General features: G+C 43.0%; 1 protein-coding gene across 2 annotated transcripts; it reads left to right on the top strand.

The window, feature by feature from the left end:
• The first annotated feature begins 61,055 nt into the window (after positions 1-61,055).
• mgmt (O-6-methylguanine-DNA methyltransferase) lies at positions 61,056-130,310 on the top strand. Of its 2 annotated transcripts, none has more exons than XM_035401138.1 (6): positions 61,056-61,127; positions 62,957-63,000; positions 73,773-73,894; positions 114,228-114,388; positions 125,991-126,130; positions 130,131-130,310. In XM_035401138.1, the coding sequence occupies exons 2-6, from the start codon at positions 62,977-62,979 to the stop codon at positions 130,245-130,247; spliced, it is 564 nt and encodes a 187-aa protein (XP_035257029.1). In that variant the 5' UTR covers positions 61,056-61,127; positions 62,957-62,976; the 3' UTR covers positions 130,248-130,310. The 2 variants fall into 2 exon arrangements, with proteins under 2 accessions (XP_035257029.1, XP_035257028.1); XM_035401137.1 differs by having other exon boundaries at positions 61,082-61,186.
• Positions 130,311-130,556: the final 246 nt, after the last annotated feature.

The following is a 130,556-nucleotide window of genomic DNA, read 5'->3' as shown; positions in this document are numbered from 1 at the left end:
AAAGGGAGGGGGGGCCCACCGCTGACTGCAGGCGGGGGGGTGGGGGGGCGGGGGGTCCGAGCAGCATGGGGCTCCGCCGTGCTGTCCAAGAGCCAGACGAGGAGAAAAGGGGGTGAGGGGGTGGGGTGGTGAGGGGTGGAGGGGTGGAGGGGTGGGGGGTGAAATGTGTAGCGATGATGCCCCCCTCCTGCCGCACAGCCCGAAATGACGGCAGGGCCAGATGACAGATGCCGCGTGCTTCGACCCCGAGTCTGACAGGGAGACCCCGGGTTCTGACGGACACCAGCAGAGCAACCGGGGGGGGGGGGGGGGGGGCGGGGGGGGGGGGGACAGAGGGGGCAATGACTGATTTGGCAGGGTGTTAGAAAAAATGCTCCAGGACCTCACATGGAAGAGACAGGTATTTGCTCTGAGACCTCGAAGGTCCCTGCTAGCCGTTAGCGTCCTGTAGGGCGGGGCTGAGATCCATGCTATGACTCTGCCGCGGTTGACCGTTCATCAGCGTCGCCGTCCGTGCCGCCACAAGCATTCTACCACGGGCGCAAAACCTGCAGCCCAAACCACGGCCGTCTGACTGATTTGGCAGGGTGTTAGAAAAAATGCTCCAGGACCTCACATGGAAGAGACAGGTATTTGCTCTGAGACCTCGAAGGTCCCTGCTAGCCGTTAGCGTCCTGTAGGGCGGGGCTGAGATCCATGCTATGACTCTGCCGCGGTTGACCGTTCATCAGCGTCGCCGTCCGTGCCGCCACAAGCATTCTACCACGGGCGCAAAACCTGCAGCCCAAACCACGGCCGTCAGAGCTGAGACCTGCCTCTGACTCTGTCACTGGCACGGCCTTAAAAAACGGACCTATCAGCATTCATAAACACAGAGTTCCGCCACGCGTGCGCTTTTCCGCGGAGGTGATGAGACCTCGCGTAAATTAAACGGGTTCCAGCGCTCCGGGGTTTCGCACTGTTGAACGGAACACCTCCAGTGATCCGGGGCTTCCTCACGTCCGCCCTTCAAACAGGAAGTCCTTAACTGTTGGCCGGAGAGTTATGGAACCGGCAGTGGAAACATATTTTCAGGGGTCAGGGGTAGGGGCCTTTCCCCAGACTCTGAACCTCTGGGGTTCACACAGTTTGTCCTGTAGCCATTTCAAGCTTTCTCTCTGTTTCTCTGTCTGTTGACTGCACTGTCTTCATCCTCAAAATATAGTCACCCTATATCGACAAAATAGACAAGTTTACCCTTTCTTTCCTTCCTGAATATTTTCTTTATCGTTTATTTCAATTTAGCAATCAAATGCTCGTAGGCATTCATAGATGCTCATGAATGTTCATAAAAGCTTGTAGATGTTCATAGAAGTTCATAGATGTTTATAGATGTCACCCTGTAGTTTTTACATTCTACCTAATCAAGCAAACGTTAAGCTATAATTGGTATAGACAACAAAATGAATATGGTTTGTCAAAAAAGAACATGCTCATTCTTAACCTGTGGCTGAATTATCAGGGCTATCTTTAGAAGAAAAAGTGAAGTAACTGGTCTAGTAGTAGAAAAAAGTATTGTATGAGACATTTTCATTTAGCAGTAAAATTAGTAGAGTTCTGGTCACTGTGCAAAGCACTGCGATTATCTATGTTAGAAAGAGACACAAAATGGCCGCACAGGTCAGTTTGCTTTTGACATTTTTCACCCCTCCTTTCCTTTTCCTGTTATGTCTTCTGGAAGCTCATTAAACCAGCGTGGCTGTTCCACCAGGGCCTCCGCTTCACTAGGAGCCTGGATAATAACGTCCATTAGGGCCTTCTTCAATATTTAAGTGAGGCATCTGAAGCTACGTTTCTTGTTTGGGGCAACCCTTGACAATGTGCTTCAATAAATCATACCAGGAGAATGTAGCAGTAGCATCTTTTATGGACTCCTTGTAGCCATCAATCTCTGACTATGAGTGAATTATCTGCGTCACCCAAAAAGATTTATGTTTTCTGAGTTCCGCTAATGTTCAAGCTGCAAACACACATCCATTTTTTCACCCCTCTCTCAAACAGAACCCACGGCGGCAACTGAAATGTATTATTTTTTTTGCGTGAGGCTAGTTTATAATGCACCACTGAGGCACTGTTTTCAAAAGAAGCGTTTTATATGGCTCAGGTCAACATGTCGTCACACAGAAAGAGTATGTGGTTCACCTGTTGCCCTATGGTTTGCACCATGACAACATGCCAGAATCCTATTGACTTTTCATTCATTTTCTGAAACGCAAAAATTAACCCATCTAAAATAGTCATAATGTAATTGTGTAAACCAAGGTCCATACAATCATGATTTCTGCTTTTATTTTGTTATAAATGTATTTGATAAATTTATGGAAGAGGAACATTCATTATGATACTTATTATGGCATTAGTATTATTGGAGCCCACATTTTATGTTCATATATTCTGTCCAACTTTACTTATCCCTTTAGGGGAATACATTAGTTTAGGCCTGTAGTGCATCACACATGCAGAACTGACATACTGACACTGAGGACTCTATTTTCTGGCCGGCGCAAGCTATAAAGCCATTGCACTAGTAAAGCGGTATTTTCGTCATGGATTATGCCATGTATTAAGCCTGTTTGGTGATATGGTGACTCGCTGTGCACAGAAGTGGGAGGAGAGGTGCTGTTTGGAGTGTGTCAGTGAAGACCAAGCAGTGCACCGAAATTCTGGTGTCAGCCTAGTCTACGATTCGCGCCTGTGTCGCCCGCCTGCTCAGACAAGGTCTTTGGCGCAAGTCGCAGCCCAGAAAGTCGCTAATTTCCCAATAAATGCACTCATGATCATAACCTGTTCAAAAGATAATCGATCATTTTCATATGCTGAAATATATGCTGTCCAATTTGACTTTGATATAAATCCCTCAAGCAGGAAAAATACGTACTTTGCATTTTTTATTCATTGTTTTTTTATAATATTAATTCCAGTTTTTGTATTGTTTATGGCTGTTCTTATACTCCACTGTGGTCCCAGGGTACTGTATTCTGTTCTTTTCCTTACACACATCTGTGAGAATGAGATTAGAAGAATTTGAATAAATGCAACTTGAACTTGAAAAATCTTTTCATTTTTATTGTGAGACTGTAAAAAATGTAACGGTATAAAATCTTGACGAATTTCTCTTATTTATGAGATTCATTCAAATTCAATTTTTGGAAAAAGTCACAGCCCTACTCTGCACCTCCCACACAAGACAAGCTCCACTTAGGAAGCTTTTTTGATTAGTATATCCTCGTCTTTTGCTCTGAATATACTGCTGTAGACCACAGTAATTAGCAGTGTGCTGGGGCACAATGTGCATGGCTTTTAAAGGGAATGAAAATAGGTAATTTGATTGGCTATGACTGAATCCAGCTACAATCCAGCTACAACACACCCACTGATGATATATTCAGCCTAATCCAGCCCATTTTCCACTTGTGCCGTGCGCTGCAAGTTGTGCGCTCCTTGCCTTTGGTTACAAAAATACCAAGATTCAGTAGCCATGCCCAGTGCACCCTGCGCTGCACACTATTGGCTGTGTCAATGTGCTGTGTGCCATTGCTTCTGGTAAAAAGACACATGTGGACACAAGGACATGGTCAAGAGAAGACAATGGCTTGTTTTGAATCAAAATAAGTAACTTTGTAAGTAAATGTATGTGTTACACTTTTTCTTCACAAAATATTTTTGTTAAGTTGTAGTGATATCTCAACTCACCAAAATTCTGAATAAAAATAAAGATATTGTTACATTAGTGAATGTTAAGGGCTGAAGTACTTCTATCATATTCCTCTTTGTTTCAGTACAGCATGCAATTCTAGAGACATGCGCATGATACTTTTAAAATAAAAATCTATGTTGAGTTCTATGTTATTCTTCAGAATGGGAATGCACAGCTACTGTAGGAAACTTCACAGAAACTGAGTGCTTGTGTATTCCTTACAGGAAATGGATCTGGCAATCACATTTACCCATATTTTATTGCAATATAAAAAGGATGCCAATTTTCAAGAGCTTTTCAGGGTCACATCAAAATTGCCCTTCCCCTTGAATGTCAATAGCACTACTTAAGCAAAGGGTAATTAATGAGTATGATATATGCATAGCTGCTCATGCTTTTCCGGCCAATCAGAGGGCAGGTCAGTCCATTGTGTCACACAAAGGTAACAGTGTGTCTGACTCAGGAGGCGCCTGCAGGGTGGTGTTGTATTGCTGCCATTGATTCATTTATGCTACAGCAGCACAGTCGCTCTATAGAGCTCATTAGCTGCCTCTCCAAGAGAGCTCCTGCTATTGTCCTCATTCTGAGTGGCGCTTGACTCCATCAGGGATGAAATACAGTCCTCATTTAGGCACCGCTTTCAAAGCTACAACCAGGGCACAGCTGGTGTTGTATCTAACACCGATGCTTTTCTGAATGCGAGTGAGTGAGTGTGTGTGTGTGTGTGTGTGTGTGTGTGTGTGTGTGTGCGTGCATATATCAAATGCTGTAATATCTACATGTTGAAACCAAAGTGGAAAAAAATACCTTTACATAAGAGCTGGGAATGTGCACTTTAACCACATGTGAATTGTTTCGAGTCTAAAATTGTGGATGAAGAAAAAATGTCTTTGTCCCAAACATTATGGAGCTCTCTTTCTCTCTCTCTCCATATATATGCATGATTATAATAATAATAATAATTATTATTATTATTATTATTACTTTAGCAACAGTATGTGTGTATGTGTGTTGCAGGCAGTTAAGCTACACTAATACATTTATATGAGTTATAAACCAGTTATAATTGCTGAATTACATGACAAAAAACTGTTTCTCCTGGATAATGACTCTGTGTGTCTTAGTTCTCTATGACTTTGTCCATTTATGAATATATACTATAGTTTTTCATATGCTAGTTTATTATAGAAAATGTAATAAACACAATGAACACAATAACTGTAATAAACACAATAAAACTAAAATAGTTTTTCTAAATATTTCATAGACTTTCAACATCCAAAATTATGAGCAGACTTGCAATGGAAATCTTATTATTTTAGCAGAAAAGCACACCAGAGCTAGTTTTCTGGAAACAATAACTGGTCATATAAATCCAGAGCCACAAATAAGCTCAGTAAATCTTCACTGTGAAAGGCGAAGGCTGCTGCAGAACTGCCTTATCCTTATCTATAAACTTTTACATGTGTCATATTCCATAAATCACTAAAGGCACACTGATAATCATTAGTGGTCTTTTCAGAAAATGGAACTTGTATTCTTGATGCACCAAACAGAGTGTACAAATCAATTTGCCTTCAGGTGGTCTGCTGGATTTGATGTTGCTGCTTCAGTACTAGAGCTGCTTCGTGCTTGTTCTCGATACCCCTGTTAGCTTATTCAGAATCTGTTTGTGGCATTTAATCAGGTAGATTATGATTATGATCATTTGTGACTGCATTGCATTTACAGTATATTTTTTTCTCAGTACAGCCCTGAATCTGACACCATTAATCTTTTTTTTTCTTCAGCTGTGTATTCATTTTATGCGTGCTCATCTTCCACTTCCTACTCAAATGTCATTCCTGTCAGGAACTAGTTTATAATACCCACTCCCACCCCCCAAACATAAGTTATTGTGCATACTGATAGAACTTTTCTGTGTGCAAACCAAACTAAGCCAGGGCATCCAGGAAGGAAAACAGTTGCAAGCTGTAATTAAATAGTTGTAAAAGTCTCTGTGTTGTCCTAAGTCATTTAGAACAATAGCAAGGTAGTGGCTGTTACCTTCAAACATGACAACCTCTAAAAAGCATGCGAGAGTAAAGCTGACCTCTCTAGACTATAGAAGGATCTTTATTACGCAGAGCAGTGGTGCTCATAAGCTGCTCGAATGTTGCACCCCAAAGGCGAGTGACGTACAGTAAGAAGCGAGTTTGCGTGTGAACAGCGTCACGCTCTGCCAGGTTAGCGGTTAGCGGTTTTGCGGCGTGCTCTCTCTGCGGTGACTGCGCCCCCCCCCCCCCCCCCCCGATGATCCCGCGCTTGATGAAGCCGCGCAGGACGCAGGGCCTCTGGGGCGGGGCTCTGTCAGGGTCCCGCGGGTGCAGCGGCCCCCCCGCCTGCATCCCAAACGGGGGGGTCAAAGGACGCGCCACAGCCGCCAGGGAGATCCGCGGAACGCTCGCTCCAGGCGGGAAAACAAGGGGAGAAGCGCCCGGAGCTAACTGAGCCAGTACAGCAGCAGAGCTCGCTGCCGTCCGCCAAAACACGGGAATAAAGAAATAAACCCGAGAACAAGAAAGCAGTGTGTGTGTGTGTGTCTGTGTGAGTGTCTGGTGTGTAAGTGTGTGTGTCTGTGTGAGTGTCTGGTGTGTGTGTGTGTGTGAGTGTCTGGTGTGTAAGTGTGTGTGTGTGTGTGAGTGTCTGGTGTGTGTGTGTGTCTGTGTGAGTGTCTGGTGTGTGTGTGTGTGTGTGTGTGAGTGTCTGGTGTGTGTGTGTGTGTGTGTGAGTGTCTGGTGTGTAAGTGTGTGTGTGTGTGTCTGTGTGAGTGTCTGGTGTGTGTGTGTGTGTGAGTGTCTGGTGTGTAAGTGTGTGTGTCTGTGTGAGTGTCTGGTGTGTGTGTGTGTGTGTGAGTGTCTGGTGTGTAAGTGTGTGTGTCTGTGTGAGTGTCTGGTGTGTGTGTGTGTGTGTGAGAGAGAGAGAGTATCTGGTGTGTGTGTATGTGTGTGTGTGTGTGTGTGTGTGTGTGCGTATGTGGCTGTGTGTATGCAGTGAATGTTAGTCTGCACAACTTATCAAGTGCTCTGAAGGAAGTTATAAAGTATTTGTGTAAAAGCAAGCTGAAGAATATGAATGCAACATGTATCGTGATGAAAGAATACCTACACATCTGTAGAGTTTGGAATCCCTATTTAAGTCCCAACTTTGATATCCTCATCACATTTTCTTTCTGTTTAGATAGGCCATTTATATGAGCCCCAACTGACCTTTCTTACATCTAACATAGCATTTCATTGCACTACAGTACACACAAATTTATTTATTTATTAATTATGCATTTATTTACTTATCATATTGAGGTTATGAATTGCATAATGTGGAATTCTAAATGGATGTTTATAATAGGCTATATTTTAAATAAATCAACCAGCAGAACGCCCTCATACGTGTATCGAGAATCTGACTACCTTCAAACGCAGACTAAAGACTCATCTCTTCAGGCTGCACCTCTCCCCACCCCTCCCTAGCCTCTAGTTTAGCTCAATGTACCTAGTTAGGCTAATACGATCACGTTAGTTTTTATTTGGCAGGATTGTTTTTGTCTGATTCTGATTAGGCAAATGTGATTTCAGTGCTAGTTTGTACTTGGCAGGATTGTTTGTTTGTTTGCCGAACAGGTTACTCTACAGGGTTGGAGTCCTGATCTATGTGGTCACTTCTGGCACTACAATCTTTATTTCACTCTAGTGTGTTTCTTTTGCACCTCTGCACCTTGAACTAATGCACTTGTTGTACGTCACTCTGGATAAGAGCGTCTGCTAAATGCCTGTAATGTAACACGGAACTGTAGTGAGAAGCACTTGCACTTGAAATTACTGCATTAGCTCAAGATGGTCAAGGCTAAACAGACAAGAAACTAAATCAATCTACTGAATATTTTAATCTAGGACATGGGAAGGAAGTTTTGTCAAGAGGGGTCCATCACAAACTCTACAGAACAGATATCACTTCCTTGCCTGAATGCGAAAGTGGAATACTCTGCCATATTGTATGTTTCCAGGGAAAATCAGGGGCAGTAGACACTGGGAAGGTGCTGCACTGCGTTTCAGTAAGTTAACATGGGAGCCCGGTTTGGGATCGATTCAGATCTGCCCAATCCAAGAATGGATCTTTCAAAACAAGCACACCACTGCATACAATTCCATTGCTACCCTTCCAAAAAAAAGTTGACTGAGCCACGAGCAGAATTCTCTCTTTTTTTGTTTATTTTCCTTGTCCGCAGAAACGACATCTTGGTTAGAATGATGTATGAGAGCTGGAGTAAATACGGTTTTACCGGTCATAACTAACTGCCCCCAGCCAGCGGGGATTACACTGAGCGGGACAGTTCTGTTTACTTTGTACGGTACTGCACTCCAGAGTTGAGGAGTCCTTTCCAAAATAAGTTCCGAAAACATTGGCGGTTTCATATTTCATTGCAGTCATATAGAAGTCACATTACGAACATTTTAAAGAATATATACCCGGGCCCCCATGACAGAAAGGAATTAATTACGGTTTCCTTTAAGGATTGAAAAGATTATGGTTTTGACTGGTGTCCCAGGCAAATATATTGCATCAGTCAAACCCCAGCGCTCTTAAATAACACGCATAAAAGTATCGCAGTTGTAACATATCGTTGCGGGTATGATTCACTAAACGTTTTCTAATTCCAGATAAATGTACCGGCGGTAATCTCCCGTATCGTAGGACCTCCTGAATGATGCCTCTATATTGATATCAGCCTCTGGGCCCCTGCTGGCCACAGGCTACGGGGGAAGCGGGGTTATTTATGCTCTCGGACAGAAAGCCACGGTGAGGTGCTGATAAACATGTCCACCTCGTGTCGGGAGCTTAGTGTGATAAATGGAAGCCGCGCGTGATATTGCAGGTAACTTTAACCCCTTCCTTTCTCGTTAATTCAGTCCGGTGTGGAAAAATAAAACGCGAGGGAGAATGTCCGTCTCTGCATGGCTAAAACAAAAACAATCTTCGTTTCTCGCTCGGACATTAGATCATAAAAGGAGAGGTACAAAAAAATTCAACAGGTTATTGTTTTTTAAATTTCATTTAAATTTCATTTGTGCCTGTCCTTCTTTCCGTTTTGATGAAAGGATTGTTTCGTAACGTGGTCGAGTCAACCTGGAAGTCTCTGTTCCGCTCTGCATGCTAATCAGTGATCACAGACAGTGGGATCTATTTGAATAAACTTGGTCTGTTTGCTGCACATACAGTTTGAAGGTCACATTATGCCACCGGCTGACTGCTTCCCTGCCAGGGCCTTTTTTGATATTAAAGAAGGCTTAGCGTGTTATGAGCGGTTTCTTAACGGAACCATCCGGATTACGTGGGAAGGGAGCTGTTGACATACAGTCTTACGGCACTGCGAGCAGACCTTTCCCACTCTTTAGCCTTCCATTATGTGACAAATTTTTATTGATTTTCACTGAACGCCGAGAAGGCATCAAAGCAAGATTAAATGAAGATATTAAATTAAAGCATTTTTTCTATCTGTTACTTACAGATCAGAATTTATTTAATATCTTTTCAGTAAAGGGTAAGCAAATGCCACATTAAATATAGCTGAGTGTGTGAAGACATTCTGAAACCCAAAGAGAGTTACAGAAACTGACTCTATGTTTTCGTGGGAAAATCTCAGTGCAAAATGTTGTGGTGCTTGGGGAAACAGAAGGCATATGATACACAAATATTCATGATGCAGAAATTCCACACACACAGCCAGCAAAATTCATTCATGTGTGGAAAGGTGTATAAGTACTAATTCTTACTTACAGTTTCAACATTTTCAGCATATTGTTTAAACTACTATACTGTACTTAAACAAAATGGCAGGAGTTTCGGTGCGACAATGTAGAAACACCCACTAAGGTTCCTAATTCCTATGTGTGCCAGGTTTGTTTTTTTATTGCTTGACAAACACGTTTTATTTATTTATTTCGTTGTTTATTTATTTATTTATTTATTTATTTATTTTAAGGCATGACGTCAAAGTGTTACATTCATTTTAAAATTTTCATCTGGTTTTCTTTTAGAATTCCGTGCCCTTTGACCTTGCAATGGCCTCTGGAAGGGGAACGTCTCATCACACAGATGAGTTTACTAGGTGGTGAACCCTGGAACTCTCCGTCTACATCCACATTTACATAACACTGCACCCCCCCCCACCTCACCCACAACCCCCCCACAACCCCCCACATCGCCTTCCTCTTTAGTTTGCATGCACTCTTCTCACTTAAATTTCTGACCTAAATCTCTGTGTTACCATGGTGACCCGAAACAGCATCTTTTTGTTGTTGTTCGGCTTGCACACGACCACTTGCGCTCACTGGAGAAATTAAGTGTCTGAGCGGTCGTCCCTGGTCGACCCTGCCAGGTAGGGCTCGTGAACATTCTCCCTGCTTGGGGGGCTGTGTGCTCAGAGTGATTCCTGTAATCCTCTGCTCCGGCAACAAACAAAGTGCGTGGCATCGGGAACTGAAGTCATGTTTAATCAAAGCAAAAAATCAAGGCAGTCTAGATCTACAATTGCTTTTTATTCAGAATGATAAAAGTAGGAAGCGTACAGCATCAGACATCTAGGCAATATAAGGTTTTATGATAAATGAAACCTAATATTGCCTACAGAATAGAAAATTAAAGCATCGGATTTATCCTGGTTTGCTTCAGTTTAATTAGTCCTGCATAGTACGCAATGACCTTTCTTTCCCCAACAGTGCACAACCAGAGCCGCTCGGGACATAAACACCCACCTCTCTCCTCTCGGAGCGCAATATAGATATTAGTTATTCTAGCTGGCAGACCTCTGGCTCAAAAATACTTCACACAATACCCCTGACAGTTGGCTTTGCAAGGCTCTGATCAATACCGCTTTCCATATTTTTTTAAAGGAGAAAAAAAAAATCTCCACTCGAGGTTAAGATACAGAAATCTGTGATTCTATTGATATCTGTCTACCTCTCAGACATACAGATTTGTTTGAATTCTCACAATAAATGATTTTCCTCATAACTTTCCTCCTCCTTTCTATAGTCTTGATTCTGAGAGCGAAAAAAATTCTGATGCCTGAGGATCTGTTCTAAGCGGGGCATGTAAATGCGTAAATGTTCAAACGCTAAATGTGTCAGCACATTGATGCAGTTAATTTCATGAATGTGCAGAAATGTCTGATCACTTCCTATGTTTTCATTTTTATCGCATAAAGCCTGTTCTGTGCCATTACTTAAATAACGGTGCATCCATACATCCCATTTTAAACCTTTTAAAAGCCATAGTAGTACGAGATAGACAAATCCTCAAAGGTTTCCATCTAATTTTGTCTTTGAAATTATCTTTTGAAAACCTTGCAATAGGAAGCCAGTCAGCTTTGGTACCTTTTTTTCTAAGACTTGAATGTTTTTTTTGTTTTTTTCAAGAAGCAAAAAGAAAAAAAAGTGACGAGCTGGTCTTTTTTTTTTCCTTCTTCTTCTTCTTTTTTTTTGCCTTGAGTTCTACCCACAATCCTCTTGTGTCTAACCTCGCATCAAACTCAATCAATATCTCCAACTGTGCCTGGGGCTAAACTTCAGACAATACCGCATCCAATTTACACACAGAAATAACCACCTTTCACCAGGTACTGCATAATCACCAAAACAGAAAACGAAAGGAACAAATAAATAAATAAAGCGCCCAGAACATTTCCAATGTAAATTCGGAGCAGAGGAGACGACCTCCCATTTTCAAAAGGAAATAACACCATTATCCCACCGCATCCAGCGCCGGGATGTGGAGCGACAGCGTAATTCCTTTCCCTGTTTACTAAAAACCTAATATTTTGGCTCCTGTGTCACACCTTAACATATTGCTCAGATGTGTTTGTGTACAGACGCTTGAGCTGTATTCCCTCGTTCCGTCAAGTGGGGGCTGTTTTTTTTCTTCCCCTCCCGCTGTCCCAGAAGGCTTTGCCTGAGCCGCGCGTGAAGAGGAAGCGGCTCCGCGCGCGCGGCCGGGCGATCTTCGGGATGATCCGGCTGTCAGCTCCTCCGCTCGCCGGTACGGAGGGAACCGGAACGATCTCCGCGTTGCGATGTCTGAACAAATAAATTAAGAAGCAACGAGGAAGTAATAGCTTAACCACCTCGTCCGAATTACTCCTTAGCATCCACTTCATGGATTTAAGGTGCATTATAATTATTGCATTTGGTGTAATCAGGGGATGTACACATTATGTTTTCAGTGGGTATATTTCATTTGAACAGTGTCTTGTGTCTAAAATGCCTTATTGATGCAGTTTATATAATCATGATACTGATGGGAAGATGCTGATGGGCACATTTTCAGCTAAGTTTTAAGGGAAAATGTATTATGATATGCATACCAAATTAAAGGAAATTATAAGACTTTTGTTTATTGTATTTGTGGTATAGTCTTACAAAACACTGAACCAAAACAGTGACAATGTTTGGGTTTGGCATCATATGCCTATGAACATAAATAATAAAGACATTGTGTACCTGAAACTCAGCCACCTCTCATTTTCTGTAAATTGTCCAAATGATTCACCGAAACTTCACAAAGTGTTTTCCCTAACTGCTAGCCAAATTAAACTGCAAATATAAATACATTATCCTACAGTCGAGATATAAGACCATAAGACCACCTTTATTATACTGGCTACGTGCACTAAAGTTGTTCAAAGAGGGATACCATTAGCATCTTAGCTCAGGTTTTATTGTTATCATTAATGGTGTAAGACCCTTTTATTCTTTTGAGCCACAGTGTTGTGTTTAGCATAATCTTTACTGTCATCTTTATAGGTGTCAGGGCTGGTAGAGATGGGCCTGCAGGGTAATAAGGGAGAGGCTAAAGGAAAGGCCTTAGGGCAGGAGTCCGGCTGAGCCTGTGTTCCTCTCCTGCAGACATCATTATAGGACCTGCTGCCTCACTGTCCCACACGCACGCACGCACACACATACGCACGCACTCACACACATACACACAGTCTCTCTCTCTCTCTCTCACACACACACACACTCACATACACACAGACTCTCTCTCTCTCACACACACACACACATACACACAGACTCTCTCTCTCACACACACACACACACACACACATACACACAGACTCTTTCTCTCACACACACACACACACATACACGCAGACTCTCTCTACAACACACACTCACACACATACACACAGATTCTCTCTCTCTCTCTCACACACACACACTCACATACACACAGACTCTCTCTCACACACACACACACACTCACATACACACAGACTCTTTCTCTCACACACACACACACACACACACACACATACACACAGACTCTCTCTACAACACACACACACATACACACAGACTCTCTCTCTCTCTCTCACACACACACACACACACACACTCACATACACACAGACTCTCTCTCACACACACACACACACATACACACAGACTCTCTCTCTCACACACATACTCACACATACACACACATGCACACTGTCACACACACACACACACACATACACACAGACTCTCTCTCTCACACACATACTCACACATACACACACATGCACACTGTCACACACACACACACACACATACACACTTTGTTTACTGCATATGCCAATAGTGTAATATTGAACAGAAACAGCGTGTCATGTGGAGGAGTGATTGATTACTACAGCTTGGCCAGGTCACCAGGGAGGGGCAGTCTGAGCAGGGTGAGGGCTGGCCCACTCACACAGTTAACACTGTATCCACATTGTATGACACACACACGCACACACACACACACGCACGCATGTGCACACACACACACACACACACACACAGGTCACCAGGGAGGGGCAGTCTGAGCAGGGTGAGGGCTGGCCCACTCACACAGTTAACACTGTATCCACATTGTATGACACACACACGCACACACACACACACACGCATGTGCACACACACACACACACACACAGGTCACCAGGGAGGGGCAGTCAGAGCAGGCTGAGGGCTGGCTCACTCACACAGTTAACACTGTATCCACATTGTATGACACGCACACGCACACGCACACGCACGCACGCACACAGGTCACCAGGGAGGGGCGGTCTGAGTAGAGTGGGGGTTGGCTCACTCACACACAGTTAACACTGTATCCACATTGTATGACACGCACACGCACACGCACACGCACACACACGCACGCACGCACACAGGTCACCAGGGAGGGGCGGTCTGAGTAGGGTGGGGGTCGGCTCACTCACACACAGTTAACACTGTATCCACATTGTATGAACGTCATGAGCAATCCACTTATTTATTGCTCAGGAGGCCACTCACACACACTCACAAAAGAGCAAAAAAATAATAATTTCAGCACATAAGTTCAACTTCAGTCCCCATTATTCTCCTTTAAAAAAGACATTGATTATCCAAACAGTGTGTCTTTCATTTGTTCGTGTTCCCTTCATCATTAATGAACTCTGAAATGTTTGGTGAAAAGGTGACATGAGGCTATGCGTGACATTGGCTTAACGGGATCTCTTCAGCATCTGGCCTGGAACAGCAGGTCTGCGGCTCGTGCACTTTTTTCTCTGCCAGATTCAATCAAAACACAGAGCCTAAAATTGTCAGACGTAAAAGCTTTCTAACAAAAAAACATATAAACCAGCCTTAAGGACTAAACAGACATCATACTAGAATACACTTGGTTGGTAACACTGATGAATATGGTTCCCTCTCATAGTTAAACATTAAACACATGCGCGACACTAGCTACTGTAACCAAGCATGACCTATGACCAATATTGCAGTGGGAAATTTCACTTGACTGAATAGGCTGCACTAGACTGATACAACAGTCCTTGAGGATTTTCTCTAAAGGAATAATAAAGGAATACCCGACCACCTTGAAAATAACGTAAGAAAATAACCATTTGTCAAGTGGAAGGCAACTATCAGTCATCTAGTTCAATATATAGTAATTCTGTATAGTAAATACAATACAGAAATCTGTTTATCTAGTCATACAGAAATCAATAACAGCAAGAGAGCAATGCAAAAGATAACAGCAGTATCGCAACCTAAAATGTGTCTCTTCCCAACAGTATGACAGGAATTCAGCTGAATGTGAATCTTGTTGTTTAACGATACCAGCTTTAATACGCTGCCATAACTGATTATGGCGTGTGTTATGCCACACTTATTAATGTGTTGTGCAGGCTTTATACCATGTAATTACTAAGCAAAGTAAGTTTTAAGTAATTATACATAGTTGAAAAAAATCACTGAAATAATGGAGAGTTTTACAAAGAACCAAATTTTATTATATTTTTCCATAGCTGTCACACACACACACACACACACACACACACACACACACACACCTTCGGTAGACAAAGCTATTCAAAATATTTGCTCAGAGCTAATCGCTTCCGATGTGATAACGGCCTGTTCAATGTAAAGAGATAAGGAGCTACACATCCGGCTGTGCATAACCCAATTCCAGAAACGTCATTAATAAAACACGCCGATATGGAGCCGTCGCACGTTTAGCGCAGCCTGTCATCGCACTCGGCTCCCAGAACCTCGCCCATAAAAGTCTGAACTTCTCCCACTTTGCCCTTACATGATCCGGGGGAGCTCTACTGTAATCGCGCGCTGACACGGAGCAGACCCTTCGGCTGAGGCAAGTCCTCGGCGAACGAACGGAGGTGCCCGCCGCCGTGCACTTTAGCTCAGCTGTTCGCCTGAAAATGACGGTCTTTACGGCTGACAGACGCTGACAGGCGCAACACGCAGAAACACAAGAGCCGTGAAATGTCAGCAGCCATCAACGCAGCGTCGCGCGTGGTGCGCACTGTAAATCACGCGGCTTATCCGTCTCATTACCGCAGCTTCCGCTGGAATAATAAGTACTTAACCGGCATCTCCATAAACGTGTTTTATGCCGCGGCGAGTCGGCGGAGATGCTTAATGATGTCGGCATGTTATTATTCATCTAAATATGTGGTGAACATGAAGTCAACTGTTTTTTCAATCGTACAGTAAATGCAAAGTGCAACTTTATGTTTTTTTTCAGGTGCCTAGAAAGCACGTAGATGACGCAGTGACATTTATGGGACTTTATGGTACATTACGCATAAAATATAAAATGTTTATTTATCTGCTTATTTCACTTACACATTTGCAACAAAACGCCCAGTTTGGACAACTGAATTCTGCACAAAAAATCATTTTAAAGTAAAACACATGCCTCCACTGTGATTTCCAATCCAGTTTTAAAAGAAAGGTTGGCTCCTATTCTTTATCAAGGCATAGACATGCCATTTTCATTTTCTGAATTTAAAAAAAGCATAAATACGAATGTGAAAGTGAAATAGGCTAAACAGTCCTGCTCTGTTTTAGCAGTTACTATAACACAAAAATCCAGTGCTGAGCACTCTTTTTAAGTTTGCATGGAACATAAATTGTCTCAGTAAATGTCAAGCTGAAGAAATGTTAGATATTTAATATTATGTATATGTGAAATGTGATATTAATGTTCCACAGAGTAGTTTTATTTATGTTTAATACATTTTCGTTAAATGCATAAATTCTAGGAAGAATGATATCCAGAGGTTCACATTTGAGTCACTTGAATAATGAATGAAATGTAAATCCAGAAGTGTTCCCAGTTTTTTTCAATGGCAACACAAAAAAATAAATAAATAATAAAAATTTTAAATTAATTCATTCATTAATTAAGGGCTCAATAAATTTTTGTAAAAACCCATGAGAGATCAATGTTGTGTAATTTTAGGCCTTATAAAGGTTCTCTGTGTTAATATTTCTGTTTTATGGAACACAATTTTAATATTGATAAATATTTAATAAATTCAGCATTATCGTTTTGTGTGATTTTCAGAAGAACTATGGCATTTGGTTATGGCAGTGTGAAGAAAAAAAATAATTTAAATGGTGAATGTGAATCTTATCTCTAAAACCTGGTCTCAAATGTGCAGTTAAAACATGTTTGAGGTCAGTATATTTCAGAAACTGAATCAGATTTTTTTGCTTCATAAGGATGGTGACTGTTCATTCAATGTTAATGTTAATTATTTTGTTATGGTCAGGTTTTCATGATTAAAAACACAATTGTTGTACAATGTTTCACACTTTTCTTTTCTCTTTTTTGTTTCTTTTTTGACCTAATACTAGATTACCTGTTCAAATACATCATATTGGAGCATTCCATTTTGAGTCAATGGCCGTGTATTTCTAAAGGAGTGAAGCCAGTGTTTTACAGGCCCATAATTTGGCGTTTAATCATAATTAAAGCAGGGACATAAGGGGGAGTGCTGTTCTGTGCCTCGGAGAAGCTGAATGCACTGAGGGAGTAAAAGCTAACACACTGCCTTGGGCAAGGTTTCATAGCCGTTACTTGAAAAGGTAAAATATCACCCTTTGTTGTTCTGACACCATAGAGTATTTTTTTTTAATGGTGGTGGGGGGGCTGTAATTCTGATCTGATTGTACCAGCATACTTCATCTACTCATGCAGTGTACTGTGTGATGAAATGGGCAGCCATTTAATGTGGGCTGACCTCTTCGTCCACATTCATAAATTATTCAGCCCCTGGATAGCCAGGGTGCGCCCCCTAATGAGCTCTCCTTTTATGGGTCTGTGGTGGCTAAAGTTCCTTTTGGGAACAGACATTACAACAGACATTATTAGTGAGACACAGGGTAACCCCAGATAAGAATCATGGCCCTTGAAAACATAACTTAAAAAAATAATAATTATGATAACTATGAATTTATAATAATGAATTTTAGCTTACACCAGTTTCCAAAGTAAATCTGCTTTTTTCATGAACATATGAGTGACAGAAAATAATAATTATTGGATGAATTTGGGAAATAATAAATAATCACTGCAGCTATAATTATGTGAAATGAATTTCAGATTCAGATGTTACCCAGGTAACATTTCACAGAGGTCACAGAGGTCACACTGCACTTCCAGCAACCAATTATGACATCATCCTGGCATTTACCTGGACGTAATGATTCACAGTTTAGCAGCAGGACTGGTATAATTCATAATGTCAAAAAGTCATAATTTATAATGTGGAACTATGTTAGGAAGAATAAAATACTAGTTATTAGAAAAATTCTGTCCGATAATTAGGGGAGAGCGGGGCAAGACCTAACACAGGGTAAAATGTAACACAGACTTTTTAAGTAAATGCATCGAGGTTGAACAACATATTTAAGGTTAAACACGCAGAATTACAATCTCTTTGTCTCCAATGAACAGCAGGAGAGTTCAATAATTATTTCACTAGAAATTGCCTGTTTTGGCTATATGCAAGTTAATTTTTTTACCGGAAGTGTTTAGTGGCTACCGTATTTTGTGTGTATGTCAAGGAATCCAAATGTATGTAATTGTAAACAGTCTTTTAGTGACAAACAGATCACTAAATAATAATAAAAATAATAATAATAATAATAATAATAATAATGTATTGAACTTGATTACATACATTATGTAATAGCTTGTGTACCTCTTTGATGGATGTGTGTACTATATATGTAAGCAGGACATAGCCCATGTTTATAAATAATGTCGTATTTACCAGAAAGGTGTGTTTAATGAAATATGTTTTATTACAAAACATTGATATGTTCTTCCAATAAAGTGCAAAAATATAGTACGCAATCAGTAGTGGAGTGTAGGAAAATATTTGTTTTATACTGACAGTTTGACTTTATTTTGTGCAATGCATCTTCCTAGTTTAATTCAGTTGTTTTCCATTGTGACTTTGAACAGGGAACAGGAGGAGAGCTACATACCGTACGGCTGGTTATGGTTCGGATTTATCCGACATTGTTATGTTCTTTTCTTTCCGAAAAAAAGCTGACAGGCCGCGCTCCATAAATATAAAAACGTCCGCGAACGCGACTGGAGTTCTGGCCCTCGATTAATCATGTGTCATTTTGACAGAGTTCCTCAGATAATGAGCAATAAAGTCTCCGTGCTGTGGGAACGCGCACCTACACACACACATAAAAATTCTGCCATCTCTTCACTTTCGCCAAACAATTGGACCATCAAGGCTTCGGAAAAAAAAACATATATTCCAATTTCCTGAGCGGGCCCGTTCTCTGTAGCAGTGATGAACTGCAGCCTGTCTCGTTTTATCACACGGAGTCCGCTTGCTTCCGAGGCCTCCCTTAAAAAGTGATAGTTATCACTGTGTTCTATTTTGGATTTAGGTGCTAACAGTATAAGATATGAGCACACGTCCAAGCTGTGTACTTATAAAATTGAAAATTGAAGTTTACAATTGAGTTTTTTTTCCCTCTCTATAAAAATATGCTATCCTGACAATTTATTGGCATCAATATTTTGAAGTCCATGTCTCTGGTCGTACAGCTTGCACGAGCTCGTTTGTGAACAAATGGCACTTTTTGGTGAACGTTCTGGATCGAGTTTTCTTTGCAAAAGGTGATTTTATTTGGCTCCCCGTTTTCGTGCGATGGATGTGCATAATTTCCTGTTCCTCCTGTGCCTTTGCTGATTGGAGTGAAGAACACAAGAGGCAGCACAGCAGGTGAATTTAATTAAGAGCCCCAAAATGTTCCATCAATGTTTTGAAACACAAGCTAGACTGAACAGGACGTCCAGTCTCAGATCGTTTCTGGGATAGAAACTGAGAAGGTGACTGTGCACAGTATGCTTCCGTCTTTGCATTGTGGCCAGTAATGTACTTCACCTCATTTAAATACATTACCGTGCCACCAACCTATCGCAGGCAACATTGCCACCCCCGTGAACTGTCACAGAAAGTTCTTCCTGTTGAATAAGCTGTCTTCTGTGCAGTGTCTCGTTTGTTTAAGCTAATCACTGTCACTGGACACGAGCCATAACTGAAGTATCCAATTTAGGGAAGTCAGACAAGCAGAATGAGTCAAAAAATTCAAGAAATGAAACAAGCCAAAAGCCTCAAAATGACTGAGCTGAGTGCAATGACACAAATGAGCAAGATTAACTGAATAAAAACAAAAAACCCTGAACAAGCAGAACTCAACAGGAAAGAATATAATCTTTCAGTGTAATAACTGTAATAATTCAGAGCCAGCTAATGAATAATATGTACATGATAAACCACAGTGGCTTAATTATCAAATTATCAAAGTCCTTACATTTTTTTTATTTATGGCAAGATCTATGATGTCATGGTAGCTGGCTAATTGTCTAGTTTGATGGAATATATAGCTGAGATATTGAATCTCTCTCTGTGATGTTAACATTTTTCCACATGAACCTCCTTATTCATTCATTCATTCTTTCATTGTCAAAATCGCTCATCATCAGTATGTATCAATGTAAACAAAGCCAAGGACAAGACTTTGGAAACAGATTCAAATGATGTATGTTCTTGAAACCACGGACTACAGTTCCCACAAAGCTAACAAGTTCTTTCTTCAGCCTAGACAGGAAAAGACCAAACCAGGACAGGCACTTCTGTCCCCACATAACCATACTCAGCTCTCTGCGGTCTCCCCTCTCCAGCATGGAAATGATGAATTGCTGGGTAATAAATGCAGACCCACATACCTTCCTGTACTGACAGGCGAGCTGTTCTCTGCACTCCCCTCCTATCTGGAGCACTGCTCCTCACAACAGGTGAGCTCAGAAGAAATAAGACAATTAAAATGCTGCAAGACGGTAATGGGCTAATCATTAATGATACTTATGTTTTATTTTGTTTTTCAAAAGATACAACCATCATTTTAGAGTGGGTAAGACTACGCAGTCCTTTAAATACAAGACACAATTTATTTTTTTAAACTAAAAGTTAAGGACAATATTGACCTGCAAAAAGAAGACATTCTACAGCTAATACAGCTGACTTGACGGAACCATGTTCACAGAACTTTGACAGTTTACAGCAGAGGTAAGGAAGTTAAGTTCACCATGACGACTCTTCCATGTTATCAGATGAAAGCACTGTTGGACAGAGCCAGTGCATGGGAGGAAATACTGTATGTACATTTCCCATCAGGGCTAATCACTTCACCAGAGGACAGATGTGCTGAAAGCTGCTAAGAGCTGGAACTGAAACATGAAGCATGGGAAAAAGCGTAAACAGATAACTGAAAATAAGATAACTTTCAAAACTGTAAAATAAATAAAACTGTTGTGTGGCTGTTCCAGTCATTCCTTTATATTATTAATGCAGCACATAAAAAACAAGTAAAAATAAGATGATTATACTGATATTACATAAGAAAACTATATAAACTGTGCGTCACCATAAATCTCATATCTTTTATATGGTATGTTTGATATTTACACAAATTAAATGAATAGCTACATATATGAATGAATCAATAAATAAATAAAAATGGCATCAGATGAGAAACCAGCGGTGACAGCATCGGCTCCGTCACGCACAGTCGCGACTGGGGCCCCCGCGTGCGGAATGCTGGCAGTCTCCCGGTAACAAAACGGCCCCCAGCTGGAGGGAGAAGGGCCCCCGCTCATCATGAAGGATGACTCTCCCGGACCAGGACCATGGGGGGGGGGCATTTTAAACACATACCATATGCAGCTGGGAGAGACCTCATTTATCAGCTCCGAAATACTATTTTTTAACACCTCCCCCCGACTCCTTCCTGCTCCCCAAAGAGCTAAGAGCGCCTCCGCTGCCTTGCTGTGTGATGCGACAGGATCCGGGGTTCCTGTTTTAACTGCGCCCCTCCCCCCCCCCCACCTCCGCCCCCGCCCCCGCCCATCTCAGCTTCTGAAACAGTGCGAGACTCAGGGATCGAGACGGTGTTCATCAATATAACAATGTACCTACAGGGGGGCAAGAGAGGCGTGCACTCTTTTGGACTTTAACAGGGCCGGAAATCTTGGGACAAGGTGGGGTTCAAATTATGAAAAGACTACACGTGCAGAATCAAACAGAAGAAATTGCAGCTCCGATGTCTGAATCACAGCTGGTAAAACGCGGACAAGCAACTGATCGTTTTAGCTCATCTGGTGTGAACACAAAACCTGTCGCAATCATAGGGCAAGTAAAACAATTTGTTTTTTGATGGGACAAGAGCACATTGTGCAAAAAAAAAAAAAAGTAAATTGGCTACATTGTGGCCTGAATGCATAATTAATTAAAAACTAATAGTAAGAGTCAGGCAAATACCCTGGGATGGGGGTTGGAGTGTGTGTGCGTGTGGGGGGGGTTATGAAAAATGCGCTTGCATCGCTTCAAACGATTTATCTCTGTTGCTGGTGACCCCTTTTCTTTCCCGAACAGCAGGTTCTCTAATCGCGGTAAGCGCTGTGGTGTGTTTCTCTGAAGGAGAAACAGAAAGAGCCACTACATCACAGGACCATATGCTGTGGAACCCCGGAGCAGTGGCGCCCAGTCTGATTGAGATAAGGGCGCTAACGCTAACGCTGATCAATCAGCGCATTAAGATAACAGCGCTAACGCTAACGCGGATCAGACAGCGCATTGAGATAAGGGCGCTAACGCTAACGCTGATCAGACAGCCCATTGAGATAAGGGCGCTAATGCTAAAGCACGCACTGATCAGACAGCGCATTGAGATAAGGGCGCTAACACTAACGCACGCGCTGATCAGACAGCGCATTGAGATAAGGGCGCTAACGCTAACGCTGATCAGACAGCGCATTGAGATAAGGGCGCTAACGCTAACGCATGCGCTGATCAGACAGCGCATTGAGATAAGGGCGCTAACGCTAACGCACGCGCTGATCAGACAGCGCATTGAGATAAGGGCGCTAACGCTAACGCTGATCAGACAGCGCATTGAGATAAGGGCGCTAACGCTAACGCACACGCTGATCAAAGAGCGCATTGAGATAAGAGTGCTAACGATAACGAACAAGCTGATCAGACAGCGCATTGAGATAAGGGCGCTAACGCTAACGCACACGCTGATCAAAGAGCGCATTGAGATAAGAGTGCTAACGATAACGAACAAGCTGATCAGACAGCGCATTGAGATAAGGGTGCTAACGCTAACGCACGCGCTGATCAGACAGCGCATTGAGATAAGGGCACTAACGCTAACGCTGATAAGACAGCGCATTGAGATAAGGGCACTAACGCTAACGCTGATAAGACAGCGCATTGAGATAAGGGCGCTAACGCACGCGCTGATCAGACAGCGCATTGAGATAAGGGCGCTAACGCTAATGCACACGCTGATCAGACAGCGCATTGAGATAAGGGCGCTAACACTAACGCACACGCTGATCAGACAGCGCATTGAGATAAGGGCGCTAACGCTAACGCACGCGCTGATCAGACAGCGCATTGAGATAAGGGCGCTAACGCTAACGCACGCGCTGATCAGACAGCGCATTGAGATAAGGGCGCTAACACTAACGCTGATCAGACAGCGCATTGAGATAAGGGCGCTAACACTAACGCACGCGCTGATCAGACAGCGCATTGAGATAAGAGCGCTAACGCTAACGCTGATCCGACAGCGCATTGAGATAAGGGCGCTAACGCACACGCTGATCAGACAGCGCATTGAGATAAGGGCGCTAACGCACACGCTGATCAGACAGCGCATTGAGATAAGGGTGCTAACGCTAACGCACACGCTGATCAGACAGCGCATTGAGATAAGGGCGCTAACACTAACGCTGATCCGACAGCGCATTGAGATAAGGGCGCTAACGCTAACGCTGATCAGACAGCGCATTGAGATAAGGGCGCTAACGCTAAAGCTGATCAGACAGCGCATTGAGATAAGGGCGCTAACGCACGCGCTGATCAGACAGCGCATTGAGATAAGGGCGCTAACGCTAACGCACACGCTGATCAGACAGCGCATTGAGATAAGGGCGCTAACGCACGTGCTGATCAGACAGCGCATTGAGATAAGGGCGCTAACGCACGTGCTGATCAGACAGCGCATTGAGATAAGGGCGCTAACGCTAACGCTGATCAGACAGCGCATTGAGATAAGGGCGCTAACGCTAACGCACGCGCTGATCAGACAGCGCATTGAGATAAGGGCGCTAACACTAACGCTAACGCTGATCAGACAGCGCATTGAGATAAGGGCGCTAACGCTAACGCTAACGCTGATCAGACAGCGCATTGAGATAAGGGCGCTAACGCTAACGCTGATCAGACAGCGCATTGAGATAAGGGCGCTAACGCTAACGCTGATCAGACAGCGCATTGAGATAAGGGCGCTAACGCTAACGCTGATCAGACAGCGCATTGAGATAAGGGCGCTAACGCACGCACTGATCAGACAGCGCATTGAGATAAGGGCGCTAACGCACACGAAAATAAATATTCATTACAAAACTTTAATACCATCGATAATTGAAAACGGGAGAGCTGTGCAGTGAGATTTACTACTTGCCATAGCAATAGATACACACTTCACTAATGGAGCACACTTATGAACTGAGGGACAAAGGATACAGTCGCTGACCTTGGGCTCTGCAGAAGGACCAGATTGCCAGTGTAGGCCTACCCATTTCAAAGTAACAGCGCCTCCCATAATTTACTACCCTTACCCCAATTAAGGAACTGTAAAAACATTAAAATTAATACGGCCTTGACTCCTGGAGCAGGCCCTACCTTTTTAATTAGAGCATAATTATTCAAATTTTGATATGTGGGAAAACGATCACACGGAAATTATTTCGGGTACCGCAACAATACCTGATGAAGAAGGAGGGGGAATCTCTTTCCGAAGCTCGATTAACATGTGGAAGTCATTAAGGTTTAATTGCACAGGAAATACTGCGACTGTTAGTGTTTGATGGCCTTCGCCTATGCAGAGGGTCTTAGGAAGGTGTCTTCTCCCGTTTGGGGAGCCACACTTCACAAGTGGGAAAGAACCCTGTTGGGTCATAAGATTTGTCCTTAGGTTCACAGCATACGGCAGTAAATGTGTTTTGTGTCATAGCTGAGGAACATCTTTACATTTAATACCTCCGCCAAGGAGGTTATGTAATGCTGTCCGGTCGTCTATCCGTCCGTGACAGACATATCTGGAAATTCAACGGTTGGACTGCCATGAAATTTGCTTTGCAGATTCATATTCCCAAGAGGAATAAAACTATTAATTTTTGTGACCCCGTAATGTTTCCTCTAGCGCCACCTTCAGGCTAGACTTTCAAATTGTGATCAACTTATCTCAAAAAGTAATGGCTGGATTGCCATGAAATTTGCTTTGCAGATTAATATTACCAGGAAGATGGAACCTATTGATTTTGGGGACCCCATGACCTTTCCTTCAGCGCCACCATCAGGCCAAAAGTACCTTGAAACGTAATTAGTGGATTGCAAAGTCATTTGCAATGCACATTCATACGAGAGGAGATTCTACTGAATGCATTCTGTCTAGTTTGAATCTGAAATCTCTTTATACACATAATAAAGGTTTATTTATTCAGTATTATTTGTGATTTTTAAACATTGCCATGTCTTTGCACAAACCTTTATTTTAAGGGCTGTACAGCAAAACTTCAGCTGTGGAAGATCCATGACGGAATAAAAACTCCAGGCAGATCACTTTAGGCAAAATGTATTAAATAAGGAAATATGAATATGCTATACACTTCTCGGTTTAAAACGTGTGATGTCATTTGCATACATATCTAGCACATCTCTGAAAGTGTTACACGTGAAATATGTGATCAGAATATATAAACAGCAATAAAGTAAATTTCATAGAAAACACCTGCTAAAGTGGAAGAACACACATTTTAAACCAAATTTAAACTGAGAGAACAGGGCATAAGTAATTTCACAGGCATCTGCTCTGCTTTCCTGTGATTAAAAGATCTGAGAAGCCCTGAGATGCCTCTCTCTCTCAGTATCGGAGTCTCCGCTCAGTGCTTGTTGGTACAGATGGCATTTGCTTGGAGCATTCATAACTTCCACTACTGTAAATTGAATGTTATGCTCTTGATTGATGTAGCTGATAATGGCAGCGCCAGGCTGCCTTGTGTAGCATTAGCAGTAGCACCCTGGCTGCCATTTGTCACTGTCATTTACATTTCCAGATTGACATTCAGCATTGCTTATAGTCACTGCACCAGTTGATGACTCAAATTTGGACTTTTTTTATGTGTATATAATATATTAAAAATATTAATTTATTTTTTCATGTAAAAAAGTTTCTAATCTTCAGAGTGTACACCTAACTGTGTAGTAGGCCCCATCCACACACTGGAACAGAGCCTTAACAGATACCAGACCATGGGGCCCATCCACACACTGGAACAGAGCCTTAACAGATACCAGACCATGGGACCCATCCACACACTGGAACAGAGCCTTAACAGACACCAGACCATGGGCCCCATCCACACACTGGAATAGTGCCTTAACAGATACCAGACCATGGGGCCATCCACACACTGGAACAGCGCCATAACAGATACCAGACCATGGGACCCATCCACACACTGGAACAGAGCCTTAACAGATACCAGACCATGGGGCCCATCCACACACTGGAACAGAGCCTTAATATTATGAGTCACATTATGCTGTTTTTATGAGGCTTTAATCTGAATTTAACCCTTGCAAGACTTACTGTCTTCGGTAGGAGGAAACCATTCATTCACTTTAAGTGAGGTAAAATTCCATGAAGACCCTTAGTATTCCAGGTTTGTTTGGCCAAAAGGGAAAGTACCATTTCATTATGGGTGTTCATTCATGGTGTAATCTATTCAACACACAAGACTACCACCAGCACTAAGCTAAGCACTGGCCAGCACAAAGCTCTACACACTCACACTCCACACCTCCCCAACAGCTGCGCTTTGAACTTCTGACCTCGCAGTTGTCAGGGTGAACAAATTAAAGAAGCACTGAGTTGAATTGTGGGAAAGGTCATCCAGGCTGATGCTGCAGTACAGTTCTCTCAAACAGCATCTAAGTGATGTGGATACGTCCTATACAATCAGTCATTTTCTGTAGTGAATATCTGAAAAATGGAAGCACAACCTGAATTTCAACTTCACCCACGAGGCATTTAATAATAAATAAAATGTCTCAACAGTAGTACTCCTTTGAGTAGTCTTTGTTGTTCAAATGCACACAAGCCTACATTATGTATCATTCTAATTTAACTGCTATTGCACAAAAAATCATTTGACAAAGCAAATGTGAAACTATAATATTTTTATCTTTGGAGCATAATTAGATATATTTATATGCACCCATTTGATGAGTTGTTCTTTATTGTCGTAGGGAGAAATTAAATGGATTGCTTGCCTTTAAAAAGAGAAATAAATAAAAAATAAGAACACAAAGTTTCACAGTATTCAGGACACAATGGAAAGCACTCACACTTGCATTGTTAGAGGTCTTTCCTTTTTCTTTGCTATTATTGCTCACGGAACATTTGTATTATCTGCAAATATGAAACATGTGGATGGCTATTTGTGAAAAGCAGAAACGCGCTGAATGCTTCAACACAATCCAGAGCACAATTCAGTTCTCCCTGTCAGTACTAACGTGCTTGGTTTCAACTGCTGAATGCATGTGCTGTGTTACAGGCGATCCCGCTCATAGGATATACCTGATTTTGAAAGTGTGGAGCTAATTTGCTTGCTGCATCGCTTAGTCTTTACCCCAACCTCGGGGTTAAATGTAACATTTCACTTTTGGTATTTTCGGTCAGATTTCAGTTTATTTCTGTAAACAGTTAATAATCATCATTGTAGCCATGCATAGTTACCTACTGAAAATACAGGTATATGCAAATTGTTTCATTTTTGCATTCTTTTTGGCAGTGGAATATTGCCCCAAATATCTTTGCATGCCAATGAGAGAAAAAATTTGGGGCAATATTTGAGTTCTAATTTGGAAGTTCATTCTGGTGGCTCTTTCCTTGTAGATCTACATGTGCAAGAACTGCAACTAATTGTCTAAAGTTATTCTAATCCTGTAAGTGTATTTGTCTGCTTTAGCTTGTGGTGTAGTAGGCACTGAGGAACAGTGAATTAATGGTGGAGTACACACTGTGGGGAGGTGATGGGCGTGGCCCAGTGCACTTCCTGGTCTGCTCCCAATGAGACTGCAGTATCCTTTTGACAGACAGCAGAAGCCGGGAGAGGCCAGAGTTCGAGGGGGGTAGAGGGGGGAGGGGATTGAGAATCTACACTAGGCAGAGTAAAGTGACAGCTGAGGTCAGACTCTGTCTGTTTAATGACACCGCCACTTACACATTTTGAATTGTTTAAACACGACTCCGCTTTCCGTAATCATCGTCTCGCCGGTTACACGTTTTTATACCTGACGGCCAGGAAACTGACACGCAATTACACACTTACTGATGGCGCCGCCGCCGCCGATAATTAAAACTGCCATGGGAGGATTGCCGTTGCTGGTTACACAGCTGAGATCTTGTCAGGAACGCGGAAAAAAACTCGCGGGCAGCTTTTAACGCCGTCGTCTCGCAAAGCCGGGTTAGCGACCGCAGGCGGCGGGACGGACGGCCAGCGACGCGTCATTCGCACCATCTCGCGCAAATAAAGAAAATCTATTAGCGGCCCCGTAAGTGATACACAAATGCCCCGACCCCCGGGTTAAACAGCCTGGATGGAGTGAGAATGTGTCCCGGACCATGGACTGATCATTTCGTCTACTACACCTGCACTCACCGCTTCCATTTGGAAATGTGCTGTTAAATATGGCTATGTGGATCCTTGTGGGTTATGTGCACATGATGATGATGATGATGATGATGATGATAATAATAATAATAATAATAATAATAATAATGGTAAACTTCTCAAAAAAAATACTGTCAGTCATTTTGTGAAATGATAAATTTACATAACTGTCAGAGAAAGTGAATTTAAGAGAACTGAAAATGCTCTGAGCTCAGCTAAGATGATTTTCATCATTGCTCAGTCTCTTTCTCAGTTTGCTTATTTGCTTATGAGCGCAAACTTCTAACGGCTCAACCGTTAACAGTTATTTTTTTCTCCAGAAACATTAGACCAAACCATGTCTGTTCTTCTGAAGACTAAAAAAACAGTTTTGTTCAGTTGGAGCACAATAAATAAAAAAGTGTATTATAAAAACAAAAGTGCATTATAAAAATAAAAGTGCATTAAAAGCTGTCATTCTAGTGTATTCTTGACACACAAAAATCTTGTAAAGATCTTGTAACTTTGTCGACGTTTATGATCCTTTTCCTGTCTCGTGCCTGGTGGTCATTACCATCATCCACCAGTGACAAATTAGCCATTGGCCAATGACTTTGAAGGGCAGGTAGTGCACATTGTCCAGAGGCATGCTGGGAAATGATGATAAAGTAAACAGTATTACTCCTTAATGTGGGCTGGGGGGCAGAACGGACCCTCATTGGGCGTCTCAGCGAGGGAGGGGTGGGCTCTCACCCTGAGGGTACCGCCTCATTTTCTCCAGACAGCCCTGCGGGGGCGCTGCCCGGGGTTTGCTGGAAGCGGGGCAGCGGTGGGCAGGTGTGGGTCGTGTGAGACCTTCGCCGCAGCTGGCACCACCCGGTCTGTGGAGCGGGTGACCCGAGGTTCCCTACGCTCTGCCCAGGGGGGCGTGTCAAGGGCGATCGTGGGACAAGCTCGCTCACTGGGCAGCAAGACCCAGCCCTGGCACCCCCCCCCCCCCCACCCCCCGGGTGGCTCCTCTGCTGGGTCGTCCTCTGAGCTCCTTTCACTACTGTACCCTCTGGGAGGTTGGCAAGATCTAAGCCTCTCGATGCCAAACTGCCATCATTAAGATCTGGGCAACTGCAGTTACTGCGTTTTGGGAGGGAAATCTCCTCTTTCTGCCACACTCCATTCTTAGGGTGGCATTGTGTGGAGCAGTCCCCTTTAGGCATTTGGGCTTTCCAGATGAAACGCACAGTAATGGATGATGAATGAAGCCTTTTGGGACCTTTTCTTACCGCCGTAGATTGTAATGTGAGACAGAAATGCATCGAATAGCAGAACTGCTTGTTTTCAGCATGACAACAAAACTGCCAGTTTCTCCAAAGTTGCTTTTTTCACTGACCCCCCAGCCCCACCCCCCTCCCCACCAAGTAGTAACTAGGGCAAAGGTCATGTCTGGCTCATCTACTATACTAGTAATATAGCAATCTACTATCATAACTGGACAGACAAAAATACATCATTATTGGTAAAGCTAGTGTTACAGACCAGAGGGAGAGAGAAAGAGAGAAAAACATATGTGTGTGTGTGTGTGTGTGCGTGCGTGTGTGTGTGTGTGTGTGTGTGTGTTTTTTTTTTCTTGCTGTGCATGTCTACTGTGTATCCTTGCTGGGTACCTGAAGACCAGGTGGCATTAATAATTTCACACTGACAGTTCACTGCAAGTTCACATTCAGTACACTTAAGAAATCCATACGAAATCCCTTCAAATTTCATAAGCTCCGGACAGACAGATTTCTAAAAGTTGTGATAACATGAGCCTCTTTTTTCCACTGTCTGCCCTGTGCTCCCAAAGCTGTCAGTGAGCAGCCCTTGTGATGGGATTTCTGAGAAACCTCACCAACCCCGAACTTGTAAAATGAAAAGGTCGTCTGCTGGTCATCCCATTGAAAAGCAAGTGAGCACGGTATTGCACTGTCAGAGAAATAACTCAAACTTTAGGCCATGTGTATTCTTCAAGGATCATATCTCAAAAACAATGAGCAGGCAGGACAGATCCATTATTATCCTTGGCAGATAATCCACATCTCTTTCAGGTTTCAAGAGCAATATAATTAATAAGCATGCCATACACAAAACATGAAATGGCAGGATGTTCAGTCCGTCTCGCTCTCCCCTCAGCACAACAGCCTGCGTGTGTCTGGTAACTCAAGCACTGATGTTACTGCAGGTAGAACAGACCAGGATTAGTGCTGAGTATCAAACTGCCTACAGCTGTGGCTGCAGGTCATCTTAGCCACTCCCCCTGCTCACTGCCCGGCGAAACCACGCCCCTACTCCACAACACTAGTAATAATAATAATAATAATAATAATAATAATAATAATAATAATAATAATAATTGGAATCATCATCTTCACCATAATTTAATAGATCAAGCATGTTTCATAAAATGTGCAAAATTCGGCTTCAGTTATTCATCACAACATATCCCTTCATGTAAGTGACAATTACTATGGTCTGTTGATTACAGAATTATAAATAAATGCAATACCACAACTGAACCACAAAAAAAGCAAAGAATCCAAACAGGCGCAGGCTTTGTTTGAAACAAAAATTAGCTTTGAACAGGAAAATTACAAGACTACACTTCCAATGGTCCTCATCTGACCCAGATTAGGCCTTGTCTGGGGCACAATTAAAGGCTAAGTTCTCACACGGTAATGACACGCTAACCTGATGGTGTGCTGTTCTCTCATCCCCCCATCTCATGGGGGACGCCCCCGTCTCTGTTATCTACAGCGGCCTTCACCGTACAGGACATTAGCCCCGCGGAAACGCGTTCGCACCAGACGCTCGAGCGCGTCGAGCCGCCGCCCCAGCCAATCGCTGAACAGACAGCAGATTTATGTGTTTATCCCGCGCTAGACCCAACACGCCCGGGCGGCCCGTAAATTATTTTATAATAACTTGCGAGGCGTCCGACTCTCTGACTCGTGCGGAACATGAGAACCCGTCAACCTCGCGCGGCGACGTCGAGCATCGGCAGCTCCGTCATTAGGAGCGGCGCGCCGAGAGGCATCCGTTACCGGGAAACGGCCGCTCGTTATCGCCGTGTCATGTACGAGGCAGCGGCGCATGCTAATTTACGCGGAGCGGCGCGGTTTATGGCAGCCGATATGCATTTCCAATAATAAAGCCAATGGATTCCCTGTAAAAGGTCTCAGGTTAGAGCATGAACACGAGCTCCCACAACAACGTTGCGGCTTTGCTAATGCCAGGAGGACGGAAGGAAACTGAATCAATCCTGTCTCCAACAAGAACATGTTCATTACAGTGAAGTGTGGCAGTACACAGTATAAAGTGTGTATACTGTACATGTTCTCCAACAAGAACATGTTCATTACAGTGAAGTGTGGCAGTACACAGTATAAAGTGTGTATACTGTACATGTTACATTACATTACATTACATTACATTATAGGCATTTAGCAGACGCTCTTATCCAGAGCGACGTACAACAAGTGCATAGGTTTCATGATGTAGAGGCGCAAAAGAAACACTAGAGTGAAGTAAGGATCGTAGTGCCAGAAGTGACCACATCGATCAGGACTCCAACCCTGTAGAGTAAGCTTGTTCAGCAAGCAAGAATCCTACCAAGTACAAACTAGCACTGGAATCACACCTAATCATACAAAAACAATCCTGCCAGATACACTAACATAATCAACTTATCCTAGCTAGGTACAGTGAGCTGAACTATAGGCTAGGGAGGGGTGGGGAGAGGTGCAGCCTGAAGAGATGAGTCTTCAGTCTGCGTTTGAAAGTGGTGAGATTCTCTGCTGTTCTGACCGTCACGGGGAGGTCATTCCACCAGCGAGGGGCCAGGACAGACAGCAGACGGGAGCGGGAAGTGCAGACGCGAAGAGGGGGAGGTGCCAAGCGTCCAGAGGTGGCAGAACGGAGAGGTCTGGCTGGTGTGTAGGGTCTGATGATCCTCTGGATGTATCCTGGTGCTGACCCCTTAGCTGCCTGGTATGCAAGCACCAAGGTCTTAAATTTGATGCGAGCCATAACAGGCAGCCAGTGGAGGTCAGTGAGCAGGGGGGTGACATGGGAATGTCTGGGGAGGTTGTCTCCAACAAGCACATGTTCATTACAGTGAAGTGTGGCAGTACACAGTATAAAGTGTGTATACTGTACATGTTCTCCAACAAGAACATGTTCATTACAGTGAAGCCTTGCAGTACACAATAGAAAGCGTGTACACTGTACATGTTCTCCAACGAGAACATGACAATCACAACAATGCTTTGCAATACACAATATAAAACATGTTTTCATGTTCTCCAACGAGAACATAAAACCTGGGTCAAATACATATTTGTTTTGGATTCAAATACTTTTCTGATCTGAAAAGTTTCACTGATCTTGTCTGGTGTATTGGAACCAATGAAATACTCTCAAAAAGTGCAAGTGATGATCAGTATGCCATCCCGCCAAGTTACCGCTTGGTGGGGCAGCATGCCTCATACCTATACAGCAACCAGAGTTTTCAGGGTTTCCTACAAAAATAACCAGAATGACCACAGAATCTCACATTTTAAGAGCATTAACTTTTGCACTGTACCTTCTGAGCTCATGTAAACAGACAAAATTATGGACCGAAACCCATGCAACCATTTTACTTCACTACCCAGAGTGCATTGCAACAGTAATAACAATGGCAATCTATGAGCTGAAGGATTCATTTTTTTTAAATAACTAAAATCTTTCATGTGGTTTTTATGACATATTTATATAATTGAAGGCATTTACACCATACTAAGGCCTACAAGTCTTAACAGGCAGGGTTCTCTTTAAGGCAATTTAAAAATACTTTATTTGGCAGGTAAAACAAGCGTTTCCTCATTTTTATTTATTTTTTAAGTATTATTAATTGCGTAATGCATGAATTTTGAAAAGAATAAAGACCAAACTGAGGAAAAAACTGACCTCCAGTTGCTTGGGAGGTATTCAGAGGAATAAACAGGGGCAGCCACACCCACAGCCAAGCACACCTGAGGATGCTAATTGGTAATCATCCCAGGTGTGGCTAGCAGCCATTGTTAGGCTCTTGTCTAAAAGCACAGTCTGCAGCACTTTGTAGATTTGTAGATTGTAGATTTGAAGTTCAAGTTCAAGGCCATGGGTATGAAGAGTTAACTTAATCCTGCAGTTTTGCAACAAAGGGCAGGAACCCTCCAGTTTTAATTCAGGCAATGGTTTTCTTTTGTTGTCTTTCCCAGTGGCCGGTTTGAAAGTGCGGGTCATTATTATTAAAATGCCATGACAGGTTTTCCTAATTCACGTGACACCGCGAGCAAACACACATCACTGAGGTCCGCGGCTAATTGGATTGCACGGAGGCATTTTGAGATATTTCATTATGAAATCTTCGAGAGGGACAGGGGGGTGGTTCATCTGTAACCTACGGCAAATGTCCTCTGGGTACCATGTTAAAAGATTACACACAGAAAATATATCTCTGAAGCATAACATGCTAATTAATTTCATTTTATTTGGTTTCGGAGAGCGGGCCCGGGTGTAGCTATGTGATTTACAAATACTGTTTGCTTTCATAGAGGAGCAGCTAATTGCTGCCCGGCTTGACATCGTTACCATGAAAGGAAAGGAGATGTTGGCTGTTTAATTAAGGCCACTAGCAAGTTCATTATACGATTCGCATCGGAGCACAGCGTCAAGTTTATTTCACCAAGCCCCGCTCAGCAATGCAATATAAAGAATCATTTGATTTGCATTTTTCTTCTCGGAATTGCTCACCAGAAAAGGGACACTAATTTCACGGAATGACAATGGGCTTTGTCCTTTAACATAACTTGTGTTCATTAAAAAAAAAAAATGTATAATAGTAAATTAAATTATTAATGAAGGAGATAATTAACTGGAGAAAATGTTTCTTTTACCGTCTTCAGTGGCACATCCCAGAAGCCTTTGTACCTCTTAATCAGGATGATGGCCCAGACCAAGGAGGGGGTGGGGGGAGGAGGTCAGAGCACAGAGAACAAAGGCTTGAACTGACAGGCTTGCTGCTAAAGACAAACGTGGAGGGGGTTAGAAGTGGGAGGCCCTTGGTCTGTGGACAGCCTCTTTTCGGCAGGCCGAGCTCCTTAGACTACTTGGGATGGGCCAGCCTTGGGCCCTAAGCACCATTCCTTACAGCATCACGTGTGTCAGCACAAGCTGGACTGATAGCGCTGTGTCTGTAAGGAATTTAGAACATCATTAAACTGAGACAGTGAAACACCGTTATGTCATCTCCATTCACTTTTCAGTCAAAATAACGTTTGCTTCAAATTTTGATTTAGTAATTCAGACATGCCGTCCACCCGACGTGAATAGGAAACGTAAAAGTGAAGTTAATTTATATTTTTTTATTTTATTTTTAAAAATAAATGAAATGAAAATAAATACAGCCTTGAAAATGTAAGAACGCCAAAAGCAAACCAATGATTCTTTCATCAAACAAAACGTTGCCAACCCCCTGCAGACGCCGTCGTGGTGTCATTAAGCGACTGTCATTATGATTAAAAATGCTAAATGAACAGTTTAACTGGAAGGCACAACTTTAACTAACACTAATGAGTGCTGGATTAAATCACCTGTCTGTGAGAGCCCTCTTTAACCTAGCCACACACTCCACTGCTAGTCCCCACTTTTTCACTGGAGCAGCCAGGGAGCCAGTGCCATTTGTCTCAATTACTGATTCTTAAATGCATTTTGTAGTTTGTTCACAAGACAAAAGGATCTGAACCAGGCGCTGAACTGTGTGCTGGAGTGGAATTAAGGTAAACACAGAACAAATCAATTTAAGCTGGTTCCCAAACAATTAAATTAAGAATGAACGTGTAGCTATCTACACGAAGCACTGTGTGGTTGCGCATAAACAGGCAAAATGTCCATCTTGACAAGAATGGAATCGACTAATAATTTAACTATTCACATTCAGATCTAGGCAGGGTAAGGAATCAGAACAGATTTATAGCAACTGAATCATAATAGTTTTGTACTTTCTGAGTTATACTCAGATTTCTAACAATGTGAGGACGTGTGAATTAAAGGAACATTATCAACTTTTAAACATATCAAGAGCACTCTTCAGGGTGTAATCAAAGATGTGTCAAAGACTACCATAAAGAGACTACACCAGCCAAACCTCGGTTCACCACTGGTAAGCCTCAAGAACAGAACAGCAAGGTGTCTGTGTGTGTGGGCATGTGAGTCTGTGTGTGGGTGTGTGTGTGTGTGTGTGTCTCTGTGTCTGTGTGTGTGTGGGAGTGTGTAGGTGTGTGTGTGTGAAAATGTGTGTGGGTGTGTGTGTGTGTCTCTGTGTCTGTGTGTGTGTGGGAGTGTGTGGGTGTGTGTGTGTGAAAATGTGTGTGGGTGTGTGTGTGTGTGTGTGTGTGAGTGATAATGTGTGTGGGTGTGTGTGTGTGGGTGTGTGTGAGTGATAATGTGTGTGGGTGTGTGTGTGTGTGTGTGAGAGAGTGAAAATGTGTGTGGGTGTGTGTGTGTGGGTGTGTGAGCACAAATTAACTTTCAAAACAGTAGAAAAAAAAACTTTTTGTTTGTTCACCTCTCGCGGCAGTCTCTAGAGGGGGTGTTCTTGGGGAATACACAAGCCTGTTCTCTCGTTTGCAAACACTCAGAGGAAAAGAGAAATGCGGACGAAATGGTTTGCATTTCACGATTTGCATTATTATTTTAGAGAACATCTTAACAGCGTGACACAGCCAAGTACAGTTTCCTGTTCTCATGTTGTTTTCTCAAACAAACGGCTAAATGAGCAAAGTCAGGGGGCTCTAGGTCCCCCACACAGGGGGCTGATTTTAAGGCAGATGTGTATATGTGAGCCCTGCGTGGTCTGGCCAGCCTTGGGGGGGGGGGGGGGGGGGTGTGCTGGCTGTCCCAGGGAAAAGTGTGGGGTCCTGGGGCAGGAGCAGTGTGCTGCAGTCAGTTAGTCAGAGTCACGCAGCTGGCTGAGGTTGGGTAGGGCTGGGGTTTTGAGAGGTTTCCCATGAATAATTTACCAGGGTTGGGTCTGGGACACAAAGCACAGTGCCCAGGGAATGTGTGGGTCAGGATGCCATTATTTAATCTCTCTCTCTCTCTCTCTCTCTCTCTCTCTCTCTGCCTTGCTAAAGTGTTATTATACTGAGATGCCCTTTTGGCCAGGTCTCCCTTGTAAAATAGATTCACCCAGCTGTTAATCCGCCTCTGATAGCGACGGCTTCCTCTCCCGCCGTGCGTCCTGTCCCGCGTGTGAACAGCGCTTCCGTGTTTAGGGGGTTTAGTCGTCCGGAAGCCTGAGGTGAGGCTTCACCCACAGCATTGGGTCAGGGGCTCCAGGCCCTGTTTTCAGACGCCCCCCCCCCCCCCACCCCCCCCCCCCCTTAAGGGGTCCCTGTGAGTTTATGCCAATTCAGCCTGGGCTGTACTTCAGAAATCACTGTGTTTTTGATTCTGACAATTATTTAACACTCCTGACGGAGTCATGCCGGTATTTCTGGAAAATATTTAGAGTATTAATGGGTGAATATGGGAGCCTGCTCATCAAAGAACCGCCATGTCTGCTACTTGATCAAATAAACTGAACCAGTAAAAGGTAGTTTTTTCCCCAGACTTTCCTTCAATGTGTGAATACGGACTGCTGTATTTCATAAATTGGGCCTTTAATATCTTTGAAGGGTCAGTGAATTAAGACTTTGATGCACCTGGTTTCTTATCTGAACCTTATCTGAAATGGGTTTGTGTGGCTGCAGGTTTGTGTTTTAGCCCAGCAATAAATGCATGTTTATGATAAAAATAAATGCATGATTATTAGCTATTATAATCATTTTAATATCTTGGCTTTAAAAAATATTATATTATATTATATTATATTATATTATATTATGGTCATTAATTGTATTTCATAGTACTGACTGACAGTTCAAACCATTGCAGCCAGTATCATTTGGAAATTAATACCAACCAGTAACTCTGTGACATAAATCATGTGCGCTGTCTTTAAAGTAGTAATTAGTTCTTAGACTATCAAGCGTGTTGCTAACCACATTTAATAATACTAATCATGAGTTTAGCTCGCTACGTTAGCTCATTAGTTTTATTACCTACTTATGGCAAGCTGTAAATACGCGTCTCCCGTAGTTTGCAAATGAAGGCGGTAATTAGTCAGGCATGCGAAAATAAAACAACCCTGTCTCTCCTCTCCTCTCCTCTCCTCATCCAGCTCTGCTGGCTGAATCAGGCTAGGAAAACTCAAATTCCCATCAGGCTAGGGAAACTCAAATTCCCATCAGGCAAGGGTAACTCAAATTTCCATCAGGCTAGGGGAACTCAAATTTCCCTTGTTTGGAGGTTGATTCCTGTGTCAAAGCAATGCAAGTAAACTATTTATTCCATTACTTTAATTTTGAATCAAGGTTAAATCTTAATCCCTTTAAAATTGGCCCGATGTGCCACATCTGTCTTCATTCTGTGTGAAATAGTAGTATAATTTGCATATTGTTTTCTGTCTTTCTTGATTAAAAGCACTTGCCACATTTCATCTGACATTATCCTAGAGTCTTTCTCTTAGACTGGGTCACATTTTTACATTTTTAAACATGGTTCATATTTTTCATACGAGCCACATATAAGTCAGAGGCCAAGTGAATACAACATAATATTCTCAGAAAATTATGCAACAATGTTTGGGTGACATGGAAAGATTGTACGGCTGTGGTAGTTTCCAGAAACTATACTACACATATGCCTGCCATGTGTGTTTAGCTGAAGCATGAGACGTGATGCGTAAAAGCCATTAGGAACTGAATCCTAATCGTGTATAACCCAACTGTGCCCAGGAGTATCATGGGTCATAGTATTGGTCAGGGAGGAAGTGTTTTCTTGTTTTTTTTTCCCATTCAGCCAGACTTTTCTTGTCTCGTCATTCAATAGTGGTCTCTCTGGTCATTTTGGGCACTGCAGCCTGCCTGCTGAAATGCAGCACTGGAAACGTGAGGGTTACTCCACTGCTCTGTGATTGCTTGGTTCTAGCAGATACTGTGCTGCTGCTCCCACCCACGCTGGCTGACAGAATAACACATTCTCCAATGTTTTTGTTTAGAGCAGATTGTGTAATATTACTACAATTAAATGAAAACACTTCACAAGCGCTCCTCTCCATTTGCACTTATTGATTTCCTATGTGCATGTATTCCTATTGTGTGTGTGTGTGTGTGTGTAGTATGTGTGTGCGTGTGTGTGTGTGTGTGTGTCTGTGTTTGTGTGTGTGTGTGTGTGTGCCTGTGTGTGTGTGTGTGTGTGTGTGTTTGTGTGTGTGTGTGTGTGTGTGTGTGTGTGTGTGCCTGTGTGTGTGTGTGTGTGTGCGTGTGTGTCCATGCATGAACAACTATTTGTATGTTAAACTTGGAATTCCACAGTAATGAACTGAATGGTATGTCATGGTGTAGCATGCTAAATGTTGGAGTTACACTTTCTAATATTTTATAAATGCTCAATTATTCACACTCAGTATTTTACTATCGTCAATAGTCTGCCTTTTTTGCACAAATAAATAAATAAATTCATGCATGTTCTCTGTGCGTCCAGTAAATCTTAATGCACTTTCAGTTCAGAAGAACCTATACTCTGGAACGGAGGACCAGGGGCACCCTTGGATGTGTTTCCTTCCAAGGAAAATAAACCGCAACTGAGGTCCCAGTGAACTCTGTCTATGTGTTCTGGGAAAGCTCCTCGACAGGTTTATAGGATATCAATAGCTTAACAATGTTATCATTCCCCTTTCCCTGCTTTGGCTCGAGCGTACGCTTACACAAAGAGAGTCACACTAACACTTGCACAAAGAGAGTAGTCTAACGTCTATGGTGCCTGTTACTTTGAACTTCCAGTACCACTTACTATATTCAAATAAATCATTGTTAAATTTAGCAACCAAAAAAAAATTAATAATTAATTTGTAAGCACTGATAAAATAGCCTTTTTTGTCTCATCATATTGTATCAATAATGTAGTATGCTAATAATAACTGTTGGATAAATATAGCTATTTTTGCAAGTCTGTAGTCATGAAAGACTCACAGACCCCCTTGCCTGCATGTACTGTATATATCTCCAGGTCAAAGAGGGCTGCTATGGAAAATTAATTCCAATAGCCTGAGCTCAGTGTTTGAAGCATATTTTCTACCAAACCATGGACAGTGAAGGGACTGCAACATGAGAAGGATGATGTCATGACACAGAAACTCGCGGCTCTCAGACAGAACTGTATCAGATGGCAAGGGCCACGCTCAGTCACTGGCGGTCTCCTGGGATGGCTCCACAGCTGATGATCTGCTGGACTTGTGTGCTAATTATAAAAGAGAATTCAAACTGCTCGGGAAGGGAGCTTCAAACTTTCAGCAAGTGCACCACAGCAACTAGCTCATTTTGAAAAATGTGATCGGTCATCCAAGGTTATACTGTTTTTACATTCAAAATGTAAATTTGTATGTTTAAAAATTGTATCACCTTACATTAATTCAAATTGGTCTGTGTGTACTGCCATTGATGGTATATGTCCAAAGTACAAAAGATCGCCCTTCATACTGTGTGTAACTTAATTAGGCCATCGCCAAGCTTGCGTAACCCATTCACACAGAAGCCATTAGTCAGGAAAGCATTCATACGCACTGCTTTATGATGGGCAAGTCTGTGATATAGCATGTATTACATGAAGGTAGAACCAGCTCATAATAATGTGGTATATCACTATGTCAGTGGTCATAATGTGTCGGCTTCGCTTTTTACAACTGAAACTAATGTGATTCTGACAACCGAGTGCATAATACAGTATATCGCCTAATTGGCTGCAGTAGAAATGGTTGTAGACCATTTACCATCATTTTTAAGCATAATTCTGAATACTGTCTTTTTTGGAGACGTATATAAATTGCTCTCCAGAAAATGTTTTGGCTTCCAAAATCGTGTTCATTCATACATTCATTTTCTTGGTGTCCCCCACGTTTGACATACAGTATATCTAAGATGTAAGAATAAAAGGTTAATACAAAGGCTCATATTTGAATGGGGGGGAAATTGTAATAGGAACATGGAAATTCTTCAGCCAAATTAAAATGAAGAAGGCTTAAGTGTTATGAACTGGAAAGTGTGTGAGTACCTAATCAACTGATACCTATCAACTATAAGCAATGAAAACACAGTACATGACTGGTTTTCATTAAACTTGTGTTACACTTTTAAAGTCATTGAGTGGCATAAAGAGTACGTTTTTCGTAACATTGAAGTGAAACGCAGATCTGACAACTTTTCTTAATCCTTATCATGTGTGAAGACACAATGCAAAGCTGTGTTGTTCTACAGCCTCCCGTACGTGCGTGTGGCGTTCAGTCCCTCACTCAGATCCTGTGTTAAATCCGCTGCCATTCTCTGTAAATTAGTGTCATTTCAGGGTATGTGTGCTGTGAACAATTATGTGCACATTACTATGGGAGCGGTGCTTTGTCTCCTGGGCTAAGATCCCCAAGGGACTGCGTACGGTCCCCATACAGAGCACCAGATGTAGGACCTGCTACTCCAACTGTGCGACAGCAGGATGGAACCACGTAAAATCTGTCTCTGTTCCCCTCCATAACTTTTACAGAGCGCGCCATGATTTGTCCTGTGTCTCGTGACTGCTTGTGTTTATGCGCTCATTTATGTGTATTAATAATAAAAAATGAAGTAAAATAAAACTAAAAATGATTTAAGACATATTTAAGGAAGCTTCAGTGTTCCTTGCTCTTCTGCTCCTAAACTAATCCACCGGTTAATTATACTGTAACTGGATTCTGTGCTGTCTGACAATCTGCTTCTCTCAAATTAATGTGATCATCCAATCAAATCAGTTGTAACACACACGTCCAAAGTGGAAAATGACAGGACCTTGCTCAAGCACGCTCAAAATGGACGCAGTATGAGTTGCCTTGCAAAGAGGCCCAGAGTTGTGAACTGTACAAAGGAGGCAAGTGACCTGTGGGCTTTCCTTGTACCAACAAGAAGTTCTGACCATCTTCAGTCAGTGAAGGCGCATTCACAATATCATCCCAACACTAATGCAGTGATTTAAGTTACTGGCTGTGATTGGATGGTCGGCTATATAACCGCAATGTCTATTGGTCGCTGACCAACTGTAGCCATGGCTACCGCGATAACAGTGCATCACTTGCAAAATCTGTAAAAAGTAAAAATGCCAGCGAAGGTAAAAAGACAAAACTGAACACTCATGTTATTGACAATAATCCCACTTTCATTATGTTTTGTGATTCTCATTAAAGCACGAGGATTGTCACATTACGAATCATTAAGTTTAAATGCCATCTCTGCTGCTTCCATAAAAAATTGTATGGCGAAGCCGGGGATAGTCTTGCTCGATTAACTTGTGTTTGTTTATAAAGATTAAACAAGCCAGCAAAATCAGCTTGCATGACTGTGTAGGTTGATGCCACATTTAACACTTATTGCCAAGATGAGGAAAAGCTGTGTTTTTTTTTTTTACATTCAAGCAGTTAAAAGGATAGGTGTGTGAGCACACAATATAAGCAATTTCAGTTGGTTAATTGTAAAACAGCTGAAAACAAAACTGCAAAACAATTCTGTCATAGGGGAGATAGAAGTTGAAAGTTCCAATGTGTGAATATAATATACAAGACCAATATATATCATGCCATGTGAAATGAATGAAAGAATGAATGCATGAATTAATGAATAAATACAATGGTCCTATCCCTATGTTGTGCTACAATGATGTCGTCTATACATGTACATCTGTGTGTGGCAGCTTCCAAATTCCAACTGTCAGGGATTGAGCGTTTGTCACATCTGGCCATCTCTGAAACCATAAGATATCTGTTTTGAGTATTATTATTTCTTTCTATATGGACAAGAAAATGAAAACTGCAGAATAATGCCTTCCAAGCAATTACCTCTTATATCCCCCACCCCCTACCCACCCCAACCCCAACCCCACCCCCGCCCCACCCCCGCTTCTACTTCCTAATTGCTTTGTCTTCTGATAAAGGCCAGAGAATCATGAGAGGTCCTTGAAGCAAAGAAGAATATATAGCAATTAACATGACTTTCATCTGCAAGACACAGATTAAAAACCATGCACTGTAACATCTCGAAAACCGAAGACCCCCAATTAGCCTTCACACGTTCATAAATATTAACTCACATGCTGTTTATTACCATTTCGGTCTGAAGGAACCTTTCGCTCTGTTTTTGGCGGGATTAATTTGCAATCAGACAATGAAATTAGGTATCAAAAACAACACGACTAAGGCCGTTATGACGGCCATTATCCGGTCCTTTCTGCAGTCCCATCAGCACTTGTTTTGGTTTGTTAGGCAGGGAGATTGGACCCCTAACTATCCAGACATTCTCAACATTTATCCCTTCTTTTAATAATTAAGAAATGAACATTTCTGGGAGATGAGCAAATTAAAGGCATACAAAAAATCGCACAAATGTGAGAAAAAATGTACCCTATAAATAACGCTTGGTGGCTGCTGAGTGGCTTATCCTGTTACAGAACTGTTCTAGGGCATGGACGGGCCCTTTGGTCTGGTATCGGTTCAGCAGGGGTGGACTGAATAGTTGGATTTTCTGACTCTCCAGTATGGATAATGTGCCTTCCAGATACGCCTACTGTTAGACTACTACTACTGAAGTGTCAGTTATGAACACTTTGAATATTTGAATATAACCTAATGGGATAACGGCTGGTACCCAGAGGAGTGTGGGTAATGCGGAAAGGCTAAGGAATTGCACCGTGTCTTTTAAGCTTCCTGGGCCAAAGACGCAGAGAGAACGGCTCACGGGGGGTGATTATTAATGGAATGACGAGGCTGATGTTGAGTAGGGCATCTTGGAGGTGATTCATCTCATTGCAACCTGCAAACTGTGGTTTGATAACAAGCACCATAGCAGAGCACTTCAGAACAGAGTGCTGAATAAAGCAACATGATTGGGCAACCACGACAGGGGAGAAAAGGGGGTGAAAGCATTAAAAAAGGTTTGGGGGAGGGGGTGGGTACACACATGTAAATCTTTTAGGAACCTTATTTTTATTTGTTTCACTGTTGTGGAGCTTTAATTTCTTAAATGCAGGAATGGTGAATTGAATTAATGAATTAATGAATGTGATGGAATGTTAAAAAAATTTCTGGTTCTGCTATCTGGTTTCTCCGTTGGTAGGACAGCTGTGGTCATGTTGTCATGTGATGCTGTGTCTCCTCCCCCTTGGTTATAAAGGCCAGAGCCGGGAGGCTAATTAAGCTTCAGACCTACGAGCAGTTAAAATTTCAGAAGGCGTTGGCAGTGCTTTGCAAATGCAGCCACTGACCTCGACATTTTGCAGAAGTAGAGGGCATTCAGCATCATCGTATTGAGTACATTTGCCGGGTTTTAATGTTTCCTCAATTTGAAGGCACATTAAATTTCATATTGCATTGCAGCTTTGTAGTAGTTAGGAGGTTGTACAGCAGATGATGTTGTAACAATTGTCTCTGTGATTTCTTGACACAGCAAACTGAAAGCATGAACACTCTCTGTCTGAGTGGTGGAACCTGCAAGGGTGTACTTTTTTGCCATTACATATTTACACATTAAAAGTTTCAGTAATTAATCACATTATTTACCAAACATTTTAATGTCTACATTAATCAATCAAACCATACAGTTATGGCTCAATTTTTGATTCAATTATTTTTGTTGTCATAGAATTTTTTGTATCAAAGAAATTAAGCGAGAAAAATCTACTCTTTCTACAACTGCGGCTCCAGTTCAAAATTCAATTTGGTTACCTTGTCGGATTGCGTCTGATGGCACTTTACCTTGCCTTGGCAGTCACACGTTGAAACTTTGACATGTCTTTATGGCAGACCGCCCCGGAGGGAAATGAGGAATCAAGCGCTATAAGACACTGGGTTACAGTTCAGACGAATTTGCAATTTAAGTACCTCGCGACGAGGGGGGGACGGGATGCGTATGAATTGTGAAGCATATCATTCCATTGTTAGGCTGGCGCGCGGGTTAATCAAGTGACAAACGGTCATCGGAGCAAAGTGTAAAACACAATTATCTGACACTTCCTTCGCGGGGGTTAGGAATATATGGATGTACGACGCAATATAATGTGGTGTAAGGAGAAAAAAAGCCTGCGTGTTTCCAGTTAGTTACCTCAATGGACAGGAGACTCCACGGAAGCATGTACGTATTTTCTCACCCTTTGAACCGCGCCGGTCGAAACAGGAAAATCCCCGCTCTGAATCACGCGCTGCTCTTATATTCTGCAATAGAAGAACTGCGATTGCATCTCGTCCAGAATTCCAAGGCGCTGTAATGCTATAATTCGCTCAAGTCAAGTGCTCTCTATCTCGAAATTCGAGGAGATTTCTTTGTTCGTGGAAGTGTGAAAATCTTTTAGATTTAGAACGCAAGGCTCCTCGTGGTTGAGGAGATTTTCTGGGAATCTGGTAATTGACAGTGTGAAATCACAGAGCATGCTGAGGCAACTTGACAGCAGTCAGAATGCCTACGTGTGGCATGTCACACATCTGTAATTTAGCTGTGCTAATTGTATAACTAAAGTAAGGCACTGTTGGTAGGGTTTGTTGCACCTCCTGTGTGTAAGAATCAGTTTCCTTTGAATTGTCTCTGTCACAGAAACATTTACAAGGATCATTATGTACTCACTACAGCGTAAAAGGTCTCGTGTTAATTCAACTCTAACAGTGTTAATTCAATGCTTAACAGATAACATTTGCTCCCACTTTCCAATATGTTATCTGTTAAGGGTTGAATTAACAGTGGACATTTTACTGTGTAAGTGTACAAGTATATGGAACATTAATGGGCTTGACACTTAAACAATTAAAATGTACATTATTTGTTATATCTGAATTAACACAGTAATTATAGTAGGCAAATAATATGAATAATAGCTGATTGTGTATTGGAGTAGCAGGAACCCTTATCCATTTTATTTTTAACAGAAATGACCCACTCAGAATTTAAACCTGAAACCCATTGGTCAAAGCTGAGATTCCTGAATAGAAGAACATCTGTCGTACTTGTTATAACCCTGGACACTGAATGTTATGCTAAATTGGTACGAGCTGAAGCAATTCATACAGGGTATTTTCCTGTACGACGACAGTGTCATATCTGGTAATCGAACCAGCAACTACCGGGTACAAGCCCTGTTTCCTAACCATGCCATAACATAATAATAATAATAATAATAATAATAATAATAATAATATCTTTTTTAACCTGTGGATCAAAAAGTGCCCAGAGTGAGTGGCTTTTCAAGCTCCTGGTGGTGAGAGTCATTTCTCCACAGCGTCTTTACGTATCTGAGCTGATCCGCTTACTTCCTGTGCAAAGCAACACCCCCTCTTCCCACGCACTGCCACTTCCTCTCCCGGGTGTCCGGACGGACGCTGCAGAGCTCTCTGGGTAGAGCGGCTTTTTCAAGCGCGCCCCAGCGGGCCCGGGTTCCGCGTCGTCCTCCGCTAAACGCAGCGGAGCGGCGATGGCGGGACGTGCGCCAAGTTCACCGTCAAAACTTGACTGAGCGGAAAATGTGGGCTAATATTCACAGCAGCACTCTGTCATTTCATAAGGCTGCCGGTGAATATTCCCTCCGTGTCATTACGCCGTTTGAGCTGGGGGTACTGTGGGGGTGAAAGGTCAGTTCTAATGCGCTCTCCGGAGAGCGCTAGATTTGAATATAACCTAATGGGATAACGGCTGGTACCCAGAGGAGTGTGGGTAATGCGGAAAGGCTAAGGAATTGCACCGTGTCTTTTAAGCTTCCTGGGCCAAAGACGCAGAGAGAACGGCTCACGGGGGGTGATTATTAATGGAATGACGAGGCTGATGTTGAGTAGGGCATCTTGGAGGTGATTCATCTCATCTCTGCTCCATTTCTTGTGACGGCTAAAAAAGAACACTGGGTCATCCCCCAACAAGAGACCTGCTCATCCACATGTTAATACAAATTAAATTGAGGAATGAAATCTATTTACCAGTCTTTGAATGTCAAAAGTTGCTGTTTTATTTATTCACTTCTTTATGAATAGGGTTCTATAACCAACTTCATTACTTCTTGACAGTATAGAGCTAGATTAGAACTTTAAACATAGGGATGCAAAAATAGATGCAAGGTTTATTAGTGATGCCAATTGTGTCTATCCTTAAGGTAAACCAAAGGACAGAATTGTATTCCTTGGGGATCTTAACTATAATGAACCAAATTTATACCTTCAATTTATACAAGAGTGGAATGAAAGGTTTAAAAAAAATTTGCTGGTTGCTGGTCCAATTCTGGGGTAAGCCTCTGCTTTTACCCTGTTTTACCCTTGAGCATGGTTTAGTGCTATGCAGGAATTGCTTCTGTAACGATCAAGCTGTATAAATGTACACACTATTTTAATACATTACTCTTTTAGTACTATAATAAAGGTTCTGCTGTATTGCTGTGTAATGGTGCCTGCAAACAAGTGAATGGCGATAAAGTCCACATTCAAACTCCAGAAGAATGATCAGTCGCGGGCAAGCAGATGACCTCCGATGCGCCTGCGTTGCTCTCGTAGACGGCGTCGACACGGGAGCGGAGCCTGGCTGAACTAATCCCTCCGGCTGATCCGAGCAGCCGTGCCACGCGACCCCGCTAATTACCCAGCCGCCATCGACAGGCCTGGGGCGCCGGGCGCTGATCCATCACCCAGAACAGGAGTGGATTAGAAGATCACTTTCCCAAATTTACAACCACGAATTTGAGCCTGTGTTACCCGCTTCTGCGTATACTGTTTTGTGCTTTATTTCAAATCTCGCCTGTTTAAGGCAAGCCATCTCTAAAAGAAACATTTACTCTTGCAACTGTGATTTACTCATTTCCTGAAGCTAAACAGTCAGTATATATATATATATATATATATATATATACATATAAATGCAAAGGCATTCACCGAACAATAATGTCCACATCAAGTGAATATCTGCTGAAGAACATATGTAAATTCATGTATTAATTTCAATTAAGTAGGCCTACCTGAAACCAAAAGAAAGAAATTGAATTTATGGAACTTAAAAACTTTAAGTTTGTGATTGACTACAATGATGTACAATATAGTAATAAAATTTTAAAAAATAGCCTTACATTACATGTCATTCACTTGGATAATGCTCTTTCTAATACATATAGACTTGCAATATGGAAGAAACAGAAGTGCATATAGATGATTGGCGTAAGATACGCGCAGTACTGACAGAGAGATGGAGACTGGTGCTGCCGTTTCTGCAGAAGTGATCGGATGTGTCTGCTGAGCCGAACAAGGTTTCGCACCGAAAATGGCACCAATGTGAAGATGCTCTGCTTGACTCCTATTCCATACACACCTGAGTGTCCTCATGACAGTATCAGCATGCTCATATTGCTATAATTGGGACCAAATACCAAAGAAAAAGAGAAAAATTATACAGACCAGAGGTTTTCAACCTTTTCTGATCCAGGGACACCCCCCCCCCCCCCCCTCAAGTTCAAGGGACCTCGCTACAGTATCATCGAAGGCCTCCTGTTGAAAATCCATGACGTAGTAGATCAAAAAAATAAGAGTCTTCATTTCTACATCAGTTTTGTATTTATTTCAAAGGGACAGTCACTTTCTACAGCTCTATCAGAAGACAATATGATGAAGCATCTTCATGCACTAATATAATGCTGTGAATGCCTAGCTAAAATGACTGTTTGCCCAAGATAGTCAGAGGAGGACAGATAGAAAGGATGGAGGTGCTGTCGGAGGAAGCCAGATCCTCATTCTTAAGTTCAAGGTGTCGCGTCAGTTTGCATCGGCTTGAAGCCCTTATTTTCCATTTTCATGTCTTTCGAAACCACAGCTAATATACTGTGACACAGAATTAGTCAAACGTAATTCACCCAATACTGGTTCATTTTACTCCTCATTTAACTTGATTTTCCAGAAAAGTGATTACGAAACACGATGGCATTAATTTTAACAAGCAGTCACGTATGAGGCTCAGTCCACATTCCAAAATGAGCAATGAGGACGGTGTTATAGCGTACTGAGCGCGGTATTAAACACAAGACCTCCAGAACAAATAGCTTGTATTTTGACAACATGCATGCGCTATGCATTATTCATAAGAGGGTAATAAAAATGATCTCCGAGTATATCGCTATGCTTTATGATCACGGTTAAATGGTTAGCATTGGACCATATTTGTCTCCCTAGGACTTGCTTGCATATGATATCGACAAATTAGTCAAGGTTGAGTAATAATAATGACACAATAAAACAAACAACAGGATGCGCAAACAAGCCATATGCGTTTATAATCGTACAACGACAGCCGACAGTAGAGTAAGTACTGTAAAAAAGGGTGAAAATCAGTGGTTTAAAAGCACTGTGTTGTTTGAGGGTTTCTCAACCCTATCTGATGTGAACCTGTTGTTTGATCCAGCTGACAGCAGTGAATAGATAAGGAGCACCACAGTTAAAATTTCCCAAGTCTGTGTGTACATTAATTTGATTAATTTGTTATTAATTATTATTCATTTGTTTTCCATGTGAACAGTCATGCAGATGACCCAATCCCACCAATTACAATATGGCTGCCACCCTTCTGTTTTTATTTATTTATTTATTTTCATTCATTTCCATACATTAATTTTTTCATTAGTTGACTCGTTCATAATATTCTGAGCCCTGAGCCCAGATATAATCCGGTCCTGATTTACCAGTCAAGCTCATTGTTCTTCCAACCAGACAGAGGAAGATGAGGGTACCACAGATGAGTGATGAAGCATACATTTTGCACACACAAAGGACTGGCTTGAAGGTGTATATTGTATGGTAGGAGCAACAATACAAGCTGGAGATCACCATTAGTGTTTAATACTATGTGATCACTATGTAATGACTGTGATCACTAGGAAAACACAGTGCTAGGGGACTACTATATTTATTTATATATTTATTTTACTTCATATATTTATTTTTATTGATTTATTTTAGGAATGTTTGTTCATCATAATAACTGAACCCACTCTGAGCTGAAAGCACATTTTTTAGAAACGATGGAGCTGTACATTATTGTCATTCTGAGAGAATGGAACATACCTCACTTAAAATAATAATTTTAAAATGTGATTTCATTGGGGGGGGGATTTATAATGCATCCCTAACAATGCCCCTTGCCATAATGATTATTTTCTTTGGACACCTTGCGGAGTGACACCCTTCTGAAACATTCAGGAGCCCATTAGACCTGCATAGAGTGAAGGTCAGAGGAAGAGGATGGTGATGACAGCCACATCCCCTCCATTTTTCATGACTCGCTGAAAGGCAGGTGGTCTGTCCTGGCACAACGTGCAGCCTGTAATGTCACATCCTTTTTCATTACAGTCATTAATGCTGACTGTACGCACACGCGCGGGCATTCGCTTTGATCTGCAGTTTGGGTAAAGCCGCATAAACAGCTCGACAGCCAGTCATGTATAAATGCATGTGTGTACATCAGGGGGGAGGTGCTGTTTTAAGGTTGGGGTCTATGAGAGAAAGAGACAGGTATGATGTAATGATGGGGTGGCTAAAAGCACTAACATGGCACCGCATTTAATAAATATGCAACGATGCATAGACAATGCCTGTATTACGATTGGTGTGCAGTTTGGTTTGTACTACCAGTAAGTCATAATCGCTTATGAAAATTGGATATGCTGCAATAACTTGTAAAAACATAAATTCATATTGGTTTGGGTACTTGTCTGGACTTGTTTTTTATGAGAAGGTGCTATGTAAATAGCAACAAAAAATTAAAACGATTACTGCTACTACTACTACTATTATTATTATTATTATTATTATTATTATTATTATTAATAATAATAATAATAATTATTATTATTATTATTATTATTATTATTATCAATATTATTGTTATTATTATTATTATTGTAGTTGTTGTTGTTGTAATTATTATTATTATTATTATTATTATTATTGTTGTAGTTGTTGTTGTTGTAATTATTATTATTATTATTATTATTATAGTTGTTGTTGTTGTTGTAATTATTATTATTATTATTATTATTATTCCACACAGAGAGCCCCACAAGTCTGTCTCATTCCCAGGATATTCATTCCCATCCTGTTCTCCACCAGCTCCTTGCAGTGAATCATCATCGATGCGCTGACGGGCCTGGTTTTGGCAAGAAGAGGCATGTTTACCCCTCTCCTCTCCTCTGGCAGCCATTAGGAGATGTGATAATGATTCGCAGTAATGAGGTCAAACGGAACGCCGCGATGACAAGTTGTGAAGAGCGAAATGTCGATCCCGCGTGAGAATGTGCCGTGCGGTTTTCGCCTGAAAATTTCATTCAACGGGAGGAGATTACCACCTGCCGGGCCCACTGCTAGGGTTTCCCAGTCCTTTTACGAAGTCAAGAAGATATGCACACTTTCATTTGGCAAATATAATGCATGGTTTAATCTCAGGTAAGCCAGAGATGGAATCTGCCGACCTAAAAATGGTCATCATAAACACCTCTAAGTCACAGAAATCTAGGATTTTCAACCCATGTAAAAAGGAAAAAATTTTAAAGTGGCCCCTGGTGGTTATTTGTATGGTTTTTATATCGCGAGTGTGGAACTACAGGCTCCATTTTTGTTCTCAAGTGGTATACTTTTGCAAGGGGTCAGGTAAGGATCTTCTACTGTTCAAGGAGGTTGGATCCTCAAGTAAGAACCATTACCAAATTTTTCTGTTTAATTTACTCTCCAAAAATTGCCTTCTACTTTCTGATCTGCATATTGCATGTAACAGCTGCCTGCAACTCTTTAAAATTATACTTTGCAAACAAAATGCTGCATATCTTAAGCGCATTGAATAGTTAATACTTTGCACATCCCACAGTGTTCCCACAGCAGTTACCAGCCGCTGAGTCAGACATAAGCTACCGGGCCTAACGCTAACATCGAGCCCAGCTACCTGCTCTTGAGTTAGTCATCGGCTACCAGGGCTACCGCTAACATCGAGCCCAGCTACCTGCTCTTGAGTTAGTCATCGGCTACCAGGGCTACCGCTAACATCGAGCCCAGCTACCTGCTCTTGAGTTAGTCATCGGCTACCAGGGCTACCGCTAACATCGAGCCCAGCTACCTGCTCTTGAGTTAGTCATCGGCTACCAGGGCTACCGCTAACATTGAGCACAGCTGCCTCCTCTCGTCCACAGCATCGTATCTTAAGACTTCAGGAAACCGTCATGGGGTCCCTCGTCCCCAGCCTGGGAAACTCAAAACTATCACCACAGGTTTTTTTTTTTCTTTTTCTTTTGTCACAAACCTGGGGTTCTGGGTTCTTATCTGCCAGATGGATGGAGGTTACAAAGTGTGGGGGGGGGGGGGTGGTCTGGTTTAACTGCCTCCTGTCATTTTTGGGGAGACTGCGATACTCCTACATGTAGATTAACTTGGAAGGAGAAAAAAAAAATCTGGCTTGAATGATAAAACCCACTGAGTCCTCCTTGCTGCAGTCAGTATCAAGGATAGAGTGTGTGTGTGTGTGTGTGTCTGTCTGTTTGTGTGTTTTTGTGTGTGTGCGTACGTGTGTGTGAGTGTCTGTGTGTATGCGTATGCATGTGGGTGTGTATCCGTGTGTACTGAAATCTGAAATCATGCACCTAGTCCAAGGCCATTGTTAACCTGGTTGTCATGGTGCTCCATTTCGATGGGTAGGTGAGAGCAGAACCCAACGCACGCGTTTCCAGGGCGAGGACGCTGAGGCGTATTTCTCACCATTGCGCGTACAGCAGCCATGCTCTCATTTCGCTTCTGCACGCGCTCAGTAGCCCACAGGGCTCACCTCAGGTCCAGACGCAAGCCTGAACACGCTCACTGCCCCAGCCTGCTGCTGTGACTGTCTGTGATGTCATCAGTGAGTCAGCAGCTGAGTGACATCACAGTTCCCTGACCATATTTCACCCTTTGACTGACTCTAATCTGTAAGGAACATGTGGCCTGCTGTTGCTCTTTCTGTTCTCTCAGAAGCCACAGTTCTCTCACTTTTTGTATGTTTAATAATTCAATTTTTGGAACATTTTAATGTAATAAACTGGCTTAATGGCTATTCACTTTTCATACAGAGTATCACTCATCGTTTATTCAGCCCTATGATTCCTTTGAAGGCACAGCCTTGAATATATTACGCATACACAAACGTTGCTTGATTTATAATGAAAAGGACATCCTGTTCCCTTTGACAATACAATGTGATAAAGGGACTTAAATTATTTAAATATAACTATGCTTTATTTTCATTCATTTATTATTTTTTCATATTTCTACGCATTCTACCACAGCCAGTTTTGCTGACAACACTCTGGGACTCCCGGAGAATATGCATCTAATTTGCCGTCCGTTTCACAATTCATGTAATGACATTTATACTCGGACGCTGATTAGCCACCTTATCAGCCCTGCAATAAAAGGAGCGTAAGCTGACGGTTCATCATGGGTTTATCGTCGGCGATTTTTAATAACGGCGTGGCGTTGCGATGCGATCGTTACGCCCCTGTGTGCGGAGGCCGTTGCGCTACATGCTCGGTGTCAAGGACTGTCGCAGTTTTAATTTGCTCGGGCCTGATACGTCCATAAAATACAGTCAACAGGGAGATTTAAACGGCGTATCGGGGTGGGGTGGGGAGGGGGAACAGGGGGATGGGAGTTTGTGGATTTTAGGGACAGAACCTAGGGATGCATGAGAGAGAGAGGAGAGAGGGGGGATTGAGAGAGAGAGAGAAAGAGAGGGGGAGACTGAGATTGAGAGAGAGACAGGGAGAGAGTAAAAGAGAGTGGGGAGATTGAAACAGAGAGAGAGAGAAAGAGAGACAGAAAGAGTGGAGAGATTGCGAAAGAGAGAAAGAGAGTGGGGAGATTGAGAGAGAGAGAGAGAGAGAGAGGGAGGGAGAGGGAAATTGAGAGAGAGGGAGATGGGGAGAGAGAGAGAGCGGGACACAAAGAGCAGCTTCAGGAAGAAAAGATCAGTGAGGCCAATTAAGAACCATATGAGAGGACTGGACGCCATTGGCTGTGGAATCCAGGCGCCTGGATACGGAAGGATGAGCGGGAACTAAGAGGCTGATTTCCTTGCGTCACCATTTCAGAGGAAACGGGCCATACAGGAAACACACATACATTCAGGGTCACAGGGGCGTCAAATTTACACCCACGATTTACACTGCCCTCACACCTAGTGCCAAACCCGAAGCCCTGACTGTTGATGTTTCCCTCCCCTCACCGAGAGGTCACATGCGTTTGTTTACGGCGCGGAGAATCGTGGCGTAAGCAACGGCACCGTGAGAAATAAGTCTTTCAGTTCTGCCAACTTTCCATTGACCCTTAATATCCTGACATTCAACATTCACTGATCCCAGTCTTCCTTCAGTTAAAAAAATAAAAAGTGGGGATAACATTACCAACGGGAAAAAGGCCTCTTGTGCTTCTGTAAGTGACTCTTCTGTATCGCGGCCTTAGCTTTTACCACACGCTGCACATGTGATACTGTGTTGCATCTACTGAATTTCAAAGTGGTAACATAACTGTTATTTAGATTAAATCATTTTTATACACAGACCAGAATAAATTTGGATTGGTGCAGAGAAGAGAAGGCACTGCGTTTAAAGGGTGCATTATCGCTTTGTTTGTTAGCCCTTCCAAACTGGTACTGAAGTTCAAGGCTACTGGTGATTTTAAAGTCACGAAATGACAAACGAGAGCAAAATGAGCAACAATGCTAGCGTGCGGCTATGGCTAACAAACGCTTCACCTCAACGTGCAAAGGGTCTGTTATTCGGAGGGACATCTGGGGTCGTTTGCGCGAGGAAGCAGGGCTCTATGGCGCCATTGACAGGAGGAAGCCGCGCTCCATAACTCCGTCGTCACGGCTACCAAACAGAAAACGGCGAGGAAAAGCTGAACAGGAAAAGAAAAGCTTTGCGTTTTAAAACAAAAGACGGGCGGGGCCACTTCCAAAACAGACACTGGGCCGCACCTTTAAATTAATGCCGCTCACAATTAAAGGAAGAGTCCCTACCAAATGAAGAACGTTCCAGTTCTTTAAAATAGACGGAATCATTCTTTGAAAACAATAGAAGCTGTAAGAATGACACGAGTTTCAAACGCATTACTAATTTTGTACCGCGCGGCCAGAGACCGAACATTTCCTGTTTTTGTTTTTTCTCCTTCTTTGTTAGTTTTTTGCTGTACACTTTTGCATTGCCATGTTTTTGTCAAAATGTGGAATGTTCATAATGAGAACGGTCAAATTACAGAAGACCTTTGGTATTTTGATAAACATTAATTAACTTCTGCCATCCCATATTTTTGTGGTTGGCGGAATAGAAAAGCATAGAATGCATCGAAAAATAAAATCTCAATGGTTTTTATAACTTGTTTGTTTCGGGCATTATAAGGAGCTGGATAGAATGGGAGTGACTGGAAGCCATAAAAAACAGTCTTTTAGTTCCAGCAGAGGGGGCTACTTGCTATCCAGTGCATTAATAAAGCTGATTAATTGAAAATGGCCGACTGCATGCTGTGCTATTGCTCTTCTTATGTCTCCAGTGCATCCATTAAATGCATAGATGCTTTCTCTATCAGAGCTCAGGGTGCAAACCACTCAGATCGCACATACAGCCAGACCCTGCCCCTTCACAGTGTATAAGGGTGTATCAGTGCTTTTACAGAGACGGGGTACTGCCTGATTGTTAGCCATGGCGAGCAAGTTGCAAAACAACCCCCCCCCCCCAAAAATAAAAATAAATAAATAAATAAAATAAAAATAAAAATAAATAAATAAATGTTATTGGTTACATGAAGTGACCAAATTCTGAAAACGGGGACCAAACCAATGCATTTGAAAGGTGTCTGGTAAGGTCAAGAAAAGCACTAGATAGCCACTACAAAACAGAGTATTACAAACCATGCCAGTGCCAAAGCAGGTAGTACATGAACATCACATGTATCTCAGCCTCAAAACCTCAGGAAATCCAATGCGAGGGAAAGCCATGTTGCTAAATTAAGGCTCACCTGCATGCGTCATGACATTATAGCTGTGCAGACGGTAAAAAAGACTTAAATGACTTAAAATGGCTCTCCATCACCAGATTACATCAGATTACATTTTGCTTTGAGCTTTTTTTTGTTTCGTCCCGTGGAACTGCTGGGCCTGGTTGGGAAAAGGCTGTCATTGCTCTCCTGCTGCTCCAGTATCACAGGCTGTGTTCCCTCTGATTCTGTTCAAGAGGCTTTACTGTGATCTTATTTAGCACAATATGCTTTAATCATAATGTACTAATCCTGTTCTCTACAGAGGCTGAATAGCCTTAAGCATTTAGTAGCTATTGCATGCAGGGGCATAGGCCAAAATGCTAGGAGATGATGTTGAGCCCGCTAATGCATGTCCACAAATACAATTATATATATCACATTAAACAACACAGACAGACATGCAAGGCCACTTGAATTAGCTGACCATTTTACCCTTTGGTAAGAGCAGTTGTCTGGCAGTCGGAGGGTTGCTGGTTCGATCCCCCGCCCTGGGCGTGTCGAAGTGTCCCTGAGCAAGATGCCTAACCCCTAATTGCTCCCAAAGAGCTGATTGGTACCTTGCACAGCAGCCTTTCACTGTTGGTGTGTGTGAATGAGAGGCATCAATTGTAAAGTGCTTTGGATAAAAGCGCTATACAAATGCAGTCCATTTACCATTTTTAGTTCATGCTTTATCCATTCTGCCCATTTAAATTTAATAAAACTAAGTACACTTGTTCTACTTGTAATAACGTGTCCATTGGCTTTAGAAAATACCCACTTTCGATAAAGCACAGCTTAAAATCCAGACTTATTCAATGCAAATTTTAGATGAGACTTCAAGTCCGCCAAGCTTAAGTTCTTAAAAAAGAGCCACTTGAAATGGAATGTTTAAAATTCTCCTTCTTCTTCTTCTTCTTCTATAGCATGTATGTTCAAGCATCCACACTGTAACCAGGATCACTAACCATCAATATCAATTCACAGGCTGTCTGTTGACAGAACAGGAAAGAGAGGTCAGTGTGAACATGATTGCACTTCTGAAAATTTCGCACTACATGGGTCGTGCTGGAGGCATGAGCTTCATTACCACGTGTGTCTGAACTCTATTTTCGTACTAATGCTTAAGCAAACATCTAAAGTCCACATCATAAAGTAATCACACAGCTCCTTAAGAGCTGCATTAAGTGATTCAGCCATTTCACGCTCTGAATTTTTTTCTACATCCCTCATATTTACAGGACTGAACCACTCCAAGGCCTCAGATTCCACATCTTAAACATGAAGGACTGGGGGAAATTGAAACTACATCTCTGCGAGAGCTTCGTCTTTCGAGTCTGAGACCAAATTCACCAGGAAATTTAACCCTGATTCCAAATTTTGGTCTTGTCCCGAAGAAACTGCTCTTGCTTGCCTTTTATTGGACCTCACAGGGATGACCAACTTTGGTTGCATGCTCACCGTTGAAAGAAATAAAAAAAATCCAGCATGTGCATGGAAATGGGAAACAGCTAGAAGTATATTTTATTTCAATATCTGAATATTGCAACGCAGACATTGCAGTATTTAAATAACATACTAAAATACACAGCTGTGATGACATATTTCTAATAAAGCCCACATATGTAGACTATAATTTAGAATATTAAATTTCAATAAGGGGGTGTTCAATAATAATTGTGCATGTTATGGTTATTCGATGGGGTGGGGGGGGGGGCAAAAACGGAGCATGCACCTCAAATAAATTAGCCTCAGCCATTCAAAACAAATAGAAAAGTAGCCGCGTGAAGGAATACCATCCCTTATAGAAATGTCAGAGATTAATGGTCTAAATGTCACATCCATTAAAACAGGGGACAGTTAGTACCTCATTAAAGAGGCGGCCATATTGCACTCTGCCCCCCCGCCTCTCCTCACCCGGTCGGGCAGACAGCCTCTCCAGATGGCACCCAAAATCCGCGCGGACCCCGCCGTCTCCACGGGGACCGCGGCGCACTTTTCTCTCCCGCCCCTTGACACGGAGGAAGGGAGGGGGGGAGGGGGGGACTGGCAGCGCTGCAAGGACTGCTGGGAATAGGCGACACTGAAGGGAGGGGGGCGGCCTACCTGCTGGCCTGCCCTTGATTTATGAGAGCCGGAAGACGCTAACGCTACTGTAAGACGGAGGCGCTAATTACGCATCGCGCGGAACGTGGTCACTCGCCGGCCTGTGAAACCGTTTCAGCCGCTAAGCTGTACAAACGGCCTTCTCCCAGGTTCTCCTTGAAGATCAAATGCTACACGTTCCTGGGGGTAAAAATAGCACTCTTTTGTGGAGTTCATAATTCCTGAAGCCCCCGGGCCTTGGGTCTCACTGTTCAGCCGTTCACCCATATCATATATTCCTCTTTTCTTGCTCGTGACCCACATCCACTGTGATAAAATATCTGAGGCATAAAAGTGCATGTGATCTGCAGACGTGAGATGAAAGATCCCAATTTGTATTCAACTAAACTCATGTTTTTGCTCATTAAAAATATTCTGGCATTGTTGTGGTTATTAAATACATATGTTCTTTCAATATACAGTTCTACCATCTGAAAGTGACAAGTTTAACTCAACCACTCCGTTAAACCAAGTAATAACAACTCATTAAAGACTCAATGAGTGTGTCATGGAGATGATACATCAATTATAAAGTGTGCAAACATTAACTTAAAATAACGCTTGCATGTCCACATTTTTTATGTTTTAGATATTTGTTTTATGAAACAAAAAGACATTTTGGATATGTGTTATTTTAAGTTTATTTTTGCATTAAAGGAAAAAATGTATGCAGTTAACAATGAGGCCAAATTGCAGCAAAACTACTGCAGGTGACTTGAGTGATCTCTGCTCCTAAATTATGCACTGCCATAGCATTGAGACACGCAAGAAAGGCCATCGCGTGTACTAAGTGAGTGATTGCAAATCTGACAAATTCAATTACAGCCAAACAATGTGAAATTAATCCCAAACGCACGTCTCCATTTGACACAGTTGCGGCAGTGTGGAAAGTTTGGGAAGAACATAATTGGCCCATCATATTTGTCACATTCAATGATTTCACTTGTCCGGGCTCTGACTTTTTTGACTTTCAGAAAAAAAAGAAAGAAGTTCCAGTGTGTGGATTTCTTGATGAACCAATAGAGAGGAACAATCATCTGAAAACCAGGGAGGAATCACAAGCCTCTCAACTTTGGATGAGTTTGATGTTGGATGTTGAAACTTTGCTTTGCTATCCCAGTGTTTTGAATGACTAATGATAAATGGACTGCAGAGGTCTATTCTGTTTTTTTCTTGCAACGTGTGACAGAACAAACCTTAATTTTACATCATGAAGTCCAAAAGGTCGACAGAGGCCCACATCCCTGTTGAATGAGGCTTTGATCTGAAATAGATGCCGAACTTGCTCACATAACTTTATTTATAGGCCAGTCTTGCCTGCATCCAAATACAATCTATGCTGCATGAATGTACCAAGCCAATAGGTTTTTAATCTGAGCTGTTTCTGTGCCTATCATTACAATGCACACAATCTTGTAAAATGGTGATTTTTTACACATTTTTCCTGTTAACATTACTGCCCATCAGCTGGACTCTTCTGTGTGTGCTCAACACGGTACCTGGAAATCTTAAGCTTATTTGTCTCACTGGGAATAACCTTCTTGTCACAACATATTTACATAGCCCTGCACATCGAAGGCTAACTCTTTCTTCTTTGCCATATTTCCTGCAACTTTAGTGCCTATTTTACTTGCACTACAGACTAAAAGTATTAGGCTTGATGGGGTTTTTAAAAATTCAGGTATATATTATTTCCATCAATTTAATTACCCCTCCATCTACCTCCCATCTCACGTTTGCAAAATGACTGTATAAACTTCCAATAAATTGTCTCATTGTAATTAAAGCCAAATGAGGCTATTTTGAGTTTGCGCTTATTTATAAAATTTGCCTGCAACAGAAAAACCCCAGCAAATATGGTAGGCACTGCATAAGTGAAAACCCATATGATATCAGCACAGGCTACTGTTGGGGGGTGGTGGGGGTAGGAGCTGCCCATTACAGCTGTGTGTTCAGAGTCATTAGCACAGCCGTGCATATTAATGGACAATTCAGGAATCGGTCTTAACGCGCTGGCACGACGTGTTAATGAATGTGGCCGAGGCAGTTCAGGGAAAATGACTCTTCTGCAAATGGAACTGCAGGTGATTGAATTTGACCTCGTTCCGAGCTGAATGAATCCCAGTTCTCTTCTGCCTTTCATTTCAAAGTCCTGACATCAAAGGTCATTTCAGGCCCACACATGCTGGACTGTAAGTGGTGTACAAAATGTGCACAGAAAGAAATGATTAGTAAAATCCACACAGGTACAAACATCTAAAAACACTAAAGATGAATTGCAACAAAAAAATAACAATTTACCTTCTAAATTAACGACGTGGATGTGGAATGTCTTCTTCAAGCTCTATCTATCTATCTATCTATCTATCTATCTATTCATCCATCCATCCACCCATCCATCCATCAATCTACACTACATGACCAAAGCTACCTGGACACCCCTTGGTCTGGGGCTGTTTTTCATTGTTCATGGTTTGGGCTTGGCCCCTTTATTTCCATTGAAGGCAAATCTTAGTGCTACAGCATACAATGACATTCTAGATGATTCTGTGCTTCCCCAACAGTTTGGGAAAGGCCCTTTCCTGTTTCAGAATGACAATGTCCCCAGGCATACAGCGAGGTCTATTTAGAAATGATTTTGTTGAAAACAGTGTGGAAAAACTTGACTGGCCTGACCTGAACCCCATCCAACACATTTGGGATCAACTGGAAAGCCAAATGTGAGCTAATCATCCGCGAATCCATGTCCATCACCCAATCCGTGTCCATCCTCACTAATTCTCTTCAGACTGGATGGAAGCAAATTCCTGCAGCAATGCTCCAGCATCTAATGCAAAGCTTTCCCAGAGCAGTTGAAGTTGTTATATAAGCAAAGGGTGGACTAACTCCATATTAATGCCTGTCATTTTGGATGAAATATTGGATGTCATGACTTTCGGCCATAGTGTATCTATCTACTGTATCTATAAATATGAATTGGATTGTCAGAAAATTGAAGGATCCATGGTTTAAGTTACACAATCAGAGAGAGAAGGGGGCGGGGTCATCTTTTTATTATGTATTTTTTGAGTTTCTAAGTAGCCTAGGCTGCCATCAAATTGCTTTTCGGAGACAATACAGTTTCATTAATTGATTAGCTGATTGATTTAAGACGATCAATTCAGTCACTATCGAACCAGTTTGTTGCTACGTTTTCCACACATTCATAAACTGCGAACACAACCTATAAGCCTATCCTGGCTCCTCCGAGCAGTACAGCAGGCGTTTGCCTGTGCGAATGGAACGGCAAGATCCTCCCCCTCGCCGCTGATTGGACGCTTTCTCCATGCGGTAGAACACGGAACGCACAACAGGAAGGTAACTACGCACTTTCTTGACCGGAGATTCAATGCCAGCAGTGTTGGATGTCGCACATGGTGTGTTTACTTAACTGTTTTAGTTTTTACGGATACAAATCCGTTTTAAAGGTGTATTGACGAGTGGACCTGCTACACAATGTATATTGCGTGATTATCCTACTGCACTGGACTCGCAAACTAACGCTTCCATTTAAGTTGCTTTATTCGTGCCACTTCTAACTTAGCCAGCTAATCAGCTAGCCTAACGTTTCGGGAATGTCTGTGCTACTACGCTAACTATGGAGATAGCTAATTAACAAACATGCATATGTGTACTTTATACGTTTGCTGAATAATTTCTTAAAGCAGAGTCGTTAGGTAGTCGCACAGACGGTTAGCGTTGGCTAGCAATGTTTTGTGATAATCGCTAAGTAGGAAAACGGTCGTCAGCTCAGATGGAACCAACTGCAAGATTTAGACTAGTGAAAAATGCATAAGATTAAATGGGTTCACTTTGTCTTTAGCGATCTAGTTACGTTAGTGCCCGCACGCATCTACACGTGTTATTCCTATTGCCACCGACTGATGGTTGGTCCTTCGAGAAAAATTAACTTGGTAACGACTGTTTTATTTGCTTATTTTAAATTGCACAATCAGTAATACGAATACAGGCCAGTGCGGATTTTTTTGGTAGATATCTACCGTAGCGCGAACATTACACTAGAGAACATTTGAATTGGAAACTCTTTACCTCGCTAGTTTCCTTCCCCTAAATAAGCCCCTATTCATCACTCCACCAGTTTTAATTTACAGTTCGTTGAGATGTTCTAAAAGAAGGGACATTAGATGCTTTATTACTTAACTGGGCGAATTGCTCAGATTTTCCTCTGGCCTGATTTTATTCTTTTCTCAGCTCCGCAGAGTAATTACCTCAACTACCTTAACTTTGATGTACTAGACAGCATTCTGAGTTTAAGGGCACACGTCTTGTTTCCTAATTGTGAGGGGGGGGGGGGGGGGGGGGGTCTTACTAAAAAGTATTTTATCGTCAAAAACGAATAACAGTAAATATTTGTATAACTGACAAATTATCCAATATTACTTGTGTTATGAATACATTTTTGTGATCAGGAACACACCACAATTCCTGCTAACTGCTATTAAACGACCACGATTCTGTATCGCAATTACCCTGCAGTGTACGACATTTGCAGTGACCTCATGTATCTCTGCAGTTACTGTACGGTGTGTCATTTTGTATGGCAATTAGATCATTTCATGAACACCATATTTGTATAACGGTAAATATGATCTTATGCACAACACCATGACTTGTTTTAAATACGGCCTTTGTATGCACAGTAATAAGCGTTTAGTCTCCGAGGGGTGCTGTTGTAACAAAGAGTGATGTCCTTCAACTCCAGCATCCTTGAACGTTCAGAGGAAGGAAAGTGGGCTTGCGTTTTCTGAGGCATAAAGGTTATTTAAAACCTATCCGACAGCCATCGAGAACAAAGCCGTTTTTTGTCCGTCCCCGCGTGTTATTTGCGCCGGCCATGGGAGCCGTTTTACTGCCGCGTCTATCCTGTTGCGTATCAAAGTGCTGCGCGCGAGGCGATGAGAGACGCGGTCGCCACGTCGTCTGCTGCCTGCAACTCCGCGCAGATGACGGCTGACCCGCCGAACTCATTTCCTGTTTGGCAGAAAAATGATATTTTTATTTTAATTTTTTTTTTTTTTTTTACCGAGGTACCCTGGGGCATAGATTTCTTTCCTCTGTCGTTCTTACCGCATTTGGAAACAAATCACTGTCCTTCTTTAAGCCTTCTCTCATTTTCTCTCCTCTAGGTGCAATTCTCTAAGCAACCATGGAATCCGGACTCAGTGAGAAAGTGAGTGGACCTGAGAATTTATTTTCATTCGATAGCTTGTGAAAAAAAACAAAACAAGTAACATCACAAATGAGTTCACACATACAGTAGTTTGGAGGCCTCCCCACCCAACCCCCCCTCCCTGAATATGACAGCTATTGTTTGGAAAAAGGATCACATGATTGATGCCACTCTCGAAATCCTGTCAGCTCTGTCGGAGTTGAGCACGGCCATCAGTGGAACTTTCCCCATCACGTATCTGTCATTCCCACTATTGAGATTAAATAGGACGGCACCCAATTCTTGGGTTTTGGAGGGTAGTTCCTTCTTGACCTTCTGTAAATAATTCCGTAAATAATAATTAGATCTGTTTCAGAGTTGTTATTCCAGGACTTGTGGACACAGTTCTTGAAGACGTATAAAAACATACAAATATACATATTGATATACTGACGCTGACATACAAATTTTATTTTAAGTATGAAATAGAGGGATGCGTTTTACTTTGTTTTGTTAGATGTCAGTTTGTCGATGTTAAACTCACTTCGCATACAGCATAACTCTTATATAACTTACAGGGCATTTCATAACATTGAGTTGTATTTCTTCATTAGTAAGTTAAGCAGAAAACCACAAAAATGACTGAAACCTCTACTGTAAGTGGAATATACTGTATGTTGGCTTTACATTATTGTTAATATTCTTTTAAGGATGACCTTAAAATATATCAGATGCAGGGATAAGATCAGACAAAAAGAAAGCAGTGCGGGTAGTTTCCTACAGGTTTTTAAACCTCGAATGCACATCAGAACCTGTCAGGAAAATTTGTTTTGAAATAGAACACTGGTTAAACATGAGTATAGTTTAGACTGTATTCACATTTATTCCTCCTGTTGTGTGTGTGTTTGTTTGATTTGTTTGTGGGGATGAATGGAAGAATGTTTCCTATTTTTAGTTGGAATTTATATTTGAAGCTACTCATTATATGTAAAAATGTATTATTCACTTAATTAACCACAGAAGAGCAGTATCATTCTTTCCTTATTAAAAGGTATTTGAGTGCTGTATGTGTGCACTGAAAAATAAACATAATTGCAGCACACAGTAAAACATTACCAAAAGACTTACCCTAGGGCCTTCACAGATATTTTGGTTTTTACAAAATGGAGTTGGTATGTGGTTATATAGGGTATTATATTTTTATTTTTCCTGTTTCAGTGTCTCCTTTAATTTGATCTGCACATCACACAAGTTTTAAGGTTACAATTCAACGCGTGTGTGATTATTTAAATCATGACCATTTGTGGCTGTTTGACAGTTTCACAGACTTAAGGTTGGCTATAGTTCTGGTAACCGGTAGAGAAGAATGTATTATTGCGTATGATAATTTTTGCCAAGCGTAAGTCCTCATTATGTAAACCAGTAAGTCAGAGCCAGAAAAGTTTCCGCTGAGGCATGCTGAAAGTTATCTATATTCCACATTGAATCGTAAATATATAAGAGAGTACATTTGAAGTTGTTCCTTACCACTTAAATGGTCAACCTTGAACCAAAACCCATACATCAGCCTTGAACCAAAACCTATAAAAAAACATACATTAATTAACCTGTTTATTACTTTTGTGATGAATCAGTTCTGTTGTTTCTTCACATGCGTCTGGTTGTTGGGAAACGGAGTTGTACATAGAAGATGGCGGGTTATAAATCTAAGTTTAACTGCTACAGGAATGAATGTGAAGAATTCAGTGTGATGAGTTATCCTGCCGATTCAAAAAACAGTACATTCAAAAAGGCACCAGGTGCCAGCGGTCTGGTCCTTCTTTATCCCTTACAGAAAAAAAAAAATCCAGTCGGATCTGCTTAATGCAGTATTTTGCGCATATAGCGAGTTTAGTTTACTCTATAGAACAATAATATTGTGCATTTCTGTCCTAAAGAGCTAAATGTCGAGGTTAGCTGATCCGTTAATATTGGAGTGCAGGGGAGGAGTCGTGGTGGTGTTCAGTCTCTGTGTTTTGCACATATAGTGAGTTTAGTTAGCTCTATAGAACAATAATATTATGCAGTTCTGTGCTAAAGAGCTAAATGTCGAGGTTAGCTGCTCCGTTAATATTGGAGTGCAGGGGAGGAGTCGTGGTGGTGTTCAGTCTCTGTGTTTCGGTGGCTGTTCATCCGTCCCGTTTTTCGAGAGAGCGGGTTTTTCTCTTGGAGCGGTGATTGATGGCTGGGACGCACGTTCCTGCTAGCGACGCTGTTAGCGACCGGTATTGCGCGGGGACCACTCGCCCGGGGGGGGGGGGGTGTGGGGGGTGGGAGGGGGTAGTGATTTACACCGAGCCCTGCCCACTGTCTCCCCCATTTATTTATGTTTTAGGCCTATTTATTACACAGTTGACTACATAAGCAGCCCTAAGCTTTTGTATGTCATTTCCCCATTAAGACACCACGGTTGAGTTAGCGCAAAATGTAAGTAGGCTATTATCTGTCGAAACGCAAACTGGTGCAGGTATCAACTGGAGGTCTTACTATGAGAAGCTTCCAGAAAAAACCAAGTTTGTGTTATTCTTTCTGGGATGCAAGTTGTTGGTTTAATGTGATAGTGTTTGATATTTCCTTGACGTGACTCGGAATTATGTTGCAGCGATATTCATAATTATCAGTGCTGCATTAAGTGCCCTGCATTTGTTTATGTTTGTGTTGTTGATAATTATGTTGTCTTTTGTTGGGTTAGTTTGTGCATCACCTTTGCTGTGGAATTGATTGTAGGTCTCACATTACAAGGGAAACCTTATGAGTTGGGCCACCAGTTTGTCTCCACCATGTGACCTGCAGAGATTTAAACTTGCATTTCAGTGATTATCCTCCAGGGGTCCCCGTAGGCACTCCATTGGCACACTGAAGTGGCTAATTGTACAATTGAGTTTATAATTGAGAAATTTATATTTAAAAAAAACAATTAGTCTAATATGGACAGAGTCAGGAAGAAAGGTGAACATGGATGGAAGTTGAAATGCTATGAAAAGCATGTCTTTGAGCCTGTGGTCCTCACTCCTGGTCATGGAGAGCCACAGGGTATATTGGGTTTTGATGTTACTTGAGTAGAACAGCAATTTAGCAGTTAAAGCACTTGAAAGTGCACCAGTCTGCAGTATGCTGAAAAGCACACTGTGTTGCTGAAGTGTGTGTCACACATTTTCCCAGTTTGACAGTTGGACTGTTCATAATATTACTCCGTGCCACATGAGGGACAGGAGACATATTTACAGTAATAACTAATGACCAGGATAACTTTCCAAGCATTATATTTTCCTAAGATATGTGCATTTTCCTGGAGCCAAAATTGAAATGATAAACAAATCCACTGCTAAATGATTTCTCTGAACTGAATTACAGGGACCAAATGAAATGCTAAACCAGGTTTTAAATTCTTGCTGCAGGGTTATTGTTGCATGAACTCATAATAACTAACCAGTATAAATGAAAATACAGTTGCCAAAACATAAATCAGACATCATATATCTATCTATCTATATATATATATAAGTATATATTAAGATATATAGGATGCCAGTGAGCACTTGTATAAACAACTGTATTTTCGGCTCTCCAATTGTTTACCAGTCAACTGAAAAATATAAATAAGTGTAACTGACAGTGTTATTCTAATTCATTTGTCTTGATGTGGCTTTACTGTCGCAGATATATTTGAGGTTTTGGGGTAAATCTGGAAAAGCTTGCGAGCAGGAGTGGAATTTGAAATGTTCTTTAAGAATGGAGTGTGCATTTTCCAAACATGGGGTTTGGGCCCCTGGGGGGGGGGGGGGGGGGGGGGTGCAGAGGTTTGTGTGCTAAAGGCATTCCTGAGGGTTGAGACGGGAATTTGGAAACCGTTATTAACGAGCTAAATAGTGTTTCTTCTTCTCGAAAGGAACATTCCCTGCGTTTGTGTGCACGTGGGCAAAGTTAAAATTCGTTTTCCGTGTTATGTGGGTTTAATCGGTTTTCGTTGGATTTAAAAAGACCTCAGTTCGTACCAGCATCCCCACTTTGCCCCCCCCCTCCCCCTCCATGGGGGCGACTGCAGCTGATCTAGGCCATCGGCACGATGTTGTTGGGGAACTCCCCGAGTCGAGCGGTGGGAGATCGCCCGGAAAGTTGGGCTCCTGAAATGTTCACAGAGTCATAAATCATCCACGCACACCCCCCCCCCCCCCCCCCCCCCCCCCCGCCCCCCCCCCCCCCCCCAAGCACAGCCCTGACTGCGAACGCCTCTTTGATGCTCGTTTGTTATTAATGACGGGTCGGGCCTGATTCCGCTGGCTAACGGTGGCGCTCTAGTTTCCGCGGACAGGACGTAACGAGGCCGCGGTTCCTGGAGCCGCGTGCGGCGGTGTCCGCAGGAAGAACCGCGCGAGAAAAACGCAGCGGTGGAAACGTCCCCGCTAACCATTAGTGTAAAAACAAGGGAGCCACCGGATTTCAGAAACGAATATTTGGCTGCTCTAAATAAACATTCGTCAGTGTACTCAGTAATCTGTGGGGAATGTCTAAAACAGAAGCAATTACTTTTTGACCAAAATACATAAAATTAAGTTTCAAAGAATTTCAATGGTCAGTGGCTTTGTAAAGAGAAGAAAAACAAAATGGAGGTTGTTTTAGTAACAACATGCCGATTGCATTCAGGAAACCATACCATTTTAATCCAATCATTTTTAATCTCTGGGGTGAAATTTCTATTTATTACAGCTTGTTGAAGTTTATTTGCTGACATTATTGTGACATTCTTATGTACAGCAAGCTTACTAGTGTGTTCATTTCTGATCTCACTGCTGTTGGAACAGATCAGGCATGCTATTCTTTCCAATACTATTTCATTTAAATTTTTGCAACTAAAGCAAAGACAATGCTGTCGCTTGTGACAGAATTGCTATTGGGGGAAAGTACCGTAGCAATAATCTTGGTTCTGCGCATGCAAGTACACTCACATATAAAAACATAGCAGTATGAAATTCAGTGACTGGTCTATGATGTTTTTCAGGTGAGAATAAAAACCCACATTTGTATTACTTTTATCTTGTCCAAGCTATAATTACACACTCAAATATATAAGAACATGACACCAATGCCACATCAACGTTCAGAACAACGTTCTTTGCTGGTGAGTGTGAAAATGAGATCATGCCAATTTATTTTTCCCACAAAGGACATGCATGCTTATGTTTAGTGCTCATGCTAAATAACTGCATAAGTCAAGTTTTGTCTTCACTGTTTGAGCAGATGACGAAATCAAGACATACCCAGTGACACACACCATATGTCTGTGATTATTCACAGAAGCCTTTATGAATGTCCATGCAGTGCTTATGAAGATACTATGTTATGGTGTTAAACCCTCCCCCCACACGCACACGCACACACACACACACACACACACTTTAGTCTGTTAGATAACGCATATTCAGTGCAGCCAACTCCAATTTAGATTTAATTTCTCGACCCCACAAAAAACTTTATTTTCATGTTTTTTTTTTTCTTTAATATTATCTACTTGCAGCAACATCTCGCCCCCCACCCCCCCCCCTCCCTCCCTTTCCTCTCCCTCCCACCCCCCCCCTTCGTCAGCGGCTGTATCTCAGAACAGGCTCACTCACTCACAGCTGCATGCTGGGATAGTGTGGCAGCCCTTCTGCGTGCTCTGGGGTCCAGTGGGCCGGAGCAGTGCGGTGGGGGTGGGGGGGGCGTTGGATGCGGGGGCGGGGGAAGCGGGGAGGCCGACGCTCGTCCGCTCTGAGCACCGCGATGAGCATGGCGCGCACCGCTCGTACCTCCCAGAGGGGGCGCTCTCAGATCTGGAACCCCACCCAACAGCCGAGATACATTATTATACCGTATATCTGCCAATGCGCAGACAAGCTGTAATTTGTACCTCTTACTCCAAATACCAAATACCCCCAGAGAATTGGAATTGTTCCTGTTTGTTTTGGCTTGTTGAATTCTAATGTTAGTGTGTGCTGTTTTTTTTTTTTTGTTGGGTTTTTTTGTTTGTTGGTATTTTAAATGCTTTGTTTTTTGTGATGTTATTTTTATTTTTTATTATTTGTTTTTGTTTCTCATTAGCAATGTTTCCACTGAGATCAGACTACCCGCTAGGCTTGGCACAAGCTTTCCTGTACGTAAATGCATAGTGTTAAGAATATAACAAAAAAGTAGTTTAACTTCCAATCAAACGTCCTTAATTTTCCTTACAACAGAAGTGGAACACATCCAGATGTTTATTTGGAATGTTTCTGTGTTTGTACGTGACTTGGCTCCAGACCTGGGTCAAATACGTATTTGTTTTGGATTAAAATACTTTTCTGTGCTCTGTTGATTTTGCCTGGTGTAATTGAGCCTGCCAGTATGACCAGAAGGCAGGGTTTGCACTTTTTGAGAGTATTTAATTGGTTCCAATACACCAGACAAGTAAAGCATAGAAAAGTGTTTGAATCCGAAACAAATATGTATTTGACCCTGGTGTGCTTTGCCCCAGCTGTCATGCCTTCACAAAAGTGACGAACTGCGCATACATATGGACTTCATACCAAACTGGATAAGTTTGCAATTTAATTTCAGTTTTTAAAAAAGTTGAATCTAAAATACTGAATATCAGTGTAGAAATGACCCGATTCTTTGTCATATAAAAAAATTACAAAATTAAAGAAGTCTGCAAACTTTAAAACATATATTCTTTCAAAAAATTAAATTAATAAAAACTTTACTAAGTGCTTTTCAGAAAACAGTCTCCTGTGTGCAAAAAAAACAGAACAAAACAAAGAATATGTGGTCTGATTATTGCCAGCATCTATTTTTGGTCATCAAAGAAGCTGTGCATTATTGCTGCTGTGAAGACCCGGAACACCGAATCCCAAAGGAGCGGCACCCCGTGGAACGGTTTCAGCGCTGGAAAACACATCCCGAGCACCGACCAGAAACGGCGTGCTGGAGATAACGCGGCGTTGTCGGGGGAATCGTTCGCCAGGCTGGGGGGAAATGACTCCTCGTGTTTTTTTTCCCCCTTTCGTGAAATATACTACAGTACAAAAAAAAAAAATGTGGAAAGATTTATGGGCTATGTAGGTTTACTGAATTATCCTTTTGTAGATAGACAAAAAAATATGGCCGCTTCAATTTAATGATTAAGTCAATAAAATGATTTTGTGAGATGGATGGCCTTTTACTGCACGGAAGAAGAAGACAATTTTGAAGTTGATGCCGCGCGTGCAGAAGTTTTGAGATGCTAGCGTTATTGGCAGTGGCTAAACCCATTTGCCTGTAACCAACATCGTGATCAGCACTGGGCTGGGTGGCTCATCTTGATATTCTTTCACATTACTATTTTGATTTATTCAGGAATGCCTTATTCAAATTTGGAATGCCCAGTTGTACTTGCCAGCCATGGTCATTGCTGTAAGCTCTGCTGTTGATTCAAGAGAGCCCAGACAAGCAATCTTCTCAAAAAATTAAAAGATTTTCATATTGCAGTACAAAATTTGTGATCGCTCAGAAGCTTCAAAGGCAGACATTTTGGGCTCATTCCAGTCGCTTCTTTTATCCTTCCTCGCTTCCTTCCCTTGCCTCCTTTCCTAGTATGGAAGGCCAAACAGGTCAAAAATACATGAACTTGACATGCTACTGTATGCATTACCCAGCAGGCAGAGCCCAGATTTTGTACCACAATTACTGTAATTGCGAGTTATTTCATTTGTTTCTCATGCACTGCTTTTGGCCTGTGTTACAGTAACAGCTCTGCAGATAATTACAGTAATTTTGCCCTGTTACAGTAACAGCTCTGCTGATAATTACAGTAACTTTAGCCTGTGTTACAGTAACAGCTCTGCAGATAATTACAGTAATTTTGGCCTGTGTTACAGTAACAGCTCTGCAGATAATTACAGTAATTTTGCCCTGTTACAGTAACAGCTCTGCTGATAATTACAGTAACTTTAGCCTGTGTTACAGTAATAGCTCTGCAGATAATTACAGTAAATTTGGCCCCCTGTTACAGTAACAGCTCTGCTGATAATTACAGTAATTTTAGCCTGTGTTACAGTAACAGCTCTGCAGATAATTACAGTAATTTTGCCCTGTTACAGTAACAAATCTGCAGATAATTACAGTAATTTTGCCCCCTGTTACAGTAACAGCTCTGCAGATAATTACAGTAATTTTGGCCTGTGTTACAGTAACAGCTCTGCAGATAATGACAGTAATTTTGCCCCGTTACAGTAACAGCTCTGCAGATAATTACAGTAATTTTGGCCTGTGTTACAGTAACAGCTCTGCTGATAATTACAGTAATTTTGCCCTGTTACAGTAACAGCTCTGCTGATAATTACAGTCATTTTAGCCTGTGTTACAGTAACAGCTCTGCAGATAATTACAGTAATTTTGCCCTGTTACAGTAACAGCTCTGCAGATAATTACAGTAATTTTAGCCTGTGTTACAGTAACAGCTCTACAGATAATTACAGTAATTTTACCCCCTGTTACAGTAACAGCTCTGCAGATAATTACAGTAATTTTGGCCTGTGGTACAGTAACAGCTCTGCAGATAATTACAGTAATTTTGCCCCCTGTGTTACAGTAACAGCTCTGCTGATAATTACAGTAATTTTGGCCTGTGTTACAGTAACAGCTCTACAGATAATTACAGTAATTTCGCCCCCTGTTACAGTAACAGTTCTGCTGATAATTACAGTAATTTTGGCCTGTGTTACAGTAACAGCTCTGCAGATAATTACAGTAATTTTAGCCTGTGTTACAGTAACAGCTCTGCTGATAATTACAGTAATTTTGGCCTGTGTTACAGTAACAGCTCTGCTGATAATTACAGTAATTTTAGCCTGTGTTACAGTAACAGCTCTGCAGATAATTACAGTAATTTTGCCCTGTTACAGTAACAGCTCTGCTGATAATTACAGTAATTTTAGCCTGTGTTACAGTAACGGCTCTACAGATAATTACAGTAATTTTACCCCCTGTTACAGTAACAGCTCTGCAGATAATTACAGTAATTTTGGCCTGTGTTACAGTAACAGCTCTGCAGATAATTACAGTAATTTTGGCCTGTGTTAGCAACAGCTCTACAGATAATTACAGTAATTTTGCCCCCGTTACAGTAACAGCTCTGCAGATAATTACAGTAATTTTGGCCTGTGTTACAGTAACAGCTCGTCAGATAATTACAGTAATTTGGGCCTGTGTTACAGTAACAGTTCTGCTGATAATTACAGTAATTTTGGCCTGTGTTACAGTAACAGTTCTGCTGATAATTACAGTAATTTTGGCCTGTGTTACAGTAACAGCTCTACAGATAATTACAGTAATTTTGGCCTGTGTTACAGTAACAGCTCTGCTGATAATTACAGTAATTTTGGCCTGTGTTACAGTAACAGCTCTACAGATAATTACAGTAATTTTGGCCTGTGTTACAGTAACAGCTCTGCAGATAATTACAGTAATTTTGCCCCCTGTTACAGTAACAGCTCTACAGATAATTACAGTAATTTTGGCCTGTGTTACAGTAACAGCTCTACAGATAATTACAGTAATTTTGCCCCCTGTGTTACAGTAACAGCTCTGCAGATAATTACAGTAATTTTGCCCCGTGTTACAGTAACAGCTCTGCAGATAATTACAGTAATTTTGCCCCGTGTTACAGTAACAGCTCTGCAGATAATTACAGTAATTTTGGCCTGTGTTACAGTAACAGCTCTACAGATAATTACAGTAATTTTGCCCCCTGTGTTACAGTAACAGCTCTGCTGATAATTACAGTAATTTTGGCCTGTGTTACAGTAACAGCTCTACAGATAATTACAGTAATTTTGCCCCCTGTGTTACAGTAACAGCTCTGCAGATAATTACAGTAATTTTGCCCCGTGTTACAGTAACAGCTCTGCAGATAATTACAGTAATTTTGCCCCGTGTTACAGTAACAGCTCTGCAGATAATTACAGTAATTTTGGCCTGTGTTACAGTAACAGCTCTACAGATAATTACAGTAATTTTGCCCCCTGTGTTACAGTAACAGCTCTGCTGATAATTACAGTAATTTTGGCCTGTGTTACAGTAACAGCTCTACAGATAATTACAGTAATTTTGCCCCCTGTGTTACAGTAACAGCTCTGCTGATAATTACAGTAATTTTACCCCCTGTGTTACAGTAACAGCTCTGCTGATAATTACAGTAATTTTGGCCTGTGTTACAGTAACAGCTCTACAGATAATTACAGTAATTTTGCCCCCTGTGTTACAGTAACAGCTCTGCAGATAATTACAGTAATTTTGCCCCGTGTTACAGTAACAGCTCTGCAGATAATTACAGTAATTTTGCCCCGTGTTACAGTAACAGCTCTGCAGATAATTACAGTAATTTTGGCCTGTGTTACAGTAACAGCTCTACAGATAATTACAGTAATTTTGCCCCCTGTGTTACAGTAACAGCTCTGCTGATAATTACAGTAATTTTGGCCTGTGTTACAGTAACAGCTCTACAGATAATTAAAGTAATTTTGCCCCCTGTGTTACAGTAACAGCTCTGCTGATAATTACAGTAATTTTGCCCCCTGTGTTACAGTAACAGCTCTGCTGATAATTACAGTAATTTTGGCCTGTGTTACAGTAACATCTCGGTGCTGAATCTGCCCGCCCTGCCTGTGAGGTCGGTGCTCTGTTTATTTAAGATGGCGCTGGTATGGGACGGCCTCCCCTCTCCCCTCGCTCATCGCGCTGTGTTGTGTTCCTCCGGCCAGGGCGGAGAGTGCGGGATGACTGCGGTCACGCTGCGAAGCCCCCTGGGAAGGATCCGAGTGGCGGGATGCGAACTCGGCGTGCACGGCATCCAGATCCTGACGGAAGGCCCGCCCGCCAAAAGGTAGGCGCGGAGAATCCGCCGCCATCGTCACCGTGACGATCTGATTAATGAAAGTGTGGAATCTGTAGAAGCACTGAAGTAGAACATTTCTCATCATGCAATGAAATTTTTTTTTCATCCCAATCTCTCCCCCCTCCACTGGCCCCCAACCAACCCATGAACACTGCCACCAGCGCAGAGTAGCACAGGCAGAGTTGAGCACAAAATCAGAAATTTGACTGTGCTAACAGCCAGTGTCAGGAACTTGACTTTGACGTCCTACAGAATGAACACAGACCTCCTTTTTCTCCAAAAGACTCACTCTGACCCACTGCATCAATACAGTGTGAATAATTACACAGTATTTATGTATTTACTTTTACATTCATATGTGTAATAATTGGGTGTATTTACTGCGTGGGAGTGTATATTAATATGAATACAATATTAATAACTTGGCCTGGTGAATGTTGAGAGCAGCAATACCAGTGTACAGAGGTTAAATACTCATGATGTTCACTATGTTACTGCTGGTTCCTTGCCTGTGGTATTTGCTCATGAGAAAGGTAGACTTATATTATTTTCAAAAGGCATGAAATTTATGTGTTTTCACAAAGATCATCCAAGTTTGGCACTGCTGCCACATTTGCCTGGCTAGCAACATTTGAAAATATTGGGTAGTGTCAATTCTCTCAATAGTCAACCAATGTTGAACTTCATCCCAGAAGGCATAGAGATCAATATTCCGAAGGAAACACAACCATAAAATTTGTGTTGCACTTAATATGCCAGTAAAATTGAACAACCGAATCCTGTATCTACAAATATTGAAGGCAGCATTTTTTGGAGCCATTTTTTCCCCCTTTTCACCACTTCAGAAGTGGTGCGATCACTGTGGAGGAACCTTTATTGGGTCTCCATAGAACGGCCAGTCTGAGCTGCTCCGTGGCGCGTGCATCAGCGGCGATATTGGTCAAGTGTGTCTGACGGTCAGTTAAAGAGGAAAACACCGGCGGAGAGAAAGGAGCGGCTGTCCATCGGCGATCCGCCTTCCTCCGCCCATTAGCTCACACGGTATCAGTGCGGCACAGATAATCGCGAGACGTGAAATCAGTCCAATTCACGTAGGCTATTACAAGGGAGAAATCAAATAAATGAAATAAAAATCGTCCGCTGTGGTCCTGAACCGCGTAGCACCTTTAACAGTCCCACAGTCCTCCTCTCTGCTGGCGGGAGGGGACGGCGGGCCTCCGTGGGAAACGCCCCCGCGCCGCCGTGTTTGACGATGCGGGGAATCCCGTCCTGTGATTGACAGCGTGCTGAGAGGCTGGGAAATGAGTCCGTCTGAGAGGGCTGTCCTCTCCCTGGGTCGGGACCCTGAAGAGGCTCATTTACAGTCGCCGCAGGGCAGGACGGAAAACACCGAAACGTAAAGCATTATTGGCGCAGAGTCTGTGCTTTAGGGTGGCGTTTCCCGAGCGTTCTCCTTCCACGGTACACTTTCCAGATTTACCGAATCTCGTGGCGCACCGCTGTCAAAAGCCAGCGACATACCCGACGTTGATGTGGCGTGTCAAGAGCATGCCTAAACGCTCTTTCTGAGTTTTAATTAGGCTGAGTGATATTTTGATCACATTCATTTTGGCTTTTGTGAATGGGATTTGTTGATTCAAGTTTTTGAAAATTCCCTTTTTAAAAGGATTTTTCGCACCGCACACCGGTTGAGAAACGCTGCAATGGGGGTGCTGCCGAGATGCAGCGTTCACGCTCACGGCGATGGATGTGTGACGTGAAATCAGGCCGCCAAACTTCTTGAGATGGCTTCCGTTTCAGTTTTGCGTGGGCCTGCTGTTTCATGTCTGAATTTTTGTCTGGACCGCAACAGCGGGGCCAGCCCTACAAACGCGTATGTCTGTGACTGAGTGACTGAGTGATGAAGTTACACCATTGGTCGGCCAGATGAAGTTCAGCCATATACTAGGTTTCGACCTGGTCTTGTTATTACTTCCTTTATCGTATTTTCATTATTTAATCGCTTTTTAATTTTTGATGTATTGATGTTGTGGGCATTGGCATGAACACTTCATTTTCAAGATCTCATTAATTTGAAATGATGCCACAGAATCAAACCCACTGACCGCTTAATTATCCCAAATATTACAATTCGGCACATTTAAAATAGAAAGAAATGTATATGAACTCATCTGCATATTAGCGGAGAAAGTAAACGCACCGATAAGACTCAATACTTCAAACAGATTGCTTCTCGCACAGAAATATCTTTAACATTTGCCTCTCGCTGTTTTAAAACGTATGGCGAGCTCTTTAATTTATGTAAACACATTAATGTCCTTGTACTACAGTGTGAACAAGTCCGCTTGCGCGATTTCTCTGTTTATTCAGTTTTATCAAGCAGTGAAAACGTTTAACTTGTTAATGAGGGGAAGTGGAGAAATTAATGATATAGAGTTTGGATCCTCGCGGTCTCCCTTAACCATGCCCCACCGGTCTGCACCTCATTTCCTTGCCTGTTACTGAACACGCTTTAATTTCTGCGTTAAGGTTCAGTAAGTAAATGCAAATAGATTTCAATAATTTGCCTGAGTTAGATCATTTCTCCGATTAATATGCTATATGTGATGCCTTTTGGAACTGGGAACTTTTTCCTAATTCACAAAATAAACGCACTTGATGATGTTAACATAAACCAGAAATTGTTTATCGTGTAAAAAAACACTTTAAGATTGTTTGCCATCAGCAATCGCTGATACAAGGTTCTTTATTACCATTCATTTGCAAGACAGTAATATGGAAATGCTTGAGGTTGAGACATTTATTTTTCAGTAATTGTGAATGAATCACTACATATGGTATTATGCTGGAAATAAGAAAATCAGGGAAAGTGAAAGGTGTGTAATATCTGACATGCATGTTGTTAAATTCGTAATCCAATTTTTAAAACCTATTTAAATAGTTTGTCTGAAAGGAAGTATTTTATTTAGAAGTCTTTTGTACTAGTTTTCTAAACAGTAATGACAATGTATATGTATGTAAGTGCTTATTATTAGTAACATTCATTATGAATTTACTTCAGTGCAGTTTTAATTGGCTGATTTCAGTAACTGAATTTGATTATTATGATGGCTGAACTGTTGACATCTGGTTCCAGTCAAATGAAAATGTTGTTTCGAGAGAGTGTGCGGTTTCTAAATAAACGTGTTTACAATGACACGTTTGCGTTCAGAGGTGAAGAATGCCGACACTGGCATGCAAATCTACAGAAGGATCTCCTGTCTAAGCACCAGCTACTCCAAATCTTTCCAAGACCCTGGTAACATTTAACAGCTGGCTAACCACATAATGCAAGGGAACAGATGCTGGAGAAATGATGTCCATGTTGAATATTAGCAATCCTAAGAACAATGATAACAAATAGCTATTCCTAATCTTTTGTTTATTAAAAGCGTGTGTGTGTATGTGTATGTGTATATGTATGTATATGTGTGTGTGTGTCTGTGTGTGTGTGTGTAATTGTATGTGTATGTGTATATGTATGTATATGTGTGTCTGTGTGTAGGTGTGTGTGTGTGTCTGTGTGTGTGTGCGTGTGTGTGTGCGTGTGCGTGTCTGTGTGTGTGTGTAATTGTGTAATTGTATGTGTATATGTATGTGTGTGTGTGCGTGTGCGTGTGTGTGTGTGCGTGTGTGTGTGCATGTGTGTGTCTGTGTCTGTGTGTGTGTGTGTGTATTTGTTTGTGTGTGTGTATGTGTAATTGTATGTGTATATGTATGTGTGTGTGCGTGTGTCTGTGTGTGTGTCTGCGTGTGTGTGTGTGTGTGTGTATTTGTGTGTGTGTGTGCGTGCGCGCGTGTGTGTGTGTGTCTATGTGTGTGTGTGTGTGTGTGTGTATTTGTGCGTGTGTGTGTATATTTGTGTGTGTGCATGTGCGCGTGTCTGTGTCTGTGTGTGTGTGTGTGTGTGTGTGTGTGTGTGTGCGCGCGTGTCTGTGTGTGTGTGTGTGTGTGTGTGTGTATGTGTGTCTGTGTGTGTGTACGTGTGTGTGTGTGTGTGTGTGTGTGTGTGTGTGTGTGTGTGTGAGTGTGTGTGTGTGTGTCTGTGTGTGTGTGAGTGAGTGTGTGTGAGTGCGTGTGAGTGTGGTGTGTGTGAGTGTGTCTGTGTGTGTGTCTGTGTGTGTGTGAGTGTGTGAGTGTGTGTGTGTGTGTGTCTGTGTGTGTGTGAATGTGTGTGAGTGTGTGTCTATGTGTGTGAGTTTGAGTGTGAGTGTGTGCATGTGTGAGTGTGCGTGTGTGTGTGTGTCTGTGTGAGTGTGTGTGAGTGTGGTGTGTGTGTGTGTGTGTGTGTGTGTGTGTGTGCCTGTGTGAGTGTGTGTGATTGTGAGTGTGTGTGTGTGTGTGTGTGTGTCTGTGTCTGTGTGTGTGTGAATGTGTGTCTGTGTGTGTGTGAGTGTGTGTGAGTGTGTGCATGTGTGAGTGTGCGTGTGTGTGTGTCTGGGTGAGTGTGTGTGAGTGTGGTGTGTGTGTGTGTGCGTGTGCGTGTGTGAGTGAGTGTGTGCGTGTGTGAGTGAGTGCGGGAGTGTGTGAGTGTGTGCGTGTGTGAGTGTGTGAGTGTGTGTGTGTTTGTGTGAGTGTGTGAGTGTGTGTGTGTGTGCGCATTTCTACAAAATCAAAATGCCAGACCTTATTTTTACACTTTAGGGCAAACGCTGTAGAGGCTGCAGTCCTGCTGGACACAGTTCATATGGGGGTATTTTTATCTGTTTCTCTGCCCCTGTGAATGGTTATTACTTCTGGACTGAATTATAGTGCTAATATAGGAAGGCTGCAGAAGCACATTTCTACAGACCGCAGGAAGTTGACCCAATTATGATGTTCGGAGCATCAACCCCAGCTATGGTTCCCTTATGCATTCATTTTTTAAGCCCGCCCATATAAAGGTGAAGATATGTGGAATTTCAAGTGCAGTAAAGCTCAGTGAAAGGTCAGTCCTCTGGCTGACATTATGAGGAGAAATCTACTCAAATTAATCACTTTGGAATTGTCAGACACGGACCTCCTCCCCCCACCACACCCCCTCCCCTCAATAAATACCCCTCATTCCCAGGTTATTGTGTTTTAAAGTAAAGAGGTCTCTAAAGCAAAATATTTTAACAAAGACATTTTGTTTTAATTTGGTAATTAGGAGATTATTTTATTTCCTTTTTTGAAAATATTTCAATTATGCAATCCACACTCCACATGGTGCATCCATAATGTCGGTTACTGGGCTCCATAGCTAGGTGCTGCTTAGGTGTTACTAACACACAGACGACATTACTTTTTTTTTTGTCTGGCATTTCAATGATAAAGTGTCTAAATTTAGAAAACAGATAGGGACAGGAATTACGCGGTGTCTACCGATACCATCATTCCATGAAGTGTTCGCAATTTAAAATGGCTGGCAGCTGTAGCAATTGCATGATGTTCATACTCTACGTTAAAAAAAAAAAAAAAAAAAAAAAAAAAAAAATTTTTGGTTCAGACTATCTTGTTTCTCCTTAATGTATGCTATCATAGTAAAGGCTTTTTATCTGCATTTTGTTCAATGGACTTAAGTGGACTTGATCCTGAGTTTGGTTACACTGTTGTAAGTCGCTCTGGATAAGAGCGTCAGCTAAATGCCTATAATGTAATGTAATGTAATGTAATTGTAAATGATACAAGGTTTTAATCGCAGTGAGGTTTGTGTGGATAAAATGGACCGTAACACCACCTCAGACCTGTAATATATAAAGAAAAGCCAAAAAAAAATAATAATAATAATGCACTACAAAATATATTTACAGCATTTATAGCTGTGGACTGTGCTATTTATTCATGATCATTGAATACATCTTTTTTAAAAATCTTTTTTGCTCTGTACTACTACTGCCAGAGTTTTGACTTGTAATAAAAGGATTCACAAGCGCACATTCTGAGATTTTATTCAAGGGTAATTTTTTCTCAAGACTAGCTGCTGAAAAGCTCTCTTACACCTGCACCAAGGAGGCAATTGAACACCTGATTAATGAGAAACACCTGTGATGCCATTTGTCCCAGACGTTACGGCGCCCTGAAATGGCTATGCATAAAAGGCGCTGTAATTTCTACATGGTGAAACCGAAGTGTATAGAAATACCCTTTAATAAATATTGAGAATTTTGTCCACATGTGAATTGTTTGGTATTGAATCTAAAATTGGGGAGCACAGAGCCAAATAAAAAAAAGTGTTCCAAACGTATATATATATATATATATACAGAGAGAGATTATATTTAAGCATTATATACATAGAGATGGATGGATCGATGGATAAAAAAACAAAAGATTGATAGAGATAGATGGATAGATAGATAGCTTTAGTATTGTGTATATTAGATTGCATTAGAAGTCTAGCTTTTGCTCTGTGTGTTTTTCCGGCAGCCACAGGATGTGACAGAAGTCATTGTTCTTTGGCCATTCCAGCACGATTCAGAAAACATTCAGTCCTCAGGGCGGCCATTTCAGAACTCGTTTCCGTTCCGCTGAATCAGTGTTGGCCTAAATTACGCCTCTTTCGTACGCTCCTCTCGAAACTCGAAGAGCACTTCCGCAAACAGTGTTTTGCTAGTCGCCCGGTTCGTTGGCTTTAATGAGTCGCGTGTACAGTGTTGCTCTGCGAGGGGTAAAATAAACGAAATAGGCCGTGTAATGCTGTCCCTGCTTAAAAGAATTTAAGAAGCAGGTGACACGTTCAGGACACAGTTTAGCTGGTAAAGAGCTCCACAGATGTGTGTGAGTGTAGGCTGGATCGTATGGATCGTATGTAGGCTGGATCAGTTTACAGCATATGCTGTTGTAAAATTGTGGCGTTAAGTGGCAAAGAACGTTCTGTTTTTATCGTGGTTGTCCCATCGCTGGAAGTTGCAATGCAGACAGTAACACTCACTTTCTCACACTGCCGTTCTTTCCTGGAGTTTCCATTTTGAGTCTTTGTCTAATGAGCGATGAGGATGATCTACTCATTTGTCCACTTTTATGAGATAAAATTCGGTGTTTTGAAGCTTATTCTTCATGGATGTTATTTGTTTCTGTACATTTTTGTCTTTGTGATCTTAGAAAGCCCTAGAAAGGTCTTAAAACAGGTATCAAAATGGAAGTCGTATAGAAAGATGCGTCTGAATTTAAACTTAAGATTTAAATGTGCGTAATGCCATTTGTTCTTTATTTAATGCATGCTCGTGTAACACTGTCTAGAAATGTGTAGTACACTTATGTTGCTAAGTGAAACCCCACAACCCTTTATCCCCCCCATCCAACCTTTGTTTATAGGCATTCACAGTCACTGTTACAGCTGTGATATTCTCATTCTGTGGGCATTCACAGTCACTGTTACAGCTGTGATATTCTCATTCTGTGGGCATTCACAGTCACTGTTACAGCTGTGATATTCTCATTCTGTGGGCATTCACAGTCACTGTTACAGCTGTGATATTCTCATTCTGTGAGCATTCACAGTCACTGTTACAGCTGTGATATTCTCATTCTGTGGGCATTCACAGTCACTGTTACAGCTGTGATATTCTCATTCTGTGAGCATTCACAGTCACTGTTACAGCTGTGATATTCTCATTCTGTGAGCATTCACAGTCATTGGTACAGATTTGCTATTCTGTCTGTCTTGTGAACTTCGTGGTTGCCTTTTGGCTGTTCAGATTAAGGGGGTAGTGGGGGAGGTCATTTGTCTGATCACGGAGATCCACGGAGGAACGCTGTCCCTTACAGAACCAAAATGTGCATTTGTTATTTATTTCTTTGTGAAACTGAAGACAAATGCATTAAAATGAATGGGACCTGAGAGTGTGAAGGTCAAACGCTTAGCTTTGACAAAATCCATCTTTAAATGAGAGATTCAGTTGAACCTTTGCTTGAACCTTGAACCTTTACTTCCTAATCAGTAGTACACTTTTCAATGGCTATCCTTGGCTGTTTTTCCTCATTAATAATATATTTTCTTTGTCTCTGTCTTGACCGTTACATACACCTTCAGTGTGTTTAGAGGGAAGTGTTTACTTCAGCACTCCAGTAAAGATCAGTTTTATAAAGAAGGGAGCCCATTCTAACAGAGAATATTTTACCAGCTGTCTTATGGTGTTTCTGCTATTTTTACCAGAGAAAACTTATATACAGATCACTGTTATTTCACCAACTGTTCCTGCTCATTTTTGGCTGGTGGTGATCGATATCTTCAAGTAAACAGTCTCTAAAGACCATATCGTAAAATGATAGATTACCTCATTTCCTTCTGACAGTTCCCCCCCCCCCCCCTTCTATGACAAGCATCAGTCATGAAAAGCAATGCAAACACACACCAACCAAATCGTGTTTGTTCTGCTGATATCCACAGCAATTAGAGTGGGGGGGACAGACATTAGGAAAAAGCAGCTGTTATGATATGTAGCTATTTATTAAGACCTAACAGTCCAGTTTAAATGCATTGACAGCACTACTTCCCCATATTTATTTCAAGAAGAAATCAAATTCTGGCTGTCTATAAAACTTTAAAAAAAGGGAGAAAACCAAACTTGAATTGTTTATTGATGCAAACTTTTTAAAGTATCACTGTCGGTCCTTTGAAAGAGCACAGTGACACAGAAAGACGAACACTGTACTGAATATGCCGGGGTATTTTAAACGCCGTGTAGAGGGGAAAGATCCTTCATTTTGCCAAGATATTTTATGTGGCCTTCAATAAATTTAATACAACAGGCTAGCCACACACCTCCTGTCGCTCCAGGCTAGCGCCCAGTCGTAGCTAAATCCATCTGTCTCCATTTAGCGCTAGCCGGCGCTTCATAGCTCAGTAGATAAGTCTTTTTTTTTTTGACCGCAATAAAATAAAAAGCGAAAAACATAGGAAGTAAGAGTGATGTTCTGGTCAGCGTGATGAGATGTTCTGGTCAGGAGTCGCAGCCCTGGCCCTGTGATTGCGCGTCTGCTTCCCCGCGGCTCTCGCTAAATGAGCTCGGCAGAACGCCGCGACCGCGCGGACGAGACGCAGTCAGTCCGGGGTCTTTATTGCGTTCCGTTTGCTTTGGGTGCCCGGTCGTTTGCCTACTTCATTATCCGTGTCACGGAACACCAGTAGCTCCTAATATTAACACTGTTGAATGTGTGCGATGTACATAACATGTAAAAGATAAGTGTGTGTGTGTGCGTGCGTGTGAGTGTGTGTGCGTGTGCATGTGCGTGTGTGCGTGCGTGCGTACTGTATGTGTACGTGTGTGTGTGTGTGGTTATAATATAATCTTTGCAATGAGAATATCATTTGCAGTTTCCCGTGAATGTATGGCAGTCTTTCCTCAGTAAATGCTTGGTGTAAAGGACTTACAATAAGGTGAAGGGACAGGCTTTCAAGTGAAAGTGTCCATTGTGCATTGCTGCCTATTCAGTTACTATAGGATTGCACATTTTTACAAATTGTAGCAAAAAAAATGTTTGCACTGGGGCTGTGGTTTCAGATGGTCTCTCAGCTTAATTCAATCTACAATGTCCTTTGGCCAGAATAGATTCAGTCTGTTTTTCAGTCAAGTTTTTTTTATATAAACTTAATAAAATGTATTTTGTCTTTTTGTAACTTGCCTACATTTCCTCCATACTTCTGAATTGTGCCGCAGTTGTTACTATTATCACAGGATGCTGTTTAAAATGAAAGCGACGTCTCTATTCTCATTGTCAATGGGTGGTAATTAAAATGTTTTTATTCCATTGCGTTTGTTCATTCAAAGTGTCTCTTTTTGAGGAAGGAAAGAAAAGGTGAAATTTTTGGCTGCAGCGCACGTCATTCCCGCCCCCCCCCCCCCCCCAGCCCCCCCCCCCCCCCCCCGGCTGTCAGCACAACTTCCCGTTCATTTTTACTGTTGGGCAAGGACATATGCCATAATCTCATAATGTACGTATTAATTTATTTATTTTTTTTATTATTCAGTTTTTTGCATTGTTGTAAAAATCACCACCAAAATGTTTGACCAGTATACTAACATCAGTCAAACATGTGCCGTTGTTTTTGGTTTATTAAACAATGTTGTATGATATTTCAATTTATGATGATATTAAATAGTGTTAATAATTTAGCTATGATTAGTTGATAATTTCTTCATGAATTTTGCATTGCTGATATCCTGTATATCCAAAAGGCCCAGGCACTGTCTTGAGAGAACTGGTTAAACACTTTTTACCTCTGTGTCATCATTTCAGTCGTCACGTAGAGTGACAAAGCGGCCATTTAAATGACAAATGTTGCTATTAAAACAACAAAAGTGGGCCCGTTTGACTAGAACATTCCTTACACACAGCTGTCAAAGTGTCTAATCAAATCACGAGAGCCATTTTGGCTCTTAACAGATACAGGCAATATTTCCGGTGATAAACATCGTGCAAATGTTAGGAAACAGGCCCGAAGGCAACATCAGACGTATGAATTCATGTCGGCTGTAGAGGGTAATCCAGCCCGCATACGTCCACACGCTCGGACACCCTGCATCGCGTTGTGTTTGGCGTACACCGGAAAAAACGCAGAGGCGTTTGGTTCACAACGGATTTTGAAGTACGGTGTGCGCTCCTGACGCTCTCAAGATCGGGGGCGCGTAATAAGGGGGTGGGTGGGGGGTGGGGGGGCGATCCGAAGCGATTCCTCATCTTACGTTCTCCTATGAAACATTCAGAAGGCGCGAAATCGCACCCTGAGAAATTTCTTCTTTATTTTTTTTCCCGGGGCATATTATTTTCCGATGCTCGGATCAATTTGTCTGTCAGACGTGCTGGGAGGTGACGGTCGTCTCGGCAAATGCAATTTGGCCCGCGAGGTCAGAAACGGAGGTGTTGTCGGGGGTCCCTGTCGCATTACGCGAGAGGCTGAGCACTTTATTTCCCGCCGATGCCGGGAGGTTACGTCCGCATCAATCAAGCGCGGGGCACGCCGGCGGTACGCTACGCTGCGCTTTTCACACGGCGTCCGGAGAACCGCGAGCGGGCCGCGCGTTTAACGCGTTCCCGGCGGCTTCGGAACCTCTCACCGCTGCCGAATCGCGCGCCCCGTTCATTGGGAGCGACGCTCACGTTTTCCGTACCGCTAGCGTCCTGTACAAACGCGGTAACAATGCAGAATCGGTACTGATAGCGTACGCTAACTTATATTTCTGTGAGTAAAGTAGTTGATCTTTGTGAGTGGTGTTGCTCGCAGTTCCATTGTGTATGTGGGGTTTGATGCTCTTTTAGAATATGTAGGCTGGAATAACACATGCGATTGATGTATCTTTATCTTTCTTCACTGTGCGCATCAGTGAGGCTAATTAGTGTTTAAATATCTTGTCAAGAAAACCTGCTGATTATGTTTACTGCAATTTAAAAAAATTTAAAAAAAGAAAGCAAATTTAACCTTTTTTTGAATCAGCCGGTAGTCATACTGTTCTATTTGGGTGCTTCTATAGATGCTGTATATTTTCTGTAGTTTGCTTTGCTTATGTATGAACATCTCAGTATGTTGCCCTCAAAGTTATCTGTCTTTAAATTGAAGAAAGTGTGGTATATCAGGCTTTTTCTACCGGATGTGGAATGGCCAGTTGAGCTCACTCTGTGGTGCTCATCGCAGACTCCGCTGCTTATTTGGGAGAGAGCAGACACGCCAGTGCTTATCGCACCTCAGTTCACCAGTTCACGAGTCGGGCTCAAGCAGACGTGAGTCTGAGTAAGACTTTTCGGCTCGACAGCCAAACCGCAAGTTCCCCGTCAACCAGCAGGGGTCGGTAGTGAGCGGGGATACGCCATCGACCCGGCCGGCTGAAGCCCTCTCTCCCTCAAAGACGTTTTTACCGTTTATGAGCCGCCCTGTGGGACTGCCAGACCACAGTCAGCATCGGTCCAGATACCAAACCATGGGGCTCATCCAGGCCCAACAGCCCCTACCATTGACCATGTTAATCACTTCCATGCCCAGCACCCCTTAACTGTGACTATATTTACAATACAGTACAGGTTATCATGCCTCGCGGCTAAATAATTAGTCTTATATAAATCCAAATATGCCTGTGCTGTACAAAAGAGTGGTCCACTCATTCTCCAGTTCTTACATGTTGGATTGCCTATTGTGATGAGATGAAGCTTAAGGGTAGAGTGAAGTGGATCTGTTGAGCGAAGTCTTTGTCTGATGAGACTGATGAAATTGTCTTTGACGCTGTCCCGTAAAACTGCTTCTGCATTTCTGCTCATTGCTTTCAGTTTACGATTTTCATCCGTTTGCTGTTCGTCCGATGGTATGAAAATCTACCATACGCTCAACCAAAAGACAAATGATGAGGCTGAGTTGATGAATTTATGGACATCTGTCTGATTGAAGGTTCGGTTGATAGGAATTCTGCTATCATAATTAGCTCAAACTTTCGCCCTGCATTCACTGGTCCTGGGTCAGTCCCGACGTGCTGTAATGCTACCGTGCTGTGAGCTGTTCTTAACGGCCTGGCGTTGGTCTTGGTGCGCCCGCGAGTCTGTTACGGCAGTCAGCCGAAGGTTCCGGTCATTGTAAGTACTCGATCATTCCCGGCAGTGATGCTCTTCCGCTCGGCGCTGGCAGGACAGTCGCTCTCGAGCTTCCGTGACATCAGACCGTGGTACGGCCATTAAAACAGGAATGATGAGGAGCTCTGCCGCTACACCTCTGAGATTAGCCGGCTCGGTATTGCCACCGTACCCCACGGCATCATTAAACTCCCCATAAGCAGCCGCAATACATCATGTGTTGCTTTTCATATCCGAGGCACTATTCGTAAGTATCGCCCGGGGATTCGGTCTGCCCATAACCCAGAGGTGAGAAGAGAGTATCCGAGCGCCTTGCGACACCACAGCAAAGCAATTTGACACGGCAGCGCCATCGCGGTTCCTACATTAGGCTCTAGATTTAGCGGCAATCAGACTTTGATCATTAAAATATACTGGAAAAGACCGACGGACCTGGTATTGTTTAACTTCTCTAACCAGCTTCCTTTGTTTGGGATGATTGTTTTTTTTTATTGGGTCTGCTGTGATATTCGTCTGAGCCTTCACCTTTTATGGGCTTTGTTCTTTTGTTTCAGAGCCCTGTTCGTTTCGTTTTGAGTTTCCCACCGTCCTCCTTGTTTCACCGTTACCTTTAAGATGGCGTACGAACGGCGCACATTCCCCCCCGACGAGTCTTTTTGCGCTAATTGCGTTTTCCTTGAGGAGGTTCCTTTAAATGATCGCGACCGCGCGGAAAGGATCGCCTCAGCTGACGGATCCTGTTGTGCCACCGCGAACAGCCCCGCGAACAGCCTGCGAAGGAAATATCTTATTTACACAACGCGTACGAATAATAAACAGCCGGGCTCATTTGCGTACAAATATAAACAATTTATTTGCACATCTGAATTCCTTTCGCACGCGTTATACAATCAGTTAAAATTTTTAAGTGGCGCAAATCAAAATTTCCATTTTTCTTCAGAGGGCGAGGATCTGGCGTTGCGTTTGACACGGCTGCTAAAAGCCGCTTCTGGGTTTCTGCTCGTTGTTTTTTATTTAATGATTTTCTGCTGTTTGCTGTTTTTTCTGGTGGCATGAAAATCTACCATATGCTCAACCAAAAGACAAATGACGCGCAGATGAAAATTTGGACAGCTGTCTGACTGAACGCGTTTGGTTGATAGCATTCTGCTATCATAATTAGCTTAAGCTTTAGGTTAATTGACTTTCTACCTGCATATGCATAATTATACTAACAAAAAAAAAAACGTGCTTCCACAGAATCAGCGACATGGAAAGCTCTATATATCACATTTCAGGAGCATTTCCAAATTCCAAGTGACAAATCCCAGGACTATTGTGACTGTACTGTGGATTTTATTTGCAGGACACACAATGTTGAAAAAGTTGGAATATATTATACAAGAGAAACAGCATAAGCAAATTTCAGTAAAATTGTAAAAACAAGCGCTGATGTGATATTATTTTAAGACATATTTACCACTTGTAAAGGACGATGATTAAAAATGAGATACATAATTAAATAATTATAGACCTGCAAGGCCATAGCTAGGAAAATGTAACATTTAAATGTTTTAAAGTGAATTTTGCCCAAGCCCTGATATTGAGCTTCAGATTGTATTTTGATACGGTGTTATGAAAGATGAAGTAGCTGCTTTGCAGTGACTGAGAGAGAGAATAGATATAGATATAGAGATAGAATAACTCCATTCCTCGGCCTCTGAAGCCCTCTTTAGCTTGTCACAGCCGCAGCTTCTTGCATTCCATTGGCTTTTCACAAGTGGTTCTCGTTTGTTGTGGTGTTGGCACGGTTACGTGGCTCTGTGGTGCAGGTTTCCGCCCAACATCGTCGCTGTCACACTGACGGCGGGGAGCCCCAGTGTGGTGCGTCCAGAGCAGCAGTCTTTGTTTTTTTTGGACCTGTTGCGATTTGTAAACAAGTTCACCCGCGGTATGGGCACAGCAGAAGTGATGACTCCCTGTTCCCTGCCGCTTGTTTGCAGGATTTAGAAAGCACTCGCTAATATGCTAGTCATCTTTAAAAAGCACTTGTTAAGATACTAGTCATCTTTAAAAAGTATTCGCTAATATGCTAGTCATCTTTTAAAAGCACTCGCTAATATGCTAGTCATCTTTAAAAAGTTCTAGCTAAGATGCTAGTCATCTTTAAAAAGCACTCGTTAAGATGCTAGTCATCTTTAAAAAGTTCTAGCTAAGATGCTAGTCATCTTTAAAAAGCACTCGCTAAGATGCTAGTCATCTTTAAATGCGCTTACTAAAATGTTGGTCATCTTTAAAAAGCACTTGCTAAGATGATAGTAATCTTTAAATGCGCTTACTAAAATGTTGGTCATCTTTAAATGCGCTTACTAAAATGCTATCCATCTTTAAAAAGCACTCTCTAAGATGCTAGTATTTTAAAAGCTAAAATGCAGATAATCTTTAAATGATGCTGTTGTGGGATGAGGCTGTTGATGCAATGGAGGGATGGATTCAGTAAAGATTCAGTCAGGATTCAGGCAGGATTCAGTCTGCACTACTGCAGTCAGGATTCAGTCAGGATTCAGTCTGCACTACTGCAGTCAGGATTCAGTCTGCACTACTGCAGTCAGGATTCAGTCAGGATTCAGTCTGCACTACTGCAGTCAGGATTCAGGCAGGATTCAGTCTGCACTACTGCAGTCAGGATTCAGGCAGGATTCAGTCTGCACTACTGCGGTCAGGATTCAGTCAGGATTCGGTCAAGATTCAGTCTGCACTACTGCAGTCAGGATTCAGTCAGGATTCAGTCTGCACTACTGCAGTCAGGATTCAGTCAGGATTCAGTCTGCACTACTGCAGTCAGGATTCAGTCAGGATTTAGTCTGCACTACTGCAGTCAGGATTCAGTCAGGATTCAGTCCAGACCGTTGGATGCATTCTTGCGCTGGGGGACAGTGATTCAGCTCCCACTCATAACCGGCATGAGGCCAGCATGTCTGTGATATGTGTCCTCTTATCGCTTCTTTGTTGTATGTGATGATTTAATCATCACATATTTTCAGCGGTCTGCAAAACATGCTGTTACTCTGTTTGGGGCAGTGGGACAGCGTTGCGTTTCCTGAAGAGCAGGACTGTTTTTGTTCCGCAGATGTGTCATCTAATTATTGTACTGAAAGTATGAGGATTAAAATGCATATTCACAATAATTTTCCATTATGAGTGCACTGGTCAGTCCTGTCAATGAAGTCCTCTGTTATGGAGACTCTGCCGTCGAACGCACGCTGGTTTATTTCCTGCACTGCCAAAGTTATTTATTTCTCTTTTCTGGAGCCAGGTGCGATTCTGCGATGCCCTGATTGGTATTCCATTTCCACGGATCTGTGCTTTATTTCAGGACGCCTCTCGGTCCCAAGATGGCCACCTATCCACGGTGGACGTTTCATTTTCCGTGTAAACAGACTGATTGCGCAGTCTGTAAATCTCTCAATATTCTCTTTCCCGGTTCATGTGGCTCTTGTGGTTTGTGAAGAGGTGTTTTCTTTGTGCTGTGCAGATGAAATTTGCTACTTTCTTTTTATTTATATTTTGCCTCATGCACAGCTGAACACATTGTTCAACATTAACATGTTTTGCCTCCTGCTGGTTTTGATATTTGAGAGGAAATCAATCCTGAATCATAAAATACCTATTAATACTGGAATATTGTGAAAGTTTATTTGTCGTTATGGGGTTATTGTAGGAGATGCTTGTGGTGGACATGGGAAGATCCTGCTTTATACTTTATAATTTGTCCGAATCTGTGCACATCGCTAGGCCAGTTCTGTGTAACTGCAGCAACACTATGTACTTAACCAACGATTTACAATTTAGGTTTTTTTTTTTTCCTTTTTTTTCTTTCTAAAATCAATCCTTGATTTTACTGATTCTGGAACTGTGGTGATGTGTGTCGGGGGAGGGAGGGGGGGGGGGGGGGATTAGGCCTAGCTGTGGTCTAAAACTGTTCCTCAAAACTTGAAGTTTAGGCCTAAGCACAACAGTGTTTAGATGCATCGCCCCCCTCAGGTCTAATACGGACATGCGGGATCTCCTTTAAGGGTGGCATTGTGGGGGCAGGTGCTGCTTGTGTGATGGAGGGATTCCCCCCCCCCCCCCCCCCCCATTTCATCTGTTTCATCACCACGCCGGGTAGTAGCCCTGAACTGAAGGTCTCAGCCCAAAACTCCAGAGCCCTGTCCTCTTATACTGTATCGCTGGCCTTGGTCATTAACGTTGTGTAAGTCCCTCTGGATAAGAGCGTCTGCTAAATACCTGTGATGTGATGTAATTATTGTCTCACCGAATGGCGCTTTGTCCAAAACGGCCGCTTCGCACGTTCCTGTTACAGCGGCCCGTGGACGGAATTACAGGAGTGGGGAAATGCAGAATTAGAAATGTATCTGATGTCGCCATGCCCCCCCTCACCCCTCCCCCCTCCCCCCGCCTCTTCGCTGATGACAGGACAGTTCTGTTTCTGACAGTTTAATTTACCGGCACTGGACAAGATCAAGAGTACGATGCTGGTCACTGGTTGTCACCCCCCCCCCCCCCCAACAGAGTGTTCTCCAGATTGGGCCGCGAAATCACCCCCGCCCTGAACCCGGGGCCCCCATGTCGAACCCCGGGGCCCCTCGGCAGGGGAAAATGAAACATGTGGGCGCGCGCAATAGCGCCCGACCTCATAAAACAAAGTGGCGGGCGAGGGAAAAAAAACAAACTAGCATTCTCGCAGCTGTTGCGATTCCCGCGTATGGCCGTCCAGCCCTCTGTGTCGTGCGAGGCGCTGCGCTTGTTCATAATAAATCCGTCAGGTCGCCGGTTCTCCTCGAGCCGCGTAGCCGCGGTTACTCGAGAGCGATTCGTTCTCACGTGCTAAGGAGCCGGCTGAGTGGAGCGCTACGTACCGCTCGACGTTTAGCCTGGAGCGCAACGGGAAAATAGACCCCACCCCAACTGTCCAGAGAGCTTACCTACAGAGGTGTTCTGTGATGGAAGTGGATTACTAACAGGGTTAAAGCCTGCCTGCTATCATACAGGCCCGGTGCTTCAGTATTACTGTATTATGTACAGTATCACTACCGTAAAAAAAGATCAAAAGAATTGTACTACTGTAAATCTGTGGCAAATATCAGCTTGCCTGAATCATCCTACCATTAGCACTGAAGCAGTGTTGCAAAATGCATCCTTCTCAGATGTAGCTTAAAGACCGGAGCAGAACCGGTACAAACGGATTATGACATAATGAAAATACAATTGTGAAAATGAATTATGTAATGAAAACAGAATTATCGTTCATGCACTGTCTGGTCTGATGTAAAAGACGTTTGTGTCTGTGCCATTCCTTAATTCTTACATTATGCATCGTTCATGTCTCTTCCCCTTGTCTTTTGTATACTGCAGTATTTCATTATCACCACTCGCTGTCACTAATGCTTCTTCAGATTAAATTTGATTCAGATTAAACAGACATTTAAAATAATCCTTGCAAGATTATTATTAGATTATTACTATGGTACTGTCAGTTTCGAAACAAGCATGACACAAGATTTGAAACTGACAGTACCATAGTAATAATCTAATAATAATCTTGCGAGAGCACAGTTTTAGGGTTAACAGTCGTTGCTCTCCCCCGGCCTCCGGGGACCGGTGGAGCTGTGTATTTTGGTTTGGTTAATTGGGACGGTTTATGTGTAAGCATGCTGTCTTCCGTCGCGTTCGTCACTCCCGGTCCGTCTGCGCGGTAAATGAGACCCGCCGCTCCGCCCCCCGCGCGGTCGTCCCGGTCGCTCAGCGCTGCCGCTCGCCAGAGTGGAGAGCACTCCAGTTAGATTGCGCCTCGTGAACGCCGCGAGGGTCGCCGCGACGACGGCGGGTAATGAACGGATCGCGACCGGCGAGGAACTTGGAGTCTGCAGATAATCATTCCGTAACCCCCACACGGAGTGGCGAGAGGCGGGGGGGGCGGGTGGGGTGGGGAACAAAGCGTTTTAAAAGGCAAATTCAAGAGCCGGTGCTCTGAGAGTATTGTTCCCCTTCCATTAGGTTTTAAGAGAGAAAAGGAAGGCGGTCTGTAAAACTGCATTCTCTGTCGTAGATGTGTGGTGTGCAATGCAGTTTTTTGTGCTGAAATACTCATGGTGAAAATGACTGGAATGCACAAAACTGTTTTAAAACACTAGCATGATATCGCAGCTGGACGGTGGGGGGGGTTGGGGGGGTTGGGTGGTCCACTCTCAATCAAATTTTCATTTGGTGTTTATCAATTTCAGCTGCAGAGACATCAAGGGGAAAGCGGGGCAAAATCTAACAGGGTAAAATGTAACACAGACTTTTTAGGTAGATGCTTTGTTCTTGAACGTATTTCAGGTGAAAAACACGGAATTTCCATCTCTTTGGTAATTCTGCATTTTTCACCACGAATGGTGGGAGACTTTAATGAATATTTCGGGAGATATTGCCAAAAGTCTGTTTTGGCTATATGCAAGTGAATTCTTTTTTACCGGAAGTGTTTTTTTTCGGCTACTGTATTGTGTATATGTCAAGTAATCCAAATGTATGTAATTGTAAGCAGTCTTTCAGTGACTAACAGATTGTGTAGTTTTGATAGTGTTTTGATTTACGTGCTGCATGTGGTTAGGCCAGCAGGTGAAACAGTGTGTTTTTCTCACACGGAGGATGGGGAGAATCCTGGGGTACAGGTGCTCACACACACACACACACACACACACACACACATACACACACACACACACACACACACACACACACTCACACACACACACACACACACACACACACACACACACACACAAGCCTAAGCGTGAAGCCACGATTCAGACTTTCAGTGCAAGTGGGCCAGTGCCCTCCGCTTAAGAGGCTCGAGTGCGTGTTTCTGAAAGAGCGAGTGGGGGGGGGGGGGGGGGGGGGGGGTCTAGATCCCGCGGCCTTCGCTGGTGAGACTGTCAGCCCCGCAATCCGGGGTCCTGACATTTATAGAGAGGATTTCCTCCTGCTCCCCGTCCTCCTGACTGGGCCGTCTCGGACCGAGCCCGTTTCTTCGGCAGCTGCGTTAGCGCTCTTTCGCTACGTCGTTCCGGAGTTCGGAATCCGACCGTGCGTGTGCGGGGGGGAAGCATGCGGGTGGGGGTGGGGGGGGGGGCTTAGCCTGTCGAATTTGGTCTTTTGACCTCGCTTGTTGCCCGAGAGCAGTGGAGGGGAACTTTTGACGAGGGGTGTCAGATGTGGCAGGCGATCTAGCTGGGCTGAGGGGGGAGGGGGGCGCGCTGGTTTGAAGGCTCGGCTCGGCTCGGCTCTCTCTTCTCCTACAGGCTGGAGGTTTTGATTGACACCTGCCCTCCGACGTGTTGTTCCGTGTGAAACGTCTCGTGGTTGTGTCCATTTCCTTGCGTTACAACCCCTTGGCTAATGTTTGGTCATTATTCAAAATGCTTGCCATGCATTATCAAGGTCTGCACTATATTATTTATTTATTTATTTATTTTATTTATTTATTGTATTATATATTTATGTAGATTGTTGCTGTGTGGGAGTTGTTTATAGAGCATTAAAGCTACTTATTGGGTCTTCCTCTTCTTTACATATACAGTTCTTTACATTACATTACAGGCATTTAGCAGACGCTCTTGTCCAGAGCGACTTATGTTGTATCCAATTATACAGCTGGATATATACTGGAGCAATGCAGGTTAGGTACCTTGCTCAAGGGTACAACGGCAGTGTCCTACCATGGAATCGAACCTGCGACCTTTAGGTTATAGGGCCAGCTCCTTAGCCATTATACTACACTCCATAAGAATTTGCACAGTGGCACAATTTTTGTGTTTTTTTTAGCTCTGTACTCCAGCATAGTGGATTTGAAATACAACAATAAAAATGAGGTTAATTTTCAGACTGTCTGCTTTAATTTTAAGGTATTTACATCTGTATGGGGTGATCTGTGTAGGAATTACTGCCCTTTTTATATCTCGTCCCCCTATTTAAGGGACCAAAAATAAAATGACAAATTAACAATCTTAAATGAAATCATCATATTTGGTGCTTAGTTGCAAATCTTTTTGCTTTAGATGAATGTCTGAAGTCTGTGACCTATAGACATCACCAGACGCAGGGTATCTTCCCTGGTGATGCTCTGCCTGGCCTGTACTGCAGCCGTCTTCAGCTCCTGTTTGTTTTGGGGCATTTTTGCCTTTTTGTTTTGTCTTTAGCAAGTGAAACGAGTGTTCAGTTGGATTCAGGTTGAGTGATTGGCTTGGCCAAAAATATGAAACTTTTTGGCCCTTAAAATCTCCTTGGTTGCATTAGCAGGGTATCTGGGGTCATTGACCTGCTGCAAGTTTTTGATGAGTTTTGAGCCATTTGGTTGGATTTGAACAGATAAGATGTGTCTGTGCAATTCAGAATTCATCCTGCAGCAATCACATCATCAGTAAAGACAAGTGAGCCAGTACCTGTGTCAGCCATACCCGCCCAAGCCATAACACCCCGCCTCCCCACCATGCATCATGAGCAATTATTTTCTTTCTTTCTCCACTTTTTTCTTTCTGTCAGTTTTTTATAGGTTCATACATGTTTCTCTCATCTGTCCATGTGAGTTTGCTCCAGTTTTTAACTTTTTTTTTTAGCAAACCCTAACCTGGCTGTTCTGTTCTTGAGGCTTCTCAGTAGTTAGCATCTGTGGTTTGCAATGAACCCTCTGAGGTCATGCTGGTGTAGTCTTCTCTTTATGGTAGTCTTTCACACATCTATCTGGGAGAGTGTTCTTGGTCTGTTTGTCAGTTAATAATGGTTTTTTCTTCACAGTTTACCTGAGCGTCGTGCTGTGTTCAGTAAGTGCATGTTTCCCAGCAGTTCCCAACCCGGCTCCTTGAGCTCAACCCAGGTTTGCCCCAGTGGATTAGCAGCTCAATGAGATCACTTCCTGTTAAGTGAGTTGTGTTTTGTTGGGGTTGGAGTGAAAGCATACAGGACACTAGATCTCCAGGAACAGGGTTGGGGACCTCTGCACGTAACCTTTTGAACATGTTTAATCAGTAGCTGGACTTCGTTGTTTTCAGTCGTCTTGATTTTCCTTTATCCACTCAAGCTCCGCTCGTGATCTCTTGGATATGAGGGGGATTATTCTGAAAAGTCAGTGTGATCGCTAATATTGTGCTGAGATTATGTTTTATAATGTGATGTAATCTCAGCTAATGTGGCTTTAAGGCTCAAATGGTGGCATCATTGTGAGTTTACTGCCCTTCGTGTGAAGTGGTTTCAGAATGGCCTACGAGAAAGATGACCAGGAAGAAGCAGGACTCAAAAGTATCCCCCACATCCCACCACCACCCTTCCCATAAACCTTTTCATGCTCACACATATCTCTGCTTCGGTGCTAGGTTAGCGGTGCAAACTGAGTTTGAACAAACCGAATTTTGAATTGGGCCCGGATCGTAGCTTTCGCGATTGGGCTTGTGGCCAAGCAGCCCCCCACCCCACCCCCAGGGTAGCGATATCGTTACACCCTGAGAAGCAGTATGTACTTATCCATGTGGAGGGCCCATTCACGGGGGGGTAAGTTGAGCCTCATACAAGCACTAGAATGGTGTCAACAGCCCATAGTACACTACATCAATCAGAGCAGAGCACTTGAGCACAGTGCTCGGGGTCAGAAAGTTATAAGCTTTCTGGGACATCTGAATCAGGGTCTCAAAAGCTTGTGTTTCGTGTCATTTTCGCATAGTTGTTACAGCTCAAGTTTATTTGTGTTTGGTTTTTGTGGACGTTGTCCTCTGGGCATTGGCTGATGTAAGCTGAATATATTTACAGGTTTTTGGCAGGTCGTTCTCAGACATCATCATTGTCAACACAGATATTTTGGCAGGCGGCCCAGCGCTTTTGGTGCTAAAAGCAAAGAACAGTTAGTAACAGTATCTTTGTTCAAGACACAGCATAATGTATAGTGTGATTCACATATAACTATAGTGAGTTTTCAGGGTTCAGCATGTGGTTAAAAAGAGAAAAAAGATGTGCAATTTGTATTTTGACATGGTTTCACAGCACAGCCTCTGGTTTTTTGCGGTGAACTTCTCAAACTGGACCAACGCATCACTGATGTATGTCTTACCAGGGTACAGAATCCTACCTAAGAACATGCACAGTTGGTATTTTTCAAATGGATGATGGCAACCTGTCAGACTGAATGTTGTCAAATGAGGCTTATGTTTCAAGATGACTATATCTGTTCTAGAATTCTATATGAGGTGTTGCAATGTATCAATAATATTTGTTAAATAATTGATCATTCATACTTTTTTGCAATATATTCTACTTCTGTTTAATATATTATTATATTTTTCAAAACTTTGTATATTTACTGCACATTGCAATATATTGCATTTCTGCAAGGCCCTAGAGGAAGAAATTCCACCCTATTTGTTTGCCATATTGTATTTTCTATCTTTAGACCTACTACACTTTGAGCTTCATATTTTATGGATGGTCTTCATTACTACTGTTAGTTAACAGTTGTTGATCCCCTCTCTTAATAAAATGATTCAGCAAGTCACGTGGAATATCACCGTCCACCAAATGAGCAAATAACTCCAGAAAGTTCAATTCCAAGAACAGGAGATTAGATTAGAAGAGAAGCACTTGTGTGTCACGAGCTGTGTGTCGTGACAGCGCATTCCGAAACACGCTGCTTTTCGAACGCTTCAGTGAGCACTTCCATCTGAAAACCAACTGCACTTCCTGTTTGTAATTCTACCTAAAGTATTACTTTCATGCAGCTGTTTCAATGTCACGTGAACTCGTCGTTGTTAGTATTGGGAACACATTTTCCGATGATGGAGATATGTTATGTAGCAAGAATAGAAAATGATGAAAATGGTTGTTATTGCAGTACTAGGGTGTGGTTGTGCCTAACAGCTAATGTAGCCACACAGAAAGGCCAATATAGGCTAATGCAGCATCAGCAATTGTCATTTTCACATTAGATGGTCTGAGTCTGAGCCAAAAACTGTTAAAGAGATAAAATCAACAAATTGGACAGGAATTCACCTTCAAGCGACGACTGAAGACTCACCTCTTCAGGCTGCACCTCTCCCCAACCTCTCCCTGTGGTCTCTAATTGACTATGTAAGCTTAGGTTTGTAGCTAGGGAAGCTGTTTATCTTAGTTTATTTTAGTTATTGCACTCGTGCCTACTTAATTATTGCTTGTATTATTTGCATAGACTGCTTTGGTGCTGCTTTTGTTTGGGTGTTGATCAGATTAACCTACAGGGTTCAAGTTAAACTACGCGGTCGCTCCCTGCACTTGGAACTGTACTTCCCTCTAGGGTTTTCAACACACTTGTTCCTGGTTATGGTTATACACTTTGCTGTACGTCGCTCTGGATAAACGCGTCCGCCAAATGCCTGTAATGTAATATAATTCCACAAGTTGCACACCATGTCCAGAGCTATTAGCTCATTCTCATTAAATCCCCTAAAATGGGGGGGTCTATATAAAAAAAGGGCTATAATTCCTACACTGATACCTGTATGTAAATACCCTCGAGTTAAAGCTGAGAGTCTAACCTTTAACCTCATATTCACTGTTTTATTTTACATCCAGTGTACTGGAGCACAGGCCCAAAACAGCGAAAATTGTGTCACAGTCCCAATACTTTTACTTTTACCCATTTATAGCGGCTGTTAAATATTAACGTGGGCTTTTAAACATATACAAGGTTCATGTAAACCCTTTAAATATGAATGATGTCTTCTGATAACCGTGTCCGTTAGCAAAAGACGGCCAATCGCATGTCGCGATTCCCAGTCTGACGGAACAGTTCGTTTTTCCTGCGAGCCGGAAGCTCCTTCGATTCGGTTTTTCCCGAGCGACGTTTCACCCGAGACGACAAAACCGTTCTCCTCCTCGCGTCTGCCGGTCTGTGAACGGAACACAAATGCTCGGCGCAGTATACACGCTAACCTAATTGCGATTTAAACGCTCAATTCATTGTTCGCGCAGCCATCGGATTTTCATTTTCGTCTTTCATGCTAGGCAGTAGTTTGCATGTAAACTGCAGCCTGTGGCTCCTTAAAGTGAATATCCGGGGGAAATAATACGGAGTAAATCAAAATCCGGATGGGTAATGGGAAATTGATTGTGACAACACAATATTAGAAACGCATCTCCGTAATATTTTATTTATTGTACTTCCCACCTTTTCGCCGTCAAGGGAACGCGCTTCATCTCGCAGCGCAAAAATCTGGTCTGTGGAGATTTTGACCTCAATATTCTCGCAAAAATGAATATAGCGTGCACGGCGGCACCATTTTCCCCGTGTAAAATCATGCATAAAAAAACAATTCATTTAAAGCCTCTAAATGTTCCCAAATTACTGCAGGTAATTTTAACAGTTCCGTCCCTTTGGGGATCTCGGTTTAAATGAACCCATAATTCAATTTTCAGACTTTGCATTTCAAATTTTTATGTGGAAAGTAATTTCCACGGTTTTTTTTTTTTTTTTTTGGCTTATATTGTACAGAGAACCGGAATCATGACATTCATATGATGTGTGCCTTTGAAGTCATTAACGGCAATTAAATAATTACGCCTGAAAGAGGCTCGATTTCCTCTTCAGTTGTTGAAATTAAATGGAAATTGGTTTACACAGCAATAGTGTCACAGTTCACACAGTCGTGGCCTAATAATACTTTACACGGGCTGTACATGCAATTTATCTCAACCAAATTGAATCCTTTTATAGCACTGAAAAGTCCTCCTTACATCCTTGAAAGTACCAAACTTTATCTTTTTTTCTTCTTTTATCTTCTATAGGTTTCCTTGTATTGCTTGGTATTTACAATGTGTATCTAAACTAGTCTATATACGTGAAGAAGACCTAGTTCTAGACATTGGCTAGAATTGTGCTGTAATTTACTCCCTTTACCTCTGTAATTTTACAAGTGAGATCTGAATGCTACTTCTGTGTTTTTATTCAGTCTATAAATCATGCTTTTGAAAATGTAAGGTGCCACAAAGTGTTATCTTGAATGTTGTTGAATTACAGCCAATCAGATCGAATTTAACAGCCTTGAGCGGTGAGGTAGAGCTAACGTGTCTTATGTTGGTAGGTTAGAGATGAACAAACACACTCACAGAGACACACTGTTTCTTCCCCCTCTCCATTGTCCCTGTAAGTAGCTGTTTGAGGAAACATCACAGATTTCCTTCTCCGCTGGAGTCTTCTGGAGCAGAATGAGTTCTGGTGTACTGCTAAAACCTGTACCCATCAAACCTCCCTCTGAGGTCCTTGACATGTTAAATTAATTAAGAGAACACGCCGCCAAATCCCGTTAGAGAGGCGGGAAACAGGATTCCCGGGCAAACGGACCCCGACCCCCCCCCGCCCCCCGATGGGTCGCTCCCGGATCCTGTGTCCCGTGGTGGCGCCCTCGGTTCCCCGCGCCCCCGCCCCCCCCCCACGCCCTCCTCCAGCGACGGTCCTCGAGCGTCTGACCGCGTCGACGTCCGGACTCGTAAATCACTGCCCCGCGCTCAGCCTCCGCAGCCATTTCGGCCCGCTGACGGATCGCTCCAGGTGACTGAGCCGGGCTGTTATCCGGTCCGGTCTTCCCAGACTCCTCGGCCAGGTCCGTCTCCGGGGACGCCGAGCAACCTTCCCGCTTCTTCAGCGGCGACGAGCGACCGGATTCACGCGCTCCCCTCTCCGGTGATGGACGTGCGTATTCATCTTACCGCGTTTCCGCTCCACGACAACAATAAAAATTCCAAAACTCTTTAGGTTCCAATGGACAGAGCAAAAAGGAGGAAAAGAAAATCCCAAAAACAAAATGTCTTAACTTATGAGAAGGGGGTTAAATATTTAAAGGGGGAGGTGGAGAACGATCCGACCCCGGTGTCAGCGCAGGCTAAGTTTACGCCGGCTGCACTGTCCGATGTAAACCGGAGCTGGCAGTCACTGCACCCAGCCCAGCTAGCGTGGGCATTTATACTTACATATGCATTAGGTATGCATTATTCATAGCTACAGCATGAAATAATATCCTTTTAACTCTTTAGTTTGTTATAGTGCATCACATTATTTTAAAACGTATGATGTGGTAGGTATGACAGGCGTATATGATATGATGAGATTGATGCGCTCTGAATTATTACTCCTGATTTTTGCTCGTGAAAGGAAACAGAACCCTGGCCTTCACTTATGCTATGAGCTCTACTTAATATATAGATGTAATTTACCGAATAGACAACGATTGATTGAGGCAGTGATGCATACTGTAAGTGGTAACGTAAGATCATATCAGTAGGCTTGCTCACAGATGCCCGTGGTTATTCAAAGAAAACATTAGGTAAAGAACAGACTGTAGGCCTTCAGCCAAAGTCTGCTTATAGATCCGTTTCTGCTCTGTACTATGACTGTAAAATAAAAACCTTCATCTTTACCGGTATATCTGTAATTGCTCCAGTTTAAAGAAAGTGGGCCTCATTCACAAAACTTTTCTTAAATTGTTCTTACTTTTGTCCTTAAAAATTGTCATACAAAAAAAACAGTATGAGATTCATGACACATGTGCAGACCTTTGTTTTTGTCCATATCCCAAGTATATAGCATGATGAATTCTGGCTGTTTGTAAATGTTTATGAGCAATCCTGTTCATGTGATTAGCATAAGGAAACACCCATTCACACATACAAATAGGAAAAAATGATGAATGACGAAATGTTCTTGGAAACGTTCTTATGCAAAGTTTACGATGTGATCGTACGCATGTTTTGTGAAAGAGGCCCAACGTGAAGATCAGGGGAAAGAGATCCTTCCTGTCCGGTTGTCTGTCTCCATGACTACCTTGCATAGAGGTCCCTCGCGGTCAGAGAACAGAGGGCCCGGGGCCTGTATTTCTGTTAAAGACTTTCAGTTTCCTTCGTGTTGTGTCCACCACTTTTACGGTACCATGTGACGGCTTTCGAACCAGCTGCCACGTCGCACACGTTCTACAAAATTTTGAAAGCCACAAGTTTTTCACGCAGGCTCTCCCTTTAAAAAGTATCTGGGCATTTTGAGCAGTTTTACTTTTTCTTTTTTTGTGCTGGTAGTTATTATAAGTATGTGGCTGAATTTGCAGAACAGTGGGAAGTGTCAACATAACCATGGAGGTGCATGGAAATGGGCACCTTTGCAGATCTCTTTAGAGACTATAGGCTGCTCCTAGAAACCCAGAGAGGGGAGAACATAGGGTGACCATGTCGCATCCGATAGCCTTGGAGTGTTTCATACATGCAAACACTAAAAGCGAACTGGGCTAAGAAACAGGAAATACAGGGTACCACATTGCTGTAGAAATTTCTAGATGTGCGCGTATCTCGCAATGGGATAAATAACTAGTGGGGGGTCATAAACCCATTACTAAATTCCCACAGGTGCCTGCCCTGACCTCCAGCGCTCCCCTGTCAGCCCGATCAGGCAGGACGGCCGTGAGCCCGAGCGGCGGGCTCTCTCTCAGTCAGTCTGGGGCCGCGGCCCGCAGGCGTCTGCGAATCAGAGCTAATGGAAGTGAAAGGGGGGTTACGCGGTGTGACACACGCGCGTAAGTGCTGGGTGCGCGTAAGTGCTGGGTGCACGTTCACCCGGAAACCAGGTACCAAACCACCCCCCACCCCCACCGCCCATGCCATATTTAATGGCACAACTCTGCAAAAATCTTCACGCTCGAGTGTTCGACCTACTTAGAAAAAACAGCCGTATTATGTGCGTGTGGAGGTTCCGTTCTCAGGTTGAGTGATGCAATCAGTGTAACAGCCAATTTTACACTTGATGATGCTTTGATTACACAGATTACATTGATTGCATTACTGCGTGTTCAGTTAGGGTTAGATATACACATGTTTAAATGGCAATATGATGAGACACCATAATTTGTTTCTTCGGGTTCTTCAAAGGAGGCATTTCAAAGCACCACTTTTGAGATCTGTCGTGATCCTTCCCCCCAATTAAGCCTTTGATCCAAACTTAAGATTTCTGGGTGTGGAATGTCAGTGTAGTTTATTTTCTGTGTCAGGTGAAAATAAAATGCGCTCTTTCGCTGAATTTCAGGGCTGTATGTCTGATTTAATGAACGAAATACCAGCGTGGTTTCTTATCATGGTTATTATGTAAGGGAGAAAACATGGGAAGAATTTCCTGACTGATCAGAACAAACAGGAAGAGCAGCACTGCTTGGAGAGATACCGAATCTCTTTTTCCCCTCTTTATTCTTTGAGTCACATGGTGATTCGTCTTTCATTGTCTTTAAACGCAAAGCCTTTTTGGCCTCTGCTACATCCACCTTCAGGCTAGATTAATTTTTATACTTTTCCGTCATTAATAAAGATGAGCACAAATTATACAGGGCAAAGTTATTAGAAATTGGTAGAATTTCACTCTGATACAGCACGGAGGTGTTTTGGGATAAATAGGCAATGTTAGTTTTGTGAATTTCAAGTTTGTTTATGAAGTACCATCTGCTTCAGAAGTTTCATTTTGTCTGTGGGCAGTTTGCAGCAAACTTTGTCCAAAATGCAAATTTGCAAAATGGTTATTAATTGGATGCTGTGAGACAGGTGTACTTTTGCACTTAATCACTGCATGTGAAAAAAAATGGTGTAAGCAACCCTTTTTAATAAACATATTAATCTAAAATAAGTTAGAACATACTACTGAGCACAGTTAATTACACACACACACACACACACATACCCATGCTACTTTTGCCAACCTTTAATTATAATTAACAGCACTTATAATGTGCAGTGAGGTGATTTATTAGTTTCTTACATTCAGCATATTCAGAACAGCCTGTCAAAGCCCAGATTTATAGTGGTTCCATTTTTCGAGTCCTCTCAGTGGGCAGAAGAGAGACCCTTATATGGGCGTGAAGTCTGGTCGTCCAATCAGCTTGTGAGATACAGTGACTCGGCAGTGACACCTGATTCGTCCAGAAAATATTACTGTCTTGTCCCAATAACATAACTTGGCCCAGGGGGAAACATTAGACATGTTTTCTTGTGGGAAAATTTTTTTAGCTTTGTATTTTGACTGTATTGTTTCCATTGATTGAAACGGGTGGCTGAAACACCTATACTGGAGCCAACCGCACTGGCGCTAGTGAGCAACGTCTCTCAACAAGACCAGGAAGTGAGCTTCAGAAACGCAGCCCTATTTTGGCTTCTTGGAGCGTGGGCTCGTTTGGGTCAGCGCCGTGACTGGCCCGGTTGAGTACGCTCACCGGGAGAGGGAACCGACGCTACCGTGCGTCGGCATGGTTACGGAGCTGGACTCCTGAGCGATTCCCCCCCCCCCCAGCGAGTCAGGACTCGTCACGCTAACGCACGGTATCAGACCTGAGAGCCACACACACATCGAGGAGGAGTTCACAGGTCACCACTGTTATTTATGTAGCAGACAGAGTATAAAATGCATTCATGACACATGTGGCATTTGTCTATGTTTTAGACTTTTTTCAGCTTGAAAAAAATGTAAAGCGGTATTTACATGTGTAATTTATTATTTATGTCAAGATTTTAGTATAATGCATTTTTAAAGGAGAACACAAGCTGCATAATTTAGCGTAGAATGCAAAATGTCTCCTCATGAAAGTTTAATATTTAATACTTTCCAAACTGTATACTTGTGTGCGGTTAGCTGAAAGAACGCCTATGGGAAAATTTAACTTAATACTCTAGATCAATACATACAGCGCAGTCCATAAATATTTGGACTGTGCCCAAACTTTTCATGTCTTGCCTCTGTATTCCAGCACATTGGATTTGAAATAAAATATGAATATATTTTGAATATAATATATGAGTTTAAAGTTTAAAGTACAAAATGAATTGGACAATTGGCAGCACAGCTGTTTCTTGGTCAGCTGTGTATCCTTGCATCATTCGTGCATGCATAAGAAAGCCAACAGAAGGTCTAGAGTTGATTCTAGGTGTGGAATTTGCATTTGGAGTCTGTTGCTGTTGTTTCTCAACATGAAGACCAAAGAAGTGTTAATGCCAATAAAGCAGACCATTGGGTGCATAAAAAATGTCAAAAAACATTTGTTTGATACACTTTTATGAGGCAAGAATGCACTGGAGAGCTCAGCAACTGCACATGAACCTGGTGGATCATGGAAGACCACTGTAGTGTATGACCAATGACTACTTTCAATTGTGAGGGAAAATCAATTTTCAACTGTTGAACAGAAGAAGAAAACTTCAGGGTGTTGCCATAGATGTGTCAAATAGTACCATAAAGAGAAACCTACACCAGCATAAACTCAGAGGTTTCATTGCAAGATGCAAACCACTGGTAAGCCTCAAGAACAGCCAAGTTACAGTTTGCTAAAAAGTACATTTATAAAAACTGAGTTCTGGAACAAAATGTTATGGACAGATGAGATGTATTAACCTGTACCAAAGTGGTGGAAAAAGGACAGCGTGGAGAAAGAATGAAAGTTGTTTATGATTCAAAGCATCCCTCTTCATCTGAAACTTGATAGTGGTAGGTTTATGGCTTGGATATGTATAGCTGCCGCTGGAACAGGCTCACTTGTCTTCATTGATGTGACTGCTGATAGCAGTAGCAGGATGAATACTGAAGTGTTTTATAACTGAAACATCTGCTCAGATCCAGCCAAATGCCTCAAAACTAATTGGACGGTGCTTCACCTTGCAGCAGGACAATGACCCCAACCATGCTGCTAAAACAACCAAGGAGTTTTTCAGGGCCAATGTGAAATGCTTTTGACTGGCCTAGTCAATCACCCATCTTGAATCCAATTGAACATGTGTTTCACTTACAGAAGACAATACTGAAGGAAAAATGCACATGAACTGAAGATTGCTGCAGTACCGGCCGGTGCTAAATATGACAACTATGTAAGATTATGTTAATTCGTCCAATTACTTTTGGTCCCCTAAAATGTGGGGACTATGTATATATAGGCTAACATTCTGTACTTAACCTTTGTTTCATTGTTTTACTTCAAATCCAGTGTGCTGGAGTATTGAGCCAAAACAGCAAAAATTGTGTCACTGTGCCAGTACTTGCACTCTGTACTGCATTTCTATATTTTTCTGTCAGTAGTTTATGGCACATCACATCCATGTTTTTATTGTTATCACATACTGCAACTGTAGTCTTCACCTCTTACTGTCATTGTTCAGGTAATATTCTTTAAATCCGTGGTTCCAGTACTTATTTTAGAATGATAAGATTCTGAAGATTAAACGTAGGTATGATCTGAGTGTATTGGTTACTTGGATGTGTTCACACACATGATCGAGAAATGACCCTTTGTAATGTGTTTTTATAAGTTTCACATTTTTGTTTAGCTGTACCAATGTCCCCAGGGCTGGTCCTTATTAGGAGATGGTGCTGAAATTCAACTCGCTTCAAACTCCATGAAGTTGTGGTTCCTTTTATGAGGAAAAATGCATTTATTAGAATGGATGTCCTCCTTTCCTGTAGTATGTAACAAATGTATGGTTCTGCTTTGTTTTGGGCGGGTGGGGACATCTTGAGTGATTTTCTGTTTAAGTTCCTTCTCACAGTACCTACCTCATCAGATGATACTGTACATATGGCCCATTGTTTGGGTTTTCTCCTGATTTCTGTGAAGTATTAGCCAGTTTTAAAGCAGTAACTTATTGTGCTCTGTGGGATATCAGTCTGCTGTATTAAGATGCAAGAATGCCACCACTGAGACCCCAGAGTGAACGAAAAAGACAAAAAAAACAAACATTGTTATTCCCGTCTTCTGAAGACTGCACGCTACACGGCTCAGCCAGCTTCTCTCTGATTGGCAGATTGAGTGCAGCCAGTGTGTTTTTACTGCGTTTGTTTTCACTCTTGCATAAACCGCCCCGTCATGTCGGAAACGTTGCGGTCAGTAAGCGGTCGAATGCCTGGCCTGCGGCAGGAACGCCTCACGGACAGAGTTGGCGTTCCTCGTCCTCTTTCCCGCCGTCGGCTTGGATCGCTGGGTCAGCCGCCGGAGTCGTTGCCGTGTTTTCATCGCAGGCCTTTTCATGCCCCCATGTGCGGGAAACCGATACCTCAGTAACGCTCGCTTTAGAGATGGGCTGACAGACTCGGCCTGTGTTTTTACGCGGATCGCGCCAACGCTGTTCAGATTCTCCAAACTTTGTTTGCGCGGCTCCCCGTGTTCTCCTGGTGCGCCGCGTCGCCGATCGGCGTAACACAAAGATCGACGAATCCGCCCGCCGCTGATTTCAAACTAAACAAACCCAAAAGTACGGCCGCCGCAGTCGTGGAGCCCCCGACTCAAACACACGTTCGCTCGCAGCGGAGAAAGTCACAGACACAGCGGAAACACGGAAACAAATAAATGAAAGGAAGAGATGTATGCACAGGGGAAAATAGACGGAGGGAAATATCATTTCTTAAAAATGTAAAGAACGAGGGATTCGGAGGGCTGAGAGACAAGTGTGAATATCTTATTTTATTTTACCATTTGCACGGGGAAGGTGTGCGGCACCGCCGCCCCTCCGCGAGGTGTGGGGAATGTGACAGCCCGTCGGCGCGGCTAGCGGATACCGCTAGCGACCGGGGGAAGGGGGCCCCGGAGGGCCCCGCGCGGGCCGGGGGCCTCGCCCACAGAGAGTCCCGCGGTGGGTCCGTCTGGCGCGGAGGACCCCGGGGGAGGGGAGATGCTGTAATGAGTGTTAGGACAGCGTATGGGGCTCCAGTCACACCAGGGGACCAGGGGACACTACCCCACCCCCCTCCCCCCTTCCCTCAGCTCCCCCTGGCCCAGAGAGAGGATGTGGTGGTGGGGGGATGAAATTAAGCCGGACAGGAGCTCATTCGTGTAGGTGAGGAGCCAGGGGGGCGGGGGGGGGGGGGGGGGGGCATTATCATTTACAAGCGTTAGTCACCTCTTGAGCCAGATCTTTCTCAGTTATCTCTAAATATGGAGGACCAGGCAGTTCATTTTGGTGCAGTTTTCTGTGCCTTAAAGCCCTGGCATCCAAAAATTTTTTACCAATTGGAGGTGCACGTTGGCACTTCCTGGAGGTTTTCTACCGAGAGCTTCCATCATAGGAATGTCTTTTCATCGCTCAGTAAGGGAGACAGACAGACAGACGGACAGACAGACATGTAAGCGTGTTAGTGCAAGAGGAAAGCTGGACATCACCTGTGTTATGCAAAAACAGATCTTCAGTCAAATGTAGTGTTTGTACTAGGGAGAGGGAGGGAGAGAAAGAGGGGGAGAGAGAGATGGACAGAGAGCACTGAGGTTCAGAGAGAGAGAGAGGGAGTGTTAAATCTGGCTGTTACTAATATCAATTATATTTTCCAGAAAACAGCAAATAAAGCTAAACTAAAAGTTCATAATAAAAGGAAGCTGAACAAAAATGAAAATTGGTTTGATATTGAATGCAAAAATATTCGAAAAAACCTAAGAAAATTATCAAACCAAAAACATAACCAACCATACAACTCTGATTTACGCCTCAGGTATTGTCAAACTCTTAAAGAATATAAAAACACCCTAAAACAGAAAAAACAAAAATACATAAATAAAACTCTGAATGATATTGAAGAATCAGTTAATCAAAACCAGTTTTGGGATTTGTGGAACAATTTAAGCACAGCAAAGCAACACGAATTAGCCATTAGTGATGGAGCCATTTGGAAACAATATTTTGAAAATCTATACTGTGAAATCAGTCAGAAAACACACCATACTATGATTAATGAACAACTAAACAAATTGGAATCAACCATCAAGGATAATCAAAATCCATTGGATAAACCAATTTCCCACAAAGAACTGATCGAAAAGCTCCAGTCTCTAAAATCAAGAAAATCATGTGGTCTTGATGGAATTAGAAATGAAATGCTAAAAAATAGCACCCCAGAAATGCATGACGCTCTGCTTAAATTGTTCAACCAAGTACTGAGTTCAGGATGCTTTCCTGACATTTGGAACCGGGGGCTTATATCCCCAATTTATAAAAGTGGAGACAAATTAGACCCCAATAATTACAGAGGCATTTGTGTAAGCAGTAATCTGGGGAAGGTATTTTGTAGTATCATCAATTCAAGAATTGTAACCTTCCTTAACGAGCACAATGTCCTGAGTAAAAGTCAAATTGGATTTCTCCCAAATCATCGTACCACCGATCATATTTACACCCTACACACCCTAATAAATAAACACGTCCACAAAACAAAAAATGGTAAAATCTTTGCATGCTTCATTGATTTCAAGAAAGCATTTGACTCGATTTGGCATGACGGATTATACTACAAAATTCTCCAAAGTGGTGTAGGGGGTAAAGTTTATGATATAATTAAATCAATGTACTCAGAAAATAAATGTGGAGTGAAAATTGGCGACCAAAGAACAGAGTTCTTCACACCAAAACAGGGAGTAAGGCAGGGCTGTAGTCTGAGTCCAACACTGTTCAATATTTACATTAATGAGTTAGCGGTGCAGTTGGAACAGTCTACAGCCCCGGGCCTCCTCCTACATGACACGGAAGTAAAATTCTTACTCTATGCAGATGACCTGGTTCTGCTGTCTCCCACTGAAGAAGGGTTACAGCAGAACCTAGCTCTGGTAGAGGATTTCTGTCAGAACTGGGCACTGACAGTAAACTTAAAAAAGACAAAAATAATGATCTTCCAGAAAAAAGCCAGATGTCAGGAAAACAGGTTCCAGTTTTTTCTAGGCAACACCGCCCTAGATCACACTTTAAATTATACGTACCTTGGTCTGACAATTACAGCATCAGGGAGCTTTAACATGGCAGTGAATGCTTTAAAAGAAAAAGCCCGAAGAGCACTCTATGCTATAAAAAGAAAACTTCAAAAAATTGTTATACCAATTAAAATCTGGTTAAAAATATTTGATAGTGTAATTCAGCCCATTGCACTGTATGGAAGTGAGGTATGGGGTCCACTCAGCCAGCAGAACTATTCCAAATGGGACAAGCATCCAATAGAGACCCTGCATGTAGAATTTTGTAGAAACATCCTACAAGTACAAAGGAAAACACCAAATAATGCATGCAGGGCAGAATTAGGCCATTATCCATTAATGATTCACATCCAAAAAAGAGCGTTAAAATTCTGGATGCACCTCAATTCAAGTCCTCAAGACACATTGCAATTTAAGGCAATGAAAGCCCAAGAGCTCAGTCATGAAAAGAGTCCCCTCAGTCAGCTGGTAATGAAGCTGACTAACCCATTAACCCAACTAACACAAATCACAGACCAGCTTCATACCAGCACTGCTTACCAACAAATCAAAGTAAACCAAGTAATGAAACAGACCAAAATCTCTTATCTGGAATATTGGGATAATGTAACCAAAACACAAAACAAACTAGATTGCTATCGGACCCTAAAAAGAGACTACAAATTGGCTGAATATCTCTTCTCTGTCAGAGATACAAAGCAGAGGCAGATCCTGACCAAGTACAGGCTCAGTGACCACGCACTTGCAATTGAAAAAGGCAGACACCGGAATACATGGTTACCAAAAGAACAACGTATATGTGGTCACTGTAAGACAGGAGAGGTGGAAACAGAGATGCACTTTCTCCTACTTTGTGAAAAATATTCAGAAATTAGGACACATTATTTCAACAAATTTTCTCTAATTATAAAAGACTTCCTTTCCCAAACAAATGAGGAAAAAATGCAAATCCTGCTAGGAGAAAGGCCAACGGCTCCACTAGCAGCAAAGTACATCTCGGCCTGCCATAATCTGAGGGACACTGGTTGACCACCACAAATATATTTATTTTAATTATTTATTAATTTCTATCTTTTTTTTAAATTTTTTTATTTTTTTACATTATTATTATTATTATTATTATTGTTATTATTATTATTGTTATGATTTTATTATTGTTATTATTGTATAGCCTACTCGTTGTGGCCATTGCCACACTGTTGATTGCATTGTTGTCGTTTCCACAATGTTGTTCGTATTTCATGTTTCCTGTTCCTGTTTCTATGTGTACGCTTTGGCAATAAGTACAAGTGTATTTCATGCCAATAAAGCATTTTGAATTTGAATTTGAATTTGAATTTGAGAGGGAGTGAGAGAGGGATGAGAGGATGGGGAGGGTTGGAGAGACACAGAGAGAGATGGATGAGTGGATGAAAGAGGGGGAGAGAGATGGAGAGAGAGAGCACTGAGACTCGGAGACAAAAGGGGGAGGGAGGGAAGGAGAGAATGAGAGAGGGAGGGATGAGTGGATGAAAGAGGGGGAGAGAGAGACAGAAAGAGAGAGATTGAGGGAGGGGGATGAGAGCGGGAAAGCATTGTGAGGGAGAGAGGGATGGAGAGATAGGAAGAGGACTGGGACCGTCAGTGAGAAAGACAGAGGGGAGGACGGAGGGAGAGCCGCACATGCTCTTCCTGACCGTCCAATAGGAACAGACACTTAGCACCTCTGACCTTATCAAGTGTGCGACCCTGCCACCTTCCTAACAATGCGAGTTTGATTTATGGTTCCAGGTCGTTTTGCTGGAAACTGTTTTTTTTTTTTTTTCCAGGATGTATTATAATGGGTAACTACTGCTGTGGTGCAGCTGACCCCATAGTCAGTCAGAGAGATATATTATCTGTAGCGGGGGTGTCAAACTCCAGTCCTGGAGGGCCACATTGTCTGCTGGTTTTCGTTGTGTTTCAGCACAAGTGATTAATGTAAGTCACTGATTGGCTAAAGAGTCCGCACATCTTGTTCTCAGGGCCTTAATTGGCTGCTGATTGAAAAGAAACCCATAAATACCTTCAGACACTGCAGCCTTCTAGGACTGGAGATTGACCCTTCTGATCTGGTGTTATCCTCCGGTATCACATGAAAAAAATTAATACACCCCGTAATGTTAGTCACAGAAACGTAATGTTCCCTGTCTGGGTTCTGGTCTTAAAAAATAAATAACATTAATATTGATAATATTTTTTCCACCACATGGCTTCAATTAGTTGACGGTGTGTGTGTGCGTGTGTGTGTGCGCGTGTTTACTCAGTATTATGATGGAGAAATTGTTGGTTTAACCATCCACAATTGAGTGAGTGTAGCTTTTTGCTAGAAGTCAAGTGGAGCACATACTGGTTTAACTTTTGCTAAGGAACTTCTCACTGGACAGCCCCATTTTGACAGTGATTTGTTGCACGGTGGGTTCCTGCTCTTAGAATTTACAATTCGAACTTGTGTCTCTCCTTACAGCAGACACATATTTCTCTCAGAAATATATTTCTATTCTGGCACGTGAAGCATACCTCAGCCAGGTCTGAAATAAGCGTCTTTATTGGCTAGTATTTCCTCCCTGAAGAGGCTTGGTGAAAGATGCCTCATAAAGCAGAAAATAGCAGATTATAAACTTGCATTTTCTGACCAAACACTGCACTCTGCAGCAACCAATCAAAAGGAAGTAACAGATTGTTAGTGTGAGGATGACGAGGGTCGGGAGGAAGGACCCCGCCGGGTACTGTAAAAGCCTGGCAGTTTGTGACAGGAGGCAGTATTGCATTTTGCCTCAGAATAGTATTCGTTTTTCACGCGTAGGTCTGACGGGTTTATAAATTTGCACACCGCTAACAGAACCAGGGTCTCAAACTCCCGTCCTGGAGGGCCGCAGTCTCTGCTGGTTTAGTGTAGGCCTCAGAAACAAGGTGCGTAGGCCCTTTAGCCTACCGATGAATTAGCATTGAGCACTTAAGTGCAGGAACGCGTAAAAAAACCAGCAGGCACAGCGACGCACTTGGATTTGGGTTTGAGATCCCCGGCGCGAACATCGGCCGTTACGATTTCTCTACAAACTTTCATCGGTGGATAAAAGCACTCGTTTGAGTTACAGCAGTCTCCGCTGTAATTGGTGCAGAAAACTGAGGTTGGGGGGGTGGGGGGTGGGGTGGATTACCCAGAGATAGTACTTTTAATCGTTTATTTAAAAGTGCGCCATGGCCACTTGCAGAATGCGCGTCGGGGTTATCCCTGTGCGTGCGCTGTGCCGGACGGCAGACTGTCACTTCCACCGTGCTCTTTATTACCGACTGTTTCTTTCTGCGGGCTGAAATGCACGTTTCTCTTCCTTATTAACTATGTCTGCGTAGCGTACTGTTCCCCTTTCCTTTTAATAAGCCCACTTAATGCTGATAACTTTATTTTCGGTGAAGCTGCAGTCCCAGTTTTGGGTACTGCGCTTAAGTGGGATTGCGCGTGTCATTGGCCCTGATGTGTGGCGTTGTGATCTCATGCGCCGCGGGCTAATGCTAATGGGCTGGCTCGTGTAGTGCTTGGGCAGGCATTTTGTTCGAATTCCCCTGCTCCGCTGGCTATTTTAAGCAGTATTAATGTTATTTTTTCTCCCCTAACCTTCATCACATAAACACAAGCTGATAGCCCGAATGTGTTTGTAACCAGGCCCTGTTCGAATGCCCGTGCTAAGTATGCAGTGCGGTAGTGTTCGAAAGCGTTTGGTTCTCCTGTGTCCTCGTGGCATAATTGCGTTGGCTGTTTGTTCAGGAGCCCCCCAAAGTGTTTTTAACTCAACCTCGAATAACAGCGCTTACGTCAACGGCTTTTTTCCTTAAAATAAGTCGGCCATTCTGCGATACAGAATCTAATATACATTCAGTCTGCAGCAGGAGGTGGGAGAGAAGACAGGACACCACCGGGCTGGGTGCATAAACCCTCTCCTGCAGAAAGTGTAAAAACGGTGTCATATCGGGTTATCTGCAGAGACAGAGAAAAGGAAAGTCATGAAGGATGAGGGGAAATGTGTATTATTTATACGAGACAGTATAAACCGATTTACAAGAGAGCCACTTAAGTGGGAATATTACTTATTTATAAGGTTGTACACAAGTTAATGGAAGTACTGTGCAGGTCCAGCAGAGGTTCTGTTTGATGCCTGTTCCAGTAATGCCCATGTTTAGAGCACGATGTTCAGGGGACGTGCCACTTTTTACATGATAAATAAAGAGTACAGCCCATTTGTCATGTTCCAGAACCAAATCAAAATTCTCAAGTACCTTTCCATGCTCTCCACACAGCAAATATTTTATAGTGTTATTGTTTAGTAAATATATCCAGGAACAAAGGATAAATTTTCCTCGATTTCAATTTTGTGGAAACTTATGTATTGTATTTGTGCGGTCACAAAAGCAAGATTACAAATGTGTCATAGCTTGTGTGGGTAGAATTTTAAAAATCATTCGGTGAGATTACTGATCGTTCGCTATGAATCCAGTCGTGTCACTCTTTCCAGGAGGAAATGGAGAGATTTCTGGAAGGAGAGAGGGATGTTTTCTTTTAAAGTTCCAGGCCCCTAGCAACACGTCACAATAAAAATAGGTACGAGAGTTGGACGGTGATATTCGCCACACCAGCTACAATTATATGTGTATAAAATGAGAGTGTATCATAACCCTAACCATAAACAGATTCCTTATGAGGCAGTAGTATCCCTCCACTCTGGTCCAGGGAGTGAGGTCACTGGCAGTGAGCTGCTTGCCAACCGTTTTTCGCACCTGTGAGAAATGACTAATAATTAATCTCATCCAATAAAAAGTAATGTTTTCAGTATGGAGTTTCCACGGCCACAGAATTTTAGACGAAAGCGAAACCCATTCAAAAACTCCATTTAAATGCTTGCGGGTGCCGGTCAGCATGGCGATGTGGAATCTCCAGGGAATCCTAATGGCGCATGTTGTAACCAATTGCATTGCTTCCGCAGAGCTAGTGATGCCCCATTGGCCCGTGTGATGTGCGAGAGCCTCGAGGAGGTGACCACCCCTGTGCGCGAGGCTGCTGATTGGCTGATGGCTTACTTCGACGACCCACGGACTGTGGACAAACTGCCCCTCCCAGTTTTCCACCATCCTCTCCTCCAGAAAGGTTTGTGGCACACAGATATCCCAGAAACCACTGGGCTTTCCTTTTGACTGACAGCTCAATAAAGCTCCTCCCACACCATGCCATTGCACCTGAAATAAGATGGGGTTAAAAATAGTCAAAAGTAAGGTTATGAGGGGGTGTAATCTGTGGCTGCTCTGATTGGCCGTGTTGGTCTTGGCCGGGATTCCCATAATTCTTGCCGCATGGCTGGAGAACAGTGTAGTTCAAATCTTGGCGTTGATTGGCTGAAAGTTTTGAAAATGAGAATGTGTGATTGGGATGTTCACTTTCAATGAGCACATTGTCAGCACAAAATGTCCCTTTGCCAAAATCATTGGGGGAAGACGTGGACAGTTGCTCACATTTTGTGAACCAATCAGTGACAAGAATGCACTCAGATCAACCCTCAACAAAGCTGTAGAGAAGCAAATGAATTGGTTGTTTTGCCATGTTGGAGACGTATTTTTTCCAAATATTTATATAATTCAAAAAGTAACATGCAGTTGTTTTTTATTGGTTTTTTTTAATGAAAGGTGAAACAACAGAACCCCGTCAACTGGCTTCTTCTTAAAGACGGTTGGAAAAACAGAATATTCATTTATTTGTGGGCCCATCTATATTGAGTTTTGAGTTTATGAAATTACTTTACAGAAGGATTATTGTACACAAACACCCAGTGTGCATTTGGGTGGACGGAACACACATTTGTAACAAAGTTGATCTCTCTGCTTTCAAGATCAGATAGGATCACGGGCACTCTGCAAGTCCAGTCTGATTTTCTCCTGTTGCATGGCCAACCTTCAACACACCGGCCTGTGACAACTCTACACTTCCGTCATAAAGACAGATAGGTCTGTCAGACCTTTGGCCTGAGCTGCTGTTTGCATTTCAATTTTCCTAGTATTAAATATTTTTTTCCTTCTTGTTCTTTTTTTGGAAACGGAGAGGTTCCGTAAAAAAATTACTGTTCACACATTGCCGGACATCACACCTTTACGGTGAAGAACAAGCAATCATATTTCAATCTTCTAGCCACTCGGCCAATGTCAACGGAGAATTCAAATTGCAGTGATTGGCAGGTGTGTATTTTACCGTTTAACGTGTGAACGTCGGTGACGGAGAGAGTGATGTCACCGTGCTAAGTTGAGGGCCGTTTTTCAAGCTCCCCGCCCACTGCAGATCGTATCAAAGTAGGAGTTTACGCCTGACCGTTTCATTTAAACATGTCTGCGCAGCACTGCGTGTACTGTAGCCTGTGTGTGTGTATATGCTACGTATTATAGAAGTAGTGTGACGTTTATTGGAGCAACGCGGGAGTGAATGTTAAATGAGAATATTCCATAGATACGCTCACTGGAAAAGCGGCATAAGGGGAAATTGAGAGACTTCTGGCAGTTTGCCATAAGCTAATTCAGACTCGTATCATGCCGAAACAAATAACTGATGCTCAAAGGAATTTTTAAACAAAAAACAGTAGGCGACGCACGAAAGCGTCCTTTCTCTACCGAGATCCGCGTCTGAGAAATCAAAATCGTTTTTTTGATTACCTCGGTGTCATTAAGCGACGAGTCGCTTCATTGAAAAAATAATAATAATAACCGCGTAGGATCCAAATCGTTTTAAAAGGGAATAACCGAACGGTTTGGGTTACCCGGGTTGAATGGCAATTCTGTTTTAGCGTTCGTCAGAGCGCATTTCTCCGCTGAAGGAAGACGGCGGGGGGGCGGGGCTCGCGTGCCTCACGCGCTGCGGAGCCGGCTGTGCGAGCAAGCTCAGCCCCTCCAATCAGAGCGCGCGTTTCGGCAGCACGGCGGTTCAGCCGAAACGCGCTTTCAACGAGCAGGTAAATCCACGGAGAGTTCTTTATACGGTTATGAGCTCCCCGCTCGTCACCCCGGCAACACGAGAAAAAAAAAGATACATCAAGACCAATTACGATATCAACTTTCAGGCGCGAGGCGCCCTCGCCGCCGAGCGCGTGCGTTCCCGCCCCCGGGCGCTCCGGCATTGCATCCCATTCCGAAACCTTTGGGGCTTTAATTAGAAATTTCAGAATGTGCGGAGTTCTTCATTAGTACCTGCTCTGAATAGGGGATCAGCCCCGGTGTTCTCCTGCTCGTTAAAGTGTCGCGGGTTCGAGGGGGGGGGGGGGGGGGGGGGGGGAAGATCATTCGCTGGTGGCCCCGCGAAAGGGCGGAACCGACGGGGCCGAGGAAAACCGCTAAATATTATCCAAAAAAAGAGATTATTAGCCCGGCGAGGGCCGCTCGATTTGTATTTTAATGGAATCGTACATTTCTCTTAATGATTTGCAAATTGTCTTCTGATTATAAGATGCGTTAAGCTTTTCATTTTAATGGCGAAACACAGCCATTAAACTGAGCTTTTTTTCCTCTCTCTCTCTCTCTTCTTTAGAGTGTTTCCCTGAAGCAGCTAAATATTGAAACCATTAACACTTTTTTGATGTACTTTCCAGTATTGTGGCATGAATGAGTTACAGCCCACGCTGGCGAACAGGAGGACCGTTCTCCCTTCTGCAGTCAGTCAGGAACGCGGATTGAAAGCATTTCAAACGTTTTCTTGAAAAAATATACCCGTGAAATAGTAATTGCAATTGCACGCTTGTGTGTTTTAGTCCCGTTGGTCACGCGTCCGCGGCCCCCACGCGCTCCTCCTGCGGCTGGGTTTACATGCGGAGGCGGCGCAGTCAGCCTCTCTGTCGGCGGGCGAGGGGGCGGGGCGGCCGGCGCGTTTGCCGAACCCAGTCCGGGAGCTCGATGACGCAATCGCCCGCTCGGACTCGCCGCTCGTCGGGGCGTAACCTGAGCAGGCCGCCGCCGAAGAACACCCCGCGCACGAGCGCGAAACAGGAAATCAGCGATACGACCGCACACACCGAGATCTGAAATTACAACGATACGACCGCACACACCGAGATCTGAAATTACAACGATACGACCGCACACACCGAGATCTGAAATTACAGCAATACGACCACACACACCGTGATCTGAAATTACACTGATGTTGCTAAATGCTAAGTGTGAGTACAGGAGCTGCGTGGCCTGTGGTTAGCACACAATTATGAGATCCCCAAAGACAGTTTATGTTCCTGGGTGGAACCTGAGAGGTGTCTGCTATATACAAGTGAATGTGTTGATCAACTGAATTCAAAATTTTGTTTGCCTTTCCAAATACTTTACATGTAATAAGGTTTACCAGGTTACTATTCAGTAAAGAGAATGTGTAGTGGATGCGTTTCTATTATACTGTTGATGCACTTCATTTACATTTTACATTTTAGGCGTTTCGCAGGGGCTCTTATCCAGAGTGACCTACACAGCTTGCACTCTTTACATACAGTCCATATATCCAGCTGGATATTTACTGAAGCCATTCAGGTTTGATATCTCACTCAGGGGTACGACTGCAGTGCCCGACCTGGCCATCAAATTTAAAACCTTGCAGTTACGAGCCCAGTCCCCTAACCACTGTGCTCCACTCCTGTTTAAGGGTTAGGGCGCTTCAACAGAGTCTGATGGACATCTCACACAATCCTTCAGTCGAATACATCATCCCTACAAGTGTATTTCTGTTGTGTGCTGTTGAAATGAGCAAACGATTTCACAGTTATCTTTAAGATGTACATAGGCAGCATTTATCAACACCTTACTGAAGCCTGGTACTGTTGGCTGTGAGAGGGGTGTGTGTGAGATCTCTGATCATTCCTTAATCTGTGTCATTCAGTGAGTCAGTGATGATGCTCTGCGTTAAGAGACCAACTTCATCACGTGACATTCATTTGAAAATGCGTACTGTCTGCTGCCTGCTCTTGATTGGATAATATTTTACATATGCAAATGAGACCTAATCGTTCACCTGTGATATTTGCCAAAAGTCTCCCTCTGCAGGTTAATGAGAAAGTCAACATTCTGACGAGCTGAGGCTCTCGCAGACCTCCGTTCAGTGTGAAGTCCATTACAGCTCGTCCAATATTTGCCACGACACAACAAACTGGTGTCATACATCGGAACGCAACCAGTCCGCACTGATAACCTCGAATTGACCTCGGAGTTGGTGTGCGATGTGCTACCCATTCAGTCCACACCTACCCCACGGCATGCCTGTCTTACGTCGTTTGTTTGGGGTATTACGATACTGTATGAATTACGGCTATGGCTGTTGTATGTATGTATTTGTTGTTTTGAATTTTGGTTTTAGGGTAGCATAGTTAATTTGTACATTTAGTGCAGGTGCGTATCCACTCTCTGGGTTGGGGGTGTCGTTAGGCATGTCAGGTGTAGCATTATTTCACAGTTTGATGCGATGGGTTCATGATGCAGTAGAACAGAAACGCATTCAGCTGAGAAATATGTATGTGGTGTAGTGTCATGCAGTGTAATTTTCACACCGGTTCACATGAGGAAAAATGTATGTATTTACTCTTCTTTTTTTAATTTTAATAACTTCTCCTTTCTCTTCAAAATGATGTCCAATTCTAAGAAATTGTGCTGAAGAAGCAAAATAATTAAAAATTGCATCATAAAATTTTGTTTTAATTTAGTCCTGGTCTTAAGAATGAGGAAATGCATATTCCTTGTTTACCGGTGCATTATAATCTCGAAGGTGACATCAGGGAGCGTGTAGGCAATAGGGTGCTACCATAAAAAGGGCCATATTAAAAGAGATTCAGAACCTTAGATGTTCACCAGCAAAGCTGAAAACGCTCTTCTGATGGATGGCCTTCGTCATCTGCCTCCTAGTCTTCATCAGATAATTTTGGCTACCGGTTGGGGGGGGGGGGGGGGTCTTTTGAACAGAGCACGCATTCCAGGAATTATGCATACTCACTTTCATTAATTATGCATCCGCGCGTCGCCATCGCGGTGCGACGCGACGCAGGGAGGAGGTCTTCTCAAACGCGCCGCGGAAGCGCTCCCCCACAAGGCCTAATCACCTGGGTGAGGCGCCGCGTTCTCCCCCGTGATGTCGAGAGAAATTAGGAAAACGAAAGTTCTCCGAACGTCGGAACATCAGAGGGGACAGCGAGGCTTCGTTGCCTTCAAATGGATGCATGTGTCCCTTTCTTTTTTTTTTTTACTGAGCGGAAAATTCTTCCCTTACCTTTGAGAATAGGTCCACAGAAAAATGCCAGAAGATCTCCCAATACCTTCTTTCAATTTGCACCTTCAGCATCTTCAAAACAGAATCACCACACTGTAAAAAAAAAAAAAAAAAAGAATTACAAGAAGACATGTTGTAACCACTGATTGACACTGATTCTTTTCCCCCTGAAATTTTGAACAACTTGACACATTAATCCAGGATAGCTGAGGTTTGGTGTAAGTAATGCACAAGGTTTTCAGTTTCAGACCTCTGAATATGTGCACTGTACATTTGCAAATGTGTTTTAGCATTTTTCTGTTCTAGACAAAGGCTGGAAAAGATAGTCAGTGTGGCCCTTAATGTCATGTTCCACATTATGACGTCAGGTAATAAGAAAGTGTAGTTGTCCCCCAGTCATTAACATTGCTGTGTCTACCCCTGAACAGCTTATGGTCTGACAAATTCACTGTCAATCATAAATATTTTCTAAAATGGTGAAAATGAAATAAAGCGCTTCGTTCGAGCCGATCAATAGCAACACCTGTACCGCCAGCCAATCCCGCTCTGGCGATTCCCAAGCCGCCAATCCCGGGGTAATCTTGCTTCCTCGCAGAGTTTAATGACCTGTAACGTCTTTATGGCATGTCCTGGGTGCGTGCGGGGGCTAAGATTTCAGAGGGTGTCCCCCCCCCCTTTCCCCCCCAAACCCTTATTTAAACAATTGACATTGGTGGTCCTCAGTAAAGCGGGGGTCCCGACCTCCTCACCCGCCGCTTTAAACCTTTCATTAACCGCGGCGGGATCGCCCCCGCCGCCGTCACCTGAGGCGCCCTTAATGAAAGCCACTCTCCGAACCTGCTGAGGGCGGTCGTTTCTCCCCCCGCGCGAGAGACCGCCGTCTCCGCGGGAAACCAAGGCTACATTCCCCCCCCCCCCCCCCCCCCCCCCCCCGCCCCCCCGCCGCCGCCGAAGCCTCGGAAGGTTCCGGAGTCGTTTCGCGAGACCGGCTTTCCAGCGGGAGGCCGCGCGGGGAGCCGGGGAAGGGTGGCGGTCGTCTGATCTCAGAAGAGGGAAAAGTTTAAACGGCGGAGACGGCGTTCGGCGCGCGGCTCTGCAGGCGTGCGAGCCAGAGCGTGGTACTCCCAGGCCTGATCAGTCGCACCCGAAACCAGGAAGAACGGGTTTCATCTCCGTAAGGAAGCTGGCGAAGAAAGAATTCCGAAGTTGTTTAGACATCACTTTTTTTCGATAGGACTGTTTATGAAAAATACGATTTTTAAAAACACAAAATGCATATTTGTTTTTCTTTTTCAAGTTCGCTAGAAATGTATAGTTAATGCAAAGACGGAAGCAATTTTCAAATATAAAGTAGGTTTTATCCTCATTGTTGTGAGTGTAAGAAGAAAGTAACACACACTTCATATTTGAAAAGTGAAGTGAACTTGAGAAAACACAAAAAATGTTTTTCAAAATAATTTTCAGTTATTTTTCCACCCCGAGAGATGGGAATGTCTGCGGAAAACCTCTTGTATGCATGTTTGTGTGTGTGTGTGTATCTATAATCACACACTCTCACACAAATGTACACAGGTGGCGACCAGAGCTTTTCTCTGAGTACAGTTAACATTTTTCATACACATTTGCTGGAACTGGAGCTTGACATATATTGTAGAACGTTTTTTGAAAAGTCAGCGGGGTTATTAAAATGGTTACCAGGGAAACAGCGTGATTAACCATCCCAAACACACAGCGATGTATGCCCTCCAGGCCTTGTTTTAAGAGTAGGAAACAGCTCACCTCACAGTGAAGGGGACTGGCCTATTTCAGTGAGACTATTTCAGTGGCTCACAACTCACGCTAGGTAATGAGACGACAGTTATTAGGGCAACTGCCATTCCAATCTCCTGTGTGGATTATCAGAATTCTGAATAGTCACAGTATTGAGATTAATGCATGAAGAATGCACATTCACTCACACTGTTTATTTCTGTTTAGTTCGGTTTGTATGTTGTTGACCGAACGTGGAATACACAAGAATTAGACTGCTGGTTTGGAACAGTGGCTTGGAGTGCGTTGAAATGAAACTGATGGAAAGCCACTGAAGGAGAACCCATGGCGATGCCAAGGCAACGCTCAAAATGGACACTTTGTGATCGTTTGTCCTTCGGTGGTGGACCCACGGAAGTGTCCTTGGTCATGGAGCTTCACTGAGGGCGTATACTCACTCTGAACTGACACGCTTAAAGGACTCCTTCAAACGAAAGCCAGCGGATGTGTGGAAGCTGATTTATAATTGGCTGATCTGATTATTTTGTTCGCTGTCGGGGGAAACGCGTACGCGGGCGGGTCTAACGGCATCAGACTGCCTCGCGCTCGCCTGTTTGTATGCTCCCAGGGTAACCAACGTGGGTGGCATCATAGAGCTGTCAATATTCTCCGCACCCCCCCCCCCCAACTTGTTTTGTCATTCCGCATCACATCGTGCCCTGCTCAAAGAGCCCCACCCCCCACCCCCCCACCACCGTCCTCGCCCACCCCCGTTTGCAAGCACACAATTTTCATTTTCAGTTACAAGATCCGCTAACTCTGTACCCTGTACTTCTCATTCTGAGTTAAAACATTCGCTAACTCTGTACCCTGTACTTCTCATTCTGAGTTAAAACATTCGCTAACTCTGTACCCTGTACTTCTCATTCTGAGTTAAAACATTCGCTAACTCTGTACCCTGTACTTCTCATTCTGAGTTAAAACGTTCGCTAACTCTGTACCCTGTACTGCTCATTCTGAGTTAAAACATTCGCTAACTCTGTACCCTGTGCTTCTCATTCTGAGTTAAAACATTCGCTAACTCTGTACCCTGTACTTCTCATTCTGAGTTAAAACATTCGCTAACTCTGTACCCTGTACTTCTCATTCTGAGTTAAAACATTCGCTAACTCTGTACCCTGTACTTCTCATTCTGAGTTAAAACGTTCGCTAACTCTGTACCCTGTACTTCTCATTCTGAGTTAAAACATTCGCTAACTCTGTACCCTGTACTTCTCATTCTGAGTTAAAACGTTCGCTAACTCTGTACCCTGTACTTCTCATTCTGAGTTAAAACATTCGCTAACTCTGTACCCTGTACTTCTCATTCTGAGTTAAAACATTCGCTAACTCTGTACCCTGTACTTCTCATTCTGAGTTAAAACATTCGCTAACTCTGTACCCTGTACTTCTCATTCTGAGTTAAAACATTCGCTAACTCTGTACCCTGTACTTCTCATTCTGAGTTAAAACATTCGCTAACTCTGTACCCTGTACTTCTCATTCTGAGTTAAAACATTCGCTAACTCTGTACCCTGTGTTTCTCATTCTGAGTTAAAACATTCGCTAACTCTGTACCCTGTACTTCTCATTCTGAGTTAAAACATTCGCTAACTCTGTACCCTGTACTTCTCATTCTGAATTAGCCGCTCAAGTTTAAACTCCAGCAGTTGTGAGCCAGTTTAGTTTTTAGAGGTCTCTTAGGCCTCGTTGGGCTCAGACCTTAGCACAGATGGTTAACTAGCTCTGAGAATCAAGTGTGAAATCGAGCATTTCACATTATATTAAGGTCTGTGCAACATGCTGTTCTATTGTTAATTCAGTAATTCATTATTTTAGCATTACGATATTAAAAATAATTACCTTTGTATGATACATATCATGTCTGTAGTGTGCTGTAAATATACAGTATATTATCTATTATTAAATAAATTGATTTCATGGTGTGGCAGTCCTTGATCCATGATCGAAAACTCTAGACATAAACTCATCATCATTAATCATCATCATCATCAGTGATCGCTCAGGATTGAGTTTTTGTACTTGTACTCCTTTTGCATCCTTGTGGGTCTTCAGGTAGGCAAAAAGGCTGATCCTGGAGCCACATATTCCGGCACACTGGGCAGGGTTAGAGGTGGTCCTGGAGCCACATATTTTGACGCACTGCGGTGGAGTGAGGGGCGGTGGTGGTGATTGTTTGGGCCTTCTTGGTGAACATAAAGCATGTGGTTCAGTGGAGGACGTCTGTAAAAATGGCGAGGATCTTTGTTCAAGTTGGAGAAGTTGGGATCCGTTCGTTTCGGTGGGACAGCGAGGTCTCTGGAGCTTCAGTCGGGTCTCCCGCACTGAGGAGGAGGCGCGAGGAGGAGAGGGAGGCACGAGGAGGCGCGCAGCTTCGTCGTTTGAGGAGATGAGAAACCGCGGCCGGGCCTTTGAGGCGGATTCCATCGCTTAGAAATTCAGTCGGCGAGGTTCTGCCGAATTCTCTCGGCTGCCCCCGGGGGGTAAAAGCCGAGCGTGGATCCGGAGATTAACCCCCAGAGAGAGCCGTTCCTTCCGCAGATAAATGAAAGCGTGCCGATTTTCCTGTCACCTGCCCCCCCTGACAGCCCCCCCCCCCCCGCTAATCCGCACCCCCTGCTAGAGAATAATTTATTAAGAAATTAAGGGGCTTACCTTCGCTCAGCCTGGTCCGTCTTCAGAAAGTTAGCTTGTAGCGCTGACAGCTTGATTATCAATGAAAAATTATTTAACAGTACCTCAGGGCCCCCCCTGCCCCCCCCCCCCCCCCCCCCCGCCCCTCCCAGATAAAGCCTAATAAGTCACATGGGCGTATATCATTCACTTTTACCCCCTTCTGATCCCATAAATATTCTCCCAATTTGAAGGCTAATTGCCTTGATTGTCTGTCTCCTATACATGTTTCATGGGGACTGTGTAGCACAGACATGGATGAGGATTCGGCAGGAGCGGGGCACTCCATTCCCGGAGACCTGGTGTCTGTCCGGGTTTTTGTTTTCACCAGTTACCCCTTGTTCATTTGGCTAATTACAGTAGCTGTATACATCAACACCAGTTCACTGGAAGATCACACCAGAATGAAATGTTTCATGTAGGGATTTGAGAATCTTTCTTAAATCATGAACCTAACAAGACATGCAGTTGAAATATCAGATCATGAAAATGCTTGGTGCTAATGACATAACATATGAAGATTAAATCCAGAAATGGATAGAACCCTTCTTGTCTGTCCATCTGTGCTTGTACCGTTTTGTACTGATGAATATATATTAATTGAACCAGGATAGGTCATCTTTGTTGAATGTGACTGTGATAAGCATACTTTCTTCTTTTCCGTCCACAGAAGCCAGGTTGTGTTGGTCACCCATTGGTCACCCGCAGCGTGATTCTCTCATTGTGAAAGGATCCCATTCTGATTCATGCTGATTAGAAATCAATCAAACCGATTAGAAAAATGTAGCCAAATGGCAAAATAACAGGTAATTGTACAAGACTGCTATGGCTTATGATTAATACACACATGCAAGCAGTGTGAGTAGTTTGTGCATGTGTGGGTGTGCGGCCGTTTCCATGGTTCTTCCTGTTACAGCTCTGTAGCTATTTCTGCACACGCTCACAGTGTAACAGTCACCCAACGTTAACAGCCATCACACAGTGCACGGCTGAGATGAACTGCCTCATCTTTCATTTTGTTTTACTGCCCATGGACCTGTCTGGAGACTTACATTCATATATTTTCAGTGGAAAGTTCTAGACAGTGAAGATTAATATGTCTTAATATGAAAATGAAATGTGAAAAGGAGCGCACATGTGCCTGTAGTTTCATACTGTACGTACTGTAAATGAAAGCGTTAGCATTAGCCAGCTGGTAAAGCAAACAGCGTCGAAGGGAACATTGTCTAATGAATTTACTCTGAATAGAAAGCAATTAAAGGACAAATCGGACCGATTAACCTTAAACTCAACCCAGCTGCCACAACTAGCATGCACTTTGAAATGATTACATAAAAACTGGGGCAGTCTTTTTGCCCTCTGCTAATCCACGTAAATTAATGAAGAAAAAAGTTCATTTCTGGGGTGACCCTATTATAATATAACCCGGATTATGTTTGTTAATACGGTTGATGTCTCAATATTTAGGCTAATCAGACAATCAGAAGTGTTTCTTGCTCTTCTGCCAGTAAGTGCTGTATTTTTTTTCTTTTGTTACAGTTTCTCAGTTATGTTTGTATGCTCTTTATGAAGCCGAGTTTGAGCCTCTCCCCCTCCTCCCCCCCCCCCACTCTGATTTGAATGAGCCTAATAGCATTGGAATTGCCCTTATTATTTGATTAATAAGCTTTTGCCTTTTCTCTTTGTATCCTGACCTATATTCATCAACTTGTGCTAATAGTTCACTCCCCATAAAAAATGTTTGATTTTCATTTTTAATTGAGTTGAGACACTTTATTTTTTTTTTCTTTTTGGTCAAAACTTGAAACTGAAAGGACTGCTTTATATTGGTGGGGTTAACTCCTTAAGTGCCAGATTGATTTTTGTTGTGATATTGGGAGAGAGATTGAGAGAGAGAGAGAGAGTGTGTGTGTGTGTGTACACGTGTGTAATTGCTGCCCTCTCTCTCTTTTTCCCTCTCTGCCCCTCTCTCTCTCTCTCTCTCTCTCTCATGTAGAAACATTCACCAGTCGAGTCCTCCAGACCCTTGCCAGAGAGGTTAAAGTGGGAGAGACCGTATCTTACAAACGCCTTGCTGAGATGACTGGCAACATTAACGCAGTGCAAGCAGTGGGCGGAGCCATGAAGAGAAACCCGGTGAGCTGGGGGTGATGGGAGACGTAGTCCAATAACATTCTCCACAAGAAATACTTGCAGCACAATCAGTGTGACTTGAGAGAATTTCTCTGAAGAGAGAACGAACCCTGCTCTCCATCCAGGCTCCATCAGGCTCGGCGGTCTCGCTGGTTGAGGTGAATCGCGTGTTAGACAGAGCTGTGAAAGCCGTCGTTCAGGGCCACAGACAGGGCTCCATTGCGCAAAGCTAAAGCGATCCGCTAGCCTGACGCGATGGGATTTCCCAAACTAATCCCGGAGTTACCGGGTCCAATACATCCTCTTCCTTCCCTCCCTCCCTCCGCCGGCTCGTTTGGAGAAAACGCGTCATGAAGGAGGGGTACGGACGGGGGCCCGGCCACCGACCGCTGCGACGGGCGCCACCGTAAACGGCATTTATATAGCGCTTTACAATTGATGCCTCTCATTCACCCGTTCACACACACACTCACACACCAATGGTGAAAGGCTGCCATGCAAGGTACCAATCAGCTCGTTGGGAGCAGTTAGGGGTTAGGCGTCTTTCTCAGGGACACTTCGGCACGCCCGGGGCGGGGGATCGAACCGGCAACCCCTCCGACTGCCAGACAACCGCTAAGTCGCTCCTCGGCCGTTCGTAAAGATTTAGCGTCGTGTTCCCGGCGTCGGGGCCGCCAGGGGCCCTGAAGGGTCCGACCAGACGGGGGGGGGGGGGACCGCGCGGGGGGGAGACCCATCGATCAGCTCCTCGCTGTCGCTTGTTCGGCAGGATTTAGCTATCGACGAGCCCGGGAGAGGAAACAGACCCCCCTCTTCTCCCCCCGCGGCTCTCCCCCAGCACAGCCCAACGCAAAGCCGGGGGAAGATATTCAGCGGCCGCCCCGAATCCCAGGGATTCCGCCATCGATCGCGAACCGCTCCTCTGGCGGTTTTTCTTCGTCTTCTGTTTTTTTTTCCCTTCTTCATCAGGGGGAGGCGGATCTATGGGTGGGGAGGTTTTATAGCGTTTGAAACGGCAGCGGTGTAAACGATGGATTTTTTTTTTTTCGCGCGTCGACCGGATTTGATTTGCCGGCGTGTTTGTTTGGGCGTCGCCGGAAGGCCGCCCGCGATCCTGACTGGTATCCACGGCGATTTGAAGTCATTCGGCGCGCTCGGAGGGGAAGCGCCGCTCCGCTCGTATTTCTGTAAATACTGAACGCCTACTGAACGCTGAACGCCCGCGTGAGCAGCGGGAGGAGCTTAACAGCCTGTCACTTTCTGTTTTCTCAAAATCAGCCTCATCCAAAATACACGAATACGACGTATTCCCCCTTTATTATAATCTTTAACCTGCCGTTAAAATAAATGCACAGTTATTTGTGCGTTTTATTTGGTAATCCTGCTCTCTGCGATTGTGTGTTATAATTATTTTCAGTGGTTATTTCAGAAGCGCTGATCCTGAGGGGACGAGATTATCCTAATTAATTCCAGAGTTAACGTGTGCATGCCTCCTTCTACTTCCTGCAAATGTGAAGTTAACAGAAACTCGTTAAGTAATTCCTATTTTCATCGCTATTGAGGAATTCTGTAGTCTGTTGGCTCCTGCAGAGCGAGAGTTAAACTGTCGGAGGATGTGGAAGAAGGCCTTGTACTGTCAGTCAGGCGGCTTTCGTCTTGATGATAACGGCTTTCATTTGCTGTACTTTACCAACTTCAGCGTTGGGTCACTTCCTGTGTCCAAATAGAGTGGCCAACAAACAGGCCTGTCTGTTGTTGCTGGCAGATTGCTGTGCCACAATATTTCTCTTCTGGTTTTAAGAATAGACGGACGGGGACGTTGGGTGCCTGGTAATGGTTATGGCACCACGCTGTACATGCGTGAGCCCCATAGCCCGGGAACGAACCCAGACCGTGCCGGTGAGGACGCGTTGCCTAGGATACGAGAGGCTTTAGGAGTTCCACGTTTAATTGGCCAGCAGCCATACCACCACGCACTCTGCTCCTGCCGACTGGCTGAAGCTAAGCAGGTGTGGGCTTGGTTAGTACTTGGATGGGAGACCACCAGGGAGTACTGAAAGCAGTAGTACTTGCTGCTGGAAGTGGTGTTGGTGGGCCAGCAGGGGGCAATCTTCCCTCTGGTCAAATAAACCCCAATGCCCCAGTCTAGTGATGGGGACACTGTGCTGTAGGAGATGCCGTCTTTCGGATGACATGTTAAACTGAGGTCCTGACTCACTGTGGTCATTAAAGATCCCATGACACTATTCGCAAAGAGTAGGGGGTTTCCCGGTGTCCTGGCTAAAATCCCAGATCTGGCTCTCACAAAAACTTGCCACCTAATCATCCCCTGATTTAATTGGCTAAAAAATGTTCTCTCCCTCCAGTGGAGCTGCTCAGTGGCCAACAATAGAGGATTGTGGTTGTACTGGACAGCTCCCAGGTGTGAATGTGTATGAGTGTGAAGCAGGGTGTTCCTGCAAAAGAGCATCCGTGCTCAGTGAACCTACCCTGGGTAAATAAAGGTTAAATAAATATAAATAAAATTTATTCCAATAAATTGGCCAATTCTTTCTTGCGACCCCTGCTGGTCAGTCAGGTACCCGCTGACTGAACGCTATAATCGCTCATTCCAAATTAGGGTGGGAATCGGACAGGTTCAGCCCCACTTCAAGCGTCAAATTAAAAATAAAAACAGTAAAAAAGATAATTAAATAAAGAATAGGTGTAGACACAGTATATTACACTCCTTGTCAAAACGCTGTTAAATATTTCAACAGCCATGCCATTTTAAATATACTTTAAATCCCCGCTCCCCCCCCCCCCCCCCCCCCCAAGTCTGAAAATCATCATATCTTAATGCTAACACTCATTTAGCTGAATATTAATGTCTGTGCCTATTCATTTAATTGACACTTTATACTGTTAAATAAAATGTGCATCAGTAGATAAAGATTCTTCATTTGTTTCCCTTGTGAATTGAATTTCCATAACAACACTTTGGTGTGTTAAACCATAAATGTTATCAGCGGTAGTTTTTTATCCAAATCATCTCAATATGTATTATCAATATTTTTTATAGCAGCTGCTTCATATTAATCGGCATCATTCGCAACAGGAAGACATTATGTGATGTTGAAAAATCAACTTTTGTGTATAACCATATATTGATGTTTATAGATATTGCCACCAATTTGCTACAAACAGAAAACATTAACGTGGTGAAATAAAGTTAAACAACCATAGCTTCCTGTTTTTGTAATGAAGTCCAGGCAGCTTCCTGTTTCTTTCATGAAGTCCAGGCAGCTTCCTGTTTCTGTAATGAAGTGCAGGCAGCTTTCTGTTTCGGTAATGAAGTGCAGGCAGCTTCCTGTTTCTGTAATGAAGTGCAGCTTCCTGTTTCTGTAATGAGGTGCAGGCAGCTTCCTGTTTCTGTAATGAAGTCTAGGCAGCTTCCTGTTTCTGTAATGAAGTCCACACAGCTTCCTGTTTCTGTAGTGAATTTCAGGCAGCTTCCTGTTTCTTTCATGAAGTCCAGGCAGCTTCCTGTTTCTGTAATGAAGTCCACACAGCTTCCTGTTTCTGTAGTGAATTTCAGGCAGCTTCCTGTTTCTTTCATGAAGTCCAGGCAGCTTTCTGTTTCTGTAATGAAGTGCAGGCAGCTTTCTGTTTCGGTAATGAAGTGCAGGCAGCTTCCTGTTTCTGTAATGAAGTGCAGCTTCCTGTTTCTATAATGAGGTGCAGGCAGCTTCCTGTTTCTGTAATGAAGTCTAGGCAGCTTCCTGTTTCTGTAATGAAGTCCACACAGCTTCCTGTTTCTGTAGTGAATTGCAGGCAGCTTCCTGTTTCTTTCATGAAGTCCAGGCAGCTTTCTGTTTCTGTAATGAAGTGCAGGCAGCTTCCTGTTTCTGTAATGAAGTCCAGGCAGCTTCCTGTTTCTGTAATGAAGTGCCGTTTCCTGTTTCTGTAGTGTAGTTCAGCCTCCTACGCTCATTGGTAGAGGAATAAAAATGTTTTCCTGCAGGTCCCTCTTCTGATTCCGTGCCACCGGGTGATCACCAGCAGTGGGCAGAGCGGCAGCTACATGGGCGGCAAGGGAAACCATCTGAAAGAGTGGCTGCTCTCACACGAGAGACAGTAAGGAGCCAGACACACACACATACACACACACACACACACATGAATACACACACACACACACACACGCAGACACACGTGAATACACACTCACATGCACACACAGACGCACACAAACTCACACACACACACACATGAATACACACACACACACACACGCAGACACACGTGAATACACACTCACATGCACACACAGACGCACACACACTCAGAAACACACACATGCACACACACACACACACACATCTGCACACGCGCACATGCACACATAAACACACGCACACACACACACAAAAAAACTTGTCCAAATTAA

The sequence above is a fragment of the Anguilla anguilla genome, chromosome 18 (genome assembly GCF_013347855.1).
Source record: "Anguilla anguilla isolate fAngAng1 chromosome 18, fAngAng1.pri, whole genome shotgun sequence".
NCBI lineage: Eukaryota > Metazoa > Chordata > Actinopteri > Anguilliformes > Anguillidae > Anguilla > Anguilla anguilla.
The sequence above is the reverse complement of the archived record's forward strand: the minus strand, read 5'-3'. Positions and strand labels throughout refer to the sequence as shown.

What these genes read in the sequence shown, in the direction of transcription:
- mgmt (XM_035401138.1), top strand. Translation starts at nt 62,977, where the DNA reads ATGGAATCCGGACTCAGTGAGAAA. An exon ending in AATCCGGACTCAGTGAGAAA is followed by an intron (nt 63,001 to 73,772) that starts GTGAGTGGACCT and finishes TCCTCCGGCCAG; the next exon opens with GGCGGAGAGTGCGGGATGAC. An exon ending in GAGCCATGAAGAGAAACCCG is followed by an intron (nt 126,131 to 130,130) that starts GTGAGCTGGGGG and finishes GTTTTCCTGCAG; the next exon opens with GTCCCTCTTCTGATTCCGTG.